General features: G+C 36.5%; 16 protein-coding genes, 3 long non-coding RNA genes and 3 pseudogenes across 60 annotated transcripts; 11 read left to right on the top strand and 11 right to left on the bottom strand.

The window, feature by feature from the left end:
• Positions 1–770: 770 nt before the first annotated feature.
• Positions 771–6,026, top strand: LOC103935412 (calmodulin-binding protein 60 A). 2 transcript variants are annotated; one of them, XM_048589047.1, is made up of 8 exons: positions 771–904; positions 1,052–1,256; positions 1,392–1,470; positions 3,525–3,577; positions 3,690–4,180; positions 4,471–4,631; positions 4,833–5,036; positions 5,136–6,026. In XM_048589047.1, exons 2-8 carry the CDS (start codon positions 1,165–1,167, stop codon positions 5,751–5,753), a joined length of 1,698 nt encoding a protein of 565 aa, XP_048445004.1. In that variant the 5' UTR covers positions 771–904; positions 1,052–1,164; the 3' UTR covers positions 5,754–6,026. The 2 variants fall into 2 exon arrangements, with proteins under 2 accessions (XP_048445004.1, XP_048445003.1); XM_048589046.1 differs by lacking the exon at positions 771–904 and having other exon boundaries at positions 1,017–1,256.
• A 1,517-nt stretch (positions 6,027–7,543) lies between these two features.
• Positions 7,544–8,230, top strand: LOC125479714 (annotated as a pseudogene).
• LOC125479829 (uncharacterized protein At5g50100, chloroplastic) lies at positions 8,231–10,441 on the bottom strand. Its single transcript, XM_048589874.1, has 8 exons — positions 10,206–10,441; positions 9,673–9,815; positions 9,404–9,511; positions 9,165–9,221; positions 9,000–9,065; positions 8,829–8,889; positions 8,692–8,738; positions 8,231–8,483 (listed from the first exon to the last, which is right to left on the bottom strand). Exons 1-8 carry the CDS (start codon positions 10,354–10,356, stop codon positions 8,439–8,441), a joined length of 678 nt encoding a protein of 225 aa, XP_048445831.1. The 5' UTR covers positions 10,357–10,441; the 3' UTR covers positions 8,231–8,438.
• A 209-nt stretch (positions 10,442–10,650) lies between these two features.
• On the top strand, positions 10,651–12,850 carry LOC125479833 (succinate dehydrogenase subunit 7A, mitochondrial-like). The gene is made up of 4 exons (XM_048589899.1): positions 10,651–10,810; positions 10,909–10,980; positions 11,295–11,397; positions 12,508–12,850. The coding sequence occupies exons 1-4, from the start codon at positions 10,757–10,759 to the stop codon at positions 12,600–12,602; spliced, it is 324 nt and encodes a 107-aa protein (XP_048445856.1). The 5' UTR covers positions 10,651–10,756; the 3' UTR covers positions 12,603–12,850.
• A 2,968-nt stretch (positions 12,851–15,818) lies between these two features.
• Positions 15,819–18,813, top strand: LOC125479831 (succinate dehydrogenase subunit 7B, mitochondrial-like). Of its 10 annotated transcripts, none has more exons than XM_048589896.1 (6): positions 15,819–16,130; positions 16,495–16,556; positions 16,706–16,758; positions 16,855–16,958; positions 17,273–17,375; positions 18,491–18,813. In XM_048589896.1, exons 3-6 carry the CDS (start codon positions 16,716–16,718, stop codon positions 18,583–18,585), a joined length of 345 nt encoding a protein of 114 aa, XP_048445853.1. In that variant the 5' UTR covers positions 15,819–16,130; positions 16,495–16,556; positions 16,706–16,715; the 3' UTR covers positions 18,586–18,813. The 10 variants fall into 10 exon arrangements, with proteins under 10 accessions (XP_048445853.1, XP_048445844.1, XP_048445850.1 ...); XM_048589887.1 differs by adding an exon at positions 16,316–16,410 and having other exon boundaries at positions 16,495–16,758; XM_048589893.1 differs by adding an exon at positions 16,316–16,410 and having other exon boundaries at positions 15,819–16,166; positions 16,495–16,758.
• Positions 18,814–21,501: 2,688 nt separating this feature from the next.
• Positions 21,502–29,180, top strand: LOC125479830 (succinate dehydrogenase subunit 7B, mitochondrial-like). Of its 10 annotated transcripts, XM_048589883.1 has the most exons (8): positions 21,503–21,995; positions 22,224–22,277; positions 22,477–22,605; positions 26,853–26,914; positions 27,064–27,116; positions 27,205–27,308; positions 27,623–27,725; positions 28,840–29,180. In XM_048589883.1, the coding sequence occupies exons 3-8, from the start codon at positions 22,588–22,590 to the stop codon at positions 28,932–28,934; spliced, it is 435 nt and encodes a 144-aa protein (XP_048445840.1). In that variant the 5' UTR covers positions 21,503–21,995; positions 22,224–22,277; positions 22,477–22,587; the 3' UTR covers positions 28,935–29,180. The 10 variants fall into 10 exon arrangements, with proteins under 10 accessions (XP_048445841.1, XP_048445840.1, XP_048445839.1 ...); XM_048589884.1 differs by lacking the exon at positions 22,224–22,277 and having other exon boundaries at positions 21,502–21,995; XM_048589882.1 differs by lacking the exons at positions 26,853–26,914; positions 27,064–27,116 and having other exon boundaries at positions 21,506–21,995.
• LOC125479826 lies at positions 23,017–25,969 on the bottom strand. Its single transcript, XM_048589871.1, has 5 exons — positions 25,249–25,969; positions 24,715–25,031; positions 24,241–24,554; positions 23,893–24,141; positions 23,017–23,617 (listed from the first exon to the last, which is right to left on the bottom strand). The coding sequence occupies exons 1-5, from the start codon at positions 25,301–25,303 to the stop codon at positions 23,134–23,136; spliced, it is 1,419 nt and encodes a 472-aa protein (XP_048445828.1). The 5' UTR covers positions 25,304–25,969; the 3' UTR covers positions 23,017–23,133.
• Positions 29,181–29,868: 688 nt separating the features above from the next.
• LOC125479836 lies at positions 29,869–33,594 on the top strand. Its single transcript, XR_007260322.1, has 4 exons — positions 29,869–30,049; positions 30,267–30,288; positions 30,375–30,450; positions 32,846–33,594. It is a non-coding gene; the product is annotated as an uncharacterized LOC125479836 (long non-coding RNA).
• On the bottom strand, positions 33,308–42,291 carry LOC125479834 (ubiquitin-conjugating enzyme E2-23 kDa-like). Of its 17 annotated transcripts, none has more exons than XR_007260317.1 (13): positions 41,970–42,291; positions 41,229–41,433; positions 41,047–41,100; positions 40,712–40,840; positions 40,013–40,154; positions 36,789–38,920; positions 35,041–36,705; positions 34,780–34,865; positions 34,613–34,695; positions 34,408–34,509; positions 34,113–34,295; positions 33,818–33,912; positions 33,308–33,731 (listed from the first exon to the last, which is right to left on the bottom strand). XR_007260317.1 is itself a non-coding variant. In XM_048589901.1 (5 exons), exons 3-5 carry the CDS (start codon positions 41,051–41,053, stop codon positions 40,048–40,050), a joined length of 243 nt encoding a protein of 80 aa, XP_048445858.1. In that variant the 5' UTR covers positions 41,054–41,100; positions 41,229–41,433; positions 41,970–42,122; the 3' UTR covers positions 39,989–40,047. The 17 variants fall into 17 exon arrangements, 1 of the variants encoding a protein (XP_048445858.1); XR_007260318.1 differs by having other exon boundaries at positions 33,818–33,909; positions 34,113–34,261; positions 34,634–34,695; positions 41,970–42,288; XR_007260319.1 differs by having other exon boundaries at positions 33,823–33,912; positions 34,113–34,230; positions 41,970–42,287.
• Positions 38,815–39,811, top strand: LOC125479828. The gene is made up of 3 exons (XM_048589873.1): positions 38,815–38,941; positions 39,036–39,296; positions 39,400–39,811. Exons 1-3 carry the CDS (start codon positions 38,895–38,897, stop codon positions 39,809–39,811), a joined length of 720 nt encoding a protein of 239 aa, XP_048445830.1. The 5' UTR covers positions 38,815–38,894.
• A 107-nt stretch (positions 42,292–42,398) lies between the features above and the next one.
• Positions 42,399–42,787, bottom strand: LOC125479835 (annotated as a pseudogene).
• Positions 42,788–60,223: 17,436 nt separating this feature from the next.
• On the bottom strand, positions 60,224–64,289 carry LOC125479837. Its single transcript, XR_007260323.1, has 2 exons — positions 64,149–64,289; positions 60,224–60,290 (listed from the first exon to the last, which is right to left on the bottom strand). It is a non-coding gene; the product is annotated as an uncharacterized LOC125479837 (long non-coding RNA).
• Positions 64,290–68,452: 4,163 nt separating this feature from the next.
• On the top strand, positions 68,453–69,856 carry LOC125479832 (alpha-mannosidase I MNS5-like). Of its 2 annotated transcripts, none has more exons than XM_048589898.1 (3): positions 68,453–69,189; positions 69,281–69,460; positions 69,655–69,856. In XM_048589898.1, exons 1-3 carry the CDS (start codon positions 69,162–69,164, stop codon positions 69,771–69,773), a joined length of 327 nt encoding a protein of 108 aa, XP_048445855.1. In that variant the 5' UTR covers positions 68,453–69,161; the 3' UTR covers positions 69,774–69,856. The 2 variants fall into 2 exon arrangements, with proteins under 2 accessions (XP_048445855.1, XP_048445854.1); XM_048589897.1 differs by having other exon boundaries at positions 68,453–69,194.
• A 2,933-nt stretch (positions 69,857–72,789) lies between these two features.
• On the bottom strand, positions 72,790–76,194 carry LOC125479824. Of its 5 annotated transcripts, none has more exons than XR_007260304.1 (5): positions 75,817–76,188; positions 74,075–75,121; positions 73,895–73,952; positions 73,162–73,278; positions 72,790–73,018 (listed from the first exon to the last, which is right to left on the bottom strand). XR_007260304.1 is itself a non-coding variant. In XM_048589866.1 (5 exons), exons 2-5 carry the CDS (start codon positions 74,767–74,769, stop codon positions 72,868–72,870), a joined length of 990 nt encoding a protein of 329 aa, XP_048445823.1. In that variant the 5' UTR covers positions 74,770–75,121; positions 75,817–76,194; the 3' UTR covers positions 72,790–72,867. The 5 variants fall into 5 exon arrangements, 4 of the variants coding, with proteins under 4 accessions (XP_048445823.1, XP_048445824.1, XP_048445825.1 ...); XM_048589866.1 differs by having other exon boundaries at positions 74,106–75,121; positions 75,817–76,194; XM_048589867.1 differs by lacking the exon at positions 73,162–73,278 and adding an exon at positions 73,593–73,639 and having other exon boundaries at positions 75,817–76,189.
• A 1,684-nt stretch (positions 76,195–77,878) lies between these two features.
• On the bottom strand, positions 77,879–78,846 carry LOC125479825. Its single transcript, XR_007260305.1, has 3 exons — positions 78,628–78,846; positions 78,143–78,452; positions 77,879–78,056 (listed from the first exon to the last, which is right to left on the bottom strand). It is a non-coding gene; the product is annotated as an uncharacterized LOC125479825 (long non-coding RNA).
• Positions 78,847–87,639: 8,793 nt separating this feature from the next.
• LOC125479823 lies at positions 87,640–101,071 on the top strand (annotated as a pseudogene).
• On the bottom strand, positions 89,764–91,315 carry LOC125479820. The gene is made up of 3 exons (XM_048589861.1): positions 90,932–91,315; positions 90,584–90,832; positions 89,764–90,307 (listed from the first exon to the last, which is right to left on the bottom strand). Exons 1-3 carry the CDS (start codon positions 90,952–90,954, stop codon positions 89,824–89,826), a joined length of 756 nt encoding a protein of 251 aa, XP_048445818.1. The 5' UTR covers positions 90,955–91,315; the 3' UTR covers positions 89,764–89,823.
• Positions 92,564–93,688, bottom strand: LOC125479817. 2 transcript variants are annotated; one of them, XM_048589858.1, is made up of 2 exons: positions 92,838–93,688; positions 92,564–92,724 (listed from the first exon to the last, which is right to left on the bottom strand). In XM_048589858.1, the coding sequence occupies exons 1-2, from the start codon at positions 93,386–93,388 to the stop codon at positions 92,682–92,684; spliced, it is 594 nt and encodes a 197-aa protein (XP_048445815.1). In that variant the 5' UTR covers positions 93,389–93,688; the 3' UTR covers positions 92,564–92,681. The 2 variants fall into 2 exon arrangements, with proteins under 2 accessions (XP_048445815.1, XP_048445816.1); XM_048589859.1 differs by having other exon boundaries at positions 92,656–92,715.
• LOC125479814 lies at positions 96,379–99,553 on the top strand. Its single transcript, XM_048589854.1, has 4 exons — positions 96,379–96,526; positions 96,674–98,237; positions 98,337–98,585; positions 98,862–99,553. The coding sequence occupies exons 2-4, from the start codon at positions 98,215–98,217 to the stop codon at positions 99,343–99,345; spliced, it is 756 nt and encodes a 251-aa protein (XP_048445811.1). The 5' UTR covers positions 96,379–96,526; positions 96,674–98,214; the 3' UTR covers positions 99,346–99,553.
• Positions 101,072–108,102: 7,031 nt separating the features above from the next.
• LOC125479818 (LIM domain-containing protein WLIM1-like) lies at positions 108,103–110,897 on the top strand. Its single transcript, XM_048589860.1, has 5 exons — positions 108,103–108,451; positions 109,198–109,294; positions 109,399–109,433; positions 109,576–109,659; positions 110,420–110,897. Exons 1-5 carry the CDS (start codon positions 108,314–108,316, stop codon positions 110,630–110,632), a joined length of 567 nt encoding a protein of 188 aa, XP_048445817.1. The 5' UTR covers positions 108,103–108,313; the 3' UTR covers positions 110,633–110,897.
• A 3,489-nt stretch (positions 110,898–114,386) lies between these two features.
• LOC125479815 lies at positions 114,387–116,420 on the bottom strand. Its single transcript, XM_048589855.1, has 3 exons — positions 115,953–116,420; positions 115,491–115,660; positions 114,387–114,844 (listed from the first exon to the last, which is right to left on the bottom strand). Exons 1-3 carry the CDS (start codon positions 116,410–116,412, stop codon positions 114,743–114,745), a joined length of 732 nt encoding a protein of 243 aa, XP_048445812.1. The 5' UTR covers positions 116,413–116,420; the 3' UTR covers positions 114,387–114,742.
• An 8,127-nt stretch (positions 116,421–124,547) lies between these two features.
• On the bottom strand, positions 124,548–129,707 carry LOC125479810 (nucleobase-ascorbate transporter 6-like). Its single transcript, XM_048589850.1, has 15 exons — positions 129,372–129,707; positions 128,917–129,057; positions 127,983–128,080; positions 127,689–127,865; positions 127,284–127,384; positions 127,064–127,139; positions 126,914–126,973; positions 126,607–126,791; positions 126,333–126,429; positions 126,151–126,237; positions 125,834–125,892; positions 125,636–125,727; positions 125,443–125,520; positions 125,176–125,336; positions 124,548–125,077 (listed from the first exon to the last, which is right to left on the bottom strand). The coding sequence occupies exons 2-15, from the start codon at positions 129,026–129,028 to the stop codon at positions 124,859–124,861; spliced, it is 1,602 nt and encodes a 533-aa protein (XP_048445807.1). The 5' UTR covers positions 129,029–129,057; positions 129,372–129,707; the 3' UTR covers positions 124,548–124,858.
• Between the last annotated feature and the right edge of the window lie 9,114 nt (positions 129,708–138,821).

The following is a 138,821-nucleotide window of genomic DNA, read 5'->3' as shown; positions in this document are numbered from 1 at the left end:
TGAGAGTTTAAATCCAAAACGTAATGAGTTGATGTGAAAGACCTTAATTTTTAGGGCGCAATTCATCACTTGCCATCCCAATTTATTAGAAACACACTATTCATATGTTTTTAAACATTAATGTACTAACTAAAATCACCACTCAATTAACTCATATGTCTTTGGCAATCATCATCCAACACCTTGATCTCCTTAATTAGCATGCGAATTCCTCGTAAATCCGTGAAATTCCCGTTTATAAATGACAATAATGTTGAAAATTTCGGCAATGGTATTTGCTACATAACCTGTATTTGCAAAATGATTAAAAATGTAAGAATTTTGGCTTGCTACCTAATAAACTTGTGCACAAATCTCGTTACTTGCTTTTTTTTTTTTTTTTTTTTTTCCTTTCTAACAAACGATAAGTTAGTTGGTTAATTGTTAGTTATTAAGAGAGAGAAGAATTTGTGAAAATCAAGCTTGCATCAGAATGCATAAGCATTATTATTTTCACCGGATCAGGTTGAAAGACAATAATCATGAATCACATGACTCGCATGACAAAACAACCATAAGGACCCGCTGGACATATAAGCTGATGAGTGATCTACTTTCAGTTGAAAAAATAGCAACAAAAATAAAGCAAACAACGACATCCATTTGGCCGCTCGACCCCGCCCCTATCAATCGTTTTAAACGCGCTTTTACGGGCCCACGCGCCATCATCTCCTATCTCTAACGCTATCTCGTCTCCTCCTGCACCCGCGTGAGCGTCTGTCCACCGTGAATGCAGCGTGGCAATGAAAGAAGAAGCCCCAGAAAAAGATGGCTTTCGGGTCGACGAAGAAGCATCCCGGAAGCAGCCAACTTTTTAATAACCGATAGCAACGGCCTACATGGCACCGCGAACAGTACTTGGATGGTACCAAGATTTGGATTTTTCTCATTTATTACCGCATTTATTATAATAATAATAATAATTATTATTTTATCCATTCTATTTTCCGTTATTTATATCTGTGGATCATTAAAAATAATTCTATAGCCTGCTTATCGAATGTTGTTGCAGTTCTTTATGTTTGTGTAGTGACAGTGGCAGTGGCAGTGGCAGTGGCACAGCCAGTGCTTCTCATTGCTTGTTACTGGTGAGCTTGGTGTGCTGGGTGTTGCTGGGTTTCGATAATGTCGCTGAAGAGGCAGCATGATGATGGCAAGGGTCGGTCGGATGGGACTGGTAGTCCGGAGGACAAGCGTAGGAAGACCACTTTCCAGAGGTTTGAGTCTGTAAATCTTATTTGGTTCTTGATAACTATGATGTACTAATAAAGTACCATAGACCAAAATAAACTACTGATAGTTTTCACATCTGTTTTCTCTAAGTTTCTAATGCCTTCATTACTGGTTTTCAGCGTGGTTCTGGAAACGATGAGATTGCACAAAGTCCAGCACTTACTGGAGCCACTTCTTGAACGTTTGATTCGTAAAGTTGTAAGTGTTTTCCTGTTATGAGTACACCCCTTGGAATTCAATTTTCTTTAACTAAAACTCATCATGGTAAATTTCTCTAACAAAAACCCAATGATTAGGCTCCAACTAAGCAATATCCATAATTTTTGTTTTTTTGGTAAATTTGGCCACAAAGTTCGTCCCACTCCATCATTGCTATCATGGGAAGAGACTTTGAGGAGAATTTATTGATAAACAAGAAAAATACAATATGTCAGGGGGACATGAGGCCAAACCTAGACCATTAAAGAATTCATAACAACAATTGAAAACCTCTTTGCAAAACCTATAACTAGGAAGCTTAGAAAGGTTCTGAGAATAAGCAGCTGCAGCACAAGGAGGGCATGAATCCCACCAATGGACACCGGGGTGATCAACACCATAATTAGCCAAACAATCAGCAACTTGATTACCCTCTCTAAAATATGAGAAATCTTAGAATAAGCAATATCCATAATTAAGTTTAGCAAAATTTGTATTTTTGGATGTCTAAATTACCCCTAATAACACTTACTTTGGGTCTCTCACTTATTATCTACATTTTTCATTCAGTTATATGTCTTCAAATACCTTATGGGGATTTGAAAAAAAATTTAAATGTCATGATTCCTATGCATTTAATAACAAAAATTTACATGATGCCAATGTTCCTTGTATAGTTGTTTTCACATGATGCTAACAGATACATTAGTATATCCTACAAATATAAAAAAGTTATTTTATTCAAAATTATCAATATTTTAAATATAACATAGGTGAATTATTTTGCACAACATATATTTAATAACAATATAAGTTCCTAGTAAATTATGTAATGATACATGCAAAATAATTTACCTACAAAATAAATAAATATTTTTATTCAAAATTAATTAAATACCAATATTTTGCAATATATATATATATATATAACAATTTACCTACATGCAACATAATTTACCTAAAAAATAAAAGAATGTCAATTGATTGGAGACTCTATATAATACTAACAAAATGTGGCTAGTATATATGTAATATCACATGAAAAATAATTTACCTACAAAATAAATAAATGTTTTTATCCAATTGATTCAAAATTAATTAATTACATATTATTTTACATAAAATTATAGATAAATTATTTGCGTGCATATATATAATTTTAACAAAATATGCCTAATACATACATGCAAAATAATTTACCTACAATGATTATCAAACAAATAAAAGAAATGAAACATATGATGGTAAGAGAAGTATAAAGTATATAATTTTATAATAATAAGGCACTTATTTCCCACAATTATGGTGAATTATTATATTCATTAACATAATTAGAGTGTTGTGGCACAATTGTAAATAGTTTGAAAATAATAGGTATTTATTTGTTTACATGGCAGTTTACTTCAAATTTGGGTTATATTTAGATATTTAAAATGAGATAGTTTTTTGTCAAGGAAATAAGTGTTGCATGGACTTATATCTAAAGGACCCTTTTCTTTATGTATTGGATTAAGTAACTGTAATTTTCACCATTGAGCTCGAAGCCTCAAGTCATGTACGCGTTTTCGCTCGACTGTATAATTGTAATACAGTTTTGTATGTTTTAAGGGGTTGTATATGATTTCTGAACTTCATAAGTACACGACTGTACTAAAATCAATTAGCTAAACTGAGCCGTTGTAAGCTTGCTGGAAATTGTAAAATACCACCATGCTTTGCAAATTTTACCGCCATGCTTTGCAGGGTGCAGCTAACGTGCATGGCAGCCCCCTTTGTGGTCGCACTTGCTCTAGCCTGACACCATCTCAATATTTTGCCTGTTCGATGCCAAGATAAATTGGATTCACATTCATTCTCTGAAGTTTCTTAGGCCTCAAGTATATCTTTGAGGGTTATATTTATTTACTTCAATCTGATGTCCCTGCAAATCGTAATATAGTAATTGATTTTCACGTTGCAGTTCAATGCATGCAAACTCGATGCATCCTTTTAGTTTCTATCGGTGCTGCGGCTTTAATTGAATGTTATATAATTTTGCTATGTATTTTGATCAGGTTAAAGAAGAAGTTGAGGTGGCCCTAAGAAAGCATTTGAACAGTATGAAACAGTAAGATAATACTATAAACTCTAAAGCTTTGAGATGTAGCAATTTAGGGCCAAAATCCGTAGTTTCACCTTGCCATACAATAGTTTTATTTATGTTTTACGTTTCTATTCAGGAATTGTGGGAAAGAGACGCATCATTTTGAATCAAGAATCTTAAAGCTACAGTTCTTAAATAATATCTCTCTTCCGGTATTTACTGGAGCTCGGATTGAAGGAGAAGAATGCTCTAGTGTACAAGTAGCTTTGGTTGATTGCTTTAGTGGACATATTGTCAAATCCGGGCCTGAATCCGCAGCCAAGGTGGAGATCGTTGTTCTCGAGGGTGATTTTGATGGTGAGGAGGGTGACAATTGGACTCTTGAAGATTTCAAGAATAACATTGTAAGGGAGAGGGAAGGAAAGAAACCTCTTCTTACAGGAGAATCAATTTTGAATCTTAAAGATGGAGTTGCTCTTGTGGGTGAGATTTCTTTTACTGATAATTCAAGCTGGACAAGGAGCCGTCGGTTCAGGCTAGGTGCAAGAGTTTTAGATAACTTCGATGGAATTAGAATAAGAGAAGCAAGGACGGAATCCTTTATTGTCAGGGATCACCGTGGAGAATGTGAGTTCTTCTCATTTGGTTTACTTATAAATAAAATTGTGTCTCTAAGGTTCTTGCTAGAATAATGACACTAAGATCGAGTGTTCCTTCACTGTGTTCATCGGACTGGCCAAGTAGTTAAACAAAAAAGTAAAAGTTATCCGTATATCATCATAATATCTCCTTATATTGGATGTAGTTACCTTCTTATATTTTCATCTTGCCTTATCATGCATGCCTCGTTGCCTCCAGATTAGGATCAGCTAATTAAAAATGCAATATTATAACCTGAGTTACTTCTGGTTCTGCAGTGTACAAGAAACACCACCCTCCATGTCTGCTTGATGAAGTATGGAGACTAGAAAAGATTGGTAAGGACGGAGCTTTCCACAAACGGTTGAGTCGGGAAAACATCAACATCGTGAAGGATTTTCTCACCCTACTCTTCTTAAACCCTTCAAGGCTCCGGAATGTAATTACTGCCTTTTCTTATCTTGGTTAAATTTACTTTTCCAATGCTTAATAGTTTACGCTGCGAAGTTTGAAGCTTGGTTGTCATCTTGTGCATTTAAATGTTTCATCAAAAGGAAATTCTACTTGTTTCAGCAGCCTTTTTCAACCCTTCACAAGTATTCTAATGATTGTAAGGGCTTTTTTGGGTGAAAATTTGCAGATCCTTGGGACGGGTATGTCGGCTAAGATGTGGGAAGTCACTGTGGAGCATGCTCAGACATGTATACTCGATAAGAGGATGTACTTGTACTGCCCTCCCAGTTCACAGCAAACTGGTGTGGCCTTCAACATTGTGGGGCAAGTGATGGGACTTCTGTTGGAGCGTGAATATGTTCCTATTAGTAAGCTGTCCGAAGCACAAAAGGCACGCTACCTATCACCTCAGTCCACTCGCTTTTATCTTTTTTTCCTTTTTATTTTCTCAAGTCATGTCTGATTTCGTATGATCAAATATTGTTTTTAGGCTGATGGCCAGCACTTGGTCATTTCTGCATTTCAACACTGGGAAGAAGTAGTCCCGTTTGAAGATGAAGCCTCTCTTATAGCTGCTGCTTCCAACTTCACCAATGTTCTTCACACATCGAGCTCTCCAAGGTCAGGGGATCTTGACGGAAGCAAGTTTTTGGCTTCTCAAAAAATTGATGGATTTGATTATGCACAGCCATCTGCCTCTTCTCCAGATATCATCTCTTCCATGTACTCGGTGGGTAGCAGCAGTGGCTTGGATGATTATTCCTTGCACAACATCGACGGACTCGGTCTTAGATATGACCAGACTCTGAGTTTCCCAGGTCAAGTAGCGAACTCCCTGATCTGCGACTCTGACCCCATGGTCCAAGCTTTATTTGATGAGGATCATCTGCAATTTTTCGATGCTGATCTGCAGTCACAGAACATTAGATCAGAATCACAAGACCTACAAAGCGCTGTAGATGGCTTCTTGTTGAGGCGTTCTACAGCCGTTGCGATATCTGATAGGGCTCAGATGAGATGGACAAAGCTATTCAGTGTGCTGAAGTGGTTCTCAATTAGGAAGAGCGTTGCTCTGAAACGAAAATTTCGTGATATTCGAAGATACTAGTAATCTAATGTGAAATATTGTTTGGTTACAGTTGCATATACCGTTTAACGCTGCCCGTATAGTACTTACGTGTGCAGGTAGAGAGAGATCTCTTCGGAGGTTTTTTTAGATGTTAAATGTATCTGGTAGTTCATGTTCTTACCAGTTTCTTAGTTCTCTTGGCCAGTGGCCAGAGAAATAAACTCTCATATCAAGTTGTTAGCTTGTAAATATGTACGTGCTTCTACATAACTTGAATGAAGTCATTTGTTCAATAAAAGTATCCTTTTTATAGCTTTCTCTCTTCATTTAAGCGAGTTTTCGTGTATTTACCTTGTTCCTAATTCGAACTTGGAGTTGTTGGGACCTGCAGAAACCAATGCCCTGTTTGGGAATGTTTGGAAAGGCTAAAAGCGCTTCCAGATAACCAAAACGTTTTTTTAACAGTGTGTGACAGAAAAAGTACTTTTGGATTTTCAAATCATATTTGTTGCTTCTAGTGAAAGCGTTGAAGTGCTTCTCACATAAGCAGAAGCAATCCCAAATGGGTGCTATATAATCCATCAGTCCATTCATCTTTACTTGCATGAAACGAGGGAAGTCATGAATCGGGTAACAGAAAGAAAAGAAAGAAGAATGGGATCAACTACAGCTTCCCCTAGTTGATTTGATTCCTAATTGTCTTCACGAATTTGATTAGGATTTTTATTGTGGAACTTACACTCTTCTTTATTCCTAGTTGTTTTCGCATATCCAGCTCAAGGGCACATAAACCCACTCCTCCATTTGCCAAACGTTTAGCCTCTAAAGACCTAAAAACCACTCTAGCCACCACCCCTAACACCATCAAATCCATCTACGCACTGGCTGTGCGAATCGAACCCATCTCCGATGGCTACGATGAAAGCGGATTCAACCAAGCACCAACCCAAGCAGCCTACTTACATTCATTCAAAATAGTTGGTTCGAAAACCCTAGCAGAGCTCATACTGAAGCTCAATGCCTCAGCAGGCTCACCACCTGTCAGTTGTATTGTGTATGATTCACCGCTTCCACGGGCACTTGACGTGGCCAAAGAGTTCAAAATCTACGGCGCTGTGTTTTTAACCAACTCAGCTTCTGTCTGCTCCATGTACTGGCGTATCGTAAATCGCGGTCTGTCGTTGCTTGTGATGAAAGAAACTTATGGGTTTATATTTTCAGGTAGGTAATAAATGAGTGACGTGGGGTTTTGATATTATCTGCAAAAAATGAACTAAAAATTTAGAAATGTAAAATAAAGAAGAATCATGGAAACTGAATATTTATGAGGCTCAAAAATTGTAACGATTACAAAGTGTTTATAGAGATGAGGCACAGTGATTTTCACACTTTCGTTTTCTTCTTCTACTCTCCTTCTCTTTTTTATTTATTCAATTCAAAAGTTAGGATGAGAACAACGAAAAAAAAAAAGAGAAGTTTGAAAATCACTACCCAACAAAATTTATAATTGATTCTATTTAACAACAGTGTCTTTCCATGATAGCAATGCTGAAGTTGACTTGACATTATTGTTTATTTAAAAAAATAAAATAATTGATTCAGTTTATTCATATTTATCTCTGTACCATAAAAATGGAGTATCATTGCCTTGATGAAGATATATTCATTGCAATTGCTTTACTAATTGGAAAAGTAGAATAAGGATCCGGAGCGGATCCTCATTCGGAAAAGTAAAACACTGATGCTATTGAACCTTGGCTCTTTTGTCAATCTCACCAAACTTACTTAAAGTGTGTGTGTGTGTGTGTATTGAAAAGCTGGTGAATGAAATGCTGGGGTTTTGGCCCCTGGCGATGGTGGGTCCCATGGTGCCATCAGCCTACCTGGACCAATAAATTGAAGGAGACGGAACCTGTGGTGCAAGTATCCGGAGGCCAAAAGCATACAAGTGCACTGGAGAAAGCACTTTAAAGTGTGGTTTATGTCTCATTTGGAAGCATGGCAGAGACTGCTGCTAAACAGGTAGAAGAAATTAATTGCATGAGGAATGAAAGCAAGTGATCTGAATTTCCTGTCGGTTTGCCAGATGACTTTTTGGAGTCAGTAGGTGAAGCTGGATTGGTTGTGCCATGGTGCAACCAACTGGAGGTTCTAGCAAACCGATCCGTGGGTTGTTTTTTGACTGACTGCGGATGGAATTCAACGTTGGAGGGGTTGAGCCTAGGCGGCCGATGGTGGTGATGCCGCAGTGGAGCGACTGGCCGACTAATGTGAAATTTGTAGAGTTGTAGGGGGTTGGAGGAGAGTTGAGAAAAATGAGGAGGGGATTGTGAGTAGGGAAGAGAGAGAGACGTGTGTGAGGGAAGTCATGCGAGGAAAGAGAAGTGGAGAGATCAACTGGAATGCCTTGAAATTCATGGAGAGAGGCTGTGAAGAGATCTGTTAGCGTAGGGGGAAAATCAGATGACAACATAAATGAATTTGTAGCAAAGCTTTCAACGCCGACGGAAGGCTAATTAACCAAACAAACTGAAGCATTGCAGAAATTCAGCGTATCGACATTTTACATTCATCAGATTGTTTACATATAACTCTGCAAAAGTATGTATATGTGAAAAATTATGCACCTGCATGCCTTTCTATAATATTTGTATAAAAGCCAAAGTTATGGAAGACGATGGAAGCAAGCTAACACGAAACCTTCAAAATCCCGACTGGTGCCAGTTACTCTGGAAGTTTACAATTTTTTGCATCTTTACATACTTCTCCCTGTATAGGAAAACAGATAACGAGGCGTGTGTTAGCACCAAATGGTTCAAATATTTCAAATCCTTAAGCGTTTCGGTGAAAGTCGATAGCTGCTGTTAGCAGACTGTGTCATGTCTAACATAAGCTTATGGTTCCATTCCCATTCGGATTCAATTAAAGGTGTTGAACGGTAATAGAACTGAAATCCAGGCAAATGAACGGTGCTTACCTTGTTCTTCTTTCGCAACTCCAAAACCTCTTCTAGGGGTGGCCGGCCTAATGCAAAAACAGGATATCAACATCATCTAACAGAAGTTTATATTAATCATAAGATATCTGGGCAGCAGAGTTAACAAATTAGCATACCTGTGACTTGAAGACGATATTTAGCCCAAACGCCGTATACAGCACCAGCTATTGTTGCAATCTGTGAATAAATTGTTTTCCCATTAGACCACCAGATAACGATAACATACTATTGTAGATCATTTAGTTCTACATGGCGGAAAAGTAGATGAATCAAAAAAGGAGACTCACAGGTTCGTATTTGGTTATGGAATATACCCATCCGAGCCCCACTTGCTCGTAGAGCTTTCTGAATGCCTGCAGCAGTTTTCATCAGCTTTATCCATCTCCTGGACAACTCAAGGGAAAACTGTATTCAAAATAGGGAGCTAAAACGTGGCACGAAAAGGGGCTTACTTCGACATCAGTGACCACAGTTCCATCAGAGAGGATGGCGTGAATGTTTCCCATAACCTAAACAAAACAACACAAGAAAGTGTCACTAAGTTCTGATGTATTTGTCCAATACATATCATATCATCTTTCTATGTTTCAAGCCAGGAAGTTTAAATTGGATATTAAAAAGAGGAAATACTGCCGATGATATAATTTGGTTTCGTAAATCTTAGCATCAAATTTCAATAATGCAAACTTACAGTCTTGTAGTCCAGCCCTCGATTCTCCTCTGGCAAGTAGTCATCTGAACTTATGTCAACAAACTTGATGGTACCATATCGCTTATTTCTCTCTCTCAGCATGTCCACCTGCCAATATAACGCAAACTTCAGCACACTCGAAACCATCAAGAACAAAAGGACTTTGTAGCTTCATCAGTACGAAACTCATCAAACAAACGCTAATTACATTATAAACAGAAAAGTAACAGCAGGGATATATAGACGGGTGTTTGAAGGTAAGGATCGACCTCTCGCATGCATAAGGGGCAATCCCCGTCATAGAGCATTTTAATCTTCCAATTCTGAGGTGTTTGTTCTTGATCATTTTCTTTCTTTGGAGTTAGGGGATCTGCAGCTGCCCCACTTATAGCCCTTACTGAAGACTTAAACCCTACAAATACATTCATACATACACACACATATGCATCATAAACTGAACTATTTGCAAACCATAAAAATTTCTTCTTGATTCCTTGGTCTCATATAAAACCAAACCTACAAAAATAGACTAAACCTAATAATCCCGGACATTGTTCGGCTACATCCTACCAATCACAAGTTGACACATATGCACAATTAACCCAATAAATTACACATAACGAAAAATTTCTACGCACATATCAAACTATGATCGTCAGGAAAACAAGAATGAAATGAGAATGGCATTGCGAAACAAAAATTTCTACTAAACAGACAATAAAGGAGCTCTAAACCGTGTGCGGCTTATTGTCTGTTTAGTGTCTGTGAGATCGGTAAATAGGATAAATCGGTCACAACTCACCAGGTTGGTTAATAGGAGGAGCTGATATGAATCTTTGGGGTTGAATTTGATGGAGCTTGAGTTGTTGGAGAGAGAGAGGAACTGAAGAGAGAGAAGGGCTTCTTTGCCTTCCCCCAATTTTACATGCTGAAGCAGCTGCCCTCATTGCCATTTCTTCTTCTTCTTCTTTCTGCACTCAAATTCAAAGCTTTTGGGATCGAAGTTTAGGAACCAAAGGGTCTAAAGTTAGTTTGCTTGGACTGCCCTGGTTCATAACTACCATGTATACGTGGCAGTCTGTCCTCCACCAATAAACATGACACGTGGCACGAAGGGAAAGTAGCCCCAAACCCGCTGTTCCAAACAGTGAGTTCTGTTGCTCTCAAACAAAAAAAACAAAAAAAAAAAAAACAAAAAAAAACAGCGAGATAGATATGGGGTACTAAAATAAATATGGCAAAGTATGGGGCTATAATAGAAAAATAAAAAGCACAAAAATCGCCCTGATAGCAAAAGCTCGAGTCTTTGCGGAAGTATTTGGTAGCTACTGCTTCAAGCTCCGGTTATTGACTATGGCGTTCCTGCTCCGCAATTCCGTCGCTTCCCATTTCCAATCCCACTCACAGGTGCTCTTTCTCTGTCTCATACGTTCGATCTGTAACGCCGTAGTTTTGATTTGGTTCAGTATTTCCTTTCTCCCTAACTATTTCGGTTTAACAATCAGAGGGGGCAGAACGATTCGCTTTCCCAATCGCGCCGCCAGTTCCACGTCGAGCCAGGGCCTCGCGAGAAAGCTGTGAGTCTCTATCTTTCTCTCTCTTAATTTATTCAGCTATGCAGGATTGTTCGGATTTTGATTCGTTTGGGGCAGCTTTTTATTTCATCTTGTATCTGAGATTCGGCCATGAAACTTCGAGTTTAGCATTTTCGATAGTTGGGTAGCAAACACATTTGAGCATACAGCTTAAAGATTTTAGCTTTAGATTTATTTGTGCAAATTTTGTTTATTTATTTGATTTTGATGTTTGTTAGCAGCAGGGTGAATGTGTTTATTTGATTTCGCTGGTTCAATTGTGCATTTGGGCTGGACTGAGTTGTTTAAATTTGCAGCTCTTGGCACCGGACCCATCTTTAAAACGGTTCAAGTCGCATAAGAAGGGCGTGGCTCTAGTTAAAAGACTTGGAGATGTTCTTACCATTGTTATCGTTGCTGGTACGCAATTATTTTGCTTGAGATTTAATCGGATGGTGCATTAGTTGCTATGCATAAGCTTAATTTACCTTGATACTTTTGATAAGACGTAGCCATTACGCACTCCTCTGGCTTTCCTAAATTAGGTTCTAGTTACCGTACATTTTTGAGATTTCTTAGATAATTTTTTATGGTTTCGGGGATGTGGTAGGCAGGAAGCCGCGGTTTCATCAGGAAGAAACCGTTTGATTATAAAGTTGAGTGTCTGATTATTTACCTTTTCCATGTTTATACTATATGATCAATTGATTTGATTGCATTTATTATCTGATTAGTAAAGTCCTCAGTAAGGCTATGACAATTGACAAAATAAGGGGTTGGGGTTACAGTTGTTTTAGCCTCTTATAGCTTAAGCTTGGAATATGCCCCTTAAGGATGAGTCGCAAGCTAGAGGGGTTCATTTTCCTGCTTCCCTCTCCGTCTTTTTTAGGGTTGCAAAGTGTGTTTGTATTCACAGATGCACATTCACAGACTTATAACGATATCCACCTTCAAAGTACGGGTAGAATCTGCTGTTTGTCATATTTGTTGATAAAAATATGATTATTTTTTCCATCTATGAAAGTAGCATGATAAACATGGGAAAATAGCAATCAGGATCATTAAGACCTGATTAGAGAACAATATTAGGTGTTCTGAATTGTTGAAATCTGTTTTGTATTTTAACAAATTAACTTGTGTTCTATAATCCAACCATTCCATATGTGTTTAGGGTAGTGCTATTCACACCCCCATTTTTACTTCCTACACATTCCTTGTTAATATTTGTCCTTTGATTTTCTTCAATTCATTCCATTTGATGGCCGGAAATTGAGAAGGATGTATGGGAGGTAAAAAGGGGTGTGTTGATAGCACCACCCTGTGTTTATAAGATAGGTTGAAAACACTTGATTGAGTGCATTTCTTGATAGAAGGCAATAATGAACTTCCTTTTAATATTGTGCCTTGTATTGGTCAATGTCATTGTGTATGTGTATTTATGTGGTTATGCAAATTGGATATATCAAGGAATTAGTCTTGTTTAACTTGTTACAGTGGTCCAAGTACTCATGTGTTTATGATGTTTATCAGGCGCCTGCTATGAAATATATGTAAGAGCAGTAATGCGAGAAGAGGCTAGGCAACAGGCTAAGGAACAGGCAGGGGCTTCGGGTGCAAGCGCATAATCAAGTGTGTGTGCGGGGGCGGATTTCTTCTGGCAACCATGTGGAATGCGTCTATATGCTGAATAAGTAGAAAACAGATTATCCTGAGCTGCTTTCGAAGTATCTGTTTCTGATCTCTATTAGGTTTTGTTTGTTAATAAGATTGTCAATTCTATAAAAATCGTAGAACAAGATGAAGGCAGTTGAACACTTTTTGTGTTTTTGTAATGAATGCTTTGCTTAATTTTAAACCATAATATCCTTCCTAAGCTGGAAATGCAGAAGAAAACGTTACAAAACCTTCACCGTTTTCGTGTTTGCAACGGGTACTTTGCCGATACCCGTTGAAGAGGTCGAAATTGGCGATGAGTTGGTGAAGATGATAAGTGAGTTTGTACGTTCAATTTACTCTATCTTGGTATCTGAATTTGTAACCATTGAGCGAGCGTTGCAGGGTGACCAGTGATTGGATTAAATGATTGTGAAAACAGGAAAAGATGAATGTAGAAGGATTGGGGTGGTATGCAGTGGAACCTATGAAATTAAAAGGAATATGATTCTTTCTTCAATTTTTTTTTCTCCCCTCTCATTCTATTTGAACAGTTACGATTAACTCACGTTAATTTTTTATATTAATTTTTTTATAAAGATTAGATGCAAATCTTTGTCTTGTGTTAACTTCTTTTGAATTAATTTCACATTATGTTGTAAAACATTTTTGTAAACATTTCAACAAAAACAAATCAAATTTTGATACCAAATTTTTTCTTCACAAAAAACGTAACTATAACAGCTACATTAATGAATTATGTCATGTCTATGTTATGGCTTTATTATTCAATTATGTCATGCCTATGTCATGATGAGTTATTTCTAATCAAGATAAGATTTCAACTCCTTGCAATCATTGGATTAGATTTTCTTATTGCAATCTCTTCCGTCGATTGTTATCTGTATTTTTATCGTCTCACTGTAAAAATGAGGTGTCTATCTCTTCCACATCCATCCTATTTTCTCATCTCTCTTTGACATTTATCTTATTTTCTCATCTCTTATTTCTCTCTCTTTAGCCTGCGTCAGTTCCGACTTCTGTTGCCCCTTTCAACGAGGATTGCAACAACGAATCAATGAATGGATTTTGTTCTTCTGAGGTAATTATGGAGGGATTTTGGTAAAAATAACTAAAAGTTGATTTCTTTTTGAGGTAGATTAACTAAAAGATTTAGTTTCCCTAATTTTGAAGATCATTAGGGTTATGTAATTTTGTTTTTGTGTGTGTTCAACTTAACCTCTTTTTCGGACTAATTTGCAGATTATCAGTTTAATTTCTCATGTTTTGTTCTCTTTTATGTTGTTATTGGGTTACAGGTTGAAGAATGGGCGATGAAAGGTACGATTTTGTCTCCATATTTTGGTTTGATTTAAATTATAGAAGTTTAGGTTGAAAGCTAAATGCTTGTTTCGTTGGTTTGCAAGAATGTCTCTTACAAGTGCTTTAGGAATTTCTCATCCTTGATGAAGTTGAGGCTTGTTAGTCTTTGGTAGGGTCCAGGTAACTCACTCTTTCACCGACTTGGGATTAGGGCCTATTAATTTAAAAGTATCGTAATCTTGCCATACATAATACTTGTGCTTAATTGGATTCTTATATTTAATTTGTGTCTTTGCCTTCAACGGTATAGTCAAAATGAGTTAGAGATTCTCAATACTCTATTTTGAGATTATAACGTTCAAACAATACCTTCGACATCAGTCAGAAGCATTGTGGAGATGCAAAATTATAAAGTTTACCGAATCCAGGCATAACTTACGAAACTGGTTAGATGCTAAAGGAGGCTTGAATTTTTCAATGACCTAGTCTCTATGTCGTATCCCCCTATATGAGCCGTACTCGTTATTGGCAGGGTTACCACAAAGTAGTCCTTCATTTAACAATAGTTGGAGGGTATGATGTTGGCGAAAGGGATGGTAGAGTTGTTTAATATTTCGTAGGATTGGCATAACATATCTAGCAGCTCTCGGTGTGATTAAATCTTAGTGGAATTTCTGGAATGATAGGACTCGTGGTCATTTTAGCTCCAGAAGATGAAGAACCTTGAAAAAAAAGTTTGGGATGACTCAAGCAGAAATGTATCTACGTGATAGAGTATAAGAATCCCCTGTTTTGATAGATAAGCAGCTATATATTTTTCTTAAGAAAGCCGGACGCTGCGAGGTAATTAAACTCAATATTAGGAGAAATTTCTATCTGATTCAACCTAAGACTTCTCATTCACAAGTGAAGAAGAATACTACTAGACTGTAGTACCGAGTCACTCACATATTCTTAATATTACATGGATTTTATTTTGAAGCTATGGTGGGGACGGAAGGGCCTTAAGCTAACCGATGAGCTCGACGGCTATGCGGGGCACCCACCGCACCTGGCCTTCAGCAAAGATTTAGCTCGATTAATAGGCTCTAATTTAACTTTGGGTAGATTTATGGGCCTTCACTTTTTGCTATTAGCAAAATTTGAGACCCAGTAATTGAGAAGTGAGAACCTTTGGGGCCTATAACTAAATTCTCAGTTAGATCCAATGTATATTTGACGAGAAACAAATGTTAATTTCAAAGTAAAATGCTTATCGACCAAAGAAAAAGACAAGTAAAAAGCTTGGGGCTTGTTTGGTATCCTTCTTAGATCCAATTTTTAGTTTTGCCAATTTAGACTAGTTCTCATGGTTAACAAAGTTAAATATTTCAAAAACTCGTTAATTATTTATATCAGTTTCTAGGGAGATCGACCTTGCTATAATCATTCTATACTACTGTAACTTGTTCTCTTGCAAGAATTTTCTATGTTTTAACCCTGGACGTTTTTAACTCTTACTAATAAGTAAAGAGAAATACCACAAAATCGTAGTACTTAGTGACAATAAATTAATCAAATTACTTAAATTTTAAATAATGTTACAAAATTTAAATGCGTGTGAAATAAAAAGAGTTGTGTACCTAATTTTATATTTCTTACACCTCGCACCTGCAAAACAACCCGTCTTCCCCTTGTACCGTAGCGGCTTTCTGAAGGAAAAAAATAACAAAAAAAAATAAAAAGCAGCAAATTAACCCTTACTTCTAAGTAAAGAGAAATACCATAAAACCGTAGTACTTAGTGACAATAAATTAATCAAATTACTTAAATTTTAAATAATTACAAAATTTAAATGCGTGTGAAATAAAAAAAGTTGTGTACCTAATTTTATATTTCTTACACCTCGCACCTGCAAAACAACCCGTCTTCCCCTCGTACCGTAGTGGTTTTCTGAAGGAAAACAATAATAAAAAGCAGCAAATTAACCCGGCTTCCTTGGTCCTCTGCTTCTTCACTCTCCATCTCTGGTACGAATCCCAATCCGCACAGAAGCCGTTTTGCCGCGCAAATACGCGACATGGGTTCTTCTCTTCCTTCTGATCTCTCTCGTCCTCATCAACTTATCGACCTCCGCATCGCCGTCCGATCCTCGTTGGGCAGCCAAGAAGCGACGCCTCAGAGATAAAGTCCGTAAGGTGTGAGCAAACTCGAATTTCACCTCCAACCGCTTGGTATCCCAGATGCAGTTTCCGTTTTTCTTCAATGTTTGTAAATTTAGCTTAATGGGTATCCGTAATACTGATCAGAAATCTGGGGTTTATAGCAAGAGTTTCTGGTTTTACTGATTTGTTGGCTGATTCTGTTGGTTTTTATTCATTAGTTCTTGTAGGTTTTCCACTTTCGTTTGTATGATGTTCAAACTGGTTTCTTGGTAAAAGTTTCACCGATTCTCTTGGTGAACTTGGAAATCTGAAGGTAGCTATATATCTGTAGATAAATGAATTATGATTAATTGCAACCTGCAAAAGTAAATTAAAATGTTTCCTTACCCTATTTCAGCTTGAATACTTACCACAAGACTATAGTGGATCCGCTTTGACACTTATAGAATCGTTGTCCAGGTTTGACAGATTATGTCACATATACGCTTCTGTTATTCTGTAATCTATGCTTTAAGTTATTGCAACGTTATCCTCAACTTTGGTGTTTTCTTCATGCTATATCATATAATTTGTCCTCCCGTCATTCTGATGCAAAAAATTTCTCTCAGCCTTGTCATTATGGGTAACAACACTGAATTTGAAATTCAATGTCAATGCGAGGGTAAATCTCTTTGAGGTATCTATTGACGAGCTTGTTGAAAAGCTTGTTTTGGTTAAGTTATTCTGATATTCAAAAGCAATATTTATTGTCGTTCAGGTTCTCTTTTTCACTTGATTGCTAAATGGTACAAGGGCCAGAACGATTCGCTTTCCCAATCGCGCCGGCAGTTCCACGTCGAGCCAGGGCCCCGCGAGAAAGCTGTGAGTATCTATCTTTCTCTCTCTAAATTTATTCAGCTATACAGGATTGTTCGGATTTTGATTCGTTTGGGGCAGCCTTGTATTTCATCTTGTATCTGAGATTCAGCCATGAAACTTCGAGTTTAGCATTTTTGATAGTTGGGTAGCAAACCCATTTGAGCATACAGCTTAAAGATTTTAGCTTTAGATTTATTTGTGCAAATTTTGTTTAGTTATTTGATTTTGATGTTTGTTAGCAGCAGGGTGAATGTGTTTATTTGATTTCGCTGGTTCAATTGTGCATTTGGGCTGTACTGAGTTGTTTAAATTTGCAGCTCTTGGCACCGGACCCGTCTTTAAAACGGTTCAAGTCGCATAAGAAGGGCGTGGCTCTAGTTAAAAGACTTGGTGATGTTCTTACCATTGTTATCGTTGCCGGTACGCAATTATTTTGCTTGAGATTTAATCAGATGGTGTATTAGTTGCTATGCATAAGCTTAATTTACCTTGATACTTTTGATAAGATGTAGCCATTACGCACTCCTCTGGCTTTCCTAAATTAGGTTCTAGTTACCGTACATTTTTGAGATTTCTTAGATAAGTTTTTATGGTTTCGGGGATGTGGTAGGCAGGAAGCCGCGGTTTCATCAGGAAGAAACCGTTTGATTATAGGGTTGATTGTCTGATTATTTACCTTTTCCATGTTTATACTATATGATCAATAGATTTTATTGCATTTATTGTCTGATTGGTAAAGTCCTCAGTAAGGCTATGACAATTGACAAAAGAAGGGGTTGGGGTTACAGTTGTTTTAGCCTCTTATAGCTTAAGCTGGGAATATGCCCCTTAAGGATGAGTCGCAAGCTAGAGGGGTTCATTTTCCTGCTTCCCTCTCCGCCTTTTTTAGGGTTGCAAAGTGTGTTTGTATTCATAGATGCACATTCACAGACTTATAACGATATCCACCTTCAAGAATCTGCTGTTTCTTATATTCGTTGAGAAAAATATGATTACTTTTTCCATCTGTGAAAGTAGCATGATAAACAAGGGAAAATAGCAATCAGGATCATTAAGACCTGATTAGAGAACGATATTAGGTGTTCTGAATTGTTGAAATCTGTTTTGTATTTTAACAAATTAACTTGTGTTCTATAATCCAACCATTCCATATGTGTTTAGGGTAGTGCTATTCACACCCCCATTTTTACTTCCCACACATTCCTTGTTAATATTTGTCCGTTGATTTTCTTCAATTCATTCCGTTTGACAGCCGGAAATTGAGAAGGATGTATGGGAGGCAAAAAGGGGTGTGTTGATAGCACCACCCTGTGTTTATAAGATAGGTTGAAAACACTTGATTGAGTGCATTTCTTGATAGAAGGCAATAATGGACTTCCCTTTAATTGTGACTTTTAATATTGTGCCTTGAATTGGTCAATGTAATTGTGTATGTGTATTTATGTGGTTATACAAATTGGATATATCAAGGAATTAGAGTCTTGTTTAACTTGTTACAGTGTTCCAAGTACTCATGTGTTTATGATGTTTATCAGGCGCCTGCTATGAAATATATGTAAGAGCAGTAATGCGAGAAGAGGCTAGGCAACAGGCTAAGGAACAGGCAGGGGCTTCGGGTGCAAGCGCATAATCAAGTGTGTGTGGGGGCGGATTTCTTCTGGCAACCATGTGGAATGCGTCTATATGCTGAATAAGTAGAAAACAGATTATCCTGAGCTGCTTTCGAAGTATCTGTTTCTGATCTGTATTAGGTTTTGTTTCTTAATAAGATTGTCAATTCTATAAAAATCGTAGAACAAGATGAATGCTGTTGAACACTCTTTGTGTTTTTGCAATGAATGTTTTGCTTAATTTTAAACCATAATATCCTTCCTAAGCGGGAAATGCAGAAGAAAACGTTACAAAACCTTCACCCTTTTCGTGTTTGCAAGGGGTACTTTGCCGATACCCGTTGAAGAGGTCGAAATTTGCCAATGAGTTGGTGAAGATGATAAGTGAGTTTGCGTACGTTCAATTTACTCTATCTTGGTATCTGAATTTGTAACCAGCGTTGCAAAGAGGAAAAGATGAATGTAGGAGGATTGGGGTGTTATGCAGTGGAACCTAGGAAATTAAAAGGAATACGATTCCTTCTTCATTTTTTTTTTCTCTTTCCTCTTATTCTATTTGAACTAACTCACATTAATTTTTTATATTATTTTTTTTCATAGAGATTAGATGCAAACTTTTGTCTTGCGTTAACTTCTTTTGAATTAATTTCACATTATGTTGTAAAACGTTTTTGTAAACATTTGAACAAAAACAAATCAAATTTTGATACCAAATTTTTTCTTCACAAAAAATGTAACTATAACGGCTACATTATTGAATTATGTCATGTCTACGTTATGGCTTTATTATTCAATTATGTCATGCCTATGTCATGATGAGTTATTTCTAATCAAGATAAGATTTCAACTCCTTGCAATCATTGGATTAGATTTTCTATCTCTTTAGCCTGCATCAGTTCCGACTTCTGCTGCCCCTCTCAATGACAATTGCAACGACGAATCAATGAATGGATTTTGTTCTTCTGAGGTAATTATGGGGGGATTTTGGTAAACTTAACTAAAAGTTGATTTCTTTTTAAGGTAGATTAACTAAAAGATTTAGTTTCCCTAATTTTGAAGATTTAGGGTTATGTAATTTTGTTTTTGTGTGTTCAACTTAACTCCTTGCAATCATTGGATTAGATTTTCTCATGTTTTATTCTCTTTTATGTTGTTATTGGGTTACAGGTTGAAGAATGGGCGATGAAAGGTATGATTTTGTCCTCATATTTTGGTTTGATTTAAATTATAGAAGTTTAGGTTGAAAGCTAAATGCTTGTTTCGTTGGTTTGCAAGAATGTCTCTTACAAGTGCTTTAGGAATTTCTCATCCTTGATGAAGTTGAGGCTTGTTAGTCTTTGGTAGGGTCCAGGTAACTCACTCTTTCACCGACTTGGGATTAGGGCCTATTAATTTAAAAGTATCGTAATCTTGCCATACATAATACTTGTGCTTAATTGGATTCTTATATTTAATTTGTGCATTTGCCTTCAACGGTATAGTCAAAATGAGTTAGAGATTCTCAATACTCTATCTTGAGATTATAACGTTCAAACAATACCTTCGACATCAATCGGAAGCATTGTGGAGATGCAAGATTATAAAGTTTACCGAATCCAGGCATAACTTACGAAACTGGTTAGATGCTAAAGGAGGCTTGAATTTTTCAATGACCTAGTCTCTATATCGTATCCCCCTGTATGAGCCGTACTCGTTATTGGCAGGGTTACCACAAAGTAGTCCTTCATTTAACAATAGTTGGAGGGTATGATGTTGAAGAAAGGGATGGTAGAGTTGTTTAATATTTCGTAGGATTGGCATAACATATCTAGCAGCTCTCGGTGTGATTCAATCTTAGTGGAATTTCTGGAATGATAGGACTTGTGGTTATTTTAGCTCCAGAAGATGAAGAACCTTGAAAAAGAGTTTGGGATGACTCAAGCAGAAATGTATCTACGTAATAGAGTATAAGAATCCCCTGTTTTGATAGATAAGCAGCTATATATTTTTCTTAAGAAAGCCGGACGCTGCGAGGTAATTAAACTCAATATTAGGAGAAATTTTTATCTGATTCAACCTAAGACTTCTCATTCACAAGTGAAGAAGAATACTACTAGACTGTAGTACCGAGTCACTCACGTATTCTTAATATTACATGGATTTTATTTTGAAGCTGTGGTGGGGACGGAAGGGCCTTAAGCTAACCGATGAGCTCGACGGCTATGCGGGGCACCCACCGCACCAGGCCTTCAGCAAAGATTTAGCTCGATTAATAGGCTCTAATTTAACTTTGGGTAGATTTATGGGCCTTCACTTTTTGCTATTAGCAAAATTTGAGGCCCAGTAATTGAGAAGTGAGAACCTTTGGGGCTTATAACTAAATTCTCAGTTAGATCCAATGTATATTTGACGAGAAACAAATGTTAATTTCAAAGTAAAATGCTTATCGACCAAAGAGAAAGACAAGTAAAAAACTTGGGGCTTGTTTGGTATCCTTCTTAGATCCAATTTTTAGTTTTGCCAATTTAGACTAGTTCTCAGGGTTAACAAAGTTAAATATTTCAAAAACTCGTTAATTATTTATATCAGTTTCTAGGGAGATCGACCTTGCTATAGTCATTCTATACTACTGTAACTTGTTCTCTTGCAAGAATTTTCTATGTTTTAACCCTGGACGTTTTTAACCCTTACTTCTAAGTAAAGAGAAATACCATAAAATTGTAGTACTTAATGACAATAAATTAATCAAATTACTTAAATTTTAAATAATGTTACAAAATTTAAATGCGTGTGAAATAAAAAGAGTTGTGCACCTAATTTTATATTTCTTACACCTCGCACCTGCAAAACAACCCGTCTTCCCCTTGTACCGTAGCGGTTTTCTGAAGGAAAAAATAACAAAAAAAAAATAAAAAGCAGCAAATTAACCCTTACTTCTAAGTAAAGAGAAATACCACAAAATCGTAGTACTTAGTGACAATAAATTAATCAAATTACTTAAATTTTAAATAATGTTACAAAATTTAAATGCGTGTGAAATAAAAAGAGTTGTGTACCTAATTTTATATTTCTTACACCTCGCACCTGCAAAACAACCCGTCTTCCCCTCGTACCGTAGCGGTTTTCTGAAGGAAAACAATAATAAAAAGCAGCAAATTAACCCGGCTTCCTTGGACCTCTGCTTCACTCTCCATCTCTGATACGAATCCCAATCCGCACAGAAGCCGTTTTGCCGCGCAAATACGCGACATGGGTTCTTCTCTTCCTTCTGATCTCTCTCGTCCTCATCAACTTATCGACCTCCGCATCGCCGTCCGATCCTCGTTGGGCAGCTAAGAAGGATAAGAAGGATCCTCTCTGTTAGCTCAGGAGAGGATCCAAATCCACCAAATACAACCATGAATACGTGGGTCTGAATATGTCGACATTCGCTCCCCCGGCATTTTCTTTTGTAAGTCTGTTGATTATCCTGCTATTATCCGGCGCAGGTATCAAGTTTCTTTAGAAATTAAGAATGCTATTATCCTGCTGTTGATTATCAAATCCCTTTTGTAAGTCTGTTGTTTTGAAAACGTGGTTTCTAATTAATTTCATTAGTAAGCAACAGGACTTGAGTAATTGTTTATTGGTTGTTAATCTTGTATGTACCGACTGTTTTATTTTTCTTTCGTAATTGCAGATCTGGTTCTGTCTGCTTTAGATGTAATTAACCAATCATGGAGTCCAATGTTTGGTAATTATCATCCCATTTTAGTAAAATTCTGACTCTCTTTTTTCAATATACCGCTGAAATGTTGGTTTTGTGTCATTATACTCTTTAATGAGTCGGTGATGTTTTGCGGTTCTATTCTGTTTCGCCTTTTTTTTCCCCCTTTGTTCATTTGGTCTTCTTGGATTTCTCACATATATGGTGATGCTTTTACTTGATGCAGACCTTTTAAATGTTTTTGAAGTTTTCCTGCCACAACTGTTGCTTTATCCAAATCCTTCAGATCCACTCAACGGTGATGCAGCATCGTTGATGAAGAGGGACCGAAAACTCTATGATCAGAAGGTCAAAGGTATAACTTCATCTGCAATTAATATACCCTTCTTTCACTAAATATGCTCAAACTAATAGAAAACGATGCCTAAATTTTTGAACCTTCACCACAAACTCTCGCGAATAACGTAGGTATATTAGGAGGTGGACCTTCCAATCATGAGCATGTGTGTGAAAGAGCTCTTGATTGTAATTAGATAGTTCCATTCTTTCCCTACTTTTTCTTGGTTCCTTTGACCGTGTCTAGAGTTGGGATTCCAATATCGTCTCATAGCTGTGAGTGTGACTTCTGCAAGATGGTCAAACGGAGACCCATAGTGAATTCCAGGTGCAGTAGCATCTTAATCCCCCATTACTCGCTTATGATTTGAATTATGTTTACTAATACTGTAATAAATACCGGCGTAAGTTTAAACTAATACATCTGAGATTAAAAGAAAAAAAGCATTTGTAATAAATCGAACAATATTTTTGCCAAACATAAATTAATACTGCAACAAGCATTATCCTATTCTATAATTCTAGCGAATGCTTGTCTCATCCAAAACTACCCTTGTAATAACCTCAAGCTTGGACCCTGGCCTGCTTCTCCTTCTGCTTCCATTCGGACGGTTGGTCGATTCAGTTCTTCCTTTGACGGCAATAACAAGTGCAAATTGCTTAAAAATCCAGGATATAATCTATTGACCTCCTTGTCAAGAAGCTCATAGTTCCCAGAATTGGCACGGTGCACATAGACATTCCTCAAAAACATAACAAGCGTAACCAACAGATGACCTTCGTAAGTTATCCAATGACTTTTCCCATAATCGATAGTGGCTTTTAGGTCTTGACTCATTCGGTTGTACATTCTGGTTGAATTCCAGCCCATATACCTCGAAAAAGAACCATCTTGGAAACTCTTTTCAAAGTGATGTTGAGATATAATATTTTGTTCAAAGGCCTGATCTATCCTGAAAAAGTACTTCAGTCTGTTCTGAGAACTCATGAGGAAAGGGTGTCTAATGAGTTTTTCAACATAGCTTTCGAACCTGAGAAAACAAGAAAACATATTTAGAGGGACAGAGAGAAATACATATGTTAGGTGTACTTTTGCATAAATGTTGTCTTGTTCCAGGTGACTATGGAACGCATGGTTAATTACCCACCCTCTCGTTTTTGAATTTGATATCAAGGATTGAGAAACATTTAAAGCACATTTATTTATTCTCTCCTCCATTGATATCAAATGTAACGGCGAGTGACCATGAAATCTTGGTGCCAATAGAGAATGGGACTCATAGCCATTATATCAAAGCATTCTTACTCTATAGGTTTGTTGAAGAAATCCAGAAACAAGTTTAGGTCCCTCCATGTCTTTGGCAACCTTTCCCTTAGAAAGTCTCTGAATTGTATGAAGTCGTTCCTCATGCTTGCTTCAGACATGGTAGCATTCTGAGACTTGATGTTTATAAGTTTTAATTCCCCATCTTGAATGACATAACTGGAATGCCTGTCCAAACCAGAGTGGGTTAGTTTCTGTTTGTGGGTGGACGCAATGCTCTTCAGGATTCTCCTGCAATATTTAAACAACAAAAGAAGAAGGGTAATTACTTGATTGATGCAAATTTATTCAAAAGATATGAAGATAATTCAACAGAAGAAGAATAATTACTTGATTGATTTGAGCCAGCACATTTGTCGGGACGTCGAATCCGGTATTTCTTTCTTCAAGTCCCAATTGTTGATGTAACAATTGAATTTTTGGTAGAATAAGATCCAAACGCCCTTTTCCTCGTTGAATGCGACCAAGGAAGGACTCAAGACGCTGTCATGTTTGACTTTACAGGTGAAGAAATAGTAGTCTTTGGCTTCCGCTTTCAATCCTTCAATACACCTCGCTGTCGTTCTTCTATGGTCTTCAAATGTGATTTTGGGTACACCGTTTGTATTGTCATTCACATATGTTACCACACTTGCACTGAAGACCTTCAAATAGTAACACAGTATAATTCTATGTAAAGTTCTATACCAACACAAAAAAACTAACAAATTTATGGACACTACATTTATTAGAAAAGGTGTCATATTTGTGAATCTGGTAACGTGCTCGAAAACAATGATTCAACCATAAACATAATATATCTACCTTATCCGGATCCGTGTTTGTTCGATCGTCTTCCTTTATTTTCTCCAGTTTAGATATTTCTCTCCTCATTATGCACTTCTTCTTCTTACTACCCTTGTTATTTTCTGGCTGCCGCTTCTTTATTTCCAGTGTTGGCATGTCCTCTTCCATTTCCATCTTCCGTGACCGTGACCGTGATTGTGACCAATCGGTGGCAATGGCCAGAGCCACGCATACAAATCCCAACTGGAATGCTAGCGTCATGTGGAGAAATCGTGCCAGCAGGACGACAACGATTGCTGACACATGGGGAAGAATCGTGCGCCATTGAGGGATCCCTGAAAACAATATTTAATGGCGTTAACAATTTAATACACAAATTGATGGCAGCGGGCACAACGCCATGCGCGAGTATGAAAAGGATGGCATAGAAAAGATAAATTGGAGAAAGCAGCCATAAATCTCGATATGCGTAAAACTCAAAAGAATTAAAGAATCTTGCATGGCGCATGAAAAGGAACACATGTAAAAGACAAATTGGAGAAAGAATCTTACAGTAGAATCCTGATGAGCCACCATCCAACTCTGTTGGTCCAGCTTCTGCCTCCATGGTTACACAGTCCAAAAGCAAAGAAGCAAAGTTTGAGAGCAAATAAAACACTAGAGTACAAGCGGCCAAGCGGCCAAACCGGCCAAGCTTAATATTTATAAGGCACTCAACCCTAGTATTGCGTCATCTTGCACACCAAGTATTTTGTAGCCCTAGGCACAGAAATTAGGGTCCAAAATAAGTAAGAAATTAGGACACGAGTAAAAAACTAGGGTCTGAAATAAGGAAAAAAATTAGGACACAAGAGTAAAATGATAGGATCCGAAACAAGGAAGAAATTAGGGCAGAAGAGTAAAAAACTAGGGGAAGGGTATTAACCAATCGTGTAATTCCATCATCTATCCTTTTAATATTTTTTCAATTTATAAATTTTTTTTTTTCTGAGTACATCGATATTTTTACACTAGGGAAAAAAGGAGTTCGGCAAAGCCACACAATAGACAGCCTAATTTGGTATCAAATTCGCAATTTGCAAGATTCGAACGTAAGACCTCTCACTTCTCAACAAAAAGAAATACCACAAGATTGTAGTACTGAATGACAATTAATTAAACAAATTACTTAAATTTTAACTAATGTTACAAAATTTAAATGCGTGTGAAATAAAAAGAGTTGTGTACCTAATTTTATATTTCTTACACCTCGCACCTTGCACCTGCAAAATAAGCCGTCTTCCCCTCGTACCGTAACGGTTTTCTGAAGGAAAAAAATAATAAAAAATAATAAAAAAGCAGCAATTTAATCCTTACTTCTAAGTAAAGAGAAATATCATAAAATCGTAGTACTTAATGACAATAAATTAATCAAATTACTTAAATTTTAAATAATGTTACAAAATTTAAATGCGTGTGAAATAAAAAGAGTTGTGTACCTAATTTTATATTTCTTACACCTCGCACCTGCAAAACAACCCGTCTTCCCCTCGTACCGTAGCGGTTTTCTGAAGGAAAACAATAATAAAAAGCAGCAAATTAGCCCGGCTTCCTTGGTCCTCTGCTTCTTCACTCTCCATCTCTGGTACGAATCCCAATCCGCACAGAAGCCGTTTTGCCGCGCAAATACGCGACATGGGTTCTTCTCTTCCTTCTGATCTCTCTCGTCCTCATCAACTTATCGACCTCCGCATCGCCGTCCGATCCTCGTTGGGCAGCTAAGAAGCGACGCCTCAGAGATAAAGTCCGAAAGGTGTGAGCAAACTCGAATTTCACCTCCAACCGCTTGGTATCCCAGATGCAGTTTCCGTTTTTCTTCAATGTTTGTAAATTTAGCTTAATGGGTATCCGTAATAGTGATCAGAAATCTGGGGTTTATAGCAAGAGTTTATGGTTTTACTGATTTGTTGGCTGATTCTGTTGGTTTTTATTCATTAGTTCTTGTAGGTTTTCCACTTTCGTTTGTATGATGTTTAAACTGGTTTCTTGGTAAAAGTTTCACCGATTCTCTTGGTGAACTTGGAAATCTGAAGGTAGCTATATATCTGTAGATAAATGAATTATGATTAATTGCAACCTGCAAAAGTAAATTAAAATGTTTCCTTACCCTATTTCAGCTTGAATACTTACCACAAGACTATAGTGGATCCGCTTTGACACTTATAGAATCGTTGTCCAGGTTTGACAGATTATGTCACATATACGCTTCTGTTATTCTGTAATCTATGCTTTAAGTTATTGCAACGTTATCCTCAACTTTGGTGTTTTCTTCATGCTATATCATATAATTTGTCCTCCCGTCATTCTGATGCAAAAAATTTCTCTCAGCCTTGTCATTATGGGTAACAACACTGAATTTGAAATTCAATGTCAATGCGAGGGTAAATCTCTTTGAGGTATCTATTGACGAGCTTGTTGAAAAGCTTGTTTTGGTTAAGTTATTCAAAAGCAATATTTATTGTCGTTCAGGTTCTCTTTTTCACTTGATTGCTAAATGGTACAAGGGCCAGAACGATTCGCTTTCCCAGTCGCGCCGCCAGTTCCACGTCGAGCCAGGGCCCCGCGAGAAAGCTGTGAGTATCTATCTTTCTCTCTCTAAATTTATTCAGCTATACAGGATTGTTCGGATTTTGATTCGTTTGGGGCAGCCTTGTATTTCATCTTGTATCTGAGATTCAGCCATGAAACTTCGAGTTTAGCATTTTTGATAGTTGGGTAGCAAACCCATTTGAGCATACAACTTAAAGATTTTAGCTTTAGATTTATTTGTGCAAATTTTGTTTAGTTATTTGATTTTGATGTTTGTTAGCAGCAGGGTGAATGTGTTTATTTGATTTCGCTGGTTCAATTGTGCATTTGGGCTGTACTGAGTTGTTTAAATTTGCAGCTCTTGGCACCGGACCCGTCTTTAAAATGGTTCAAGTCGCATAAGAAGGGCGTGGCTCTAGTTAAAAGACTTGGAGATGTTCTTACCATTGTTATCGTTGCCGGTACGCAATTATTTTGCTTGAGATTTAATCAGATGGTGTATTAGTTGCTATGCATAAGCTTAATTTACCTTGATACTTTTGATAAGATGTAGCCATTACGCACTCCTCTGGCTTTCCTAAATTAGGTTCTAGTTACCGTACATTTTTGAGATTTCTTAGATAAGTTTTTATGGTTTCGGGGATGTGGTAGGCAGGAAGCCGCGGTTTCATCAGGAAGAAACCGTTTGATTATAGGGTTGATTGTCTGATTATTTACCTTTTCCATGTTTATACTATATGATCCATAGATTTTATTGCATTTATTGTCTGATTGGTAAAGTCCTCAGTAAGGCTATGACAATTGACAAAAGAAGGGGTTGGGGTTACAGTTGTTTTAGCCTCTTATAGCTTAAGCTGGGAATATGCCCCTTAAGGATGAGTCGCAAGCTAGAGGGGTTCATTTTCCTGCTTCCCTCTCCGCTTTTTTAGGGTTGCAAAGTGTGTTTGTATTCATAGATGCACATTCACAGGCTTATAACGATATCCACCTTCAAGAATCTGCTGTTTCTTATATTCGTTGAGAAAAATATGAATACTTTTTCCATCTGTGAAAGTAGCATGATAAACAAGGGAAAATAGCAATCAGGATCATTAAGACCTGATTAGAGAACGATATTAGGTGTTCTGAATTGTTGAAATCTGTTTTGTATTTTAACAAATTAACTTGTGTTCTATAATCCAACCATTCCATATGTGTTTAGGGTAGTGCTATTCACACCCCCATTTTTACTTCCCACACATTCCTTGTTAATATTTGTCCTTTGATTTTCTTCAATTCATTCCGTTTGACAGCCGGAAATTGAGAAGGATGTATGGGAGGCAAAAAGGGGTGTGTTGATAGCACCACCCTGTGTTTATAAGATAGGTTGAAAACACTTGATTGAGTGCATTTCTTGATAGAAGGCAATAATGGACTTCCTTTTAATTGTGACTTTTAATATTGTGCCTTGTATTGGTCAATGTGATTGTGTATGTGTATTTATGTGGTTATACAAATTGGATATATCAAGGAATTAGAGTCTTGTTTAACTTGTTACAGTGTTCCAAGTACTCATGTGTTTATGATGTTTATCAGGCGCCTGCTATGAAATATATGTAAGAGCAGTAATGCGAGAAGAGGCTAGGCAACAGGCTAAGGAACAGGCAGGGGCTTCGGGTGCAAGCGCATAATCAAGTGTGTGTGGGGGCGGATTTCTTCTGGCAACCATGTGGAATGCGTCTATATGCTGAATAAGTAGAAAACAGATTATCCTGAGCTGCTTTCGAAGTATCTGTTTCTGATCTCTATTACGTTTTGTTTGTTAATAAGATTGTCAATTCTATAAAAATCGTAGAACAAGATGAAGGCAGCTGAACACTTTTTGTGTTTTTGTAATGAATGCTTTGCTTAATTTTAAACCATAATATCCTTCCTAAGCTGGAAATGCAGAAGAAAACGTTACAAAACCTTCACCGTTTTCGTGTTTGCAACGGGTACTTTGCCGATACCCGTTGAAGAGGTCGAAATTGGCGATGAGTTGGTGAAGATGATAAGTGAGTTTGTACGTTCAATTTACTCTATCTTGGTATCTGAATTTGTAACAATTGAGCGAGCGTTGCAGGGTGACCAGTGATTGTATTAAATGATTGTGAAAACAGGAAAAGATGAATGTAGAAGGATTGGGGTGGTATGCAGTGGAACCTATGAAATTAAAAGCAATATGATTCTTTCTTCAATTTTTTTTTCTCCCCTCTCATTCTATTTGAACAGTTACGATTAACTCACGTTAATTTTTTTATAAAGATTAGATGCAAATCTTTGTCTTGTGTCAACTTCTTTTGAATTAATTTCACATTATGTTGTAAAACATTTTTGTAAACATTTCAACAAAAACAAATCAAATTTTGATACCAAATTTTTTCTTCACAAAAAGCGTAACTATAACATCTACATTAATGAATTATGTCATGTCTATGTTATGGCTTTATTATTCAATTATGTCATGCCTATGTCATGATGAGTTATTTCTAATCAAGATAAGATTTCAACTCCTTGCAATCATTGGATTAGATTTTCTTATTGCAATCTCTTCCGTCGATTGTTATCTGTATTTTTATTGTCTCACTGTAAAAATGAGGTGTCTATCTCTTCCACATCCATCCTATTTTCTCATCTCTCTCTGACATTTATCCTATTTTCTCATCTCTTATTTCTCTCTCTTTAGCCTGCGTCAGTTCCGACTTCTGTTGCCCCTTTCAATGAGGATTGCAACAACGAATCAATGAATGGATTTTGTTCTTCTGAGGTAATTATGGAGGGATTTTGGTAAAAATAACTAAAAGTTGATTTCTTTTTGAGGTAGATTAACTAAAAGATTTAGTTTCCCTAATTTTGAAGATCATTAGGGTTATGTAATTTTGTTTTTGTGTGTGTTCAACTTAACCTCTTTTTCGGACTAATTTGCAGATTATCAGTTTAATTTCTCATGTTTTGTTCTCTTTTATGTTGTTATTGGGTTACAGGTTGAAGAATGGGCGATGAAAGGTACGATTTTGTCCTCATATTTTGGTTTGATTTAAATTATAGAAGTTTAGGTTGAAAGCTAAATGCTTGTTTCGTTGGTTTGCAAGAATGTCTCTTACAAGTGCTTTAGGAATTTCTCATCCTTGATGAAGTTGAGGCTTGTTAGTCTTTGGTAGGGTCCAGGTAACTCACTCTTTCACCGACTTGGGATTAGGGCCTATTAATTTAAAAGTATCGTAATCTTGCCATACATAATACTTGTGCTTAATTGGATTCTTATATTTAATTTGTGTCTTTGCCTTCAACGGTATAGTCAAAATGAGTTAGAGATTCTCAATACTCTATCTTGAGATTATAACGTTCAAACAATACCTTCGACATCAGTCGGAAGCATTGTGGAGATGCAAGATTATAAAGTTTACCGAATCCAGGCATAACTTACGAAACTGGTTAGATGCTAAAGGAGGCTTGAATTTTTCAATGACCTAGTCTCTATGTCGTATCCCCCTGTATGAGCCGTACTCGTTATTGGCAGGGTTACCACAAAGTAGTCCTTCATTTAACAATAGTTAGAGGGTATGATGTTGGCGAAAGGGATGGTAGAGTTGTTTAATATTTCGTAGGATTGGCATAACATATCTAGCAGCTCTCGGTGTGATTAAATCTTAGTGGAATTTCTAGAATGATAGGACTTGTGGTCATTTTAGCTCCAGAAGATGAAGAACCTTGAAAAAGAGTTTGGGATGACTCAAGCAGAAATGTATCTACGTGATAGAGTATAAGAATCCCCTGTTTTGATAGATAAGCAGCTATATATTTTTCTTAAGAAAGCCGGACGCTGCGAGGTAATTAAACTCAATATTAGGAGAAATTTCTATCTAATTCAACCTAAGACTTCTCATTCACAAGTGAAGAAGAATACTATTAGACTGTAGTACCGAGTCACTCACGTATTCTTAATATTACATGGATTTTATTTTGAAGCTGTGGTGGGGACGGAAGGGCCTTAAGCTAACCGATGAGCTCGACGGCTATGCGGGGCACCCACCGCACCAGGCCTTCAGCAAAGATTTAGCTCGATTAATAGGCTCTAATTTAACTTTGGGTAGATTTATGGGCCTTCACTTTTTGCTATTAGCAAAATTTGAGGCCCAGTAGTTGAGAAGTGAGAACCTTTGGGGCTTATAACTAAATTCTCAGTTAGATCCAATGTATATTTGACGAGAAACAAATGTTAATTTCAAAGTAAAATGCTTATCGACCAAAGAGAAAGACAAGTAAAAAACTTGGGGCTTGTTTGGTATCCTTCTTAGATCCAATTTTTAGTTTTGCCAATTTAGACTAGTTCTCAGGGTTAACAAAGTTAAATATTTCAAAAACTCGTTAATTATTTATATCAGTTTCTAGGGAGATCGACCTTGCTATAGTCATTCTATACTACTGTAACTTGTTCTCTTGCAAGAATTTTCTATGTTTTAACTTTTAACCCTGGACGTTTTTCTAAGTCTGTCTTATTTGTCTTATTTCCCTTTTTTTGTTCTGTGGTTGCTGTCAAATCAATGTGTTACCTATTATACGGTTATACTTGCACAGAATGCAACAGGAATCTATATATCTATTTATACCATTGTTATTGTTGCCGGTACGCAATTATTTTGCTTGAGATTTAATCAGATGGTGTATGAGTTGCTATGCACAAGTTTAATTTACCGTGATACTTTTGATAAGATGTAGCCATTACGCTCGCCTCTGGCTTTCCTAAATTAGGTTCTAGCTACCCTACATTTTGAGAATTCTAAGATAATCTTGTTATGGTTTCGGGGATGTGGTAGACAGGAAGCCACAGTTTCATCAGGAAGAAGCCTCCCTTGGTTTAGTGTTTGATTATTTTCCTTTTCTTGTTTATACTATATGACCAATTGATTTGATTGCATTTATTGTCTGATTAGCAAAGTCCTCAGTAAGGCTATGACGAAAGAAGGGGTGGGGGTTACAGTTGTTTTAGCCTCTTACGTTTTAAGCTTGGAATATGCCTCTCAAGGATGAGATGCAAAGCAAGATGCGTTCATTATCCTGCTTCCCTCTCTGCCTTTTTAGGGTTGCAAAGTGTGTTTGTATTCATAGACTTATAACGACATCCACCCTCAAACTATGGGTGGAATCAGTTGTTTCTTAAATTCATTGAGAACAATATGAATACTTCTTCCATCTGGGAGAGTAGCATAACAGAAGGGAAGATAGCAATCAGGATTATTAAGACCTGATTAGGGAACGATACTAGTTTTTTCTGAACTGTGGAAATCTGTTTTATACTTTAACAAATTAACTTGTGTTCTATGATCCAACCGTTCGGTATGTGTTTATAAGATAGGTTGAAAACACTTGATTGAGTACATTCTTGATAGAGGGCAATAATCGACTTCCCCTTAGTTGTGACTTTTCTTTTAATATTGTGCCTTGTAAGTAATTTTGTACGTGTATTTACGTGGTTATACAAATTGGATATATCAAGGAATTAGGGTCTTTTTTTACTTGTTACAGTGTTCCAAGTACTAATGTGTTTATGATGTTTATTCAGGCGGCTGCTATGAAATATATGTAAGAGCAGTAATGAGAGAAGAGGCTAGGAAACAGGCTAAGGAACAGGCAGGGGCTTCGGGTGCAAGCGCATAATCAAGTGTGTGTGGGCGGGGTTTGATTTTTTTCTGACAACCGTGTGGAATGCGTCGACGATGAATAAGTAGAAAACAGATTATCCTGAGTTGCTTTCGAAATATCTGTTTCTGATCTCCATTAGGTTTCGTTTCTTAATAATATTGTGACTATTGTCTGTTCTTTAAAAATTCGTAGAACAAAATGAATGCAGTTTAACTTTCTCTGTGTTTTAGTAATGAATGTTTTGCTTAATTTTAAACCCTCGATCACAGCACACCTCATCAACTTCGCAACCACCCCATCATCTCCATTGTCGCCGCCACCAATCTCTTTCACAGCGACAACCGATATCTTTGAGCTCAAAACAGAGTACTTGGCGAAGAAGTTGACCAACCCGGCAAGCTTAAAAGAAATCCCATGATGGGCATCAAACAAAACCCCCCAATCACATAATCCAACATCAGAAACATCAAACTCTACGCATTCAAAATACATTAAGGAATGGGCGCGGCAACAGACTGCACAAGGAAATATTGGCCCTTGTACTATTTGGGAAACCCAGTAAACTACTAAATATACTTGTAATGCAGTGCATTAAAGACCTCAAAGCCCCGACGAAACCTACCAGCTCCAATTCCAGATGAATACACAATCCATGCACCAGTTGATACATCCAGCGTTGTACCGAGTAAATTCAACGAACTCCACATGCCCCATAATTTATGAAGAGCGCACAAATTAAGCTGCTGATTCATATTTGGGGTCTCCAGTCGATCGGGACAATGCTCCCATTCCCAGAATTAGAGAACCTGAATTCATACGAAAAATCATGAGATTCAGGAAAGTCAAATTTATTGATGTCCTCATCTGAATACCGCAAAAGAAAGCCCCTCACCGCACCCTGAAGTGCTCGTTTCAGTAGTCTCATTCTCCATCACTCCATCCACACGGTCCACAGAATTTAGCATTGATGCGGAGTCATATATCCTTCTTACAAAGAAAACCACCAAAGAATTTCATATAGTTTTGAAACTTGAAAGGTGAACTCTTGAAAAGATTATGCAAGATACAAGTACACGGAACTGTATATTGAGACTGATGATAATGAAGTAGAAAGAATTGTATCATGCCTGCATCGCAAAAATCACCATGTAATTAAACACTGGAGCTCAGCATGCCTCAGACGTTACCTTTAAGTTAATCCATGCATATGGCAATCCAGTGGGTGTGTTAAATGCAGTTAGGAAGCATTTCCCTAAGTCCTCGGCCAAGGTAAGCATCTGATTCTTGTAAACTCCTTGACCCAGCCTGTTTGTAGAATCAGTCGCAAGTAAATGAGCTGAAACAAACCCTCCAAGTACTCTTATGTTGCACTACAAATACCAATCAAGTGAAAAAGAGAAACTGAACGACAATAAATATTGCTTTTGAATATCAGAATAACTTCACCAAAACAAGATTTTCGACAAGCTCCTCAATAGATACCTCAAAGAGATTTACCCTCGCATTGACATTGAATTTCAAATTCTTGAGGAAAGCCAAACAATTGCACTTTCAAATTCAGCGTTGTTACCCATAATGACAAGGCTGAGAGAAATTTTTTGCATCAGAATGACGGGAGGACAAATTACATGATACAGCATAAAGAAAACACCAAAGTTGCTTAGATTACAGAATAACAGAAGCGTACATGTGACATAATCTGTCAAACCTGGACAACGATTCGATAAGTGTCAAAGCGGATCCACTATAGTCTTGGGGTAAGTATTCAAGCTGAAATAGGGTAAGGAAACATTTTAATTTACTTTTGCAAGTTGCAATTAATCATAATTCATTTATCTACAGATACATAGCCACCTTCAGATTTCCAAGTTGACCAAGAGGGTCGGTGAAACTTTTACCAAGAAACCAGTTTGAACATCATACAAACGAAAGTGCAAAACCTACAAGAAATAATGAATAAAAACTAACAGAATCAGCCAAAACAAACTCAAATCAGTAAAACCAGAACCTCTTGCTTAAAACCCCAGATTTCTGATCAATATTACGGTTACCCATTAAGCTAAATTTACAAACATCGAAGAAAAACGGAAACTGGTGAAATTCGAGTTTGCTTACACCCTACGGACTTGGACTTTATCTCTGAGGCGTCGCTTCTTAGCTGCCCAACGAGGATCGGACGGCGATGCGGAGGTCGATAAGTTGATGAGGATGAGAGAGATCAGAATAAATAAAGAGAAGAATCCATGTCGCGCATTTGCGCGGCAAAACGGTTTCTGTGCGGATTGGGATTCGTATCGGAGATGGAGATTGAAGAAGCAGAGGACCGAAGAAGCCGGGTTAATTTGCTGCTTTTTATTTTTTTTTTAATTATTTTTTCCTTCAGAAAACTGCTACGGTACGACGGGAAGACGGCTTGTTTTGCAGGTGCGAGATGCGACGTGCGAGGTGTAAGAAATATAAAATTAGGTACACAACTCTTTTTATTTCACACGCATTTAAATTTTCTAACATTATTTAAAATTTAAGTAATTTGATTAATCTATTGTTACTAAATATTACGATTTTGTGATATTCTTTTTTATTTAAAAGTGAGAGGTTTAAGTTCGAATCTTGTAGATGGCAAATTCGATACCAAATTAGGTTGTCCATTGTATGGCTTAATCAAACTTCTCTTTCCACTAATGTAAAAATATCGATGTACTAAAAAAAATATTTTATAAATTGAAAAAATATTAAAAGGAATAAATGATGGAATTACATGATTGGCTAATACAGTTTCATTCTCTGTAGTTTTATTAGAACAAAGCTTGGCTGCTAAAAAATAAAGCAGCAGCTCATGTTCTCATCCAATAACAACATGATAAGAATTCAAGTTGTTTGTTCAAGCTTTATTTAAAAAAAAAAAATTGGACGCTTGTCAAATTGTTATTGGGTGCTTTTTTGTTTAAGCAGCCAAGCTATGTTGTTTTTAGTGATAGGAGTTTTTACTTTATTTTGATAATAATAAGGATGCACTAATAAAAAGGGATAAAATGCGAATGTGATCAAAATTGAGTTTGGACTCTATTGGGACCCCAAATTCTTGAGTTGCATTTTAACTTTTATTTAGGGGTGTATTCAATTGGGAATTTAAGAGATTTTGATGGATTTTTATGAAGTCTAATTGATTTGTAGAGATTTCATGTAAATTTTTTATTCAATTCCCTCAAAATCTCTTGGGGAGGGGTGAGATATGTGAATGCTTAAAATACACTACAAAATCTCTTTAATTCCCTCTAATTCCTCAACTTTTTCAAATTCTTTAAAATCAAATTCTAATTGAATACACTTGGAATGTTATAAATTTCTTTAAAATTCTAATTGAATACACCCGGATTTCTAAGAAGTTTAATAAATTTTCTTAAAATCCTGATTGAATACATATTGAATTTCAGATAATCACTTAAATTCCTGATTGAATACCCCTAGATTCATTAAAATAATTAAAATCCCTTAAAATCCCAATTGAATACACCCCCTAGATTAATACTAACTTGTATTTACACATTTGAGGAAGGAATGAAATCAAGTTTTATGCTGCAAATTCTTGAGTTGCATTTTAACTTTTATTTCGATTAATACTAACTTATTTCGGACACAAGTTATTTACTCTTTAGTTTCTTCCTTGTTTCGGATCCTATCTTTTTACTCTTGTGCCTTAATTTCTTCCTTATTTCGGACCCTAGTTTTTTACTCTCCTGCCCTAATTTCTTCCTTATTTCGGACCCTAATTTCTGTTACCTGGTCAAAGCCTTATTTCGGACCCTAGTTTTTTACTCTCCTGCCCTAATTTCTTCCTTATTTCGGACCCTAATTTCTGTTACCTGGTCAAAGCCTTGGCGACAAAGTATCTTAGGCCTACAAGAAGACGCAACACTAGGGTTGAGACTATCTTGTCCCTAATAAATATTGAGCTTGGCCGCTTGAATTGCTTGGCTTTAGGTTTTATTTGCTCTAAAATTTTGGTTTTGAATTGAAGGGAGCAAAATAATAAATTGTATACCACTCAAGGGATTAGAGTGAGAGAATATTGTAAAGTGTGCGAGAGAAAAGAAAAGAGATAGTGTATTTCTTCTTCTTGTTATTTCAGATTTTTCTTCAAGTCGTAGTTCTAGAGATTTGGCAAGATTATTGGTTGTACTTGTTATTGATATAGTGAAAGATTGTTGTTGATGTCCCGTGGACGTAGGCACATATTGCCGAACCACGTAAATTCTTGGTGTTATTTATCTTGGTTATTTATTTTTGATTTTCGGAGTTTGTTCTATTTTTCCCGTTCTTAAACGCGATATTCTCAACAATTTGGACCCCAAGTTGTGTTTTAACCTTTATTTAGATTAATACTAACTTGTATTTAGACATTTGAGGAATGAATGAAATCAAGTTTTATGCTGCAAATTCTTGAGTTGCATTTTTACTTTATTAGATTAATACTAACTTATTTCAGAACCTAGTTTTTTACTCTTCTGCCCTAGTTTCTTCCTTGTTTTGGACCCTAGCTTTTTACCCTTTTCCTCTAATTTCTTCCTTATTTCGGACCTTAATGTTTTTACTCTTCTGCCCTATTTTCTTCCTTATTTCGGACCTAGTTGCCCCTTTTCCTCTAATTTCTTCCTTATATCGGACCTTAATGTTTTTACTCTTCTGCCCTATTTTCTTCCTTATTTCGGACCTAGTTGCTGTTACTTGGGCAAAGACCTAGTTGCTGTTACCCTTTTCCTCTAATTTCTTCCTTATTTCGGACCTTAATGTTTTTACTCTTCTGCCCTATTTTCTTCCTTATTTCGGACCTAGTTGCTGTTACTTGGTCAAAACCCTGGCTACAAAGTATCTTGGCATGCAAGAAAGACTTATAAATATTGAGCTTGGCCGCTTGGCCTGGTTGTGCTTTAGGTTTTGTCTGCTCAAAACTTTTGGTTTTCGACTCTCTTTCGGTATTCGACTCTCTGCAATCCATGGAGGCCGAAGTTGTTGGTCGGTCAGAGTCGGAGGCTGGCTCAATGGGTAAGATTATTTCGATTTAAGTTTTATTGAACTCAAATTTAAGCCTGCTCCAATTTGTCTCTTCTATTAAGTTTCTTTCTTTTCAATTCCTACTGAACTCAAAACTTAAGGCTTGCCCCAATTTGTCTCTTCCATGTGAGTTTCAGGGTTTATTCAAATATTTTGGCGAGGGCTAATGCAGAAAGCAACCATCTATGCGCCAATATTGGGATTAACACTTGCTTTAGTGGAATTCAGTAATGTATCCGATTACGTAAATCCAGCGTTCCTTTTCATACTCGTGCATGGCATTGTGCTCACTGCCGTCAATTGGTGGCGGCGGCTGGATAATTTGGAGAAGACAAATAGGAGTCCGAAAGGGGTACTGGTGGGGGAGGGGGAGGGGGAGGGGGGAGGAGGGGGAGGATGTGGAGGAAGAGGTGCTGGCGGAGCAACATGCTATTTTGGATGCAGCGATAGAGAGTCACAAAGAAAAAGCCGAGCATGAGGTATAACACAATTGCTGATAATACAATGATAGTGAGCACATGTATTAAATATGGTGTTAGTTTTGTATGTCTAAATTAACATTAATATTACTTTATTCATATGTTTCAATAAGCTGTAAGTGTATGATATGACTAGTTTATCTTTTTTTTTTGCAGGACATCGGTGTAAGTGTGATCGGGTATGTTCTTAGTTATAGGACAGGTAAAGCTACAATCACCTTTGATGACCGCAAAGCAACAAAGGCAAGCTTCTTCCAATACGAACTAGAATCCAATGAAGCTGAGAACGCCAAACATTACTACTACTACACTTCCAAAGCATGTCATAGCAGCATCCTAAGACCCCGCTTGATCACACGCAATGCGGAAGAAAAACATGTTTTTTTATTCTATGAAGAATTCAGCTACAAATTCAAGGACTGGAATATACAGGAGCACATGGCATCAGAAGAAGAACGAATGTCCTGGTGGAAAAAATCCATCAAGTAAGTCTCTTTTTTTTTCCTTCTATCTCATAATTCAATTTTATCATAACTATAACTATGTGTGTGCGTGTGTGTATATATATGATTTGTATAGGAGAATCTTAAAGGCAATCCTCTATATCCACAAGAAGGGGCTTGTTCACAAGGGCTTGTCATACCAATCCAGTTATGTAATTCAAGACGGTGAACTAAGACTCGTTAACATCCGAGGTAGTCTGGAGAAGTTGGAACCTCTACAGTCTCAAAAGATGAAGAGGAGTGACCTCACAGACTTTATGACCTTCCTCAGAGAAAATGTGCCAGCCAATTGGACGAACAGAAACTTGTTCTTGGATTATATTGCCAACGACACTAGGTAAGGATACCCAATTTATAAATGAGTTTGTGTGTCTACGTAGCATTATTAATTTTTATTCTCAATTATATAATTTGAACTTGTTTATTTTCTTTTCCTTTAGCTCGTCCGAACGCGTTGCCAAAAAACTCATTAGACATCCATTAATGATGGATACCCCTCATGAGAGAATTAGGTACTTTAGCGATGTATTCCAGGCCATAGAAAGCAACACTTGCGTCAATCCTACAGCCTTCAAAAAGACATTGGACCAAGATCCTCGTTTTCAACCATACAAGAACTGGACGACAACATACAAGGGGCATATTCTGTACGCTAATTTTTCTCGTAAGAAGGGGAAAGCATATTCAGGTCAAAACCTGTTTAGCCTCATTGCATTTTTAAGGCATGTCTACATACATTGTGTCACAAATAGTGCAGATTTTGAAAAGATGGATGAAGAGATCGCTCAACTGTATCCTGGGCTTTCAAGCCATGTGCACGAGATCTTCGTGATGAAGGACAAATTCTCTTAAGGATTTTTTTTTTTTTGGTGTTCTTTTATTTGTTCCTTGCATAAATAAATTCTTGAACAATTGTTTTTAGTATTTATTGCAAATACTTTTTTTTTCTTTTAATCTCAGTATTGATTTAAACTTACGCCAGTATTTATCACAGTATTAGTAAACATAATTCAAATCATAAGCGAGTAATGGGGGATTAAGATGCTACTGCACCTGCAATTCACCATGGGTCTGCATGTCCAGCAATATCATTGTCGCTTGAGTTTGCTTTCCTCATCACTAATGTTCTCATCGCTCTCCTCATCTGGTGTTGTATTGGTAATGTGTTCCTTCTTTGCATGTCGCTCACAGTACTCTGGTGTCCACAAATCACAATCAAAAAATGTAAACAGAATACTTTACATCACAAAAAAATCATACGATAATAAAGAAGAATTTCCCGCTAGCCTATGCTTTGTGAGCAACCAAGGAAGAATAGCTTCTAACTTCTAAAAATACTCCCTGTATAACATCTTCGAAGCTGAAGGGACTAGCTATGAAAATTCAGTGGAACCTTGTAAGCAAGTATTAGGCCAAAAGCATTGAATAAGGCACCGGAGATAGACTAGTAATTAGTGTCATGGTCTGTGGACCATCTTGCAGAAGTCACACTCACAGCTATGAGACGATATTGGAATCCCAACTCTAGACACGGTCAAAGGAACCAAGAAAAAGTAGGGAAAGAATGGAACTATCTAATTACAATCAACAGCTCTTTCACACATAAGCTCATGATTGGAAGGTCCACCTCCTAATATACCTATGTTATTCGCGAGAGTTTGTGGTGAAGGTTCAAAAATTTAGGCATCGTTTTCTATTAGTTTGAGCATATTTAGTGAAAGAAGGGTATATTAATTGCAGATGAAGTTATACCTTTGACCTTCTGATCATAGAGTTTTCGGTCCCTCTTCATCAACGATGCTGCATCACCGTTGAGTGGATCTGAAGGATTTGGATAAAGCAACAGTTGTGGCAGGAAAACTTCAAAAACATTTAACAGGTCTGCATCAAGTAAAAGCATCACCATATATGTGAGAAATCCAAGAAGACCAAATGAACAAAGGGGGGAAAAAAAAAAAAAAGGCGAAACAGAATAGAACCGCAAAACATCACCGACTCATTAAAGAGTATAATGACACAAAACCAACATTTCAGCGGTATATTGAAAAAAGAGAGTCAGAATTTTACTAAAATGGGATGATAATTACCAAACATTGGACTCCATGATTGGTTAATTACATCTAAAGCAGACAGAACCAGATCTGCAATTACGAAAGAAAAATAAAACAGTCGGTACATACAAGATTAACAACCAATAAACAATTACTCAAGTCCTGTTGCTTACTAATGAAATTAATTAGAAACCACGTTTTCAAAACAACAGACTTACAAAAGGGATTTGATAATCAACAGCAGGATAATAGCATTCTTAATTTCTAAATAAACTTGATACTTGCGCCTTGTTTGACCCAAATTTGCCGGCGTGCCACTAGAAGCAGGGGCGTCAGACATTACTTTCTTTTGGACCATGGAATTCCACATTGAATTTATTTAGCCCATCGTTTATTGTCTCCACGTTATAGTCACTCAGCAGCCTAAAGTCATTGAGAAAAGAAGGGAAAACAAAAGCATTAGAAATAGTGTTCCAAAGCTTTATATCATACCAGAGATGAAGTTAGCAACCTGATTTTACAGCTACCAATAATCAGTGAGACAATCTTGAAAGATCACAATCATGGGAAATCTTAACTCCACAACAGGAATTAAACTTTAAAATTGGGTCATCACAATATGATCAAACAAATGCAATTCCACCGTTTTCTGCACAGAATAATAAAGATAAAAACTTTGAGCAATAATGGGATTCCAAAAGTTGTTCTTTCCAAATTATTAGACATACCCAGTGAGGCATTATAGCATTTCACCAAAAACTTTCGTTGAAAAATTGAAAGATTTTGTGAATTAATGTCATAAGTGCTTGTTAAGTCTAAGAATCAAAAGCAAGCTGAAATCTTTTGAAGATCTAAGACCTACCCAGAAAACCATATACAAATGAAAATTAAAGATAAAATATGGCTATATATATATATATAGAGAGAGAGAGAGAGAGAATGGGAACTGGGTATCTTACAAGATCTACTCAATTGAAGATTTTCCCGATATCCAAACAGAAAATTGAGAAAATTTGGAAATGGAGAAGAAAATGCCGGGGGAGCGAATGTCGACATATTCAGACCCACGTATTCATGGTTGTATTTGGTCGATAATTACCATGTAAAACCCTTTTTTTTATTCAGTGGTGATAAACTCACCCACATGTCTTAATCCTACACCCACTTTTTAATGAAATATTTAGTGACAAATTTACCCTAATGTAAAATGACCTTTTGCTTTCTTCATTTCTGTTCATTTAGTTCCTCGAGTTTTTTTTTATCATTCGTCGATTTCATTTCAATCAGTAGCATCAAACTACTACGTTACCAACATAAAGTTAAACATCGAAATCAACAAACCCTAATTGAAAAAAACCCAATCAGAACCACGATTTAAAGGTCTCACTCTAATCTTCCGCGGAGGCTGATTCGTTCTTGGTGCTGTGCTTCCTGGCATACCTCTGGTTCCTCAGAAACTTGGGGTCATCCCTTTGGTGGAAGTGTGGCGGTGCCTATTAGGCTTCTTGATGCATGCCAATCTTCTGGGCCTTGCGGGACTGGTTGTGGGCAGTGTGATTCTTCGACTTGGCCATCTCGGAAAGAGAATGATGGATTTAGCAGCCCCTTGTGGAGGGTTTAGGCTGAGAATTTTTTGGGGTTTTCAAAGCGGTCAAGAATGGGGATCGCGATGGGGTGGCCGTGCTGGTGAGCTGCGTTTGGGAGAGAGGGGAGCGGCAAGAGAGTGGAGAAATATGTGATATTCTGAGGGTTTGTTATTTTTCTATAAATGTCTTTATTTACAGTAACAAGCGAGGAAAAGAATTTTCATCCTTCAAGGAAATATAATCTTAATAAGATTAGAATAACCAGTAAGCAAATCTATTTAGGATTCGCACAATCAATTTTAATATAATACCGAAACGCACATTTTTTCTTCTCGTTGTATCCTTGATTTTTTATCATTGAATTAAACAAGATATATACAACTATAGAAAACGAAAAATAAAGTGTGCATATCATTTCACTAATTTATTTCCCGTTAAAAATTATTGATGATTGGTTTTCTTTTCATCCTCAATTATGGTAAATTTTCGTGGTCATTTACATTTCCTACCTTGTTCGTTAAACTACAACATTTTATTTTTATTTTATGTTTTTCCTTAAATGTTAATTTCTTTTTAGAGAAAATTACAATCCCTACAATTTTTCTATATTATTTAAATTAATGATTTGATTAAAATGCTTTTACTAATAGGCACCTCTGTGAAGACCCGTCTCTAATTTTATATTTTTACAAATTTTAAAAGCATGATTTTACGAAAATGGTCTTAGAGACGAGGGTATTGACTTTCGTGAACCAACGTTTAGTGAGACGTACGAAATATTTCTATAGTGTATCCTTGAAGTTCTCGATAAAATTTTTGTATATGTATTACTATTTTATATCTTTGCATGAAAAGATATTATTATTATTATTTTACAGATCTTTCCGAATTAGATTTGTAAGTTCATAAAATAAAATGTTGTCCGTCACTTGGTTTTGGCAATTGGCAGAGATCCGACCATTGGATCGCAATGAAACATTAGGACGTTGTTCTAGGAACATAATGTGGATATTTGGAAGTAACGGTTCGGAAATCCATGATGCGGATCTTCTGGATTGAATTACGTAGGGATGTGTTTTATGTAAATTATGTATTCTATCGGTAAGAACTATGAGACATGATTTAAAGTTGATTTATGCATATTACCTACATATAATTACTGTGAATGTTTAGAAGTACATGCGTGAACTACGAATGGCTTGATCCCTATTTATGGTACGTAGGCAATCTAGCGAGACGTTAGATGCAACCATACAAGAAGTGAGATTAAATAATTGAGATAATAGCCTTGTTTGGGGAATTGAACAATGTGAGGGACATTGGTGTAAAATGTGAGATTTAACATTATGTGTTGGTGGTTAAATGTTGGTTATAAATCAATGTGTGAAGAATCAAGAAATTAAAGTAAGGAAACGTAAGTAATGATAGTTAATTAAACTAGTGTCTAGTTGGGCTTATCACCGATGATTATCCCCAAAAATAAATAATTCGGGAGGAGGGCGTTACAGCGTATGCATTTTATGCCATATATATGTATATAATTGAAAATGATATGACATGGTTGAGTATTAGATTGCATCATGGTATATCTATACGTATATTACCTGCATATAATTATTGTGAACCTCAGCTTCTCTATTAAGTTAAAATACATGTCATTGTTGTACTTTGTTTAATTTAAGTTAATTTTTTAATGTATCCTTATTTAATGGAGATGTTTGTGACACCCCGTCCCGAAACTATCGAAACGCTTAGGTGAAATGACCATTTTACCCCTAGTTTGTTTTATTATGTTTTTGGTTGTTTTATGTGGTGTTGGCCAAAGTTGGACCACACACACACATCCACACTTACTTTCTCTCCCTCTCCCTCTGTTCTCTCTCTCTCCCCCGAGTCCTTATTCTTCTTCTTCCTCTTCCTTAAACTGGTACGGACACACACACTGTTGGAAGTATGCCCACAAAGCCACTCATTTGATGTAATAGCTTTTTGGAATACTTATTGTGTTAAACTTTTATATGTTTAATAGAAGGGCAAAGCTTATTGTTAATCACTATTTATAGTATCTTGTGTTTAAGCAATAAGGGAATCCAAGGAATGTATTTGATCTAAGAGACAAGTGATTTAAGTTAGTTAAATTAACGAGACCTTTCTCTTATGTTCATTCCTAAAACGTTCCTAGCCATAGGATTGCCAATTGGGCATTGACAATCCGCTAAGGTTAGTATGTGTTATGTCGACTCAAGCGTGAGTATGAACTAGTCTCAAGTCATTTGGTGTTGGACACTAAGGCAAACACATAGGTGCTCGAAAGAGTAATCGAGTACACTGAACTACGATCAAACAAGAGTTCGAACATACATGTCATGTGAGAACTCAATAGTTGCAATATGCAAAGTAGTCCTTTGACCTGAGGCATCATTGATGTCTAATGGTTAGGTCCTTGATCTTTGATTATGTCAACGGCATTCCATTGGAGTGTCCACGGCATTGTTGGGGTCAAGCTATCTAGTCATGTAGGCATATGAATGTACAACAAGGGATCTCTAACCTTTCATGATGGAAGGAGAATACTCTAAGATATGATTCGAGAGTCTTTGGCCAAAGCATATGAATATGACTAAGGAAGATGTTCCAAATCTTATTCGATTGAATCATATAGAGAAGTATCACATTGGATAGTAGACATGAAACAAACTATCACTTAAACAATGTGATTAAGAGTATTGTATTAGAGAAGGACCGTATTGCATTGTAGTTGTAACTGGATAGGTTCTCCAACCACTTCTACTTAGCTTGGGTAACCATGACATGCTGCTAGGCGTCACCCATGGTTTGTGGAAGCCCTAAAGATTAGCAAACACTAATTTAAGGGAGAATTGAAATGTGGTTTCAATTCACAATCGATAGTTAAGAGTAACATCGCCCACTGCCTCGCTAATTGGAACCTAATGGATCGTACACCGAGTAAAGATATAAGTGAAGAAATTATATGAAATGGATAAGCAATTAAATGGTTTAATTGAAGAATGGTGAAGATTAATTAAATAGTTAATTAATTATACGAAACGTTCGTATTGGGCGTTTAAGTTAGTTTTGGGCTTCGGGGCACAAAAACGTTTTGGCCCACAAGGCCCATTATGTTTAAGATTGTATGACAACTAAAACAAAATGGGCAATTAAGCCCAAAAACACTAAATGGCCGGCCATAACCTTAAGGGTAGTGAACTTGGCTTAATTGCAAGTTTGCCACTCCATTGTGAGGTGGTATAAATACATCTTTATAGCCATTTCACCTTAAGGGGGTTTCTAATTGAATTTGGGTGAAACCTATTCTCTCATTTTCACCTTAGGGGAGGAACATCTAGCAATCTTTCTTACCTAAGTCATCCATTTCATCTTCAAACAATATCTTTGGTGTGGAGACTTAGAGACACCAAACTTTTGGTGTTTTGGAGAACAAATCCTCAAATCCTCAAAGAAGAAAAGGAGCACTAAAAGGGAGGAAATCACAAGGAAGATTCAAGGAGCAAGGAGGTGACTTGAAGGCCCTCCACTTGGGTGAATCCCTTGTGTAATCAAGGATGAGCTTCAAGGGTAAAGAATCTCTAAATTCTTATTCTCTTTAATTTTGTTAAAGAGTCTTATGGTTCACCATATACTAGGCTTTGAAAGTCATGGGTTTTATGAATTGTTTTTGAATGCATGCCTACTTTAAAGAGTTATTAGTTTGCATATGTATTCAAATGTTCTTACATGTTCTTAGCTAGGACAAAATTTTTCCTTCAAGTGGTATCAAGAGCCTAGGCCTAGTTTATGGTGGATCCTTTTGGGTTTTGTGATTTTTCATATTTTGTGATTTAAGTGTTGTAAATGTTACAAGCTTTGTTCTTGCTTTGAATATAAATTTTACTTGAAAATTTAGCATCTCAAATGTTGTAGATGTATTTCATTAAAGCATGAATAATGGAACTAAAAGTTGGTGCCAAGTGTTTTGGGAATTTCGGCCAAATCCAAAGGGTGATTTTTTGGGTTCATGTTAGGCTTGTTAAAATGGTTTTAAAGTGCTTTTTGGAACCCCTAAGTACCCTAGGATAATAACCCTCTTTTGAGTTGTGAAAATTTGAGTTTTGATGAAAGAAAACATCCATGGAGCTATTATGAGTTTTCATGTATGTTCTTCATATTTCTTGAAGTTCTTATCAAGAACAAAAAGTTTTGAAGTTTTGATTCAAAAGTTTTATGTTTTACATAAAGTTTTGATTATTAGTTGATGGGTGATGATTATGTCAAAGATATATTTTTGAATATTAGTTAATGGATGATGTTTGTTGGTAAGAAATGATTAAATGGTTTTAATTATATCAAAGGTATATTTTCTTTTCAAACCATCCCCACTATCTTTAATCTCACCCACCAAAATCCACTTACAAAATTTTATTGTATCAAAAACTCAATATATCTATGAATGGCCGGCCACCCCTCTAGTGGGGTGCTTTTGTGCAATTAAATAAAGTTTTGATACTTTTGTGTATTTGTATTATGGCCCAAAAGTTTGTGTTTTTGCAAAATGGCCCAAATAGAATGAGAACAAAAATTGTTTTGTCTCTTTAATGAGAATTGGATTTTCATTATATTTAGTTCCATTTAAATCAATTCTATGGATCCAAAAACCAATTGTTTAAAGTTGCTTTCTTAGTTAATTTAGTTAATTAAGAAAAGGGTGATTATGAACCAAAGGCCTCGATAATTGAGCTATGTGATTGACCGATTTACATTATGAATGCTTGGGTTTTAAGTAATGTAGATATGAATGTAATTTGATTAGTTCAAGTTGTTGTAAAGGGCATAAGCCCATTATTTGTGTTGTAAAAGGGCATAAGCCCTTCTTATTATTTCATGTATTCCTCTTTGATTATATGTATGCAAATTGGAATAGTTGGGTCCAACGCCCAATAGGAAATAACGGTTTAATTGGATTAAACGCGTAACTAAAATCAACAACTATCTACCTTAAACCCAAGGTCCAACACAAGGCTCGTGTTGGATCAAATCAAACGGTTCATAATCATCCTAAAACCTAATATGACTATATAGTCCATATGAGGATGCAATGCGTTCGTTAGTAGTTCCATATAGTCTCGCTTGTTTCAACGAAACAGTGGGAGTATTATATGCTACTAAATCATATTAACTTGGACCAATAGTTATGATAGGGCCATGTTCTTTTAATATGATTAAAATGTTTTGATGTAGCCCAAAACTACTCCCTCAAACGAATATTAAGTTGATAAACGAGAGATGTTTTGAACATTTCTTCGTAGGCCTTCCACCGTGGTGGGCTCCAATCGTTTGTGACTTGTACACCGGCTTCACCCTATCATGGGGGAGTACAAAGTGCATGCTTACACTCAGGAGGAGTCCATAAACATATGATGAGGTAAGTGTAGGCAACGAGGATAGCCAACATCGTATCATCGTGAGGTTATTCTTGAACCCCTACATGAACTAAGCATGGTGGGAATAACTTAACTAAGTGCAATAATGTCAACATCGTATCATCGTGAGGCAACATTCTCTAGAGGCCAAACAAGATGGGTAATTACAAATGTTGTAAATGAGTAATGCGTTATTCTCTCATCATCATTTTTGCTAACCAACATCGTATCATCGTGAGGTGGGCTTGGTAATGGTGAGTCTCCCATAACCCGCTAAGAGTTCAAAATAACTCTCGAATTCCATTGAGGGATGTGGAGTTTGCCAAAAATAGTGGGTGATACTATTTGATTCAAGACCCAATCAAGTAGATTAATCAACAATCTAATACGATTTCTGTTATGTTATGTAGTTAACGACATGCCTAAAATACTACCCACCATTATACTTGACAAAATGGCCCAAGACTTTTTCCTTGCATATCTCTCGGATGATTTCACTAAGTTTATTGTAAACTATAAAGTGAATAGATTCGATCATACTTTTAACGAGATGATTGACATGTGCTGTAAATTTGAAAGATGTTTCAAAAAGGACAGTGGGAGTAAGAATGCAAAAACAAGGAAAAGGTTTCTTAAGAAGAAGGCAAAGAAATCCAAAGGAACATGCTTTCATTGTGGAAGGGATGAACGTTGGAAGAAGAAATACAGGGTGCGCATTGCGAGCCTTATGACACGAACTTTTGAAGAGACTATTTCGGTCATAGAAAGTGCTTTTACAGTGAGCTCCAATTCCTGGATATTTGATTCAGGCGCTAGTCAACATATCTGTAATACGATGCAGGGACTAGTAGGGAGCAAGACACTGCGCAATGGGGAGATTGTTGTGCGAGTTGGGAACGGCGCCAAAATCTCTGCAAAAGCAATAGGCACCTACATGCTTAACCTACCCTCTGGGGAAGTCCTGGAACTTAAAAATTGTTTATATTTTCCTTCATGTATAAAGAATTTGATTTCTATCTCTAAGCTTTTACGAGATGGGCACTCAGTATTGTTTGACAAAATGAGTTGCACTTTATACTTGAACGGTCGTATTATCTCTCATGGTAATATGATAGAGGGACTTTTTCACCTAGAGACGAATAGTGGGATGCACTGTATTGAAAGCGGGAATACCTCAAAACCCAAAAGGGCTAGAGAAGAAGTTAACCAAGAAAGGATGTGGCATCTTAAACTTGGACATGTGAACCTTGAAAAGATTCGCAAGATGTCGAAAGACGGATATGTCCACCCATTAGGTAATGACCAGATGGGTACTTGTGAATGCTGTTTGAAAGGGAAGATGACCAAATCTCCATTCACTGGGAAAGGAGAGCGTGCGACTGAAATTCTAGGGTTAATCCACACTGACGTATGTGGACCTATGTCTACTACGTCGAGAGGAGGCTTCTCCTACTATATCACATTCACCGACGATCACTCTCGGTTTGGCTATGTGTATCTTATGAAGTACAAGTCAGAATCCTTTGAAAGGTTCAAAGAATTCAAGAATGAAGTTGAGAAGCAAACTGGGAAACAGATAAAGATCCTAAGATCAGATCGAGGGGGTGAATATCTGAGTAATGAGTTCCTAGATTATCTCAAAGAGTGTGGAATAAAATCACAGTGGACTCCACCGGGAACTCCACAACTTAATGGAGTTTCTGAAAGGAGAAATCGAACCTTGATGAACATGGTTCGTTCTATGATGAGTTTCGCTGATCTACCAGTAACATTCTGGGGATACGCTCTATATACAGCAGCTTACTTGCTTAATAGAGTACCTTCCAAATCAGTTTCACAAACGCCCTATGAGATATGGTATGGAAAGAAGCCAAGTCTTAAAACATCTTAAGATTTGGGGTTGTCCAGCATACGTTAAGAAACAAGATGCTGGAAAGCTTGAAGCGAGATCCGTTAAATGCTATTTTGTGGGGTATCCTAAACAAACCTATGGATACGAATTCTATCACCCTGACGACCAGAAAGTCTTTGTCGCCAGAACTGCTATATTCATGGAGGATGAATTAGTTCTTAAAGGAACTAGCAAGATAGAATTGAAGGAAATTAATGAGATTAATGATGAACCACAAACAAGCACTCGACAAGTTGACAACCCTGTTCCTGAACCCCTAGCTCCACGTAGATCTGAACGGGTCAATAAGCCACCTAGGAGGTATGGCTTAGACAATGACTTTGCGGAATTGCACCTGCTAGGTGACAATGACACAAAGGAGGACCCTAGAGACTACAATGAAGCAATGTTCGACATTGATTCAAAGAGATGGCATGAGGCCATGAAATCCGAGATGGATTCCATGTATCAAAATCAAGTCTGGACTCTTGTAGATCCTCCAGAAGGTATAGTACCTGTTGGAAATAAATGGGTATTCAAGAGGAAGATAGGCGTTGATGGGAACGTGGAGACTTATAAGGCTAGACTAGTAGCCAAGGGTTACAGGCAACGAGAAGGGATTGACTATGAAGAAACTTTCTCTCCTGTAGCCATGATTAAGTCCATTCGGATTTTGCTTGCTATAGCTGCGTACCATGATTATGAAATCTGGCAAATGGACGTGAAGACAGCCTTTCTGAACGGCTACCTAGAGGAAGAGCTTTATATGGCTCAACCCGAAGGTTTCGTGTCCAAGTCTGAAAAGACTAAGGTATGCAAGCTTCAGAGGTCCATTTATGGACTTAAGCAAGCCTCCAGGAGCTGGAACATTCGTTTTGATACTGAAATCAAATCGTTTGGTTTTACTCAAAACGAAGACGACAATTGTGTTTATCAAAAAGTCGTTGGGGAAGCAGTTGTATTCCTAGTGTTATATGTAGATGACATATGCACAAGGCCTGATATCGCATATGCTGTGAGCATTACTAGTCGATATCAATCTAACCCAGGATCAGAACACTGGGCAGCTGTCAAGACGGTCCTTAAGTACTTAAGAAGAACTAAGGACATGTTCCTCGTTTATGGAGGAGCATCAGAGTTGCGAGTGGAAGGTTATACAGACGCAGATTTCCAATCTGACGTCGATGATAGAAGTTCCAACTCCGGATATGTATTCACTCTGAATGGTGGGGCTGTCAGCTGGAAAAGCAAGAAACAAAGTGTAATTGCTGATTCCACGACAGAGGCTGAATATGTCACTGCAGCTGAAGCCGGCAAAGAAGCGTTCTGGATGCAAAAGTTCATCACTGAACTTGGAGTGGTTCCAACCATTACGTCACCAGTAACTTTGTACTGTGATAATAATGGGGCGATAGCTCAAGCCAAGGAACCTAGGGCACATCAAAAGAACAAGCATTTTGATAGGCGCTTCAATATCATTAGATGATATGCTGCCGAGGGGAAAGTAAACATCCTCAAAGTTGCTTCGGCCGATAACGTAGCAGATCCACTAACGAAGCCAATGTCTCAAATCCAACTTGACCGCCATATGGAAAAGATGGGTATTAGATACATGGGAGGATGGCTTTGAGTGCAAGTGGGAGATTGTTGGAAGTATGCCCACAAAGCCACTCATTTGATGTAATAGCTTTTTGGAATACTTATTGTGTTAAACTTTTATATGTTTAATAGAAGGGCAAAGCTTATTGTTAATCACTATTTATAGTATCTTGTGTTTAAGCAATAAGGGAATCCAAGGAATGTATTTGATCTAAGAGACAAGTGATTTAAGTTAGTTAAATTAACGAGACCTTTCTCTTATGTTCATTCCTAAAACGTTCCTAGCCATAGGATTGCCAATTGGGCATTGACAATCCGCTAAGGTTAGTATGTGTTATGTCGACTCAAGCGTGAGTATGAACTAGTCTCAAGTCATTTGGTGTTGGACACTAAGGCAAACACATAGGTGCTCGAAAGAGTAATCGAGTACACTGAACTACGATCAAACAAGAGTTCGAACATACATGTCATGTGAGAACTCAATAGTTGCAATATGCAAAGTAGTCCTTTGACCTGAGGCATCATTGATGTCTAATGGTTAGGTCCTTGATCTTTGATTATGTCAACGGCATTCCATTGGAGTGTCCACGGCATTGTTGGGGTCAAGCTATCTAGTCATGTAGGCATATGAATGTACAACAAGGGATCTCTAACCTTTCATGATGGAAGGAGAATACTCTAAGATATGATTCGAGAGTCTTTGGCCAAAGCATATGAATATGACTAAGGAAGATGTTCCAAATCTTATTCGATTGAATCATATAGAGAAGTATCACATTGGATAGTAGACATGAAACAAACTATCACTTAAACAATGTGATTAAGAGTATTGTATTAGAGAAGGACCGTATTGCATTGTAGTTGTAACTGGATAGGTTCTCCAACCACTTCTACTTAGCTTGGGTAACCATGACATGCTGCTAGGCGTCACCCATGGTTTGTGGAAGCCCTAAAGATTAGCAAACACTAATTTAAGGGAGAATTGAAATGTGGTTTCAATTCACAATCGATAGTTAAGAGTAACATCGCCCACTGCCTCGCTAATTGGAACCTAATGGATCGTACACCGAGTAAAGATATAAGTGAAGAAATTATATGAAATGGATAAGCAATTAAATGGTTTAATTGAAGAATGGTGAAGATTAATTAAATAGTTAATTAATTATACGAAACGTTCGTATTGGGCGTTTAAGTTAGTTTTGGGCTTCGGGGCACAAAAACGTTTTGGCCCACAAGGCCCATTATGTTTAAGATTGTATGACAACTAAAACAAAATGGGCAATTAAGCCCAAAAACACTAAATGGCCGGCCATAACCTTAAGGGTAGTGAACTTGGCTTAATTGCAAGTTTGCCACTCCATTGTGAGGTGGTATAAATACATCTTTATAGCCATTTCACCTTAAGGGGGTTTCTAATTGAATTTGGGTGAAACCTATTCTCTCATTTTCACCTTAGGGGAGGAACATCTAGCAATCTTTCTTACCTAAGTCATCCATTTCATCTTCAAACAATATCTTTGGTGTGGAGACTTAGAGACACCAAACTTTTGGTGTTTTGGAGAACAAATCCTCAAATCCTCAAAGAAGAAAAGGAGCACTAAAAGGGAGGAAATCACAAGGAAGATTCAAGGAGCAAGGAGGTGACTTGAAGGCCCTCCACTTGGGTGAATCCCTTGTGTAATCAAGGATGAGCTTCAAGGGTAAAGAATCTCTAAATTCTTATTCTCTTTAATTTTGTTAAAGAGTCTTATGGTTCACCATATACTAGGCTTTGAAAGTCATGGGTTTTATGAATTGTTTTTGAATGCATGCCTACTTTAAAGAGTTATTAGTTTGCATATGTATTCAAATGTTCTTACATGTTCTTAGCTAGGACAAAATTTTTCCTTCACACACACCTACCATATTTCGCACAGATCGAGGAAACCAAGGGTGTAGTTGTGATCGTGAGGTCGAGGGGAGCACTGTGGTACCACTTTCAGGTAGGGAAACCATCATTTTCACGTTGATTCGAGGTTTTCCCGTTTTGAACACTGTTCATGCAAACTTAATCTAGCTTGTTTTTGGACTTTTGAAGCTTGTAGTTGTGTTTGTGAGGTTCCCAGGTGTTGGAAATGTGCCCTAAAACCAATCATATGATGATACTTTATGGATATTTTACATGTTAAACTAATCTAGTTTAATATTAAGGGCAAACATTATTGTTTGAGCCGTCTCATATAAATGTTATATGCTTAAACGATAAGTCCAAGGAATATGTGATTGGAAGAATGCGATCTAAAGAAGTTAGATTCATGAGACCATTCTTTCGTTGACACATCCTAAACGTTCCTGATCATAGGATTGTCAATTGGGCATTAACAGTCCGTTAAGATCAGTACGTGTTATGTCTTCTCTCAGGGAGAGTGACTAGTCTCGAGTCATTGGTGTGTGTGACATCAAGACAAGTACGTAGGTGCTCAATAGAGAATGAGTTCACTGAACACGATCAACGAAGAGTTTTCATATTCATGTCACATGAGAACTCATGGTTGGGATAATGCAAATTAGTCTTTTGACCTGAGGCATCACAGTTGTCTTGTGGTTAGGTCCTTAATCTTTGATTATGTCAAAGTCACTTCATCATGAGGGTGTCCATGGCATCGTTGGGGTTAAGCCACTTAGCCATGGAGGCAAGTGAATGCGCAACAAGGGATCTCTAACCTTCAAACTGTTTGAGGGAGAATACTCTATGATATGATTTAGAATCTCTGGCCAGAGTATGAATGAGATGTTGGAATGCGTTCCAGATCACATTCAAGGTAATCATATAAGTACAAGATTCACATTGGATAGTAGACATGAATAAACTATCAAACCAAACAATGTGGTCAAGAGTATTGTATTAGAGAAAGACCGTATTGCATTTGTAATCCTAAACTGAATAGGTTCTCCACCTCTTCTGATTAGCTTGGGTAACCATGACATGCTGCTAGGCGTCAACCATGGTTTGTGGAAGCCCTAAAAGTGTATTATCACTAACGGGAGAATTGAAAGTAAGTTTCAATTCACAATCGATTAGAAAGAGTTTTAATCGCCCACTGCCTCGCTAAAAGGAACCTAATGGATCGTTCACCGAGTAAGGTAGAGTTTGAAGAAACAACGGAGATGAGTAAGAATAATTAAATGGTTTAATTATTTATCTAAGGCTAGGATTAATTAATATGTTAATTAATCAAACGAATAAGTTCATTAAAGACCTCGGGTTAGTTTTGGGCCGCAAGGCCCAATGGGATTTGAATGTCAAGCCCATTAACTCAAGTTGTATGACAACTTGAATAAAACAAAGGGCTTGAAAGCCCAATAAACCTATAGGCTAGCCATGTGTAAAAGAATAGGGCTTTTGGTCCATTAGGTCACTTATTTGAAGGGACTATATAAAGGACTTTATAGCCTAAAATTTACTAAGGGGTTATTTTTGGGGGAAAGGATGAGAACACAAGCTCTCCTTTCTCTCTAAAATTTCGGCCAACCTTGGAGGGATCATCTAGCAATCAAACTCCTCCAAGGTCACTCATTTCTTCTTCATTATGCCTTGGTGATGAATCATTAGAGGTTCTCAATTTTGGGAACTTGGAGAAACTTTTTCATCCATCCAAATCCATGGATCTAAGATGCAAGGAATGAAGGCCCTCTCTTTGGGTGATTAGCCTTTGCTTATGCAAAGAGGAATCTACAAAGGTATTGATTTCTCAACTCACTTTGTTTTGAGTTGAGTCTTGGTTCACCTATCTACTAGGCTTTGAATTTCATGGGTAAATGTTTTGTTTTAAGTGCATACAAGCATGATTCCGCCTTTAATTGTTAATTGCATGCTATTGATGTTGCTTAAATAAACATGTTTTTCACAAATCTTCCTTCACCAGGAGCTTGGGAGTGCTTCGTTGGACAAATTTGGACGTCGGGAAAGCTTGGTTCGAAGTTGGCCGAGTTTTGGAAACTTGGACAGGTATTTTCTCGTAGTTTTAGGCCTTAAAACTTGTAGGATCGTGTTCTACTAGTCCTAAGGGTTGAAATGGTGTAAAAATCTTGAAAAACGGTTGAAAAACGAGCGAGAAAACCTAAGTTGCAGGTTTTCCGGCGACGGCGACGGCGCCGACGAGGGGGAAAGGCCGGAGAAGAAAGGGGAATATTCCGTTAAGGTTTAACGGAATATTCCTAACGGACGTTGACGGCGTCAGTCAGGGTTAACGGAATATTCCGTCAGTTCAAGGGAATATTCCTGACAGCGTCACTTGACGCCGTTAGTGTGCATAGCACGTGGCCGCGCGTGGGGGCGCGTGGCAAGTCCAAAAATTATTTTAAAAATATGGTTGTGATCATGAGGTTGTGTAGATCACATTGGTATATTCATTTGTCCATTTTGAGCAATGTATGAGAAGTTATTTTGAACGGACGGTTATGTGCTCTAAAGTTAACGTTTTTATAGTTAATTCGCATATAGGTGACACGTATCCCGAGGACGAGCGTGCACATTCGAGGCAGGGGGGCTACGACCCTTCCACATATCAGTGAGTGGGCTTTTGTTTTCCGTATACACCTATATACATATATATTCCCAGAAATTAGTATGAATGCTTTGTTTTATGCCATCCTTTTTATATGATTGATGGTTATGCACGACTTGTGGCATATACGTTTAAGTACATATCCATTTATGATTGCATTATATATGTTGGTGCTGTGGAGGCGTAGGTAAGTAGCCAGGTAAGCATTATTTAACATTTGCATTAAATAGCGATTAGAGGTGCTTAGAGAGCTCATAACCTACACCCCCGGTGTTAGTGCTCCCGCCCAGAGTAGGGCACAGTCCTTCACGTGTTGTTCACCTCCTGCACCACACGCTCAGCTTGAATCCAAGTTAGGTGCACAGTCCTGTCGTACAGACCACTATAGGTGGTTCCGACTCGTAGGTGACCCGCGATTATTCGCACAGCCTTCACGTGATCGTAGCACTAGAGCGTTTATATGTTTTGCACCCAGGCCTGTCGTACAGACCACTTTAGGTGGTTCCGACTCGTGGGCAGGTTTAGTTATGGAAATTGAGATTTGAGCTCTAGATTCAGTCGTACAGGTCACTTAGGGGACTCCGGCTGTCAGATGTTATGATATTGATGCGATTTATACCTGAGCACTTGCATGTTGTTATGAGGTTTCGAGATGGCATACCTTTGAGCATGACTTGGCATATCTGCATATATGTGTTTATTTTCTGGGAAGTATACAGGTTTTACGGCGAGGGGTTAGAATGCATTTTATGAAATGATTTTCAAAGATTTGGTTTTTGCCCACTCACGCTTTTGTTTTGCGCCCCTCCAGGTTCTAGTAGCTTAGCGGGTTTGGTGGTTTTCCCGGAGGACGTCCCGGCATTCTGACAGACACTCACCTACGTAGGGTCACCTTCGGGTGCACTTTTGTTGTATTGTTTCTTTTGGACTGCTGTAGGCTTAAAGCTCTGAATTCAGCGTCTTACTTTTGCTAGCACATACTTTATCACATTATATTTGCTAGTTTTAAATTATTCGTACTTTTATATTACGGTTTTTAGCTTCCGCACTGTGCACATGGCTACGTCACTTCCACGTGACGACCAGCACGCCCTGATCTTGGTTGGGGTGTGTCAATGTTAGTAATTAAACTATATTTTCTCTTCCTTCGAATACGTTTTTTTCGATCACATTTTTTTTTTTTTTGGTTCTACAAACGTTTACTATTATCTTTTGGGATGTGATATCCACACACCCCATTTTACTTCGCACACACCTTTTTAATTTTCGACAGTCGGATCGGATGAATTGAAGAAGATCAACGGACAAAAATTATCAAGAGGTGTGTGATAAGTAAAATGAGGTGTACGGATAGCACACCCCTTATCTTTTTTCCAAATGGTTTTGTTTTTAATTAATGGTTTTCTTTTTTTCAAATAGTGAAGATGGGTAGTGGCATGTTATGTAATTTTGGTTAGGGAAATGATTAAATCTTATACATATAGTTTTATCAAAAGTTTAATTAAATTCCTCAAAGGCATATAGTTTTATCAAAATATCTTCTTTTTTTCATTATAATTCTCTACGTAAAATTATTATTATATTTTTGGCAAACAGTAATTACCACGAAAGCAAAACTAATTTAAGTTACATTGAAAAAACGAACAAATAAGGTTTCGTGGAATAAAGTGTTGGATTAGCGGGATCACTGGGATGTGCGTTTCGAATAAATATTGGTAAATAGAGTCTGTCATAAACGAGAATAATTATTTTTATTTTTTTGTCAAATAATTTTTCTTAGGTTGAATTTTTTTTTTTTTTTGTTGAAAATAATTATCAAAAACTAAAGAGGAAAAATGAATCGAAATTAGGGCCTGCGGCTAAACGAGAAAACCGAACTTTGTTGTTGCTCTCACACACGGAGAGGACTCTCGCTAGATTTTTAATCAAATAATTGAATGAAATCAATTCCTGATTCTATTTTTAATAAAATAAGTAAACTAGCTCCTTACTTGATTTGATTTGCATTGCCAAATCTTTTCATTGCTAAAAAAATATTACAAAAGATTGTCATTGTTGTCCCAATCTCACGTCTATGATTTGGTCTTCTCATGAGGTTTATTGGATGTCAATTTCCAACTAATCTTTGTAATATTATCGAACAAACACAAATATTATAGCATGAATAAGTTTGTAACATTTGGCGGCCATATTAAGTTACAACGAAAAAGTTTCTCGACTAATCTTTGTAACCCAATTGCCAAAAGTATGAATTTATCAGGAACCTATGGTGTAATATTATCGAACAAACACAAGTATTATAGCATGAATGAGTTTGTAACATTTGGCGGCCATATTAAGTTACAACGAAAAGTTTCTCGACTAATCTTTGTAACCCAATTGCCAAAAGTTTTCACACCCTCAAGTTTACATCGATCGAGCATCCAACCTTTGGGGTTGAAGAGCAAATCATAGATTAAATGAAAACTCGAAACATTGCTACATGCGTACACAACTTGAGTTACGAACGAGCCATGATTAAATCATTGATATCATTTAACGCTAACAGCAATATTTATGTTGTAAGAACACAATAAAAAAAAATGAAAACTTAATATTACAACACAATGATCCTCCTCCATTCTTTTTCTTTGAAAATTGTTATTTATTTAGCACAATCTATGCAACTCACTTATACCTGATTTCGCTTCAACATGAATGAAACAACAATGTAATCGTAATAATGAGTTAAACTAGTAACATAATACAATTTAGCTTGATATTTTCACGTATACAATTTTTCTACATACAACGATATATTTTACACTAAGCGGGGATGAGAAGATCGGCTAAGCCACATAATGAGCTACCTAATTTGATATCAAATTCGTCATCCACGAGATTCAACCTAAGACCTCTTATTCACAAGTGAAAAAGAATACTACCAAACTGTAGTACTGAGTCGCCCACATATTCTTAATATTACATGGATTTTGTTTTGAAGCTGTGGTGGGGACGGAAGGGCTTTAAGCTAACTGATGAGCTCGACGGCTACGCGGAGCACCCACCGCACCAAGCCTTCAACAAAGATTTAGCTCGCTTAATAGGCTCTAATTTAACTTTGGGTAGATTTATGGGCCTTCACTTTTCGGCTTTTTGCAATTAGCAAATTTTGAGGCCCAGTAATTGAGGAGTGAGAACCTTTGGGGCTTCTAACTAAATTCTCAATTAGATCCAATGTATACTTGACGAGAAACAAATGTTAATTTCCAAGTAAAAAGCTTATCGGCCATCAATCACAGTTTATAAACCTCGAATATAAATCATTCGTAAGAAATCAATATTAAGTCTCTGAAATCTCCGAAGGAGTCATTCATACATCCAACGACTTTTCTAAATCAAAACACAAGGTTCCCAAAACTATAGTTCACGAAAACACTAAAAACTAAGGTTAGAGTGACGCAGTCGGCCGAAGCCTACATAAATAACCAAACAAGAAGTGGCCCCTTATCGCGGATTAACCAAGCAGAACCAAAACTGCAGTAACCAAGTAGGCAGTGACCCCTTATCGCGGATTAACCAAGTAGAGTCACTCCTACGCATTTGTTAGGCAGTGATCACCTATCCGAAATGATAGGTGGACTAAATGTACAATTTCAACGTCTAAGTGGTCCTCCTGAATTTGAGGGTCAAAACAAGTTCATGAAATCTAGAGTACAAGATATTTGGACTAAATGTACAATTTCAATGTCTAAGTGGTCCTCTTGGATGGTTTGTCCCTATCCGAAATGATATGGGAAATAGACTAGTGACTCTAAATCAACCCAATTACCTTTAATACCAAGAGGTGAAGTTAAGGGTACGAACAGAGCTGATGCAGACTAATATAAAAAAGTCTAACAATTTCAAAAGTGATGAATTATGATAAAAAATATAAAACTATTATTATATTTTTGGCAAACAATAATTACCACGAAAGCAAAACTAATTTAAGTTACATTGAAAAAACGAACAGATAAGGTTTCGTGGAATAAAGTGTTGGATTAGCGGGATCACTGGGATGTGCGTTTCGAATAAATATTGGTAAATAGAGTCTGTCATAAACGAGAATAATTTTTTTTATTTTTTTGTCAAATAATTTTTTTTTAGGTTGAATTTTTTTTTTTTGGTTGAAAATAATTATCAAAAACTAAAGAGGAAAAAGGAATCGAAATTAGGGCCTGCGGCTAAACGAGAAAACCTAGGCCTGGCAATTTCTGACACGACCCGATAACCCGACACGACACGACACGAAATTAACAGGTGTTTGGGTCGACACGATAACGAATCGGGTCGTTATCGGGTAACCCGATAAGCACCTGTTAAGATAACGGGTTGGTTCGGGTATACACGTGGGTAACACGATACACGATAAGCAGAATATTATTTTTATAATTTTATAACCCTAAAAAAATACTATAATAATTATATACATTAATTTTACAATTTTATACCTCTAAAAATTATAATAAATATATATATATATATATATATTAAATTAACTATAAAATTTATAATAATTATAATAATTATATATACTATAATAATTATACCCCCAAAATATTAAGTCTATCTATAATAATTATATATATATATATATTAAATTTTATAAAAACTATAATAATTATTAATTAATAATTTAATATGCATGATGCATTGCATGATTTTGCATCAATTGAAATTTGATGTGATTTCTTTCCATTCAAATTTCAATAATCAATTTCTTGCCGTTGCCAACTTGCCGCCCTTTTTGAAAAACAAAATGGAGGGAAAATGAAAATGTTAAGAAAAGTTGAAAATGAAACAAAAAAGTGAGGGAATTAGGGAAAGATGTTGGAGGGAAAAATGAAAATGATAAGAAAAAGTTGAAAATGAAACAAAAAAGAGAGGGAAAAATGAAAATTAATAGAAGTGGTGAGAAATTTTTTTTTTTTTTTAAGTTATTAACTTTTTATCACACACATGACTGTCATGACATATCTCACTATTTTTATAATGACACACGTGACACGTGATGTATGTTCTATTCCATGTACCAGTCAATTATAATTTATATGTACAAAATAAATAGATTTAAATCTACTTAATAAATATATATATATATATACACACACACATGGAACTTGATTGATGGCATACGAATTCTCCAAAACTAATTTCAACGATCCAAACCGTCAAAATTGTTTGTATATGCTTGGAGATCACATCAGCAAAAAATCACAAAAAAAACCATTCAGAGATCAAGTAACGGGACAAAGCTTTTCAACGGTTATAAACGAAAAATCACGATTTAACGGTTATTTTAACTCCGATTTTGATGATTTTTTATAACTACACTCCTTGACCCTATATGAATACAATGAATGAATTCGATCTTCAATTTAAAATATTTACACAAGTAGATACCACAAAATCTTATGTTATACTTAATGAAAGTATAAATAAACTCTAAGTGTTAGTCAATCTATCGTTTTACGAATTCTCCAAAACTAATTTCAACGATCCAAACCGTCAAAATTGTTTGTATATGCTTGGAGATCACATCAGCAAAAAATCACAAAAAAAAAAAAACATTCAGAGATCAAGTAACGGGACAAAGCTTTTCAACGGTTATAAACGAAAAATCACGATTTAACGGTTATTTTAACTCCGATTTTGATGATTTTTTTATAACTACACTCCTTGACCCTATATGAATACAATGAATGAATTCGATCTTCAATTTAAAATATTTACACAAGTGGATACCACAAAATCTTATGTTATACTTAATAAAAGTATAAATAAACTCTAAGTGTTAGTCAATCTATCGTTTTACGAATTCTCCAAAACTAATTTCAACGATCCAAACCGTCAAAATTGTTTGTATATGCTTGGAGATCACATCAGCAAAAAATCACAAAAAAAAAAAACATTCAGAGATCAAGTAACAGGACAAAACTTTTCAACGGTTATAAACGAAAAATCACGATTTAACGGTTATTTTAACTCCGATTTTGATGATTTTTTTATAACTACACTCCTTGACCCTATATGAATACAATGAATGAATTCAATCTTCAATTTAAAATATTTACACAAGTGGATACCACAAAATCTTATGTTATACTTAATGAAAGTATAAATAAACTCTAAGTGTTAGTCAATCTATCGTTTTACGAATTCTCCAAAACTAATTTCAACGATCCAAACCGTCAAAATTGTTTGTATATGCTTGGAGATCACATCAGCAAAAAATCACAAAAAAAAAAAACATTCAGAGATCAAGTAACGGGACAAAGCTTTTCAACGGTTATAAACGAAAAATCACGATTTAACGGTTATTTTAACTTCGATTTTGATGATTTTTTATAACTACACTCCTTGACCCTATATGAATACAATGAATGAATTCGATCTTCAATTTAAAATATTTACACAAGTGGATACCACAAAATCTTATGTTATACTTAATAAAAGTATAAATAAACTCTAAGTGTTAGTCAATCTATCGTTTTACAAATTCTCCAAAACTAATTTCAACGATCCAACCCGTCAAAATTGTTTGTATATGCTTGGAGATCACATCAGCAAAAAATCACAAAAAAAAAAAACATTCAGAGATCAAGTAACGGGACAAAGCTTTTCAACGGTTATAAACGAAAAATCACGATTTAACGGTTATTTTAACTCCGATTTTGATGATTTTTTATAACTACAGTCCTTGACCCTATATGAATACAATGAATGAATTCGATCTTCAATTTAAAATATTTACACAAGTGGATACCACAAAATCTTGTGTTATACTTAATGAAAGTATAAATAAACTCTAAGTGTTAGTCAATCTATCGTTTTACGAATTCTCCAAAACTAATTTCAACTATCCAAACCGTCAAAATTGTTTGTATATGCTTGGAGATCACATCAGCAAAAAATCACAAAAAAAAAACATTCAGAGATCAAGTAACGGGACAAAGCTTTTCAACGATTATAAACGAAAAATCACGATTTAACGGTTATTTTAACTCCAATTTTGATGATTTTTTATAACTACACTCCTTGACCCTATATGAATACAATGAATGAATTCGATCTTCAATTTAAAATATTTACACAAGTGGATACCACAAAATCTTATGTTATACTTAATAAAAGTATAAATAAACTCTAAGTGTTAGTCAATCTATCGTTTTACGAATTCTCCAAAACTAATTTCAACGATCCAAACCGTCAAAATTGTTTGTATATGCTTGGAGATCACATCAACAAAAAATCACAAAAAAAAAAAAACATTCAGAGATCAAGTAACGGGACAAAGCTTTTCAACGGTTATAAACGAAAAATCAAGATTTAACGGTTATTTTAACTCTGATTTTGATGAATTTTTACAGCTACACTCCTTGACCCTATATGAATACAAAGAATGAATTTGATCTTCAATTTAAAATATTTACACTAGTGGATGTGGATATCACAAAATCTTATGTTATAATTTATATACTTAATAAAAGTATGAATCAACTATAATATTAATAATTATATACATTAATTTAATAATTTTATATCCCTAAAAAGTAAAAACTATAATAATTATATAGATGTAGGTGTAAATTGAATACAATTTCATGATGATCGATGTAAATTGAAGATTTTGTAAATGGAGGTGTAAACTTTTGAGAAAGACTTACAATCTTAAAAACAAAAACTCTTTATCCTTGCACATTTAATATTTGTAATATATTAGTAGTGTATGTATTATTTTTTTTATTAGGCTTTTATTTTCGAGTGTAGATATAGTACTTGAACGAGAAATGTTTTAATGTTTTGAAGTAATATTTATGTGGCAATGTGTGGTATGTGCAAATTTAAAAAAAAAAATATTTTTTTCTTAACGGGTCATAATGGGTCATAACGGGTCGGGTCACTTTACCCGTTGGGTAAAGTGACACGACCTGTTAAGGACCCGTTAAGATAACGGGTGTGAAACGACACGACCCGTTAAGATAACAGGTGTTACACGAAAACGACACGAACACGAACACGATAGACACGACCCGTTTGCCAGGCCTAAGAAAACCGAACTTTGTTGTTGCTCTCACATACGGAGAGGACTCTCGCTGGATTTTTTATCAAATAATTGAATGAAATCAATTCCTGATTCTATTTTTAATAAAATAATTAAACTAGCTCCTTACTTGATTTGATTTGCATTGCCAAATCTTTTCATTGCTAAAAAATATTACAAAAGATTGTCATTGCTGTCCCAATCTCACGTCTATGATTTGTTCTTCTCCTGAGGTTTATTGGATGTCACTTTCCAACAAATCTTTGTAATATTATCGAACAAACACAAGTATTATAGCATGAATGGGTTTGTAACATTTGGCGGCCATATTAAGTTACAACAAAAAGTTTCTCGACTAATCTTTGTAACGCAATTGCCAAAAGTATGAATTTATCAGGAACCTATGGTGTAATATTATCAAACAAACACAAGTATTATAGCATGAATAAGTTTGTAACATTTGGCGGCCATATTAAGTTACAACGAAAAGTTTCTCGACTAATCTTTGTAACCCAATTGCCAAAAGTTTTCACACCCTCAAGTTTACATCGATCGAGCATCCAACCTTTGGGGTTGAAGAGCAAATCATAGATGAACTGAAAACTCGAAACAATGCTACATGCGTACACAACTTGAGTTACGAACGAGCCATGATTAAATCATTGATATCATTTAACGCTAGCAGCAATATTTGTGTTGTAAGAACACGATCCAAAAAAAAAAAAAAAAATTGAAAACTTAATATTACAACACAATGATCCTCCTCCATTCTTTTTCTTTGAAAATTGTTATTTATTTAGCGCAATCTATGCAACTCATGTATACCTGATTTCGCTTCAACATGAATGAAACAATAATGTAATTGTAATAATGAGTAAAACTAGTAACATAATACAATTTAGCTTGATATTTTTACCTATACAATTTTTTTACATACAACGATATAATTTACACTAAAAGGGGATGAGAAGATCAGCTAAGCCACATAATGAGCTACCTAATTTGGTATTAAATTCGTCATCCACAAGATTCAACTTAAAACTTTTCATTCACAAATGAAGAAGAATACTACCAAATTGTAGTACTGAGTCGCTCACGTGTTCTTAATATTACATGGATTTTGTTTTGAAACGTGGTGGGGACGGAAGGGCTTTAAGCTAACTGACGAGCTTGATGGCTACGCGGAGCACCCACCGCACCAGGCCTTCAACAAAGATTTAGCTCGATTAATAGGCTCTAATTTAACTTTGGGTAGATTTATGGGCCTTCACTTTTTGCAATTAGCAAATTTTGAGGCCCAGTAATTGAGAAGTGAGAACCGTTGGGGCCTATAACTAAATTCTCAGTTAGATCCAATGTATACTCAACGAGAAACAAATGTTAATTTCCAAGTAAAAAGCTTATCGGCCATCAATCACAGTTTATAAACCTCGAATATAAATCATTCGTAAGAAATCAATATCAAGTCTCTGAAATCTCCGAATGAGTCATCCAGACATCCAACGACTTTTTAAAATCAAAACACAAGGTTCCCAAAACTATAGTTCACGAAAACACTAAAAACTAAGGCTAGAATGACGCCGTTCGGCCAAAGCCTACATAAGTAACCAAACAGGAAGTGGTCCCTTATCGCGGATTAACCAAGCAAAACCACCCCTGCAGTAACCAAGTAGGCAGTGACCCCTTATCGCGGATTAACCAAGCAGAGTCACTCCTACGCATTTGTTAGGCAGTGATCACCTATCCGAAATGATAGGTGGACTAAATGTACAATTTTAATGTCTAAGTGGTCCTCCTGAATTTGAGGGTCAAAACAAGTTCATGAAATCTAGAGTACAAGATATCTGGACTAAATGTACAATTTCAATGTCTAAGTGGTCCTCCTGGACGGTTTGTCCCTATCCGAAATGATATGGGAAATAGACTGGTGACTCTAAATCAACCCAATTACCTTTAATACCAAGAGGTGAAGTTAAGGGTACGAACAAAGCTGATGCAGACTAATATCAAAAAGTCTAACAATTTCAAAAGTGATGAATTATGATAAAAATAAAAAATAAAAACTAAACAATTCCGACGTTGTCCCAAGCCAAAAATAGAGAGGTAAAATTTAAGAATAATCTAACAAGATTTCTTGATGAATGAAAAGTAACATCACAAAATATTAAACTACCATGGACCAAAAGTAATTTCCCAACATGTTCTTCTACCGAGTGTTACCACTTTAGTACCACATTGCCACATGAGACATTTCTAGAGTCTTAACAAAAGTAGACTTCGCAAGAATTTTATTAGGTGATATTCTAACAATACTATCAAGAAATCAAAATCAGCTGAGATTTCCAATCTCAAAACTAGCTCCTTACTTGATTTGATTTGCATTGCCAAATCTTTTCGCTGCTGAAAAATATTACAAAAGATTTTTATTGTTGTCCCAATCTCGCGTCTCTGATTTGGTCTTCTCATGAGGTTTATTGTGGATGCCAATTTCCAATATGAATTTATCTGGAACCTATGGTGTACTATTATCGAACAACCACAAATATTATAACATGAATGAGCTGGTAACATTTGGCGGCCATATTAAGTTATAACGAAAAATTTCTCGACTAATCTTTGTAACTGAATTGCCAAAAGTTGTCACATCCTCAAGTTTACATCGATCGAGCATCCAACCCTTGGGGCTGAAAAGCAAATCATATATGAAATGAAAACTCGACACAGTGCTACATATGTACACAACTTGAGTTATGAATGAGCCATGATTAAATCATTGATATCATTTAACGCTAGTAGCAATATTTGTGTTGTAAGAACACGATCAAAAAAAAAAAAAAAAAAAAAAACTTAATATTACAACACAATGATCCTCCTCCATTCTTTTTCTTTGAAAATTGTTATTTATTTAGCGCAAGCTATGCAACTCACGTATACCTGATTTCACTTCAACATGAATGAAACAACAATGTAATTGTAATAATGAGTAAAACTAATAACATAACATAACACAACGATATATTTTACACTAAGAGGGGAGGGGAAGTTCAGCTAAGCCACACAATGAGCTACCTAATTCAGTATTGAATTCGTCATCCACGAAATTCAACGTAAGACCTCTCATTCACAAATGAAGAAGAATACTATCAGACTGTAATATTGAGTCGCTCACGTATTCTTAAAATTACATGGATTTTGTTTCGAAGCTGTGGTGGGGACGGAAGGGCTTTAAACTAACTGGCGAGCTTGACGGCTACGCGGGGCACCCACCGCACCAAGCCTTCGGCAAAGATTTAGCTCGATTAATAGGCTCTAATTTAACTTTTGGTAGATTTATGGGCCTTCACTTTTTGCTATTAGCAAAATTTGAGGCGTGATTGAGAAGTGAGAACTTTTGGGGTCTATAACTAAATTCTTAGTTAGATCCAATGTATATTTGACGAAAAACAAATGTTAATTTCTAAATAAAAAGCTTATCGACCAAAGAAAAAGACAAGTAAAAAACTTGGGGCTTGTTTGGTTTCATTCTTAGATCCAATTTTTAGTTTTGCCAATTTAGAATAGTTCTCAGAGTTAACAAAGTTAGATATTTCAAAAACTCGTTAATTATTTATATTAGTCTCTAGGGAGATTGACGTTGCTATAGAGTCATTCTATACTACTGTAACTTGTTCTCTTGCAAGAATTTTCTATGTTTTAACCCTGCAAGTTTTTCTAAGTCTGTCTTATTTGTCTTATTTTCCTTTTTTTTGTTCTTTGGTTGCTGTCAAATCAATGTGTTACCTATTATACGGTTATACTTGCACAAAATGCAACAGGAATCTATATATCTATTTATACCATTCAAAGCTGGGGATGATTTGGATTGGTTTTGTTTTGGTCCAAACCACGACCCAAACTGCAAACTTTGGTTTGTTTAGTTTTAAAACATAAAAGAACCATAATGGTTTAAAAGTTAAAACAATATGTAATAGGTTCACTAATGTTGCAATGCGAACTGGTTCGGTTTGCAACCTAACATGCACAAAGCACCAAATGAAAATTGTTGAGTTATGTCGAAATAGTGTGAGAATTTTCTTTAAACCCATCAATTTATAAATATCAAATGTAATTGCAAATAAACGTATCAATCAATGTTTTTTTACAAATTCTAATGTACCCACAAATGATATATACATAATGTATTTTACCTAATAATAATTCGTCAATAACTTCAAAAAAAAACAAAAGAAAATTTTACACGGAACTATTATGTTAAACGACCAACTATTTGAAAAAACAAAAAAAAAAAAAAAAAAAAAAAAACCGTCTTCCACTCTTACCGTAACGGTTTTCTCAAGTAAAAAAAAATAAAAAGCAGCAAATTAACCTGGCTTCCTCAGTCCTCTGCTTCTTCACTCTCCATCTCTGATACGAATCCCTCCGCACAGAAGCCGTTTTGCCACGCAAATGCGCGACATGGATTCTTCTCTTCCTTCTGATCTCTCGTCCTCATCAACTTATCGACCTCCGCATCGCCGTCCGATCCTCGTTGGGCAGCTAAGAAGCGACGCCTCAGAGATAAAGTCCGTAGGGTGCAAGCAAACTCGAATTTCACCAGTTTCCGTTTTTCTTGAATGTTCGTAAATTTAGCTTAATGGGTATCCGTAATATTGATCAGAAATCTGGGGTTTTTAGCAAGAGTTTCTGGTTTTACTGATTTGAGTTTGTTTTGGCTGATTCTGTTAGTTTTTATTCATTATTTCTTGTAGGTTTTGCACTTTCGTTTGTATGATGTTCAAACTGGTTTCTTGGTAAAAGTTTCACCGACACTTTTTGCGATGCATGCATGATACGATTCTTTCTACTTCATTATCATCAGTCTCAAGATACAGTTACGTGTACTTGTATCTTGCATAATCTTTTCAAGAGTTCATCTTTCAAGTTTCAAAACTATATGAAATTGTTTGGTGGTTTTCTTTGTAAGAAGGATATAAGACTCCGCATCAATGCTAAATTCTGTGGACAGTGTGGATGGAGTGATGGAGAATGAGACTACTGAAACGAGCACTTCAGGGTGCGGTGAGGGGCTCTCTTTTGCGGTATTCAGATGAGGACATCAATAAATTTGACTTTCCTGAATCTCATGATTTTTCGTATGAATTCAGGTTCTCTAATTCTGGGAATGGGAGCATTGTCCCGATTGACTGGAGACCCCAAATATGAATCGGCAGCTTTATGTGCTCTTCGTGAATTATGGGGCATGTGGAGTTCGTTGAATTTACTCGGTACAACGCTGGATGTATCAACTGGTGAATGGATTGTGTATTCATCTGGAATTGGAGCTGGTAGGTTTCGTCGGGGCTTTGAGGTCTTTAATGCACTGCATTACAAGTATATTTAGAAGTTTACTGGGTTTCCCATATAGTACAAGGGCCAATATTTCCTTGTGCAAGTCTGTTGCCGCGCCCATTCCTTAAATGTATTTTGAGTGCGTAGAGTTTGATGTTTCTGATGTTGGATTATGTGTTTCTTCGTTTAGGGGATGACTATCTATTTAAGGGCCACATCCTTTTTGGAAATGGGGAGTTCTGGAGGATGTTTCATTCTGCTGTGCAGAAATATTTCAGACATGGTCCATGGTACAACATTTCTTCCTAGCCTTTTTGAATGCCTTATTCAATTCGTTATTGGTACTTTCCAAGTGTTAAAAATTTGGATTCTAGCTGTAAGATTAAGTTGAGATGAGAAAGGAGTGATTCCCTGTTGGTACTTACGGCAAGCTGAAGCCGCGCAAGTATGGACCGTATAAGATTTTGAAGAAGATCAATGATAATGCAGCGCTTATGTTGTTGACCTGCCCGCATCTATGGGAATTTCAAGCACTTTTAATGTTACAGATTTGTTTGAATACCATGAAGATGAACCGCTTTATCCCGAAGAACTCGGGGGCGAGTTCTTTTGAAGTGGAAGAGTTTGAAGTAGAACGTTTAGCGGAGGAATTTGAAGCATAGCTTGATAGGCGCAAGGAGAACACCAGTAGGTCATGAGTTACACACTATGATTTGAATCGCATTTAATATGTATAATTAATCTCGTATATTACAAATAGAATAAATAGGCAATGTAAGTGTTGCTCTAAGGATCATCTTTTGTATTCTAGATTAATCATTATAGTCTTTGAGAATTCTCACTTTTCTGGTGGATTCCATATGAATCATTAAGGCTGAACGTGAGGATCCGTCTGTTTATCTTCTTGTTGCGTCATTCTCTCTCTTTCAATTTTGCGTCCAAGGTTTACTGCTCAGACATACATATAGGGAAATTTTGGAAATGGCTTGTGGTGGTAATGGGTTTATATTTGAAAACTTTAACGAAAAGCTTTCGTACTGTTCATTTTAATGAAAAATCACATTTTTACATTAAAAAGTTAATCCTTGTAATATTCATTGGGGCTTTTCAATCTAAGTCCAAAAACATAGGTAGTTTTTTAACTAAGTCCAGTTATCCAATTACATATTTTTATACCAATTTTGCCCTTTTAGATAAAAATATTTAAATTCTTTAATTTTTTATCATTTATTCAGTTTTTAATTTTGAATATTTAAATACTAACTAAAATATTATCTAGTAACCACCTAATGATGTTTACCTACAAAACCGATATAATTTAGTAACTACCTATTGTATAGGAAGAAAAATACTTTATACCAACAAAACATATGTAATCTACTGCAAAACAAAAATAAACTACCTATTGTATAGGAAGAAAAATGCTTTATACCTACAAAATAGATATAATCTACCAACAAAATAAAAATAAACTACCTATTGTATAGGAAGAAAAATGCTGAACCTCCATGGCAGAACATTAGAATAGAAATATGAAATAATATACCTCCATTAAAGGAACAAATACTAAACAAAAAAAAGGAACAAATACTAAGTTTCAGTTTACCTTTATGATACGCACAAAAATATAATAGAGCAAATATAAATGCATGATACTGTATTATTGCTTGCAATTGATACTGTATTGCCGAACGAATATGTAAAAAAATTGTGAAAGCTATGTAAAAACTGAAATTGTCATGAAGGAATTTGGAGGGAGGAACACAAAATATCACCCATGAAAGATGAGAGAAGAGGATGATTGATTCCATGATCTAACAAAGGGAATTGTTTAGAAGAAGGAAAAAAAAGGAGGGATAAAACAGACTGGGGGTTGAGATTTTATTGCTATAACTAATCCTACAATTAAGGGATTAGTTAAACCACAAATAATCATATAATTAAGAAATTTTAAATATTTCCTACAATTTATAAGTCTAAGGGATAAATATGGTACAAATTACAAATAAGCTTACGTGGAATATCAATTATTGGACGTATTTCAATGCAGTGGACTAATTATAGTAATGACTCACAAAATTGGATCTATATCAAATTATCCCATATTCATTTTACCTTTTATTTTATTCTTATTTTTAAAACTCAAAATTTTCAAGTCATTTTTATTAGTTTTCTTTTTATGTTTTTGAACTTTGCCCAATCATAAATTTGGTAGCTCGACACTCTGAGGGGTGGTTTGGTAAGTATGCATCTAAAGTTGTGAAGAATTTGGCTCCACCAAACCAAACTCCAAGCAAACTGACCTTTTGTCCTCATTTGGGACACGTGTCCCTCTATCGGGAGTGAAAAAAAAAATTATTTGGCGCACAGATTCGATCCTCGAACATTTCTCGGTCTTTATGTCGTAACTCGCGCGCCTAATTTGCGTGCGAGACCAAATTGATTTTGTTCCTTTTTAAGTCAAAACACTTGTGAGATATTTTTTTTCTAGTAACAAAAGAAGATGAAGGAGATCCGTCAATCGAGGTCTCTGTCGATCCTGGTTTGTTTTTTCTAGTTTGAGATCCTTCAAGAGAGATTTCTAAGGAGATATGTCGAGTAAATTAGTTTTTATTGTTCTTTCTTTCATTTAGGTTTTTCTGCATTTGGTATTATTTAGGAAATTAGGTGGATACAGAAGTTTCGATTTGGGATTTTCTAAATCTTGGTTCAAGTTAGGAATCTCTTCATTTTGGTTCTAGAATTGGGATTTTCTGTCTTCTGAAATTCTGAACTAGGTTTTTCAATCGGATTAGAAAATGGACTCATGAACCCGTTGGAACCGGCCTCTTCAAACAGTCCGGGTTAGGTCTAGTTCTATTTTTTAAAACATGACTACTAACCCAGCCTCACCCCGTTTTATTTCCAAACGAGTATAGTCCAGTTTCACTAAATTTGAGTCTGGCCTGGCCTGTGCCCCCTTGTATGAACACTATTCAAATCTGTTTTCACACATCAAACTCAAATAAAAGGGACAGCAGAAGGGACAAAATTATGAGAACTAACCAGAGGTGCAGATGTTATAGAACAAGAAATGACAGAATGGGTCCAAATAAGTGGTTAGTGCCCTAAACTGCTATAGTATCTAATTCTTCCAACTCAACCATCTGAAGTCGTTTCGTACTTTAAAAGGTGGTTAGCCTATTTGTATTGGTACATAAACCGGATGAAAAATTTTTGTCTTCTCGATTTGGATTTGAGATTTCTTCAAATATCGGAAAGTGACGCCATATTAAGAGCTAGTTGATTAGTGAAGATATGATGCAAAAAAAATAAGAAAGATGAATAACCAAACAATAAACAACTCCATAACATGGAAAAAGTAAATGCCAAACTAACTTTTTTTTTTTTTCTGTTACACAATCTAATAGATGGATATTTGTTTGTATAAGAAGTATACAACAAAAACGAATACCATCGCTTGGACACATACAGGCAACGGGTGGAATGCTGCAGCCAGTCGCCCAAGCTCATACTTAGGGGGCCACTTCTGAAGAACCCTCTTGCTTGATTTTCTGCAGCAAAACAAGAAATGCTCAGGAAACCTTATGGGCTACAAAAACCAAAGAATCAATTTGAATGTAGTGATGGCAAAATTGGTTTTACAATCTCACGAGGGAAATTGTTATTAACAGTCCAAAAATGTCATCTGACACACCTCCTTCCTTTATTTTTGTAACTAGTGACGAGAACAGATGTTAAATATTCAGCATACTCCTCAGTACCAACCATCGTAATCTGTAATGTGTTGGTTTTATCTCCAGAAGATGAAGAACTGTTAAAAAAGAGCGTCCAAAATGTATTTATTTGATCAGTATAACTGCAGTTCCCTATCGATCAATACGTTATAACAGCAGTTTAACAAAGCCAAGAGAAGTAGAATCTGGCACTGTTATATAGGAATGCCTATCATCATAAGAAAGCTTCCATGAAAGTTTACACATGTGGAGAGGTGCAAGATAGATTAAGGGTTATTGTGCCAATTCACACATTAAAAAAAGAAAAAAAACAGTTCAGCTAAAGTCCACCTCTGTTTATCTAGAAGCAAGAAATGTGCATGGGTTAGATTAGAAAAAGGAATGAACTTACATCATGGAGATGAAACCATCTAAGGCATTGTTCTTCTTGGCTCTCCCCTGTGAAATAACCCAATTTTATTATTAAAAACAAGAGCTCACAGATGAGTAAAAAGCTTGTCGACCAAAGAAAAAGACAAGTAAACAACTTGGGGCTTGTTTGGTTTCCTTCTCGGATCCAATTTTTTGTTTTCACAAATGATGAATGTAGCTAAATTCCTTCATACTCATTAGTCTCAAAACAAAAAATTGGCTTCTATTGATAAAAGGTATTTAACAAAGAAAAAGATATCGTATAGATGTATATGTAGTCACCTTTTTATGAGCCAACCGAAAACTCTCATCTTCTTCAGGCTCAAAATCCTCACATTTTCTGAGACATGAAATACTCGGACATCAAATGAAGTTGCAATAAACCATATAACAAAATTTTGAAATATTGAGCATAATATTACAAAGAAGAAACAAAAAAAAGAGGAGAAAGTATGAACTTACGGCATAAAGCTGAAACAAATACGAATTCTACCAGAATGTCCTATGTGGAAATCACAGACACTAGAATCCAAAGTCTTGATATGCATTGTTTCATCATCACAGACAATTTCGAATGTGGTGATAAACATCTCTTGAGACTCCTCCAAATCAGCGGAGAAAGATTGAAGAAGACAGAATTCCAACTTCTCCAAATGGACCAAATACTCTGTTGGCCTGGAAATACGACCAGATTCCGTACTGTCTGCAACCCTACTCTCCAGTCCTGGCAAAAAGAATGGTTCCTCTAGCGAATAGGTAACAAGGCCATCATTCCCTATTTTTATCTTAAGCGACAACGCTATAACCTTTCCACATTGTATAGATAAGGCATATATAGAATTGCCTACAACCACGGCCCTCCCTCGAAAAGCAGAATAATAAGCTTCCTTTCTAGATATATCAACTTGATGCCAGGTATTACTGTCTATATGAAAAACCATGAACTCAAATCGAAAATTGCATGTTGAAACCAAAATACATCCATGACAAACAGCATAACCTGCTATCTCCATGTTGGACCGTTCCCGAGAATAAGCAAAATGAGTAAGAGATTCCCAAGAATCAGTTTTGGAATCATAACGCTCAAACAATACCTTCGGCATCAATCGGAAGCACTGTGGAGATGCAAGATTATAAAGCTTTCCGTATGCAGACATAAGATATGAAACTGGCTTAGGTGCTAAAGGAGGCTCGAATGTTTCCAATGATCTAGTCGCTGTGTCATAAATATGTCCCCTATATGAGCCGAACTTGTCATCGGCGGGGTGGTTATGAAGAGGTATGAGTCCTTTATTTAACACTAAGTGTAATTTAGAGTTGTGCAATCTCGCACCCTCAAACCAACAATACTAAAGGAGTACAAACTTAAACTCAGGTTCAAGTTTCTTAGGTCGCATCACTTCTCCTCCCTGTTGGATTTTTATTTCATATAATCCACCTCCAAATGGACCACATGTAAATTCCACGAGTACAAATACAGATCTGGCTTCCCCCTCCTCCATAGATGTGCTGAAAAACAACAATAATGATGCAAGTCAAATATTTTTTTCCAAAACCAAGGTCAAGATTAGGGCTTAGGCGGGGTGATTTGAATCGGGATACCGAACCGAAAAGCATAAACGGAATCCCGAACCTATAATTTCGGTAATCCGAATTTCGGGATTCCTAAAATTTTAGCCACAAAAAATCACTAAATCTTATTACTTTTCGGTCGAACACATCTGCTAACAGGACAATTAGCATTGCTATACAACATTATTAGCAAATCACTTAAACCATTTTGCTAAAATGGCACCAACTACATAAAATCAAAGATATCAAACACACATAATCATCCAAGTTTCATTCTGTACTTCATCATACTACCACCCAATATCTCTGCTAATCATCATTCTAAAATTTCTTTTCCTGGACTTTCTCAGTAACCAAACAGCTGAATTATGAAAAAGCTTATAATCAAACAGTCCAACCTCGCAAATTCACAATCTTTTCATCCAATTCAACATGCATGATCAGAAACACAATATATGAAACGGAAAAATCATGCTCAGAAACACAACATACAATTGTAGAAATCCAACATGCTCAGAAATTCAAAACTAATCAAATAAAGAAATCCAATTACAAAAATCCAAATTCAATTTTAAATCGAAGAATAATACAAAACAAAACCCTAGATTTTGACAATAATTCAAAACAAATACCTCGATTTTAGGCTCGAGAGTCGCTCGATCGAGAGAATGCGAGAGAGATAGCAGCAGGTGTGTGTAGTTTGTCTGTGATGTGGTCGAGACAGAGAGACTTGAAGAAGGTGGGCTGAAGAGAGACAGAGTCGAGAGAGATGAGAGGGTTCGAGTCGAGAGGACAGAGGAGCGGTAGGAGGCGGAGTCTCAAAAATTCAGAATGACAGAATGACACAGGATTGCGCTCCCTAAATTCGAAATCCGACGGTCCACGTTATCCAAGTTTTCGGGATCGGTTTGGTTTTGCGTACCCAACATTTGGGATATTTGGTTCGGTCGCTTTTCGTCTAAATTCGTGATGAACCAATATGTGGTACTCTTGCCATAGTGTGTTTCTAGGAGAAGCATAATTGAGTTTAGTGGAAAAGTATGCAAAAAACGGTAGATAATTTAAAGCCTACACTGAAGAAAATTCCTTGACGTTTCAAGCCTTTAAAGACAGCTCATTTATTGAGATTTAAGGAAAGTTTGAAGGCAAGAAACGTTCATATTGCACCAGATTATTCCTTGGTACATTTCTGTGAGAATATAAAGGATAACCTGATATTGCATAATCTGCTATTCACTTCCCAAACTCTCTCTCTCTCTCTCTCTCACACATAATGTATCACGCAGATGTGTATGTATATTCCTATACCCTGATTCCTCCAGCTACAGAAATTACATTTATTTTTTGTCTGCAGAAACAACTCTGGTCTTCCGCGGAAGTCATATGAACAACCACAGCCCGCAGTAGTCGGCCATGCTACACCATCTTCGTCTACAATTAGTTGAGTGAATTCCACATTCATCGTCTGTTAAACATCTGTGGTCACTACAATCATCTGGGACGTGCCAAGCACTCTTAACTTGTTCTCCGCCACATTCCCACGAATTCATTGCTGTAGGAGGACATACTTGCACACACATCAGCGCTTGCTTTCCGGTCTGCACAAATTAAAACGTCACGACCAATATGAACTGGCATGTAATGGTATACTGCACTGACCTCAAAGTATCAAATGCAGCTAAAAATTGAAAAACAAAAACCAAGGGGGATGAAATTGCAACTCAAATCGGGATTTTTTATTTATTTAGTTTAGATAAAAAGATTAGATTGCCTCAAAAAAGAGTCTGCCAAATCTGTTGTTCTTTTTGTCTTCCAAGAAGCATGTTTTCAGTTTGTTATGGACTGACTACCAATTAAAAACTACTACTGATGCAGTAAAGTAGAAGCGACACCTTCAGAGAAGTCCAGTTGGAATGGATGTAGGTCTCAGGAGGCCTTTCATGCCAACTACTTAACACTGGAAGGGGATGCCCCTCAGTTGTGAAAATATAATTTTGTGCCGCCAAAAATGCATCGTCAAACAGGAGAAATAGATACTCGGACCTACAAAAAACATAAGACGTCAGTTCAGATGTATGTTAAAAGTGCAATGGTTGTTTTCTCGCTAGTTGAACAGTGAAAGGGAAAAACAACTCTTCCGTCTCAGCAAGGAAGAAACTATGCTGATGGTCTTCCAACTGCTTAGTTGTGACATCTCTAATGCTAGCAAAACCTCCTTCCACTTTGGTGTATAGGTTCAGAGAATTTAGAATTGACTCCCCCACTTCAATATACCATGGATCTGATAAAAGAAACAAAAACAACACAAAAAATCAGAAAAGTTGTCACTTAGGGCCCAGAAGTGTCTGAATTCTTAGAAAATATCACCTGAACTTTTAGGTCCATGTGGAAATGAAGATAACTAATAAGAAAATTATCAAACATTTAGTTGCTTGATACAAGTAGAAAGTTGATTCCGCCAATTCAGGGCGCAGAAGATAATACTTTTCTGTGGGATACAACGTTGATGGTCCAACAAATACCAACATCAGAAACATCAAACTCTACGCATTCAAAATACATTAAGGAATGGGCGCGGCAACAGACTGCACAAGGAAATATTGGCCGTTGTACTATTTGGGAAACCCAGTAAACTTCTAAATATACTTGTAAGGCAGTGCATTAAAGACCTCAAAGCCCCGACGAAACCTACCAGCTCCAATTCCAGATGAATACACAATCCATTCACCAGTTGATACATCTAGCGTTGTACCGAGTAAATTCAACGAACTCCACATGCCCCATAATTCACGAAGAGCACATAAAGCTGCCGATTCATATTTGGGGTCTCCAGTCAATCGGGACAATGCTCCCATTCCCAGAATTAGAGAACCTGAATTCATACGAAAAATCATGAGATTCAGGAAAGTCAAATTTATTGATGTCCTCATCTGAATACCGCAAAAGAAAGCCCCTCACCGCACCCTGAAGTGCTCGTTTCAGTAGTCTCATTCTCCATCACTCCATCCACACTGTCCACAGAATTTAGCATTGATGCGGAGTCTTATATCCTTCTTATAAAGAAAACCACCAAACAATTTCATATAGTTTTGAAACTTGAAAGATGAACTCTTGAAAAGATTATGCAAGATACAAGTACACGTAACTGTATCTTGAGACTGATGATGATGAAGTAGAAAGAATCGTATCATGCATGCATCGCAAAAAGTGTCAGTGAAACTTTTACCAAGAAACCAGTTTGAACATCATACAAACGAAAGTGCAAAACCTACAAGAAATAATGAATAAAAACTAACAGAATTAGCCAAAACAAACTCAAATCAGTAAAACCAGAAACTCTTGCTAAAAACCCCAGATTTCTGATCAATATTACGGATACCCATTAAGCTAAATTTACAAACATTCAAGAAAAACGGAAACTGGTGAAATTCGAATTTGCTTACACCCTACGGACTTTATCTCTGAGGCGTCGCTTCTTAGCTGCCCAACGAGGATCGGACGGCGATGCGGAGGTCGATAAGTTGATGAGGACGAGAGAGATCAGAAGGAAGAGAAGAATCCATGTCGCGCATTTGCACGGCAAAACGGCTTCTGTGCGGAGGGATTCGTATCAGAGATGGAGAGTGAAGAAGCAGAGGACTGAGGAAGCCGGGTTAATTTGCTGCTTTGTGCATGTTAGGTTGCAAACCGAACCAGTTCACATTGCAACATTAGTGAACCTATTACATATTGTTTTAACTTTTAAACCATTATGGTTCTTTTATGTTTTAAAACTAAACAAACCAAAGTTTGCAGTTTGGGTCGTGGTTTGGACCAAAACAAAACCAATCCAAACCATCCCCAGCTTTGAATGGTATAAATAGATATATAGAATCCTGTTGCATTTTGTGCAAGTATAACCGTATAATAGGTAACACATTGATTTGACAGCAACCAAAGAACAAAAAAAAGGAAAATAAGACAAATAAGACAGACTTAGAAAAACTTGCAGGGTTAAAACATAGAAATTCTTGCAAGAGAATAAGTTACAGTAGTATAGAATGACTCTATAGCAAGGTCGATCTCCCTAGAGACTAATATAAATAATTAACAAGTTTTTGAAATATTTAACTTTGTTAACTCTGAGAACTATTCTAAATTGGCAAAACTAAAAATTGGATCTAAGAATGATACCAAACAAGCCCCAAGTTTTTTACTTGTCTTTTTCTTTGGTCGATAAGCTTTTTACTTGGAAATTAACATTTGTTTTTCGTCAAATATACATTGGATTTAACTGAGAATTTAGTTATAGATCCCAAAAGTTCTCACTTCTCAATCACTGGGCCTCAAATTTTACTAATAGCAAAAAGTGAAGGCCCATAAATCTACCCAAAGTTAAATTAGAGCCTATTAATTGAGCTAAATCTTTGCTGAAGGCTTGGTGCGGTGGGTGCCCCACGTAGCCGTCGAGCTCGCCAGTTAGTTTAAAGCCCTTCCGTCCCCACCACAGCTTCGAAACAAAATCCAGTAATTTTAAGAATACGTGTATATTACAGTTTGGTAGTATTATTCTTTATTTGTGAATGAGAGGTCTTACGTTGAATTTCATGGATGACGAATTCGATACCGAATTAGGTAGCTCATTGTGTGACTTAGCCGAACTCTCCCTCCCCTCTTAGTGTAAAATATATCGTGAATGAGAGGTCTTACGTTGAATTTCATGGATGACGAATTCGATACCGAATTAGGTAGCTCATTGTGTGACTTAGCCGAACTCTCCCTCCCCTCTTAGTGTAAAATATATCCGAACTCTCCCTCCCCTCTTAGTGTAAAATATATCGTGAATGAGAGGTCTTACGTTGAATTTCATGGATGACGAATTCGATACCGAATTAGGTAGCTCATTGTGTGACTTAGCCGAACTCTCCCTCCCCTCTTAGTGTAAAATATATCGTTGGACGTAAAAAAATTGTATACGTGAAAATATCGAGCTAAATTGTATTATGTTATTAGTTTTACTCATTATTACAATTACATTGTTGTTTCATTCATGTTGAAGCGAAATCAGGCATACGTGAGTTGCATAGCTTGCGCTAAAGAAATAACAATTTTCAAAGAAAAAGAATGGAGGAGGATCATTGTGTTGTAATATTAAGTTCTCATTTATTTATTTATTTTTGATCGTGTTCTTTCAACACAAATATTGCTGCTAGCGTTAAATGATATCAATGATTTAATCATGGCTCGTTCGTAACTCAAGTTGTGTACATATGTAGCACTGTTTCAAGTTTTCATTTCATATATGATTTGCTCTTCAGCCCCAAGGGTTGGATGCTCGATCGATGTAAACTTGAGGATGTGAAAACTTTTGGCAATTCGGTTACAAAGATTAGTCGAGAAACTTTTCGTTGTAATTTAATATGGCTGCCAAATGTTACCAGCTCATTCATGCTATAATATTTGTGGTTGTTCGATAATAGTACAACATAGATTCCAGATAAATTCATATTGGAAATTGGCATCCAATAAACCTCATGAGAAGACCAAATAAGAGACGTGAGATTGGGACAACAATAAAAATCTTTTGTAATATTTTTCAGCAGCAAAAAGATTTGGCAATGCAAATCAAATCAAGTAAGGAGCTAGTTTTGAGATTGGAAATCTCAACTAGTTTTGACCTCTTGATAGTATTGTTAGAATATCACTTAATAGAATTCTTGCGAAGTCTACTTTCGTTAAGACTCTAGAAATGTCTCATATGGCAATGTGGTACTAAAGTGGTAACACTCGGCAGAAGAACATGTTGGGAAATTACTTTTGGTCCCTGGTAGTTTAATATTTTGTGATGTTACTTTTCGTTCATCAAGAAATCTTGTTAGATTATTCTTAAATTTTACCTCTCTATTTTTGGCTTGGAACAACGTCGGAATTGTTTAGTTTTTATTTTTTTAATTTTTTTTTATTTTTTATCATAATTCATCACTTTTGAAATTGTTAGACTTTTTTATATTAGTCTGCATCAGCTCTGTTCGTACCCTTAACTTCACCTCTTGGTATTAAAGGTAATTGGGTTGATTTAGAGTCACCAGTCTATTTCCCATATCATTTCGGATAGGGACAAACCATCCAAGAGGACCACTTAGACATTGAAATTGTACATTTAGTCCAAATATCTTGTACTCTAGATTTCATGAACTTGTTTTGACCCTCAAATTCAGGAGGACCACTTAGACGTTGAAATTGTACATTTAGTCCACCTATCATTTCGGATAGGTGATCACTGCCTAACAAATGCGTAGGAGTGACTCTACTTGGTTAATCCGCGATAAGGGGTCACTGCCTACTTGGTTACTGCAATTTTGGTTCTGCTTGGTTAATCCGCGATAAGGGGCCACTTCTTGTTTGGTTATTTATGTAGGCTTCGGCCGACTGCGTCACTCTAACCTTAGTTTTTAGTGTTTTCGTGAACTATAGTTTTGGGAACCTTGTGTTTTGATTTAGAAAAGTCGTTGGATGTCTGAATGACTCCTTCGGAGATTTCAAAGACTTAATATTGATTTCTTACGAATGATTTATATTCGAGGTTTATAAACTGTGATTGATGGCCGATAAGCTTTTTACTTGGAAATTAACATTTGTTTCTCGTCAAGTATACATTGGATCTAACTGAGAATTTAGTTAGAAGCCCAAAGGTTCTCACTCCTCAATTACTGGGCCTCAAAATTTGCTAATTGCAAAAAGTGAAGGCCCATAAATCTACCCAAAGTTAAATTAGAGCCTATTAAGCGAGCTAAATCTTTGTTGAAGGCCTGGTGCGGTGGGTGCTCCGCGTAGCCGTCGAGCTCATCAGTTAGCTTAAAGCCCTTCCGTCCCCACCACAGCTTCAAAACAAAATCCATGTAATATTAAGAATATGTGGGCGACTCAGTACTACAGTTTGGTAGTATTCTTTTTCACTTGTGAATAAGAGGTCTTAGGTTGAATCTCATGGATGACGAATTTGATATCAAATTAGGTAGCTCATTATGTGGCTTAGCCGATCTTCTCATCCCAGCTTAGTGTAAAATATATCGTTGTATGTAGAAAAATTGTATACGTGAAAATATCAAGCTAAATTGTATTATGTTACTAGTTTAACTCATTATTACGATTACATTGTTGTTTCATTCATGTTGAAGCAAAATCAGGTATAAGTGAGTTGCATAGATTGCGCTAAATAAATAACAATTTTCAAAGAAAAAGAATGGAGGAGGATCATTGTGTTGTAATATTAAGTTTTCATTTTTTTTTTATTGTGTTCTTACAACATAAATATTGCTGTTAGCGTTAAATGATATCAATGATTTAATCATGGCTCGTTCGTAACTCAAGGTGTGTACGCATGTAGCAATGTTTCGAGTTTTCATTTAATCTATGATTTGCTCTTCAACCCCAAAGGTTGGATGCTCGATCGATGTAAACTTGAGGGTGTGAAAACTTTTGGCAATTGGGTTACAAAGATTAGTCGAGAAACTTTTCGTTGTAACTTAATATGGCCGCCAAATGTTACAAACTCATTCATGCTATAATACTTGTGTTTGTTCGATAATATTACACCATAGGTTCCTGATAAATTCATACTTTTGGCAATTGGGTTACAAAGATTAGTCGAGAAACTTTTTCGTTGTAACTTAATATGGCCGCCAAATGTTACAAACTTATTCATGCTATAATATTTGTGTTTGTTCGATAATATTACAAAGATTAGTTGGAAATTGACATCCAATAAACCTCATGAGAAGACCAAATCATAGACGTGAGATTGGGACATCAATGACAATCTTTTGTAATATTTTTTTAGCAATGAAAAGATTTGGCAATGCAAATCAAATCAAGTAAGGAGCTAGTTTACTTATTTTATTAAAAATAGAATTAGGAATTGATTTCATTCAATTATTTGATTAAAAATCTAGCGAGAGTCCTCTCCGTGTGTGAGAGCAACAACAAAGTTCGGTTTTCTCGTTTAGCCGCAGGCCCTAATTTCGATTCATTTTTCCTCTTTAGTTTTTGATAATTATTTTCAACAAAAAAAAAAAAAAAAAAATTCAACCTAAGAAAAATTAGTTGACAAAAATATAAAAATAATTATTCTCGTTTATGACAGACTCTATTTACCAATATTTATTCGAAACGCACATCCCAGTGATCCCGCTAATCCAACACTTTATTCCACGAAACCTTATTTGTTCGTTTTTTCAATGTAACTTAAATTAGTTTTGCTTTCGTGGTAATTACTGTTTGCCAAAAATATAATAATAGTTTTACGTAGAGAATTATAATGAAAAGAAGAAGATATTTTGATAAAACTATATGCCTTTGAGGAATTTAATTAAACTTTTGATAAAACTATATGTATAAGATTTAATCATTTCCCTAACCAAAATTACATAACATGCCACTACCCATCTTCACTATTTGAAAAAAAGAAAACCATTAATTAAAAACAAAACCATTTGGAAAAAAGATAAGGGGTGTGCTATCCATACACCTCATTTTACTTATCACACACCTCTTGATAATTTTTATCCGTTGATCTTCTTCAATTCATCTGATCCGACTGTCGAAAATTAAAAAGGTGTGTGCGAAGTAAAATGGGGTGTGTGAATATCACATCCCAAAAGATAATAGTAAACGTTTGTAGAACCAAAAAAAAAAAATGTGTTCGAAAAAAACATATTCGAAGGAAGAGAAAATATAGTTTAATTACTAACATCTCCATTAAATAAGGATACATTAAAAAATTAACTTAAATTAAACAAAGTACAACAATGACATGTATTTTAACTTAATAGAGAAGCTGAGGTTCACAATAATTATATGCAGGTAATATACGTATAGATATACCATGATGCAATCTAATACTCAACCATGTCATAACATTTTCAATTATATGGCATAAAATGCATAAGCTGTAATGACACACCCCGACCGAGATCAAGGCGTGCTGGCCGTCACGCGAAGGTGATGTAGCCATGTGCACAGTGCAGAAGCTATTAGAATAGTAATATAAAAGTACGAATAATTAAAAAACTAGCATACATAAGGTCAAGTAAGGAGTGCTAGTGCGAGTGAGACACTAAGTTCAGAGCAATAAGTATACAGCAGTCCAAATTAAAATAAACCGACAACAGTGCACCCGAAGTGACCCTACATTGGTGCGTGTCTGTCAAAAGCACCGGAAGCCCTCTGGAAACCACCAACCTTGCTAGCTAGCTAAAACCTGGAGGGGTGCAAAACAAAAGCGTGAGTGGGCAAAAATAAAGGTTTTCAAAAACCATTTCAAAAACAATATTCTAACCCCTCGCCGTAAAACCTGTATACTTCCCAGAAAATAAACATACGCACGTATATATAGATATGCCAATCATGCTCAAGGATATGCCATGCCAAAATCTCGTGGTGAAATGCAAGTTCTCAGGTATAAATCGTATCAATAACATATAATCTGGCAGCTGGAGTCCCCCTAAGTGACCTGTACGGCTGAATCTAGAGCTCAAATCTCAATCTCACACACTAAACCTGCCCACGAGTCGGAACCACCTATAGTGGTCTGTACGACAGGCCTGGGTGTAATATATATAAACGCTCTAGTGCTACGATCACGTGAAGACTGTGCGAATAATCGCGGGTCACTTACGAGTCGGAACCACCTATAGTGGTCTGTACGACAAGACTGTGCACCTAACTTAGATCCAAGCTGAGCGTGTGGTGCGGGAGGTGAACGACACGTGAAGGACTGTGCCCTACTCTGGGTGGGAGCACTAACACCGGGGGTGCAGGTTATGAGCTCTCTAATCATCTCTAACCACTATTTAATGCAATTGTTAAATAACGCTTACCTGACACTTACCTGTGCCTCCACAGCACCAATATATACATATATATACATATAATTGAATGTATAAATGAACGTATATGCAACTAATCATGCATAACCACCAATAATATAAAAGGAATGGCATATAACGAATAAGCATTTATATAAATTTCTGGGAATTATATGTATATAGGTATATACGGAAAAACAAAAACCCACTCACTGGTACGTGGAAGGGTCGTAGCCCCCCTGCCTCGCGTGAGCACGCTCGTCCTCGGGATACGTGTCACCTATATGCGAGAATACTATAAAAACGTTAATTTTAAAGCACATAACCTTCCATTCAAAATAATTTCTCATACATTGCTCAAAATGGACAATTGAATATACCAACGTGCTCTACACAACCTCAGGAACACACCAGAATTTTTAGAAAAATTTTTCACTGTCGCAAGCGCCCCACGCGCCGGCCACGCGCAGGCACGTGCCTGGCACGCTGACGGTGTCAACTGACGCCGTCAGGAATATTCCGTCAAAATTGACAGATTCCGTTAACGGCGTCAGGAATATTCCGTCACCTTCTCCGTTCAATCTCCGGCGCCGTCGCCGACGCCGGAAACTGGGAAACCTGCAAATTGTGTTTTCTCGTTCATTTTTCAACCATTTTTCATGATTCTTGCACCAAAATAAAGCCCTAAACTAGTAGAACACGTCCATACAAGTTTTAAGGGCTAAAACCTACGAAAACTTACCTGTCACCAACCTCCAAAACCGGTCAAGCTCGAACCAGGCGATTCCGAAGTCCAATTTTGTCCAACGAAGTACTCCGAGACTCCTGGGAACCTCACTAAGACATCTATGAACTTCAAAATCCCAAAAACATGCTAGATCAATGTTTGCATGAACAGTACACAAATCTGCCATTGTCGAATCGACGTGAAAACAACGGATTTCATACCTGAAAATGGTATGATCGTGCTCCCCTCGACCTCACGATCTCGACTGTGCCCTTAGTTTCTTCGATCTGTGGTGAATTAGTGTAGTTGTGTGTGTGTCCGTACCAGTTCAAAGGAAGAGGAAGAAGAAAGGGAGCTCGGGAGAGAGAGAGAGAGACAGGGAAAGAGACAGAGGAATAGGGAGAGTGAGGGTGTGAGTGTGTGGCCCATATCATGCCAACACACATACAAAACAACCAATAACATAACGTAAACAAACTAGGGGTAAAAATGTCATTTCACATGCACGTTTTAGATAATTTCGGGACGGGATGTCACATGTAATGCCCTCCTCCCAAATTATTTATTTTTGGGGATAATCATCGGTGATAAGCCCAACTAGACACTAGTTTAATTAACTATCATTACTTACGTTTCCTTACTTTAATTTCTTGATTCTTCACACATTGATTTATAACCAACATTTAACCACCAACACATAAGGTTAAATCTCACATTTTACACCAATGTCCCTCACATTGTTCAATTCCCCAAACAAGGCTATTATCTCAATTATTTAATCTCACTTCTTGTATGGCTGCATCTAACGTCTCGCTAGATTGCCTACGTACCATAAACAGGGATCAAGCCATTCGTAGTTCACGCATGTACTTCTAAACATTCACAGTAATTATATGTAGGTAATATGCATAAATCAACTTTAAATCATGTCTCATAGTGCTTACCGATAGAATACATAATTTACATAAAACACATCCCTACGTAATTCAATCCAGAAGATCCGCATCATGGATTTCCGAACCGTTACTTCCAAATATCCACATTATGTTCCTAGAGCAACGTCCTAATGTTTCATTGCGATCCAATGGTCGGATCTCTGCCAATTGCCAAAACCAAGTGACGGACAACATTTTATTTTATGAACTTACAAATCTAATTCGGGAAGATCTGTAAAATAATAATAATAATAATAATAATAATAATAATAATATCTTTTCATGCAAAGATATAAAATAGTAATACATATACAAAAATTTTATCGAGAACTTCAAGGATACACTATAGAAATATTTCGTATGTCTCACTATACGTTGGTCCACGAAAGTCAATACCCTTGTCTCTAAGACCATTTTCGTAAAATCACGCTTTTAAAATTTGTAAAAATATAAAATTAGAGACGGGTCTTCACAGAGGTGCCTATTAGTAAAAACATTTTAATCAAATCATTAATTTAAATAATATAGAAAAATTGTAGGGATTGTAATTTTCTCTAAAAAGAAATTAACATTTAAGGAAAAACATAAAATAAAAATAAAATGTTGTAGTTTAACGAACAAGGTAGGAAATGTAAATGACCACGAAAATTTACCATAATTGAGGATGAAAAGAAAACCAATCATCAATAATTTTTAACGGGAAATAAATTAGTGAAATGATATGCACACTTTATTTTTCGTTTTCTATAGTTGTATATATCTTGTTTAATTCAATGATAAAAAAACAAAGATACACCGAGGAGAAAAAATGTGCGTTTCGGTATTATATTAATATGATTGTGCGAATCCTAAATAGATTTGCTTACTGGTTATTCTATTCTTATTAAGATTATATTTCCTTGAAGGATGAAAATTCTTTTCCTCCCTTGTTACCGACATTTATAGAAAAATAACAAACCCTCAGAATATCACATATTTCTCCACTCTCTTGCCGCTCCCCTCTCTCCCAAACGCAGCTCACCTGCACGGCCACCCCATCGCGATCCCCATTCTTGACCGCTTTGAAAACCCCAAAAAATTCTCAGCCTAAACCCCCCACAAGGGGCTACTAAATCCATCATTCTCTTTCCGAGATGGCCAAGTCGAAGAATCACACTGCCCACAACCAGTCCCGCAAGGCCCAGAAGATTGGCATGCATCAAGAAGCCTAATAGGCACCGCCACACTTCCACCAAAGGGATGACCCCAAGTTTCTGAGGAACCAGAGGTATGCCAGGAAGCACAGCACCAAGAACGAATCAGCCTCCGCGGAAGATTAGAGTGAGACCTTTAAATCATGGTTCTGATTGGGTTTTTTTTCAATTAGGGTTTGTTGATTTCGATGTTTAACTTTATGTTGGTAACGTAGTAGTTTGATGCTACTGATTGAAATGAAATCGACGAATGACAAAAAAAAAAAAAACTAGAGGAACTAAATGAACAGAAATGAAGAAAGCAAAAGGTCATTTTACATTAGGGTAAATTTGTCACCGCTTACTGGGTTCTGATTGGGTTTTTTTTCAATTAGGGTTTGTTGATTTGCTTACTGGTCATTTTACATGTGGGTGAGTTTATCACCGCTGAATAAAATAAAGGGTTTTACATGGTAATTATCGACCAAATACAACCATGAATACGTGGGTCTGAAAATGTCGACATTCGCTCCCCCGGCATTTTCTTCTCCATTTCCAAATTTTCTCAATTTTCTGTTTGGATATCGGGAAAATCTTCAATTGAGTAGATCTTGTAAGATACCCAGTTCCCATTCTCTCTCTCTCTCTCTCTATATATATATATAGCCATATTTTATCTTTAATTTTCATTTGTATATGGTTTTCTGGGTAGGTCTTAGATCTTCAAAAGATTTCAGCTTGCTTTTGATTCTTAGACTTAACAAGCACTTATGACATTAATTCACAAAATCTTTCAATTTTTCAACGAAAGTTTTTGGTGAAATGCTATAATGCCTCACTGGGTATGTCTAATAATTTGGAAAGAACAACTTTTGGAATCCCATTATTGCTCAAAGTTTTTATCTTTATTATTCTGTGCAGAAAACGGTGGAATTGCATTTGTTTGATCATATTGTGATGATCCAATTTTAAAGTTTAATTCCTGTTGTGGAGTTAAGATTCCCATGATTGTGATCTTTCAAGATTGTCTCACTGATTATTGGTAGCTGTAAAATCAGGTTGCTAACTTCATCTCTGGTATGATATAAAGCTTTGGAACACTATTTCTAATGCTTTTGTTTTCCCTTCTTTTCTCAATGACTTTAGGCTGCTGAGTGACTATAACGTGGAGACAATAAACGATGGGCTAAATGAATTCAATGTGGAATTCCATGGTCCAAAAGAAAGTAATGTCTGACGCCCCTGCTTCTAGTGGCACGCCGGCAAATTTGGGTCAAACAAGGCGCAAGTATCAAGTTTATTTAGAAATTAAGAATGCTATTATCCTGCTGTTGATTATCAAATCCCTTTTGTAAGTCTGTTGTTTTGAAAACGTGGTTTCTAATTAATTTCATTAGCAAGCAACAGGACTTGAGTAATTGTTTATTGGTTGTTAATCTTGTATGTACCGACTGTTTTATTTTTCTTTCGTAATTGCAGATCTGGTTCTGTCTGCTTTAGATGTAATTAACCAATCATGGAGTCCAATGTTTGGTAATTATCATCCCATTTTAGTAAAATTCTGACTCTCTTTTTTCAATATACCGCTGAAATGTTGGTTTTGTGTCATTATACTCTTTAATGAGTCGGTGATGTTTTGTGGTTCTATTCTGTTTCGCTTTTTTTTCCCCTTCTTCATTTGATCTTCTTGGATTTCTCACATATATGGTGATGCTTTTACTTGATGCAGACCTTTTAAATGTTTTTGAAGTTTTCCTGCCACAACTGTTGCTTTATCCAAATCCTTCAGATCCACTCAACGGTGATGCAGCATCGTTGATGATGAGGGACCGAAAACTCTATGATCAGAAGGTCAAAGGTATAACTTCATCTGCAATTAATATACCCTTCTTTCACTAAATATGCTCAAACTAATAAAAAACGATGCCTAAATTCTAGCGAATGCTTGTCTCATCCAAAACTACCCTTGTAATAACCTCAAGCTTGGACCCTGGCCTGCTTCTCCTTCTGCTTCCATTTGGACGGTTGGTCGATTCAGTTCTTCCTTTGATGGCAATAACTCGTGCAAATTGCTTAAAAATCCAGGATATAATCTATTGACCTCCTTGTCAAGAAGCTCATAGTTCCCAGAATTGGCACGGTGCACATAGACATTCCTCAAAAACATAACAAGCGTAACCAACAGATGACCTTCGTAAGTTATCCAATGACTTTTCCCATAATCGACAGTGGCTTTTAGGTCTTGACTCATTCGGTTGTACATTCTGGTTGAATTCCAGCCCATATACCCCGAAAAAGGACCATCTTTGAAACTCTTTCCAAAGTGATGTTGAGATATAATATTTTGTTCAAAGGCCTGATCTATCCTGAAAAAGTACTTCAGTCTGTTCTGAGAACTCATGAGGAAAGGGTGTCTATTGAGTTTTTCAACATAGCTTTCGAACCTGAGAAAACAAGAAAACATATTTAGAGGGACAGAGAGAAATACATATGTTAGGTGTACTTATTGCATAAATGTTGTCTTGTTCCAGGTGACTAAGGAACGCATGGTTAATTACCCACTCTCTCGTTTTTGAATTTGATATCAAGGATTGAGAAACATTTAAAGCACATTTATTTATTCTCTCCTTCATTGATATCAAATGTAACGGTGAGTGACCATGAAATCTTGGTGCCAATAGAGAATGGGACTCATAGACATTATATCAAAGCATTCTTACTCTATAGGTTTGTCGAAGAAATCCAGAAACAAGTTTAGGTCCCTCCATGTCTTTGGCAACCTTTCCCTTAGAAAGTCTCTGAATTGTATGAAGTCGTCCCTCATGCTTGCTTCAGACATGGTAGCATTCTGAGACTTGATGTTTAGAAGTTTTAATTCCCCGTCTTGAATGACATAACTGGAATGCCTGTCCACACCAGAGTGGGTTAGTTTCTGTTTGTGGGTGGACGCAATGCTCTTCAGGATTCTCCTGCAATATTTAAACAACAAAAGAAGAAGGGTAATTACTTGATTGATGCAAATTTATTCAAAAGATATGAAGATAATTCAACAGCAGAAAAATAATTACTTGATTGATTTGAGCCACCACATTTGTCGGGACGTTGAATCTGGTATTTCTTTCTTCAAGTCCCAATTGTTGAGGTAACAATTGAATTTTTGGTACAATAAGATCCAAACGCCCTTTTCCTCGTTGAATGTGACCAAGGAAGGACTCAAGACGCTGTCATGTTTGACTATACAGGTGAAGAAGTAGTAGTCTTTGGCTTCCTTTGCTTTCAATCCTTCAATACACCTCGCTGTTGTTCTTCTATGGTCTTCAAATGTGATTTTGGATACACCGTTTGTATTGTCATTCACATATGTGACCACGCTTGCACCGAAGACCTCCAAATAGTAACGCACATTTATACAAATGTCGTATAATTCTATGTAAAGTTCTATACCAACACAAAAAAACTAACAAAGTTATGGACACTACATTTATTAGAAAAGGTTTCATATTTGTGAATCTGGCAACGTGCTCGAAAACAATGATACAACCATAAACATAATATATCTACCTTATCCGGATCCGTGTTTGTTCGATCGGCCTTCCAATCGTCGACTTCCTGTACTTTAGTTTACAAAATTTTGTCCATAAATTTAGTCTTTCTAGCATTACCCAAGAAAGAAAATACAATTGAGAATTCCAACATTGAATAACACAAACAATTAGGATGAATAACCAAGGTAAATGTAACAACGTACGTACAAAATCACAAACAACTCCAAAATATTTGGAAAGCAAGCCAAGTAATTAACTTAAGGTAATTAATTCACAATCTGACATTTTTCTGGTTACACAACCTAATTAACTGATTATTTGTTGGCCCAGCGCAAAGAAAAGACATAAACCAAATACTGCCACCATAAAATGCAGAGTCGATGGAATCACGGCCAATCGCGAACCATCAAATTTAAAAAGGCAATTGCCTAGAACCAACTTTCTCAGTAGACTGCACGGAAAAAAAAAAAATTCTCAGTTAGGGATCAGCCACTACTCGGAAAACAATTTTAACAAAATGTCCAACAACAACGATGACAACAAAATCTTATCTCACTAAGGTCTCGTTTCGGAGCTTCCTGTCGGATAAGATAAATAGTCATCAGATAATATTCACCACTAACTACACACCATCATCTCCATGGCTTTTATCCTTTGAAGCCAAAAAAATAAGACAGAATTTTCTGCTAATATTGAGTTTAATTACCTCACAGCGTCCGGTTTTCTTAAGAAAAATATATAGCTGCTTATCTATCAAAACAGGGGATTCTTATACTCTATCACGTAGATACATTTCTGCTTGAGTTATCCCAAACTTTCTTTTAAGGTTCTTCATCTTCTAGAGCTAAAATGACCACAAGTCCTATCATTCCAGAAATTCCACTAAGATTGAATCACACCGAGAGCTGCTAGATATGTTATGTCAATCCTATTAAATATTAAACAACTCTACCATCCCTTTCCCCAAGTCTTCTGTTACCAAGAAGCAAGAAACTTGCATAGTTTAAGTTAGTAGCTTTAAGGTGTGAACTTACAGCATGAATCTATCACTATCCTCAATGTCCACATCATGGACTTTAGAATCCGAGACGGAGTTGTTCTTGGCAGTCTTCTGTGTAACACAAATTTACTATAAAACACTAGAGCTTAAAGACGGGTAAAAAACCTAAGAGTTCTAAGACACGTTCACGATTTATTTCTTTTGCTAGAGAGGTATTAACAAATAAAAGGATGTCATACAAACACATTTATTCATCACCTTTTTCCTAGTCATTTAAAAAATCTCCTCTTTTTTGGGTTCAAGATCCCTGCATTCTCTGAGGTACGAAATACTCAGAAATCAAATAAAGTTGCAATCCGTAATATATAACAGAATATCGAACACTAAAATTTAAATAACAAGGAAAGGAACGGTCAAGAAGAAACTTACGGTGTGAAGCTGAAATTAATCTCAAATAGCCCATAACCCTTAATGCACAAATCACAAACAGTAGAATCTGATGTCTTGATATGCATGGTTCCATCATGGACAATTTTGAAAGTGGTGACAAACAGCTCTTGAGACTCGTCTTCTCTGCAAGTAGCAGCAGCTTGGAGAAGACAAAACTCCAACTTCCCCAAATGAACCAAATACTCAGTCGGATTAAAACCGTAACCATATTTAAAATCCTCCTTAACCCTACTCTTAAATGCTGGAAAGAAGACTGGTTTCTCTAAAAAATAGATAATACGGCCATCATCCTCTGAATCTATCTTGAGAGAGAAAGCTATAACCTTCCCGCAATGTGTAGACAAGGCATAGATAGTATTGTCCACAATCACGGCCCTCCCCCGAAAACCACAATAATAAGCATCACTTCTAGCAATATTGACTTGATGCCAAGTATTACTATCTATATTAAAAACCATTAGCTCAACTCGACTACGACCTAGTGAAACCAAAATACAGCCGTAACAAACCGCGTAACCTGTTATGTCCATGTGGGCATTGTCACGAGAATATTCAAAATGGGGGAGAAATTCCTAAGATTCAGAATTAGGATTATAATGCTCAAACAATGTGTCGGGCATCTTTACGAAGCATACTAGGGATGCAATATTATAGAGCTTGCCATAAGCAGACATAAAAAATGAAACTGGCTTAGATGCTAGAGGACGCTTTAACATTTCTAATGACCTAGTCCTTGTGTCAAACGTATAACCACTATATGAGTCGTACTTGTAACAGGTGTTGACAAAGCAATTGAAACAGTTGAGCCCTTCATTCAGCAATAGGTAAAATTTGGTGTTAGAAGAACTTCCTGGCAACTTGGTTGTCACAGTGGCAGTATCCAAAGCCAAACTCGCACCTTCTACTCGAAAATATTCGTCTGGGACCACAAAAGTACTCCTATAAAAGAATGTGACGACAGGGTCGAGTACATTGCCTAACCCCATCACTTGTCCTCCTTTTTGGATTTTTATTTCATATAATCCATATCTATATGGACCAGAAACATAACGCACCAGCATATATACAGAGTTTAATTCCCCCTCCATGTCCATGGATGTGCTGAAAAACAATACTACAGATTTAACGATAATCCACCAGAAATATTAACCCTGTCAGAAATTTAATACAATACAACAGGTTAAACATTGATCTACCAGAAATATTTACCCTGTCGTCCAAAAATTTAATCGAAACCTCAAAAGGGCAATTGAATAAAATCTTGTAAATTTGAATATATATAATCGAAACACGTGAAAACCTTATATATTTTGAACCGTGATCTAACTTTATGGCACTAAGCGGCATGCTCAGAAATTCAAAACTAATCCAATAAAGAAATCCAACTACAAAAATCCAAATTCAATTTTAAATCGAAGAATAATACAAAACAAAACCCTAGATTTCGACAATAATACAAAGCAAATACCTTGATTTTGGGCTCGAGAGTCGCTCGATCAAGAGAATGAGAGAGAGATAGCAGCAGGTGCGTGTAGTTTGTCTGTGATGTGATCGAGACAGAGAGACTCGAAGAAGGTGGGCTGACAGAGAGAGATGAGAGGGTTCGAGTCGAAAGGACAGAGGAGGGCCAGGAAGTGGAGTCTCAGAAATTCAGAATGACATGGAGACAATAATTCAGAATGACAGAGAGACTCGAAGAAGGTGGGCTGACAGACTAGGTGCGTGTAGTTTGTCTGTGATGTGGTCGAGACAATAATTCTCTGTCATTCTGAATTTCTGAGATTCCGCCTCCTGAATTTCTTTGTCAGTTTGAATTTCTCGACCACATCACAAACAAACTACACGCACCTGCTCTGTCAGCCCACCTTCTTCAAGTCTCTCTGTCATTTTGAATTATTGTCTCTATATCATTCTGAATTTTTGAGACTCCGCCTTCTGCCCCTTCTCTGTCCTTTCAACTCGAACCCTCTCATCTCTCTCTGTCAGCCACCTTCTCCGAGTCTCTCTGTCTCGATCACATCACCGACAAACTACACGCACCTGCTGCTTTTGCTCTCTCATTCTCTCGATCGAGCGACTCTCGAGCCCAAAATCGAGGTATTTGCTTTGAATTATTGTCGAAATTTAGGGTTTTGTTTTGTATTATTCTTCGATTTAAAATTGAATTTGGATTTTTGTAGTTAGATTTCTTTATTGGATTAGTTTTGAATTTCTGAGCATGCCACTTGTTGCCCTAAGGTTAGATCACGGTTCAAAATATACAAGGTTTTCACGTGTTCTGATAATATATATTCGAATTTACAAGATTTTATTCAGTTGCTCTTTTGAAGCTTCAATTAAATTTTTGGGCGACAGGGTAAATATTTCTGGTGGATCAATGTTTAACATGTTGTATTGTATTAAATTTCTGACGGTAAATATTTCTGGTGGATTATCGTTAAATCTGTAGTATTGTTTTTCAGCACATCCATGGACATGGAGGGGGAATTAAACTCTGTATATGTGCTGGTGCGTTATGTTTTTGGTCCATATAGATGTGGATTATAAGAAATAAAAATCCAAAAAGGAGGACAAGTGATGGGGCTAGGCAATGTACTCGATCATGTCGTCACATTCTTTGATAGGAGTACTTTTGTGGTCCCAGACGAATATTTTCGAGTGGAAGGTGCGAGTTTGGCTTTAGATACTGCCACTGTGACAACTAAGTTGCCAGGAAGTTCTTCTAACACCAAATTTTACTTATTGCTGAATGAAGGGCTCAACTGTTTCAATTGCTTTGTCAACACCCGTTACAAGTACGACTCATATAGTGGTTATACGTTTGACACAAGGACTAGGTCATTAGAAACGTTAAAGCGTCCCTCTAGCATCTTAAGCCAGTTTCATTTTTTATGTTTGCTTATGGCAAGCTCTATAATATTGCATCCCCAGTATGCTTCGTAAAGATGTCCGACACATTGTTTGAGCGTTATAATCCTAATTCTGAATCTTGGGAATCCCTTCCCCATTTTGAATACTCTTGTGACAAGGCCCACATGGACATAACAGGTTACGCGGTTTGTTACGGTTGTATTTTGGTTTCATTAGGTCGTAGTCGAGTTGAGCTAATGGTTTTTAATGTAAATAGTAATACTCGACATCAAGTCAATATTGCTAGAAGTGATGCTTATTATTGTGGTTTTCAGGGGAAGGCCATGGTTGTGTGGACAATACTATCTATGCCTTGTCTATACAGTGCGGGAAGGTTATAGCTTTCTCTCTCATAAGAGATTCAGAGGATGATGGCCGTATTATCTATTTTTTAGAGAAACCAGCCTTCTTTCCAGCATTTAAGAGTAGGGTTAAGGAGGATTTTAAATATGGTTACGGATTCGACCGAGTATTTGTGGAAGATGGAGTTTTGTCTTCTCCATGCATATGAAGACATTAAATTCTAGTGTTTGTGAATTGCGCATGAAGGGTTATGGGCTATTTGAGATTAATTTCAGCTTCACACAGTAAGTTTCTTCTTGACTGTTCATTTCCTTGTTATTTAAATTTTAATGTTTGATATTCTGTTATATATTACGGATTGCAACTTTATTTGATTTCTGAGTATTTCGTACCTCAGAAAATGCAAGGATCTTGAACCCAAAAGAAAGAAGATTTTTTAGATGACTAGGAAAAAGGTGATGAATAAATGTGCTTGTATGACATCTTTTTATTTGTTAATACCTCTCTAGCAAAAGAAATATATCGTGAACGTGTCTTAGGACTCTTAGGTTTTTTACCCGTCTTTGAGCTCTAGTGTTTTATAGTAAATTTGTGTTTCACAGGAGACTGCCAAGAACGCCGCCGCCTCGGATTCTAAAGTCCATGATGTGGGCATTGAGGGTAGTGATAGATTCATGCTGTAAGTTCACACCTTAAAGCTACTAACTTGAACTATGCAAATTTCTTACTTCTTGGTAATAGGAGACTTGGGGAAAGGGATGGTAGAGTTGTTTAATATTTAATAGGATTGACATAACATATCTAGCAGCTCTCGGTGTGATTAAATCTTAGTGGAATGATAGGACTTGTGGTCATTTTAGCTCTAGAAGATGAACCTTAAAAGAGAGTTTGGGATGATTCAAGCAGAAATGTATGTACGTGATAGAGTATAAGAATCTTCTGTTTTGATAGATAAACAGCTATATACTTTTCTTAAGAAAACCGGACGCTGTGAGGTAATTAAACTCAATATTAGGAGAAAATTATGTCTTAATTTTTTGGCTTCAAAGGATAGAAGCCATGGAGATGATGGTGTGTAGTTAGTGGTGAGTATTATTTGATGACTATTTATCTTATTCGACAGGAAGGTGCCAAACGAGACCTTAGTGACATAAGATTTTGTTGTTGTTGGACTTTTTGTTAAAATTGTTTTCTGAGTAGTGGCTGATCCCTAACTGCGAATTTCTTTTTTCCGTGAGTCTACCAAGAAAGTTGGTTCTAGGCAAGTGCCCTTTTAAATTTGATGGTTCGCGACTGGCCGTGATTCCATCGACTTTGCATTTGATGGTGGCAGTATTTGGTTTATGTCTTTTCTTCGCGCTAGGCCAACAAATAATCAGTTAATTAGGTTGTGTAACCAGAAAAACGTCAGATTGTGAATTAATTGTCTTAAGTTAATTACTTGGCTTGCTTTCCAAATATTTTGGAGTTGTTTGTGATTTTGTACGTAAATTGTTACGTTTACCTTGGTTATTCATCCTAATTGTTTGTGTTATTCAATGTTGGAATTCTCAATTGTATTTTCTTTCTTGGGTAATGCTAGAGAGACTAAATTTATGGACAAAATTTTGTAAACTAAAGTACAGGAAGTCGACGATTGGAAGGCCGATCGAACAAACACGGATCCGGATAAGGTAGATATATTATGTTTATGGTTGTATCATTGTTTTCGAGCAGGTTGCCAGATTCACAAATATGAAACCTTTTCTAATAAATGTAGTGTCCATAACTTTGTTAGTTTTTTTGTGTTGGTATAGAACTTTACATAAAATTATACGACATTTGTATAAATGTGCGTTACTATTTGGAGATCTTCGGTGCAAGCGTGGTCACATATGTGAATGACAATACAAACGGTGTATCCAAAATCACATTTGAAGACCATAGAAGAACAACAGCGAAGTGTATTAAAGGATTGAAAGCAAAGGAAGCCAAAGACTACTACTTCTTCACCTGTAAAGTCAAACATGACAGCGTCTTGAGTCCTTCCTTGGTCACATTCAACGAGGAAAATGGCGTTTGGATCTTATTGTACCAAAAATTCAATTGTTACATCAACAATTGGGACTTGAAGAAAGAAATACCAGATTCAACGTCCCGACAAATGTGGTGGCTCAAATCAATCAAGTAATTATTCTTCTGTTGTTGAATTATCTTCATATCTTTTGAATAAATTTGCATCAATCAAGTAATTACCCTTCTTCTTTTGTTGTTTAAATATTGCAGGAGAATCCTGAAGAGCATTGCGTCCACCCACAAACAGAAACTAACCCACTCTGGTATGGACAGGCATTCCAGTTATGTCATTCAAGACGGGGAATTAAAACTTCTAAACATCAAGTCTCAGAATGCTACCATGTCTGAAGCAAGCATGAAGGACGACTTCATACAATTCAGAGACTTTCTAAGGGAAAGGTTGCCAAAGACATGGAGGGGCCTAAACTTGTTTCTGGATTTCTTCGACAAACCTATAGAGTAAGAATGCTTTGATATAATGTCTATGAGTCTCATTCTCTATTGGCACCAAGATTTCATGGTCACTCACCGTTACATTTGATATCAATGGAGGAGAGAATAAATAAATGTGCTTTAAATGTTTCTCAATCCTTGATATCAAATTCAAAAATGAGAGAGTGGGTAATTAACCATGCGTTCCTTAGTCACCTGGAACAAGACAACATTTATGCAATAAGTACACCTAACATATGTATTTCTCTCTGTCCCTCTAAATATGTTTTCTTGTTTTCTCAGGTTCGAAAGCTATGTTGAAAAACTCATTAGACACCCTTTCCTCATGAGTTCTCAGAACAGACTGAAGTACTTTTTCAGGATAGATCAGGCCTTTGAACAAAATATTATATCTCAACATCACTTTGGAAAGAGTTTCAAAGATGGTCATTTTTCGGGGTATATGGGCTGGAATTCAACCAGAATGTACAACCGCATGAGTCAAGACCTAAAAGCCACTATCGATTATGGGAAAAGTCATTGGATAACTTACGAAGGTCATCTGTTGGTTACGCTTGTTATGTTTTTGAGGAATGTCTATGTGCACCGTGCCAATTCTGGGAACTATGAGCTTCTTGACAAGGAGGTCAATAGATTATATCCTGGATTTTTAAGCAATTTGCATGAGTTATTGCCATCAAATGAAGAACTGAATCGACCAACCATCCAAATGGAAGCAGAAGGAGAAGCAGGCCAGGGTCCAAGCTTGAGGTTATTACAAGGGTAGTTTTGGATGAGACAAGCATTCGCTAGAATTATAGAATAGGATAATGCTTGTTGCAGTATTAATTTATGTTTGGCAAAAATATTGTTTGATTTATTACAAATGTTTTTTTTCTTTTAATCTCAGATGTATTAGTTTAAACTTACGGCAGTATTTATCATAGTATTAGTAAACATAATTCAAATCATAAGCAAGTTGGAGTTTTGTCTTCTCCAAGCTGCTGCTACTTGTAGAGAAGATGAGTCTCAAGAGCTGTTTGTCACCACTTTCAAAATTTTCCATGATGGAACCATGCATATGAAGACATTAAATTCAAGTGTTTGTGAATTGCCCATTAAGGGTTATGGGCTATTTGAGATTAATTTCAGCTTCACACCGTAAGTTTCTTCTTGACTGTTCATTTCCTTGTTATTTAAATTTTAATGTTTGATATTCTGTTATATATTACGGATTGCAACTTTATTTGATTTCTGAGTATTTCGTACCTCAGAAAATGCAGGGATCTTGAACCCAAAAGAAAGAAGATTTTTTAGATGACTAGGAAAAAGGTGATGAATAAATGTGCTTGTATGACATCCTTTTAATTGTTAATACCTCTCTAGCAAAAGAAATATATCGTGAACGTGTCTTAGGACTCTTAGGTTTTTTACCCGTCTTTGAGCTCTAGTGTTTTATAGTAAATTTGTGTTTCACAGGAGACTGCCAAGAACAACGCCGCCTCGGATTCTAAAGTCCATGATGTGGGCATTGAGGGTAGTGATAGATTCATGCTGTAAGTTCACACCTTAAAGCTACTAACTTGAACTATGCAAATTTCTTACTTCTTGGTAACAGGAGACTTGGGGAAAGGGATGGTAGAGTTGTTTAATATTTAATAGGATTGACATAACATATCTAGCAGCTCTCGGTGTGATTAAATCTTAGTGGAATGATAGGACTTGTGGTCATTTTAGCTCTAGAAGATGAACCTTAAAAGAGAGTTTGGGATGATTCAAGCAGAAATGTATGTACGTGATAGAGTATAAGAATCTCATGTTTTGATAGATAAACAGCTATATACTTTTCTTAAGAAAAACGGACGCTGTGAGGTAATTAAACTCAATATTAGGAGAAAATTATGTCTTATTTTTTTGGCTTCAAAGGATAGAAGTCATGGAGATGATGGTGTGTAGTTAGTGGTGAGTATTATCTGATGACTATTTATCTTATTCGACAGGAAGCTGCCAAACGAGACCTTAGTGACATAAGATTTTGCTGTCATCGTTGTTGTTGGACTTTTTGTTAAAATTGTTTTCTGAGTAGTGGTTGATCCCTAACTGAGAATTTCTTTTTTCCGTGAGTCTACCGAGAAAGTTGGTTCTAGGCAAGTGCCCTTTTAAATTTGATGGTTCGCGACTGGCCGTGATTCCATTGACTCTGCATTTGATGGTTTGATGGTGGCAGTATTTGGTTTATGTCTTTTCTTCGCGCTAGGCCAACAAATAATCAGTTAATTAGGTTGTGTAACCAGAAAAACGTCAGATTGTGAATTAATTGCCTTAAGTTAATTACTTGGCTTGCTTTCCAAATATTTTGGAGCTGTTTGTGATTTTGTACGTACATTGTTGCCTTTACCTTGGATATTCATCCTAATTGTTTGTGTTATTCAATGTTGGAATTCTCAATTGTATTTTGTTTCTTGGGTAATGCTAGAGAGACTAAATTTATAGACAAAATTTTGTAAACTAAAGTACAGGAAGTCGACGATTGGAGTATTGTTTAAGTATTAATAAACGTGCCTTTTCCTATTGGAAACACATTATTTGATTTGCAAATTTAGTCTTCATAGCGTTGCCTTTTGTTTCTTCATCATACTCTGGAAGGGCCCCGCACTCGCAGTGTGTGTGTGGAGCTTCAACTGTCATTGTGTTTTTATTGTTGCATCCATCCTTCCATCGTTTATTTGTGGACAATCAATCAAAACAAAAACTTTGGTCAAGATGGAAAAGAAAACTTTCAAGGGCCCCGCACTTGTTCTTGTAGCACCAAGCATGAACGGCAGCAACTCAAGCAGTTTCTCATGGGGCTTAATAAGTCTTCCTCGATATTCGGGATCAAATTCTCTAGTTAGACCATTTGCCCACTGTTCGCCAAGCTAGCTCCTCGGTTTCTCAGGCTGAAAAACAGCGGTCGCTGGGCTCCCTTGCATCAATTTCAGGGTGACAGGATCAGTGAATTACTTATTCACTAATACTAAGCAATTTAAATTACTGTTATGTTAGTTTGTTAGTTAGTGGAATGTCCAGCTGGCACCTTGGTGGGACTGAGTCTTTAAATAGGTCAATAGCTCCCTCCCTCTCTCTCTCTCCCTCTCTCTCTCTCTCTCTTGTAACGGTTATGAACTTTTATTAATTAAAAATACATTTCTCTCTTCTTCCACCTTTGCGATTCTCCCATTGCTGCAATTGTTAAGGTTGAAGCAGGAACTATAGTTGGTTGCTATCATTGGTATCACCCACACCCGATCTTGGTTTCCCTTCTTGCAGGCCCCACAACAAACCTTCCGCCATGGACGCCAGCATCGCTCTCTGGAAGCTAACGTAGCTGCCCTTTCCGATTCCATGGAATCCAAGATGACTGGTTTTTTTTTGAGCAATTTCGCCGTGAGATCGCATGCTTTGGCCTCGTTGGCGCTTCGTCTTATACCTTACCAAATCCAACCGATCCTCGTGACAGTGACTTCATTCGCTCTCCACCGAGCCAGAGCTTCGACAGCAGGGGATCCAATCCTTGGCCTCACTGGCAACATCCCATTGATTTTCCCCATTTCACACCGGGGGATGACCCTCAGCTTGGGTGTACAAAGCCGAGTGGTTCTTCGCCTATTACTCCACATCAGCGCATCAGCAAGTGCTTACTGTCTCTTTCCACTTGGATGGAGAGCCCCTCCAATGGTTCCCGTGGATGAATTGCTTACAATCAACACCGCATTGGGAGGATTTTACTCTTGCTTTCTGCCGCGAGTTTGGCCCCTCTGAGTTTGAAGATAGTGTTGAGGCACTCTTCAAACTTTGCCGGACAGGTACCTTGAAGGACTATATCTTTGATTTTCGTAAATTGGCTAATCAAACTTCAGATGTAGGCCTTATTTTGCTTAAGAGTTGTTTTATTGGTGGCTTAAAGAAAGAGCTTAAATATGATGTTAAACTCTTGTGCCCTCCTAATGTTCATGAATCTATGGCTTTTGCACTCCAATTCGATGCTAAATTTTGTGATATGAAGGGAGCTTACAGTAAGCCTACCATTCCACCTAAACCTCCATATACCCCAAACATCAAAACCCAAAACACCCCCCCCCCCTCCAAAACAAAAAAAAAATCAGCTATTGCCATATCACATCCCTTGCCCATGAAGAAACTTAGCCCAGAAGAAATACACAGAAAACATGAGAAGGAAGAGTGCTAGTTTTGTGATGAGAAATGGAATAGGGGACACAAATGCACTAAAGGCCAACTTCTTATGCTTGATCTTGTTCACCCTGAGGATGACCTCACCATAGAACCTATTGGGGAATGCCAACCCGAATTACAGCATAATGTCATTTAGTGAATGTGCATACTATGACACACTTGCTAAGCAGAATGTGCACACTATGAAGGTTGATGAACTAGTTAATGGCCAATCTGTTACCATTCTTCTTTACTCAGGTAACACACACAACTTTGTTGATTCTCGGTTGTTTAAAAATTTTGGTTGGCAGTCACATCCCATTAAGCAATTTGAGGTGATTGCTGATAGGGGTAAAGTAAACAGTTCTGGGTGCAATAAGGATGCTCAACTGTCGATTGGCAGGTATGAGTGCAGGGTTGATCTATTGTCCTTGCCTCTGGGGGGTTGTGATATAGTTCTAGGGGTCCAGTGGCTTTCCTCTATCAGTCATGTGCTCTGGGACTTTCATCTCATGACTTTAGAATTCTCTAAAGGCAATACTCAGCACAAACTCTTCCACAATTAGAGAGTCCAACCTCTGATTCAAGAAATCTCTTTGCAATAGCTTGATAGGGACATTTTGAGCTCTAATTTGGGGTTGTTTCTCTACTCTATGGAGCACTCCAAAATAGAGACATGTGATTTGAAATCGAACCAGCTTGCTGAATTACAGGAACTATTGGGAAAACTTGTGCAGATCTTTGTCTCACCCCAAGTACCACCCCCAAGAGCTCATGACCATACAATAGCCTTGCTATCTGATGCTAAACCCACAAACATTAGGCCCTATCACTATGGACCCCTCCAAAAGATAGAGATAGAGAAAGTTGTGCAAGAACTGTTGGACTTAGGGTTCATTAGACCTAGCCATAGTCCATTTTCTTGTCCTGTACTCTTGGTGAAAAAGAAAGAGGGATCTTGGAGGCTTTGTATGGATTATAGAGAGTTAAATTATATAACCATCAAAGATAAATATCCTATACATCTCATTGATGATCTTCTTGATGAGTTAAATTCTAAGTTCTTTTCTAAACTAAACTTGAGGTCCGGGTACCACCAAATCCTCATGCACTTTGCATACATTGCAAAAACAGCCTTTTGGACTCACCCATGAAGGCCATTATGAATTCTTAGTTATGCCATTTGGACTCACCAATGCACTTGCCACCTTCCAGAACCTCATGAATGACATTTTTAAACCCTACCTGAGAAAGTTCATTATTGTCTTTTTTTATGACATCCTAGTGTATAGTCAAACTTGGCAAGACCACCTATCTCACCTGTCCGCTGCATTTGGGGTATTAGATGAGCATCAGTTATATGTCAAAAAACAGAACTGTGTTTTTGGGCAGAATAGGATTAAGTACTTGGGCCATATAGTTTCAAGGGATGTGGTTGAGGCTGACTCTTCTAAGAATCAGGCCATTGTAGATTGGCCAGTGCCCACTACAGTGAAGTCATTAAGGGGGTTCTTAGGGCTTACTGGGTATTATAGGAAATTTGTTCCAGGTTATGGCAAAATCTGCCAACCATTGTACCTTCTAACTAAAACAGATGGGTTCCAATGGTCTCCCAAAGCTGATGAAGCTTTCCAAACTCTCAAAAGTGCCACATCCTCCCCACAGGTCCTTGCTCTTCCCAACTTTGCATTATCATTCGAGTTGGAATGTGATGCCTCAAGCAATGGCATAAGGGCAGTCTTCCAACAGCAAGGAAAACCTATAGCTTTCACTAGTCAGGCTCTAGGTCCCAAGAATCAGGCACTCTCAACCTATGAAAGGGAAAAGTTACCTGCAAGGAAGACACTTTCTGATTAAAACTGACCATTGCAGCTTAAAGTATTTTCTCAATCAGCTGGTAAATACTCCATTCCAACAAAAGTGGGTAACCAAATTACTAGGATTTGATTATGAAATCCAGTATAAGAAGGGATGTGACAATGTGGTGGCAGATGCACTCTCAACGGTTCATGGTTCTAGTGATGTGAATGAATCAGAATTGTCTAATATGGGTTGCTCCTCCATTTCTTACCCTTGCTTTGGCTGGTTAGATGAATTGAGAAGAGAGAATGAGCAAGATGAGTGGATCGAGAACAAACTTAAGGAGTTGGAGGACCTAAGCTCTAATCCTACTATTGAGTTGGGTCAGTCACATTACAAGTTGGACAATGGCCTTCTGAAATACAAAAACAGGATTGTTATCAGTTCTAACTCATCTTGGAGACAAAAAATCTTGGAGGAGCACCACTCTACTCCAGCTGCTGGGCATCAGGGTGTACTGAAAATTTATCACAGGGTTAGAAATGGATTCTACTGGCTTTGTCTAAAGAGAGATATCAAGAACTTTATCTCTAAGTGCAACACATGCCAACAAAACAAATATGAGAGCCTTGCTCCACCAGGTTTGCTTCAACCATTACCTATCCCTCAACAAATTTGGACTGATGTCGGTTTGAATTTTATAGTGGGATTGCCTATGTGTCATGGTAAATCTGTTATTATGGTTGTGGTTGATAGACTTACTCCTGTCATTAGCACATCCATATACTACCAAGCTGAATTGTTTGTAGAGAATGTGTTTAAACTGCATGTGATGCCATCTACCATTGTCAGTGACAGGGATCCAATATTTCTCAGTACTTTTTGGAATGAATTCTTCAAGCTACAAGGGTCTAAGCTTTGTATGAGTTCGGGTTATCACCCACAGAGTGATGGTCAGACTGAGGTTGTAAACAGGTGTCTTGAAACCTACCTGAGATGTTTTGCAGGAAACCAGCTTAAAAAATGGGTACAGTTCTTAGTTTGGGCTGAGTGGAATTACAACACTTCCTATCACACTTTTGCAAGGTTCACACCATTTGAGTTAGTGTATGGGTATTCACCACCTCATGTGACAGCTTATGAGAAGTGCTCAGCTAAATTGAAAACAGTGTAGCAAGGTTTACTAGAGAGAGACAGATTACTTGCAATGTTAAAAACTAACTTGGAATTGGCACAAAACAGGATGAGAGTGCATGCCAACAAGCATATGACTGAAATGGAGTTTGTGGTGAGGGATTATGTGTATCTCAGGTTAATTCCCTACCCATTGCAGTCTCTAGCATCTCATGCCTATCACACTTTAGCTGAACTGTTCTATTTTTTTTTTTTTAATGTGTGAATTGGCACAATAACCCTTAATCTATCTTGCACCTCTCTACATGTATAAACTTTCATGGAAGCCTTACTCCTTATGATGATAGGCATTCCTATATAACAGTGCCAGATTCTACTTCTGTTGGCTTTGTTAAACTGCTGTTATAACGTATTGATGGATAGGAAACTGCAGTTATACCGATCACATAAATACATTTTGGTTTTGAGTCATTTTGGACGCTGTTTTTTAACTTCATCTTCTGGAGATAAAACCAACACACAGTGAGAAGCCTCAAGTTTACAGATTACGATGGTTGGTACTGAGGTGTACGCTGAATATTTAACATCTGTTCTCGTCACTAGTTACAAAAATAAAGGAGGGAGGTGTGTCAGATGACCTTTTTGGACTGTTAATAACAATTTCCCTAGTGAGATTGTAAAACCAATTTTGCCATCACTACATTCAAATTGATTCTTTGGTTTTTGGAGCCCATAAGGTTTCCTGAGCATTTCTTGTTTTGCTGCAGAAAATCAAGCAAGAGGGTTCTTCAGAAGTGGCCCCCTAAGTATGAGCTTAGGCAACTGGCTGCAGCATTCCACCCATTGCCAGTATGTGTCCAAGCGATGGTTTTCGTTTTTGTTGTATACTTCTTATACAAAGAAATATCCATCTATAGATTGTGTAACAGAAAAAAAATATTAGTTTGGCTTTTACTTTTCGATGTTATGGAGTTGTCTATGGTTTGGTTATTCATCTTTCTTTTTTTTTTTTTGCATCATATCTTCACTAATCAACCAGCACTTAATATGGCGTCACTTTCCGATATTTAAAGAAATCTCAAATCCAAATCGAGAAGACAAATTTTTCATCTGGTTTCTGTACCAATACAAATAGGCTAACCACCTTTTAAAGTACGAAACGACTTCAGATGGTTGAGTGGGAAGAAATATATACCATAGCAGTTTATGGCACTAGCCACTTGTTTGGACCCATTCTGTCATTTCTTGTTCTATAACATCTGAACTTCTACTTAGTTCTCATAATTTGGTCCCTTTTATTTGAGTTTGATTTGTGAGAAGAAAAAAAAAATCTGAAAACTATTCATACTAGGGGGCACAGGCCAAGCCGGGTCCAAATTTAGTGGAACTGGACTATAACCGTTTGGACGGGGTGAGGCGGGGCTAGTAGTCACATTTTAAAAAATGGAAGCGGACCGTTTGAAAAGGGATGGTTCCAACGGGTCCACGAGTCCATTTCCTGATCCAATTGAAAAACCTAATACAAAATTTCAGAAGGCAGAAAATCTCAAATCTAGAACCAAAATGCAGAAATTCCTAACTGTACAAATCATATATACTAAAACCCAGTTCGGGCGGTCACTGTGGATGACCAGTGCGTGGACGTTTTTGCCCCTTGCTTTTTCCTCATGTTGTTCTTCTCTATGGTGTTTAGGGTGGGAAAATCCCGATTTTGTCCATGTTAGACGCATGTTGATCATCGCTGGTCAACCTCTTTCTACTTTTGTTCTCTTTTTTCCCTTGTTCCTAACTAAAACCAAAATGCCAAAAATTTCAAATCTAGAATTTTGTATCCACCTAAGTTCCTAACTAGTACCAAATGCAGAAAAATCCAAGTCAAAGAATAAACAATACAAACCGAAACCGGAACCGAAACCAAATCAAGTAAAACTTGACGGATCTCCTTAAATGACTCTCTTGAAGGATCCCAATTACGAAAAAAGCAAAGCAGGATCGACGGAGACCTCAATCGACGGATCTCCTTCACCTTCTTTTGTTTGTTTGTTAGTTTTTTTTTTTTTTTTTTGTCAAGAAGAAAAAATCTCACCAATGCTTTGGCTAAAAAGGAACAAAATCACTTTGATCTTGCATGTAAATTAGGCGCGCGAGTTACGACAGAGAGACCGGGATATGGTCGAGAATCGAATCTGTGTGCTAAATTATTGTTTTCCACACCCGACAGAAGGACACGTGTCCCAAATGAGGACAAAAGGTCAGTTTGCTTGGAATTTGGTTTGGTGGAGCCAAATTCATCATAACCTTAGATGGATATTTACCAAACTACCCCTCAGAGTGTCCAGCTACCAAATATATGATTGGCCCAAGTTCAAAAATATAAAGCCATCACCATCACAAGCCATTTCCACATTTTTCCTGTGTATATGTCTGAGCTGTAAACCTTGGACTCAAAAACTGAAAGAGAGAGAAGGTGAGAGGAGAGAGAGAAAAGGAAGGTTTTTGGGCAGTGGGTCTGAAAAAGTTTGTGTCTTGAGAGAGAATTTTGAAATTTGGATTGGTGGTGGGAAGAGAAGATTATTGGGTGTGTTTTTTTTTTTGGGGTGGAGGGGGGGATGGCAACATTTGCAGGGACGACCCAGAAGTGCAAAGCGTGTGAGAAGACAGTCTACTTGGTTGATCAGCTCACTGCTGACAACAAAGTCTACCACAAGGCTTGCTTCAGATGCCACCACTGCAAGGGCACCCTCAAGGTATATATACGATGGACTTGTTTGATAAATAAAAGAAGCTATTTAGCTGCTTAGAGTGCTGGTTAGCACAAGCAATTGACTGATCTTTGGATGTGGGCATAGATCCATTGGGGATTGAATTGTAATTTTGTGTCTTGCAATGCTGTGTTAAGGATTGAGATCTCTACATTTGATTCATCTGAAATTTACCTGCATTGACTCTGTTCTTGAAGTGCTTTTTCCTAAATTCTACACATTTGAGAAAGTGCTTTCTCTGTTGGTAGAAAGTAAGATTGATTTTGAATTTTGAGTTTGATATGGTAATTCACCCCAGTATCAATTTTACCCTCCAAATTAAACTTGATCAAGAACTTGTTCATAATTGTAATCAAGCCAATATTTCGTAACTGTAAGGCCGAAATACTTGTTCAAAACACAGAAGGTATTGAGTATCAAGCTAAGGGAAACAACTATTCTGCAATTTTCACCTTAGCATTGAATGTTGGTAGCAATGTGCTTACTAGATTGCCAACCATGAATCCATGATGTCTTCTAGGTTTCCGAATTGTCATATAGGTTCCCAAAAACGGAGTTTTTGAAATCGAGTTAATGTTTTTCAGAAACAAGGCACCTGCTTGTCACATTGAATTCTGTGTGAATGCTTGATCTTTTAAAAATGGAAAAGTTTAACTCTGTTTCTCTTGTTGTAGGTGTGATATTTACGATATGTCTGATACGTTTATCCTTATTTACTTCTGTCTGTGCAGCTCAGTAACTATTCCTCTTTTGAGGGTGTTTTATATTGCAAGCCTCACTTTGATCAGCTATTTAAGATGACTGGCAGCTTGGATAAAAGTTTTGAAGGTGATAAGCTGCTCAACTTGTCTTAACACATATTTTCGTATGCTTATAACTTCTGGCTAATTTGTAATGTTGGATTATGTTTTCTCCCTATTATTGTTTTCTAGGTATACCAAAAACTGTTCGAGAAAGATCCGATCAGGTAACTGCCTTCACTTGCTAACTCTTTTGCGTTTTCCTTCATAGAATTTTCCAAGTTAATTGAAAAAAAGTAATTTATTTATGGGATTTAACCCTTCTTTGTAGAAGTTTTTATACTTACGCTAACTATTTCCAGTACACAGACCAACAGTAAAGTTTCGAACTTATTTGCTGGTACTCAAGACAAGTGTGTTGCTTGCCAGAAAACAGTTTACCCCATCGAAAAGGTAGATTTCTATTTCAACATATTGATGAGCTTCCTCAATCCAAACTATATGTCAGCTCTATTGGATCTGTCCCTTTCCCATAGAAACAATTGCCGATGTTAATATGCATTATTAATATATAGACGGTGTGACATTGCATGGACGGAGTCAATGAAGGCTCACTGGGGGCAGATGCCCCCACTCAAGTAATTCGTTTGTTTAGTTGCAGACTACAATTATATAATATACACGGGTTATCTTTAAAGAAAATATATGTATCTAACATCCAACATACATTCATTCATTCTCATGGACAGAGCCAATGAAGGCTCACTGAAGGCAGATGCCCCCACTCAAGTAATTCGTTTGTTTAGTTGCAGACTACAATTATATAATATACACTGGTTATATTTGAAGAAAATATATGTATCTAATATCCAACATACATTTATTCATTCTACTTATACTCCATATCAAATATTATATGAGCAATAGTGCTCTTGTTCTGTCATTCAAACCGAAAAAACCCTCTCTCGCCTATCATGTACTTATATTTTTCTCATCACTTTGCCACTTTCCACTACTATATTAAATTTTTGTAACATTGGAATTGTGATACATTATCATTTGAAACCATCCTTAATATCATATTGCGTATAACCATACTATAATAAGGTTTTCTTAGTTGTTTTTGGTTGCCCCCGCTAGAAAAAATTTCTGGCTCCGTCCCTGTGACATTGTAGAATCCTGCATTCTATAACCTGCTTACTTCGTGTTCCAGGTGGCTGTTGACGGCACATCATACCATAAACCTTGCTTCAGGTGCAGTCATGGAGGCTGTGTGATCAGTCCATCAAACTATGTAGCTCATGAGCATCGTCTTTACTGCAGGCATCACCATAGCCAACTCTTCAAGGAGAAGGGAAACTTCAGCCAGCTTAGCAAGCATGACGAAGTTAAAGAGGTGACTGAGAATACAGACGCAGAGGCTTAGTAATTCTATCAAAACTTTCACATTGAGACTGATCACTCTCACAGCGGAGATTCTGAGGAAGAGTCTGACTTGTAGCATGTACAAGAAGATCTATTCGCGTTCTGTTTTTTTCTATTTCTATGTAATGTGTTGCACTTTCGGGTACACAAATTTGTATTGCTGCATTGTTGCAAATTTTTGAGTTTGAGTTTGAGTTTGAATGGATGATATACTGCAAGTTAATGCATAGTTTTCGAATAGAATAGCGATTGGCCTTTGTTTCTTATACATGGTATATCTTTCATCCTCATCCTTGCCTAAGAAATCCAACTTTCTGTCACCTCATCTTAAATTTCTTGGTATATATATACATCCTTCTTCAATGTAGAAGTTGATGGATTTGCCAATAGGAGCCATGTATTTGTATTCTGCATAAAGGGCTGGTTCGTTTCTTCAGTTCCAAACAGCGAAGACTTGAAAAATTGATTGAAAACTAAATATTGCAGACGTGCATATTGGATAGAGCGGATGTGCTTTCTCCTATACATCCGAGTTCAAAATTTCAAAACTTACTCTCACAATTTAAATTAGTTTAAACTAGATTATTGCTTGTATTTTGAAAAAGAACACTAAATGCAAGAATTATTTGAAGTGTGGAATTTTGGGCAGCCAGACCCTCGGAATTGATAGTTGATGATGATGCCTCTTTAAACATATCCTTGCTACAACTTAAAAATCGAACGTCTCATTTTGTTGTCATTACCAAACACTATTGAAGGGTTTATTCAGCACTTATTCTAATTCAATTGGATATACATCTTACATATCATCTCAAATAACGGAAAAAAATTCAGTGTGCCGGAACTTCCTGTACACAAGTGTCATAATACAAGTGATTTGATATTAGAAAAAAAATATTTTCAACCACTCGTATTATGACACTTGGTGACTGGGCATGGTCACTACACATTGAAAAATCTCTCTCAATTACACTATTATAGTAGGAATATTTTCAAATAGCATCATTATAGTAGAAAACAGTATCACTGTAATTTGTATGAAGATCATCTACATATGATGTGGATATTGTCGATGTTCCCCCAATATACTAATAACAAATAGTCTCGTATAGTCAGGATATCATACAACTAACACATCAATAAGCTATTATTATTGGTTGAAAAATGATAACCACACACTTTTTTTTCCTCCTGCGCATTTTTCGTTATTTTTTTCCATTAAATTGAAACGAGAAGACAATGTGTAATTATCGTTTCTCAGTTAATTTTGTGAATTTCCTAAATTGATGGTGTTATTGGAGAGATCTTCCTAAACAAAAGACAGGCCTCAAACATGAGAGATTTTTTAGTGTGATCGGAACACGGGATGGTACATCACGTGTCACTGTACAAATGGTGAGGCATATGTGTTTAAAAGTTAACAACTTAAATATTAAAATTTTCAACCACTTATATAAAAATACGTGATATACCACTCGTATTCCAATCATAATGATAAATTTCTCCTCAAACAGTTTGTGATGACCCTCTAGGCCAACAACTTTTGTTGATTGTCATGGGCTTGCCCCCCTTTTTCCCCCAAAAAGTCAATTTTTCCTTGGTACGCACACAAATTAAATGTTTGGAGAACCTGCTCCTATGCTAGTGCATGCTGGTTTCGCAAGAAAGAGGAATGCCCCAGAGGGTTCTCTCTCACTCCGTCTTATATATAACGAAAAGTATCTCTGCAACCATTTTGAAAAAATAAAAAATAATTGTAGATTAAGTCTCTTTGAAATGAAGTAACTGGAAGCAGCTAAAACTAAAGGAGATAGTGAGAAGTAATTAAGGTATATTTAGAAAGAACTCAAAGTGTTCTTCTCAGGGAAGAAGTCATAGATTTGTTTGGATAGGAGCATTTTCAAACAACGTTGTCACAAATTAAGAAGTTAAAGAATTTACAAAACAAAATACTTATCTATAAGATTTTTCATACAACATATTACAATATCTCTCGACGCATTTTCATGTTTTGAAAGCATTGCATTACAACTTCATTACCATTACCATCAAATATCTCTGTTTTTTATATAAAAATATATAATCATGTTATCATTCATACATTGATCTCCCATCTGATTTCTTATTCAATTCTTCAGAAATTTCAAGATCAAATGCTCTTTCAACTTTGGCAGTAGCTATTAAAGAGTTAATGCTAATGTAAAAAGCAAGTAAACTAGTGATACACCTTGCTAATGCCACCAGCATATTCAACTTTTATTTTCATCAAAAAAACTTAGTGGCTCCATCCTTGAGTGTTCTTTAAAGGGTTGGTTACGAAAACCGCTTGCATCTGTTCAAAAAGGGGATAGCCTAGATTAAGCAACCCAACAATATTCCTGATAAATTAGGAACAGATGCAACCTAAGAGAAAAAGGGATAGCCTAGATTAAGCAACCCAACAATATGCATGGCATATTGAGGAAGTGGGCAACAATGGCAAACGCATGAAGTCTGTCCCACATCAGAAGTGGGATTTCACTTATTTCATGGAATAATCTGAGGACCCCAGAATAATTAAAAAATGCATAAATAATCAACTGAGAGGGTAAGTTGCATGCCTAAGCAAAAGCAGCCTCGTGTGAGCTGTTTGCAATTGTCTTGTCCTACTTCAAAAGCTCTTCGTGTGAACGATCTGGAGCAAATAAATTTAAAAAAAAATAAAAATAAAAAGGAAAAGCGAAAAGCCGTCTTTTGCTTTGTTATTTTTGGTCTGTCTTGCTCTGATACAACGAATGGCAAAAAGATGAGGAATCAAATCAATGATGTTGTTTTGTTGGGAAGTTTCCTTTTTACCTTTGCGTTTGCGTTTGCATTGGTTAGAAGATGTCAAAAAGTACGGGCTTTTGATGATTAAAGCTAACTTTGCAACCTTATATAGCTAGCAGCTTACTGTTGTTTTGTTTTGCTGATTGAGAATATTTTCTGCAGTTGGATGCTGAGATATTTCTTCCCTTTAAACATCTTAATTTTAGTATAATTAGGGAGTATGACTCACTTGTGACAAAGTATATATATTTGTCGCGTGTTATATACGATGTGACATGTTTTTATTTCATTCCTTACTTAAGTTACGTGAAAAAAAGTACAATATTTTATTTTGCTCTTTATGTGAATCACGTGAGAAGTGAGATATAACGTAGAGGTATGGAGGACGTGTACACCTGGTCCAGGAATAAGTAAGCTTTCGGGTAATTATATGAAACATAAGGGACATGGATATAATTACACTATCCCTAGATCTGCAGCCTGACTATGATGGCTGTGTGCATGCAGCAGGATATGATAAAATTTTTACTTTTTCCATCTCTTCTTGACATATATAGCAGCTTTCGTAGAATCAAAATTCTTTATCTGAAATTTTGTACAACAATTTGGTAGTTGTCTGAAACTTAAACGTAGCCTGATTTGGAGGAGATTAATTCTTACATGTAATGAAGGATAAATCTCCATCACTCTATCTCTCGCTCATAAAGTCGCGTCATTCAATCTCACTCATCATACCACTGCTTTTAATTCGAGAAATATTCTTACTTGTAATGGGATGAACCTCCATCACCTTATCTCGCTCATTAAATGCGATGCGATATAATGAGTGAGACAAGATTAGTGATCCGTTACACTAAAATTTTTCTCTTAAATCTTGATATGAACAAATTCTGAACCGTTGGCCATTATATATTCTGGTTCAAAAGCAATCTGCAAGGTATGATTCGTGAGCTAGTAAACTAAATTTATTGGACAACTATTAATTAACCAAATCAAACCAAAGCAATTTTCTTCTTGAACTAAACTTTCATTAAAAAAAAACAAATCTCTTCACTAATTAATTCTAGACATTCCACCCCTTTCTGTACACAACTTAACCCAAATCCCTTCACCTGAAGACCACCCCTTTCTACCTGCACTCTTAAACGTGCCCTACTGGTTTTTCAAATCAAAAGAACTCCTCATGCTGCACATCAGGGGGAGCTTTGATCTTCATCTTCTGCAGGTGGAGTACTGATTGATCCACTACTCCTCCGCTGAGTCGCTTACGCGTCATGTGGGAAGATTAGGAGAAATTGATATCTCAACTTGCAGCCTCTGAGATGCTGTGTAATGAGGGCTGCCACGTTCTTGATGTTGCTGCTGTTCTTTGTCGGTATCCTCCTCTCTCACGTTTGTTATGCACCTGTTGAAAATGTTTGACATGATTAATTAGATAGTGGTTTTCACTTAATCAGTATATTAACAGCACAACTAATCCAAATTAATATTTATTTATTTATTGGTTCTTTCAATTATTTATTGATTATATTTGTTTATCCATTTAGCACAGTACTGAAGGAAGTTTCAAAGCATTTTATAATTTTGTTTATTTATTCATCTACTTAATGATTTAGGCCGTTACAGGAGGAAAACTCAATGCTCTTTCCCGATTTTATGCTGATATAACAAATCAAGGAATCTTCTTTGGTTATGAACTTGTCTAAATAATTATTTTTTTTACTAAAAACATGATTAATCAACAAAATGAGATTGACCACTTCAAGCACAATCAAAGGTCAGCTCAAAAGGAAGGAGCTTGCAGTTCAGTGCTTACGAGCGTTAACTCTAAATCTGAGATTTTGTGTTCGACTTCCGTTAAAAGGAAGGGGCTTAAGTTTAGTAATTAAGAGCGTTTGACCCTAAACTTGAAGTTTTGTGTTCAACTCCTAGTTGATTAAGAGATTCACCAATTGTGAAAGAGAATCTATTCGAAATGTGACAGAGGGATTAGATGTACGGACCTAATTAATAATCAAGGAGATAAATTTGTTAAATCAAATTTTAATTACCTGGACGTCCTTCTCCAGCAGCTCAGAAGTCTCAGATCTTCTGCCTGATGTCAGAAATTGCTTCTCTCTCATCACCCTCTCTACTTGTGGCTGCTGCTCTCCTTCCACATGATGATTGTTATTTCTCTTCACCTTCCCTTGTTTCTTTGCCCACAATCCCTTCATCACTTCTAAAAACCCAGATTTAATTAAACTCACAATTAAAAAGGATAAGTGAGTACAAAAATAAGAAGATTAAACCTAAAAAAGTGCGGGAATTTGAAGTAAGCTAGTTGGTTATGACAGCGTGCCACTTTAACTAAGGGTTACGGAAATTTGTCACCCTCAGCTCTAGTTGGTAAGGACAGTGTATCATAACCACAACCATAACCAATCCTCAGTTGCCGGCTTAGTTGGTCAAGGCCGTCCCGTTGATTAGAATAGTTTAGAATATCATTACGGAAATTGAGCAAAAGTGCAAACCTTGAGTGGCGATGAGCCTGTAAACTTTGCCAAGAACAAGAGATTCGGTTGGCCTGAGGAGCTTTATGCGCGTCACTCGAACCGAAGAAGCGGTATTCTTGTTGTCGTTTGGATTCGAATTCTTGTCTTTCTGGTCACCACCAGTGTCAGTGGTAGGATTGGAGGGACACAAGGTGGTGGAGATGAGAAGAGCAACATAGTGGCCAGGGTTCATCTTCATGATCTCACTTGCACTCACTTCCCCATAGAACTTCTCTTCCTTCCCACTTGGGTGTTGTACTACCAGTGTTGCTGCATCAATTGCCTGACAATTTCCCATTTCTCCCTCTCGTTCCTCTCTCTCTCTCTCTCTCTCTCTCTCTCTCTCTAGAGTGAAGTTGAAGAAAAGGGAAGGGAAGATAGGGGAAAGAGGAGGTGGTTTGAGCTCTACAACAAGCTCTTTATAGCCACCCACCAACATCCACTTACCATCCCTTGCATATCCTTGCTTATATTACTTCTGTAATTAAGGTCCAAAAGATAATTAAGGTCTGAATAGGGTTAGTTTAGTGATTTAGGTCCAATTTTCTATGACGTGGAGATATGTAATTGGGTGGCTGGACAAAAGAGAAGTTTGGACCCTACGAGGGTGGTTGCTTAATAGATGCTTTGAAAAAACAATTAGATGCTTAACAACTGCGACAAGTCGTCTAACGTTTGGGCGTTACTGCCACTTCACCAGATGAAAGAACAGCATCACAACATTATGTTTCTCCCACGCGTCTGTGTTGATAAAAATGCACGCAACAGTCAAAAAAATTCCTAGGTATTATCGATGCTACTAGATTGCATAAAAATTATCTACACTACTAGATTTTTATTGTTCAAGCCGAGAATGAAATAGTCATGCAAAAACTAAATATTATATTTTTGTTCATGAGGATCGATTTGTGTCGAGGCTTAGAATATTATGTTTTAGTTCCTTTTTCAACCAAAGAATATTATGCTTACGTTAATAACATTAATTGAAAGTTTGATTCTCACTTCCCAAATCTCGTTTCACTACATTATTGGTTTTGCTCTATATATTTACATTTTAGGATGATATTAGAGCTAGATTATAAAAACGATTTCATATGCTCTCGCGTCTTAGACCATCTCCAATGGTTGGTCTAAAAGCCAAATATTTTAGCCCAAAAAATTTAGCTTTTAGCCCATAAACAACTTTTCTACTCCAACCGTTCTAGGCCTAAAATTTTAGCCCGGGATTATTAAAGAATGAACTTAGACTATTTTTTTTCTTAAATTAAATTTTTAAAAAAAATTAATATGTAGACAATCGTATATTAATTTTATGAACATTTTAATCTAAAAAAATTTAAATTCCGATAAATATTGAAAAATCACTAAATTTTCCACAAAGCAAGCCTTCAATTTTTACCAATCTTTCAACCCTGGGCTAACTTTCAATTCACCAACCTTTCAACACCAAATTTTCAATTCACCAACCGTTCAACACCATCCCACCGGCCGCCATTGCAGTTTTCTTGAAACTTTGCAATGATTTTATCCCACAAACCTTATTTTGATTAGTGCCAACTGCGCACCATCTTCGCTAACAGAAACTCATGCCAAGTATAGAGCAACATCTTCCTCACAAGTCCAATTACGACCTCTAATATGCTCTCTTGCCATGTTGAACAATTTGGAAATGGAAAGAAATGGTAGAAAGATAAATTGGAAGAATTGTAAGAGAAATTTGAGTTTTGTGTGGATGTTTGAACAAATACATAGGTATTTATAGAGTTTTTGGGTGAATTTTGAGTTAAATAATTTTTTTAAAATTATTTTAGCCGTTAGATTTAAATTTGGGCCGTTAGATCTTTTTTTTTTTTACTATTAGATTTGATTATATTTGATCTCAGCTGTTGGATTCAATGTATTTTAAAATAACATATTTTAAAAAATCAAATTTGAATATGGACCGTTTGATCAACCAACGGTCCTTGAAAAGCAGCCATTGGATTGAAAATGTAGCCGTTAGAGGTGGTCTGGGTGGCCAACAAGCCGCTGACAGCGGGGCCCACCCTGTCGGAACGGATTGCATGCGATCCACGTGGGGCACGTTGGAGCGTGAACGGGCCGAGACTGGCCCAATGGCCAGCGAGTCCAGTCGCGCCGCCGGGGGGGGGGAATTCTGGGGGGTATCTGGCCCAACTTTAACATTTGGCATTTAGCCCAATGTTTTAGCATGGGTTGGAGATGGTTTTTTTTGGGGGGGGGGGGCGAATTTGGGGGGTAATTTAGCATTTAGCCCACCATTGGAGGTGGTCTTAGCGATGAAGAATAAAAAGATATTATTTTAGACCATGTTTGCTTACAGCAAATACGAATTAGAATCATTTTGACTTTCGAGTTTCTTGCATTTATTAAACTATGACTATGAAAATTATTTCACTTCTTAACTTTCTCACATGTAAACGCATATTGAATTGAAAAAAAAAAAATTGAGTTTACATTTTAAAATTTGTAATCAAATACCAAAAATCAAGAATTATATCAACTATAACCACCACGGGATGACCCAGTGGTTGCGGACAAATACTAGGCTCGTATTCCACACGACACGTCTTGAGTTTGATTCTTTTCACCGGTGAAAGATGGTGGCCAAGAAGAGGTTGAAATGCCTCTGTGGGTTTTTCCAGTCCCTGAAAAATGGACTGACGTGACGAAACCACCAATTGGTCTCCTTTTAAAAAATGAATTATATCAACTAGGTAGTAGGGATACTATCTTACCTCTCATATTTCTACATTTTCCAATTCCCTCTTCTCACAATTATGTTAAGTAAACATGTACTCTTATACCTTAATATCAAATTCAAAAGTAACTGACTATTCATTTGGTCACCTAATGGTCAAGAGAACATTCACATCGAATTTTTCTTCCTCAATAACTGAATATATATTTTTCCATTTTATTTTTATTTTTTACCGTTAAATCTTTACTTCATAACGAAGGCCTTAAATTGCAATCCACATATGGTTCCATCAGAAAACTAAGACCTACCAACATTGTGACTTTTCAATTCGAAAACGTATTGACAAATTTAAAAGCTACCAATAGCATGCCCCATATAAATTAATATAATTCTATAGGACCACAAATGAAAAAGACCCCATGAATATCAAAGAGCATCAAACAATAATAATAATAATTCATTTTATTATATTCCATTATTGCACGCCCTCATGCCTAGCGTGACACTGTACCAGAAGCCATTAGACCACCGGACCAGGACGCTGCCGTTTTGTTTCGCATTGCCCATCAAACGCGACCAAAAGAGAAGAAGAACAAAGCGTGAGAACTGTTTCCAGTTTCAGTTTTTAGGGTTTCGTACAAAACCTGGATAAAAACGTGAAGAAGCTTTGCGGTTTCTCTGAGGGAGGTGGTGTGGCCCCATAGGTCATGCTGCTGAAAGAGCTAGGATTCCCTCTCCTCCGATTAACCTCTCTTTTTCTCTCTCTTCTTATTTAAATGATCACGATTAAGTAACGTTAACATCTTGTGTCTTTATAAAGAGAGAAAGACAAAGAGAAAAATGATAAAGGACGGAAGAGAGAAGGGAGGAGTTTGGATGGAAGACAATCTTACGATCCCATGTTATTTGGATTCACAGTTTGACAAGTCTCAGCTTTAGACACGTGACATAAGTACGTGTCGCATGCATGTGAGCGGATCGGGGCTTCGGTCGCTGTGATTTACCGTTTACGTTACAAAAGGACTTCCCTTAAGTGGTAGCCAAAGCTCTGGCTTCTGGCTTTCTGCTTCTGCTTTTTTTATTTTCTTTCCATGGCGGCCAACCAAAGCAACATCTTCAGATTAGAAAAACAATCTCCTGCGCATGCTCATCTTCTGCCATGTTTATTTGCTTAAACTAGGGAAGTCAGAAAGAGTGGCGATAAAGAACTCGAGTAGGTAAATCCTAACATATAACTATACATCTCAGTATTTATCGTGGAGTTTAGTGTATGTCATACATTGTTATATGATAAAAATTCTTAAGATAATGTATATTCCCCAAGTATAAATTAAGAATTTGTAATGCTGGAAATGTCTTAGTTTCACGTGTGTTAGTAAACGTAGAGAAAGTAAACATAGAAAATATCAGAAACCGAAATAGTTGGAATATTTATTTCAACTATTTTTAAGTACATAAACATGTCATTTTTACAGATTGATCAATACCTCTTGTTTTTATATCAATAGTAAGGAGGGATCAAAACTTAGGAAGAGACTCCGAGACACTTTCATTTCCAATAAAACATTATTAAAAATTCAAACTTTAAACATTTCAAGAACGAGCCTCAAAGGGATGATGCTAAGAGACCATCTAAGACCATATGATGTGGTAGTTAATGGTTGGGTTTTTTGTTTAAATCATTAAGAAGGTATCCAACCATCATCCGTCACATTATATGATCTACTAAATATGATCTCCCTAACATTTTTCATCTAGAAATAGCATGTAATACAATGCATTCGTTCTCTTCATTATTTTCTAATAAGATTTTGACAAGCATTATTTGAAGCTTTTAGGATTTAGAGGTAACCACTGTGTCATATGATTGCTTAGGGGAAATAATTGTGTTTCAAAATACCTCGCCATGCTTGACCAATTGCCATGATATTGCAATGGGGTCGGGACCACTGTAAGGTTCCATGCTCGGTTGTTGATAGGAGCAAACAATAGTCATACTACAAGATCAAGGAAAAGTGGAACCACCACTCTATCTGATTTTTCTGTCTCTGAAATATGGCTAGCAATTGATATGGTGTCTCCGATTCTGCCTTAAAAATGATTTTTGTATCAACTTTAGTCTTACAAATTAATCACCAAAATCCTATATTATTTTAAATTAATATTATTTTTAGTTGCAAATAATTTTTACGCAAGATAATGTTTTTGTTTCTCGGAAGGAAGTTATAAGAACGGATATTAGATCCCACATCGTCCAGGGGAAATGATCCTCTATGCTTTATATGTACTCTCATCCTTATAGCACAAGGCCTTTTGGGAATTCACTAGGCTTCGGATTTTATTGGAACTCCGAAGTTAAGCGAGTTCAGGCAAGAGCAATTCCAGGATGGGTGACCCATTGAGAAGTTCTCGCGTGAGTTTCCATAAACAAAAACCATGAGGGCGTGGCCAGGGCCCAAAGCAGACAATATCGTGCTACGGCAGAGCCGAGACTGGGATGTGACAACGGAAATATAAAAATAAGTGTTTTATCACTAAAATTTTTGCTAATTTGGCTTCACATCAGTATTAATTAATGGGGGCATATTCTTGACACTATTTTTTTTATACAATTTTTTACATCTATTATTGTGGAGTCCACTTCCTAATATATTTTAACAATCCAGATGTCTATCTTTTAAAACGTCATTCAAAGATTATCCTTACAAAAAATTAAACAAATCCAAAACTATTAATACATTTTCATTTGTACGGAAGGAAATTGACGAATGTGGTTATACAAAGGAACCTGAAGCCTTAATTCAACGGTCATATATAGTTTCAAATTTAGGTGATTTTTGGTAGACATGATCTTTGAAAGAAAATCTAAAAAATAAACAATTTTGATCATTGAAATACATATTAAGTAGACCTCACAAAAACTTGTGTAAAAAGAGCGATGTCACATAACTGCCCCTTAGTTAATATATATCAAATTGCAATGGCTAGATTTGTACACATATTTTGACTATTTTATGATAATCGAATGCAATGCCTAGATTTTTACACATATTCAAGTCCATAGCAGTAGGAAATATATAAAAATCGGTTATTGGTGTAAATTACTCTTTGCACTTTCTTGTTTTACATTTGTGCACATGCTTGGCCAATCTCATGTGAAATCAAGATGATATCACGTGACAAATTGTACATTTCAAAATCTTGAAATACTACACATGACAAGAGGAGGTATTCTGATTATGATTAACAAGCATATATTTAGTGGTAAAAGCTTGCAAATCCAGCAAGAAATTCATTAAAACTTCGACATCTACCTGGGAAAACCCACATTAGTATAGGTGCAATTGGAGGGGAGAAACAGTAATCATTCAGCATCATACAACTTTGACTCTTGTAACTAGATCTTAATCTCTCATAATTAACAAACTAAGATTATTGCTTAGCTTTAATCTTAGTTAAATCTCATACTAATGCAAAATTTTCATCAAGTTGGTTCTTCTGTGTCCTAGATCGTAAACATTATATGAAAGATACTGATCAACATATTATAACCAAACCAAACCAAATCCATATATATAATATATACATATACACACACAAAGAAAGAAAAGTAACAACTGGACTGGGAAAGTCAAAGTCGAAAAAATGATTCCTCACTTCTTTCTCTCATTTAAAACGAAAATATAACAGCTGTAACTAGATAATTTTTACTTCAATCCCTTGATATGCTTATGTTATCCATGCCAAAAACGAATGGATTGCAATCGACTTCCTCTCCCTTTTCATGAATTGAAGTGGGTTGATCGTGGATAGGAACAGTAACAATAGTGTTGGTCCCATTGCCATTCCCTTGGCATGCATTCGACGTCGTCTCTCTAATTGGACCTCCCACCAAACAGCAGCAGCTAGGAGATGAGTACTTTCTGGGAATTTTTGTATGATCCGACTTGTTTTTTGTTTCTTTCCCATTGTGTATTAATTTGTAGGTCCCTTGCATTGTCATTTCCATTAGGCAATAAAACGTTGGATTTCTATTAATTTCCCATACCAAACAGCAGATAGGATGTTGTGAGATTTGATTAATTTGCTGGTTTTTGTTTCTTCTGGTTTTTTGTACCCCTAACCTATGACCAAAAGCCAAGAAGATATGCTAATAAAATCCTCTCGCCTGTATTTTAAGTACATTTCTCTTTTCTTTTCTTTTTTTAAGATGAGTTTTGACGAAACGGAAATGTTGCTCCTTTGTGACTAAAAGTTTATGTGTTGAAATCATGAAAACAGTCTTTTCACAAAATAAGGATAAGGTTATGTACGACGTTGTTCCAACCCTTACAAAACGGAAAGTGTTGTTAGTTTGGAATATCCCCTCTTTTTTTTTTCTTTTTTGAATTATTAAAAATAAGTGCTTAAATTGGTGAAGTGATCTTCGAGTAAGACACGTCTCCTCTTTCTTCCGAACATAAGGATTTTTATCAAATTGAATTAGAGAACTTTAACAAAAAACTTCTAGTACTGTTCACTTTAACGAAAAATCAAATTTTTATACTAAAAAGTCAATCATGGTACTATTCACTTTATCCTTTATTTTACCCTTATCATTAAAACTCAAAGTTTTCAAACCATTTTCATTAGTTTTCCTATTGAATTATGGGCTGTCTAGTTTATCACCCTTAATCATCACCTTGGAAAATTTCTCCTACTTTTTGGGAGATTTTCAGATAATTTAGAATGATGCCAGCTTTGGTTCTCCATGTGAATAATTGTGAGTCGGATGTTAATTTGTTGGAGATCGACAGACTCAATCAACTGTTAAATGTTGATGCATTACAAGATGAGCGACTGAATCTAGTGCCCCTTGAGAATAATTAACACATTTTGAATTTCTTTTTAACCAGGTTGACTGTTTGTTTGTTCAATTAACCAATGGTCAAGTGGCAAGGATGAACATATGTAGTACAAGCTGGTAGGTTGGAATCAAAGAATCTCCCATCCAAGAGATACCTATGCTCTGATCTGCTTACTAATTGGAATGGGATTTCAGTGGGTCTGGTGTAATTGGGCTCTAAGAAATTGTCTGGATCAACCACACTACAGTGGGTCTCACCATATTTTGGGTCCATCAATAACATAGATCTCAATTGAATTCATTCCAAATCCAAAACTGATATATCCAAATGCTGCTCCAACTTGTTGGATGGACCACAAAATTTTTGTATGTTATGTTCTTTTCTTGGTCAAGAAAAGAAATAAGAACAATCTAAACTGCGAAAAGGGGAAATTGGTCTCGATTTTATTGAGAGGAGCACATTCGCTTTAGTTAATGTCGTTACGCCCCGTTTACAGTTCTATGGTACTAGTTAACTAGCCAACACATGCAAATGCAAGACATTGAATTTTCTTGGAAATGCAGAGTCATGAAAAATCAGTAGCATGTTTAAGATCTTTCAGCCAAATCAAAAGAAACTCTAATAAGTTCATCCAAATGGACTAGAGGACTATTTTCTGTGTATGACAATCATTAAAGCAAGGGAACTTTAACAAAAAGCTCCTAATACTGTTCACTTTAACCAAAAACCACATTTTTACATTAAAAAGTCAATCATGATACTATTCACTTTACCCTTTGTTTTGTCCTTATCGTTAAGACTCAAAATTTTCAAACTCTTTTCATTGGTTTTCCTTTAAAACAATGGATTGGTTAGTGTGCGTTTGCGAATTCAACGAACAAGGATCCAACGATCAAGAATCTCAACGTATTCACAAAAGCATACTAAAAAATCACTGACTTTAGACTCGCTTACGGAACATGGATATGTTAAGCGGGAACACTTTGGCAAGACCAAAATTTCCGAACGTGATCAAGGAAGTGTTGACATTCAGAGTGTGCCATCAAATTTCCAGATGTCTTTAGACAGTGAGTAGTAATATCAAACATATGAAAAAATGAAATAAAATTGGAGAGCACACAACTGCTTCAGTGCTAACTTTAATCGACACCCCCAGTTGGATTTACGAACTATAACAACATCCTATTTAGGGAAAGATAAATCTTATATATCAGCAAAGAAACGGAGGGATCACAGAAAAGTTATCGAGAACTTGGGATGGATATCAGTACACACCGTAACTCCGCTTCCCCTTTAAAAACTCCAAACCACAAGCTTCTTCATACAGATGGGAAGTACTTGTTTAGATTGAATGGCAGCGAATAAAACTCCTCACTCCTTGAATCCCCCTTGAAGGACCGGAACTTGTTCCACCACGTTTTACCTCGGTCTTTCTTAACTGAACTATCCTTTCGTTGCAGCGTGTTGTCCAAGAAATATGCGACACAGCCCGCGACAAAAGCTTCTGATTGTAGAGGGACATTGATCATATCATTGAACTGCCAAAAACAGGTGAGCATTTATGTTAGTGAAGATCATAACAAATAATTGCATGATTCAAGGAAATCTATACGGGTTTTTTACAATAATTGCATACCCATCTTCCTCCTGTGTGGACTGGACCATAACCGTTGATGGCGGTGTACTCATTAAAGTACTGTGGCACGGACAAGCCAATGAAGATAGAGAAGCCTAATATGAACTTTGTTCGGAAGGTGTTCAGGTTGCAGAACTGAAGAAAGCTAAGACCTCCGGCACCTGTGAATGCATGATTAAATGGAATAAATACATCATATAATAATCTGATATAAAAATGAATGAGCCATCTATGTCTGCTAGCACATGTCAAATGAGCTGGACATACCAACATACGCAAAGAACAGACAGTACAAAGCAGCGAAGATTGGCCCTGGAATCGACGCGAAGAGTGCTCCAAATTTGCCTGTACAATGATGAAATGTTGAGCAACAGAAACAAAACAGTCACAAATGGTTGCCACCATTACATAAATTATAATGTACAATCAAATCAGAATACCTCATACGTTAATAACTTACCCAGAATGGAGAAAAATATCATGAAACCAGCAGATATTTGCACAACCCTTCGACTGCCAACACGCGTCAACGCCAAAAGACCAGCATTTTCACTGTTCAGAGACAAAGGGAAATCTCAGAACTAAGGGAGAAACTGTCAATTTCACTTAATGAAGTAGGATGTTATACAGCATAAATGTTTACTATTGAGAGTCTTACACAGATACTGAAGATCCGGTCACAGTTCCAAACAAGCCCGAAACCAGAATGCCAACTCCCTAAGAAAAGCATTTACACAATTATTTACGCAAGAGTGCGAAGTGTTTTGGGAGAGCATGATCATTCGACAATTCAAAATGCACAACTGAATCCAATATGCAGGGAGAGAAAATACAACTGCATTATATTTTGCTCTTCAGTATAACGGAAAGATAGCATTGATAGATTGATGCACATTCAGGTTTGGAAGCATCACAGAAGTTTACGTCGAAGAAAATCGTAGAAAAATAAAATTCACACATAGATAAGATTTATACCTGCCAACCAATTCCACGACTCAGAATAGCAGGTGGCACTGGAGTTGCACTAGCAAATCTTGACACAGCGATGAAGGCACCAGTGGACTGTTTTATCAATTAATACAGAGTAATGAAGATTATGAATTTTGGCTTATCAACTAATATCAGTTTAAGAGAACAAGAAGGTAAGGAGCACAAACCTCAACAAGTGCAACTAAAGCCGCTGCCATCATAGCAAAGGCCTCACCAGCATCAAAGGAAGGTGCTCCCCATTGGAAGGGATATGGAACTCTAATCCTGCAAACCCCGATTCTAATAAGGATTCATTTCCAATAAATGTTGGTACCAATCAAAACGTAAGCCGTGCTAGTGACCAAATATTTACCATTTAACGAAGACAAATCAAGGATTTAAACTTCATAACATGTCTTAAATTCCTGTTAAAACTGTATTAAGAACACATTTCATACTAACCACGGAGCAGCATTTATAAGTCCAGCACGATCAGTACGGCAGCTTGCCTGTGTTTTTGGGCCAGTACCATCGTATGCTCCACCAACAGTGAGTAGGTGAGCATATATCCACACAATCACCACGGAAAATATGACAGCGAAACGATCAAATATAGGTTTTCCTCTGTGAATTATGTGGGGCATATACTGCATCAACATTGCAAAAACAATATTAGCCTTACAAGAATAATTTTCCCTAAGGTTACCAAGATAACAGCCACAAAGGCAGGAGACATAATAAGGATTCAAACACGTTTAAGGACCATCACCTGAGAAATAAATACTACAATGACAAGTTCTGGCAGTCCAATCTCCACACATTTGGCAAGCTAAATATCCAGGAGAAGCATTAAGAAATAATTGTCAGAATATTATTCACCATAATTATGCGCCCATACACATCTCAGAAGAACACTTACCACTGGAAAACCTAACTCGTAGAGTCCAAAACCAACCATTGCTACCAAAGGAACAACTGAAAGTGGGCTTAAAAACCTGAAGAAAATTTTTTTGTAGAGCTTTAATCACCATGACTTTTTAAGCTTAGCAAGAAAACTGAAATATTTCTGTATGAATCTCAAAAGTACTATACTAATTTTTCTAACAACCATAATTGAGTGCCACTTATTTAGGACCAACCTTACAACATTACGCCAAAGGCCACTGAAGCCTAAGACTATCTGAAGAGTTGAAGCAACAATAAGAGCACCCTGGATCGCCCGCATTGTCCTCTTAAATTTCTGAAATGAAAGACATTAAAACATAGTCACAAGCTGCAAGCCTACAGTCAAGTATCTGCAGATGAACATGAGAATTGTCGATATTTGAATGCATAAAACTCATCTTCCCCTTAAAATTTAGAAAACAATTACTGTTCTAGTAAGTAGTACATCAGCACTTAGTGTACGCCTTCCAGCAAGTTCATTTGACACATATCAAAAACAACTACGGTTACCTGATGAATCCTTTTGTTATGCACCAGGTGACAAACAATTAGGTTTATAAAATGACTTCAAAAGAAACGGGATGGACTTCAGAACAAACCTCTATAGGGTCTTGATTATCACTGAATCGACCAGCTAATATGATGGAAATTGTGGTCGGGACAAACGTATACGACCCTCCAATCACTGCTGGTAGTCTAGTCCCAAACAAAGTCTGTTTCAATGTGTTCAAACCAGCAACAAAAAGCAGGGTCTGGATCACCTTGGCCTTCTCTTCCTATAATAATAGCGAGAGACACGTTTATACATATATACAGTTGGTCGATTTTGAAGAAAAGTACAATATATGGCTTATGTCAATTAGAATTTGTGCAAAAAGTTCTTTGGATCTTACATTTCCTCCTCCCATCTGGGGAACAAGAGCACTGGGGATGAGAACTGAAGTTCCAAGCATCACAAGGTAGTGTTGAAAACCAAGGAGAATGGCATCGGCTGGACCAAAAATGAGCCGTGATTTTGTTAAATCATTTATGACTAACAAATGAAGTAATAACAGGATTTAAGAGTAATGACGTTCAACTGCACTGCAAAATTAAAATTACCCCATATCTGAAATGTGACATGTTCAATTTGAATTCCTTTAATTCCTTAACATATAAAGGCGGTAAAACAGGTAACCAAAGAGTAACGGAAATGCTTTGCCAAAGCCGAAAGAAGAAACGAGAAACCATAGCGGCCATGATAGAATTTTACAGGTAACCAATAAACAGAAATCGAAAGTCAAACTGATTCCCATCAAATTAGCATTCGGCACATAGCTTAGCTTCCGACTAATGAAAAACAAGATACCAGGTTCCCAAAAATAGTACTAACACTTAATCAGTAAAGCTACCCAAGCAAAGAATAGACAAATAAGCAATTAACAAAATATAGTAACGATTAAAACAAATCCATCCAGAAACGCAATTCCAAAAAGAAAAAGGAAAGAAGGGGAAGAAGAAAGAACGTAAATTTTTAAGAAAAACAAAAGCACATAGAATTTCGACTTTCCATTTCCTTTTCAAAAAGTGGTATCTACCAAAGAAAAAGCTACTTTCAACAATTAAAATACAGGAATCTCGTGCCCTAAATAAATAAATTAAAGAGTGGAATTATCTAACACAAGCTTCAGATATACCAAAAAGATCCAAAAGAATCACACTCAGAAACTAAAGATCCGCCATTTATCTTACAATATCATTAATACGTGAAAAACAGCTTAGAAATTTAGAATCCCAAATAGCAAAACAAGTAAAATAATTATTGAATGTAGGATTAGAGGCACTCACGCCATGGAGGTGGACTTGTAATGCAGTAAGAAATGTTGGGTAGCTGTTCTTTTGGTGGATGTGGTTGTGGCTCATCCACTTTTGTAGCTCCGCCGCCGCCTCCGCCTGCCATGATTCCTCCTCTGAACTTGCTTTATCTCACTAGAAAAACACCAGAAACACTATGAAAACCCAAATCTAAGCAAAAACCAGATCCCAAATCTAGCAAAAACCCCACTGAAGTGAGAAGAAACAGGGGGAACAGTCAGCAGGGTGATGATCCAAAAGATTGAACAAATCACATGCACAACTCACTAAACTACCAAATAATAGAGATGGGAACTGTGAAAATAATTAAAAATTAGAAAGCAGAGAGTGATGGTGTAACAAGAAGCTTGATGGAGTGTTCATAGAGGGAATAATAATTTGCACAAAGAAAATAATCGGGAAAAGCAGAAAGCCAAGCAGAAAAGCACCTTTTTTAAAACAGCAGCAACAAGCTGAAGCAAAAGCCAAAGTATATGGAAGTGGGAAGCTCTCCTCTGAAGTCAAAAATCCATGTACCCCACCACACACCTACAAGCTGTTAGCTCAGATGGGTGTAGAGAGAGAGTATATAGAGAGAGAGAGAGAGGAACAAATCCAAGTGTTTAGAGGAGCAAAAGCACAGTAAACCCAGTTAAGAGGGGAGGAGGTGAAGATAGAAGAGGAATGTGAAATGATGTACAAAAGGAAGTTGAGATTGAGGGCAGCAAAAATGGATTATTGTACTCTTCACTTTCTCTCTCTAGAATGTTAAAAAAGGGTTTCTCTCTCTACGAGCTAATTATCATTGAACACACTACCTACATGTACAGCTCCTTCTGACATTAAAATACCCCCTACCAAACCTCATTTATTGATCTCTACAGAAAATAATTATTTACTAATAACACAATATAACGGTGAAAGGAGAAATTTTATAAGAGATTATAAGAGATTCAGATACTATCATATTGTGACTAGTTTTGTAGAGAAATCTCAACTTTTTTCAATTTATATGTACTTATAACATAACGAGTTTAAAATTTATTTGAGTCTAAGGATTGATTTTTATGAATTATGATGTTTATCTATGTGTATAAACGAAAAATTTATGAATAGCGAGTTTATTATTTGTTTTAGTCTCAAGTTTGATTCTTATAAATGACGATTCAACTTTTGTGAACAATAAATTCAATACTTGATTATAATCAGTTCATTGTGTGACTCAACGTCTCTCGACATCTTTATATAAAGTTTTTCTTTGATTAATAAAATTATATGTATTTATTTGTTTGGAGGTATATTTGGTTGTTTCTTTCTTCTCTCAGTGTGGTTTAGCTGTGCAAAATGCCAGAGGAAGGCTTACCCGTTGAAAGCAAAGCCCCGAAAGCACTGATTCAATTCATTGTGTGAACCAGTGAAGAGAAAACGACGCCGTTTGGGTTTGCGTTGTGTCAGATAAAGGTCCCTTTCTTGGCAATATCAATTGCCCGGTTACCAACATCCCCTAAGATTTGATGATTTTGTTGAAAGACGTTAATACCCCTTATTTATTTTTAATAAATAATATTATCTACACTAAGAGGAGGGATAGACAAAACTTCATAATGGACTTGCAATAATGTGATTCAAATTCACCTTTAACGAAAATCGAACATAAGATCTCTCACTTACAAATGAAAAGGAATACCATTAGACCATAGTACTAAGTGGCAATACCCCTTAAATTATAAAAAGTGAATAAACATCATTAGTTACAAAATAACAAGAGAATTATTATTGGCACTCCAAAACAATTCCCAATTCTAAAATAAAATGTAATGAAAATAACAGAAAAAAATTTAATGGTGAAGAAACATCAACCTGGTGTAGATTAAAATTTTCAGACACAACAATCATTGGAAGAAAATTTTGGTGTGTTCTTCTTTTAAGATTTGATATTACCTATTGAAGTTCAAAATCTAATGAAATAAAGTGTGCTTAATTTGATACAAACAATAGTCTATATATTTGGTAGTAGTCATGACCAACAAGCATCGACGTCGGCTCACTGGTAACGAAAGAGCTTCAAGCCCGCTTTTTGGTAAGCACATCCCTCACACAAAAACCACTCGAGGAAGGGGTACGGGGAGAGCTACATGCCCAAAACCTTTGACTCTTCTTCGTGGGTGCCCGGAGCCCATCATCTTATTATTTTGTCGTTGTTCATTAAATTGTTTGAAACGTATAAGATAGAATTCAAATTTTGTTTAAGGAGATGAAATTCAAATTTAGAAGAGGAGACCACATTCATTCAATTAACTAACTTGATTACGTTTAAAAATTTGCATGTAAGAAATATTGTTTTATTGGTCACCAAAAGTACAATTACACCCGGGTCATTTTGGTCATTTGAAGCAAAACGATCACATGGTGCCTGTACTAGATGAATATTGGGGCCCACAGCAAGGGCCAATGGGGAAGGAAAGGACAGCCGACAAATTCTCTTATCCCAATTCCAGTCAATCCCTCCCCCAATCCCTCCTGTTTCTGTCTCCTCGCTCTTGACTACACATTTGCATTTCTTCTCCTTCAGCTGGAAAAATTTTTAAATATGTTGAGAATACGAATGGTATTTTACGTATTTTAATGTAAATAGTAAAAAATTTATTTTTTAAGTTATTAATTTTTTGACACACAAATCATATTATTTGTATAGTAACACGTGATATACCACCTCATGTACCAGTCACATTGAAAAATCTCTTATCTAGCTGCCACCTTTTACCATTTTCTTTTCTTTTCTTTTCCTGCGATTTTTAAACCCCCATCTGTTTTTTTTTCCCCTTAAAAATGAGAACAATTGATGACAAGCCTTTCGGGGTTGAAAAGACTCACAGAAATATTTTAATCTTTCCTGATCACAAGTTTTGGCTTTGATTTCCTTTTTAATTTCTTGTTTTTCAAGCAAACCTATAGATAATGACACACATTAACCCTTTTTCTTCTCCTACTTTCTGCCTTGTGTCACAAAGTAACCTCAAAAGTCCATTTTTTGTCCATAAAGTCCACTTTTTGTCCAGAAATTCCTTTAATTCACCGCAACGGTCAGTTATGATTATTTTTGTCAACTCCGTCAAAATAAGTTATGTTGAAATGACTATTACTACAATTAGATTAAAGTTGAATGATCATTCCTCCAATTGGATTAAAGTTAAGAGATCATTTCTCCAATTGGGTTGTAGTTGACAGAACATTGCTACAATATTTTCATTTGGTTTTCCATATTTGCCCCTTGGTTCAACTTCACATGCGTGATACGTAGCTCATTTTGACAACTGTTCTAACAGAGTTAACGAAAATAACCATATCTACAGGTTCTGATGAGTTAAGAGACTAACAATTACAAAATTTTAGTTGATTCAATTGAATTAAAGATGAGGAACAAATGCCATATTCCGCTATATTACCTACGTCTCTCTTTTTACCTCGTTGAGCAAAAAATAGAGAGAAATGATTAACAATTGATGATAGGTAATGCAGACGCAACTTTGGAGATGATAATCTAAATGGCAATCAAACATGAGTTAATCAATAATTAGGTGCCAGTGTGGTGTGTACTGAAACAAGTGTTGCCATTACAGTCCACTGATTAACTGCTGAAGTAATTGTGATAGTAACACATATAAAGTTGATATATAATACATTATATATATATATATATATTAGGAATTCTGATTCTATTGTGATAGTAACACGTATAATTCATTTTTGGTAGTACAAAAGGGGGATTGACCCAAAAATTGGATAAGGTGTCAATTCGGCGCGTGCGGTTAATTCAAGCGCCTTCCGTAAACTAATCGCCTATTACATGGCTCATTAACTTTGCTTGCGGTGGGAATAGCCAGTAAAGGTCATTGAATTTGACCCATGCTTAGTTTTTGTCCCTAAATTCTCATATTAATTTCACGCATCTTCCAACTTTGTGTTGCATGAATGCTCATTTAGTCAAATTTGTCTTCTTTTCCGTCAATTTAAGGGTATAGTGGTCTTTTCGTAAAAAAAAACTAATTTATTTAAAATAAAATAAAAAGAGCTTGGCTCCTTAAGGTTAAGGAGGAATTCCTACTCAAAATACTTCGTGTCCTAAAATTTCGTGTTTATAATCGGAACCGTTCATATCATAAATCACTATATAAAGATCATCTTTGCAAAAAATCAATTAAAACTAAGATCGTGTAGTTAATCCTTAAGAAGTTCCTACCATAAGAACGGAATTCTGTAAATAGGTCACGAGGTATTTTGAGGAGTTCTTCCTCAATCCTTAAGGAGCCAAGTCTTTCTCTTTAAAAAATAATCATTTTCGTATTTTTTTGATGAAATTTCTATTTTATTCCTAAACTTAACGGAAAAGTTGACGGAATTAACGAAAAAGACTACTAGTGCAACAAATGACATAATTCGAGGACGAGATAAACTATTAGTAGAGTTCAAGGACGAAAACTAAACTCATGGTATAAATTAGGGACCTTTACTACAATTTAGCCTAATAATATACATATTTTCATACCCTGTATCGTATATATTCGATTTCAAATCTAGGAGTTAAGCGTACTTTGGCAACTTTATGTAAGCCAGGGTTTGATTTTTTAGCAGTGATAGTGGAAAAGTTGATAGATAAATCACACTTACTGCCATTTTACAGAACAGTACATGAAATTTTCACTTCATATGGCTTCTCGTTCAATTCTTTTGAAGCTGTTGGATCATTTTTCTCGTTCGAGAATCCATCTGCAAAAACTAATTACAGATGCTTCTTAAAAGTCATGACCGGTAAAAATTCTAATTTTGGAGTAAAATGTAAGTCAAATTGTTACCAAGATGGAATGTAGAGAATACAGAGAGATCTATTGGAAGTCAAAATATACAAAAAAAAGTCGGTGTGACCTGCCAATGCGACTCCTCTTCTCCCGAAACACTAATTATTTTGTTTGAAGGTCTTTTTGGCACTATTCGATACATGGAATTACTTTTTGGGATGTAGCACATCATGTATTGCGTAGAGATAACGTGTACTATACGTACTATCATCAACAATATTGAAAGAACTAGAAACGTCGAGTTCAAATTAACTCTATAACTTATTCAATACTAATGCGGGACGTGAAATAAAAATATGTATTTGCAGCATAATAAATTACGGGGAGATGAAAATATATGTTGGAATAAAAGCTGAGGCATTTTTGGCGTATCAAATTAATTTAGTTATGTTATCACATCCCAGACCGACTCTGTTGTAGCACGATATTGTCCGTTTTGGGCTTACTATTTCCTCATGGTTTTGTTTCTGGGAGCTCACAAGTAACTTCTCAGTGGGTCATCACTCCTGGGATTGTTCTCGCCTGAACTCGCTTAACTTTCGAGTTCCGATGGAATCCAAAGTCAGTGAGTTCCCAAAATGCCTCGTGCTATATGGAATGTACATATAAGGCATATCACCTCATCTCCGTTGGTCGATGTGGGATGTAACATATGTAACTTTCAATTTTACGTGACTTGTAATTTCAAATTCTGAATATAACTTACAAGTGCTTATATCCCACTTCTTGTTGGAAGATGGGTGAAAATTTGGACATTTTTGTTGAAGGAAATATTTAGGGTGTTTTCTTTGTGTTTTTGTTCCTTTCTCCTATGATATTGTTCAGGTTTTGTTTCTAATTCTCTGCGGTTTTATAATAGTACTAGAACAGGCTCCTTTAGAGTTTTCAAATATTTTCTGACACTAAAAAATAGTAAAAACTAAATTTCAATTCTCATTTCATTTTATTTCGTTTCTTTTCATTGCGTTTGCATCAATTAACTTATTCAACATAGAACTTAAAATTCGAATGTTCGAGTATTAGCAGCAATATTTTAGTGAAAAAGTTAGGGGAGCCAAGCCTTGTGGTAAAAGAGATCAATGGAAGTCATTATGTGATGTTGGTATCATGATAGCGTAGATTGAGGAAAGGTTGGTTGTTAACTAAAAAATTGCATCGTAATTAAAAAAACTTGGGATGAATCATTATGTTACCTCAAATTTTCTGCACCCACATGACAGCTTCAATTATGCCATATTGAAAGATTAGTGGATATATTGATTGATATATAGACCAACTTTGTCAACATCTGGAAAAAAATTATAAAAAGGTTAATGTCCACATAGCATGTCTTGAGTTCGAATCTTAACGCTGATGAGCCAAACAATAACGATCAAAAAATGCTGAAATATCTATATAAGTATTCCAAGGCTAAAAAAAATGAATTATAGGGCAAAACCACCGATTTGTCTTTTTTTTTTTAAATTAAAAAAATTTAAAAGTTCACATGAGAAGGGCAGAAAAGAATAATAGAAAAAGAGATTGCACTATGGGAATATATTTCAAACAAAAGGGAAGAATCTTTGATGAATATATATAATACAGGTGGAGCTGAGCAAGTTTGTCTTTTTCTTTGTAGTGCTGTAGAAATTGGATTAGGGTTCTCTTCTGAGCTTAGAGGTTGAGCTTTTTGAGCAAATTACACGATCTGTTGGATTAAAATTTAACGATTATAATTATTATAATTTTTAGAGAGGTTTCTTATTTGCAACCGTTGAATTTTGATCCAACAATCCGTATGATTTACTTAGGAAGCTTAGCCTCCTAAACTCAGGAGAGGATCCTAATATGTAGATTTCTACCATCAACTTGGACAAGGACAAGGACGACATGTCGAAATCATATTGGTAGGAGCCTTTTAAAATGGATTCAAACCCCACCTAACTTTAATTGAAGATTAAGATTGAGATAAAGGGACAATCTTGGCCAAATCATAGAGAAACTTTTTGGTGCACCGAGAATACTGTTTAGTACACTAAGGCCTCATTTGTTAACTCAAACTGTATTGACTATTTCTGTCGAATAGGATAAATAGTCATCGGATAGTACTGACTAAATTAGTTGGACGTTTGGTACAGTATCAGACTAATGATCGTATTATTTATACTATGTTTGGTACTGACCATATAAGAAAAAGAAAGTAAAAAAAAATTGACAAATCTTTGTTTGTTTGTAGGGGTCAGAGATGCAGCAACGGAGAAGAGGGAGGGAGAAAGGGGGAGGGATCATACTAGTAAAGATTGCATTTGAGGCGGCTATTTCATTTGGAGAAGGATCTGGGGATGGTGAACTTGGAGAAGAATTTAGAGAGAGGGTGTGGCGGAGACGACCAGTCGACTTCGCAGAGGGCGTCGATCACATCCTCCGCCGTGACGTTGCCCCAATCCATTTCTGTGGCGGCGCTTCAAAACCCCAGCTAAGACTCAGCCGAACGGAGAAAAAGGTGAAGATTGAGGAAGGAGGACACTGCGAAGTCGAAACGGTGCTTCTTTTGTAAGGGTTTATTAAGAAGGTGTGTACCCGACTATCTATCCGACTACTTAAATTAATCTGACGATCATTTAATACGAGAAGACACCAAACGGTCGAGTCCGTACTATTAGTCCTATCTAATCCCTTATACTACATGTCAAATGAGGCCTAAGTGTTATAACATAATAGTTGGAAACTTGAAAAGAAAAAAAAAAATCTAACCAATGTTATTATGACATTGGTTTTATCGGGACGTTTTTTCAGCATATTGAAAAATCTCTCCAAACCATAGTGTTGTAATGATGGAGATTTGTAAAGATTTGTCACTCAGTTGGTTGTATAAGTGTTTATTATCAAGTTTAAACATACACGCACCAATATTGACATTGCTAGTTTCAACTTGTATCTTTCATCGTGACTTTGTGCGCTTTTAGCTGAAAAATGCTTTGATATCGATTGTTGTATTTCAAGCTCCTAAACTGCAAGTCCAAACATATGTCTATATTGTCTTCAACTTAATGATTGAGGTCAAAGACTATGTAGTCATGGTGTGGAGTCTCCTTTTTGTAACAGAGCATCGAACCCTCGATATGGGAATAACTTGTGTAGTAGCAAGCCTAATGGACTATGTGGTTTAATCCTGAAAGGACTGTTGTAAACATTGGCATTGTGAATTTTACTTCATCTAACCAATCATATAACATTAATATGAGTATATGATAATTTTTGTTACCACAATTTATTAATAAAAACAATAGAAAAATAGAAAAATACTTATTTTTTGTGACAAATAAAGTCAATCATTATACCTCAACGTTATATAATGCACTAATTTTTAGTTTTACAAATCAAAACTGAAATTAAGACTTTTAGGGGGCGTTTGTTTGCCCCACTAAGTGGGACTGGATTGGACTGGACTAGCTGTTAGTCCAATACCATGTTTGTTATGTGCTGTGATTAACATTAATGAAACTACAGGGGACTCGCATAGACAAAACCCTTCGCTAAGAGGTCTTAGCGAGACCCCCCAATAACCATTGGACTGCTAAGACCTCCTTCTGCTCTTCTCCTACGTTGCTTACTTTCTATCCTCACTCCAACCAAATCACATCACCAGACCACCACACTTCTTGTATACTCTTGTTGATGCACTTATCTCTTGTTGCCAAAAAAAGAAAAAAAAAAAAAAAAAAGGAGAAAGAGATTCAGGAAAAAAAAGAGAAAAGGAAAGAGAAAAGAAAGATGGGGGAGAGAATTAAACCAATAAAAGAAACGAGAAGCATCTGGAAAGGAAAAGAATTAGAAAAGAAAAGAGAAAATAAAGAGGGTGGGGGAGAGAGAATTAAAAAAATGGCGAAAAAAATATTCAAATCTCAAAAATAATTTAGTCCGACACTGCATCAAACACTTTATTATTTTTACTCTGCTTAGTCCAAGCCAAGCTAGTCCAACTTAGTCCCTAAAATTAATCCAGTTCGAGATAGTCCGGTGCAACAAACGCACCCTTAAGGGTTCGTTTAGACATGCTTTTAAAACGACTAAAAACATTTTTTGTGAAAATATTTGTGCACCCTTAAGGGTTTGTTTGGACATGCTTTTAAAACGACTGAAAACATTTTTTGTGAAAATATTTGTGGTAACAATCCTTAGCAAAAATACAAGTGAATATTAAAAAACCATATAATTTTCTCAATAGAATCTTTCAGTCATTTTAAAACAATTTAAAACGAGTCCTGAAACTATTGATAGTTGAATAATATTATAGTTACAAATGAAGAGTTGTATTTTGAAATATTCAAAAAAAATTCCAACGAGAACTTGAAGAAGTTAACAACAGATCACGTACTTTTAAACATTAAGTTATTGTTGTATTCCCTCTGACTTCTCTTCACCTTCTTTAGTTTTGCATCCAACTAACTTTACACTATTTACACACGAGGTTTTATGTTCGATTTTTTCTTCTTTTGTATCAATTGTATAAGAAAAGTGATAGAAATGTACGAAAGTATAAGGGTAATATCAACATAACTGAAACTAGGAGGGGTGATAGGGAGAAAAAAAAGAAAGGTGCATGAGCATGAAGGAAGAAAATAGGGGACAGAACGTGGGTGTTGCCATCAGAATTCTTTGGGAGATATACTCATCATCAAACACTAGCATTGATGCAGGGGACCACGTACATGATAGAAAATGTTATCAGGCCTTTTTAGACCCTTTCTTTTGATAGTTAAAAGGGAATCGTGTTCCTCTTTAGATTTTGCAGTTTGGAATCGACGAATCAAGAAATTTAAACTACTTATTTCACATTCTATGACTCTCATTAGTTCATTTTACTAGTTCATTTCACACAAACCAAGAATTTGGATCTCTCTTCCTCTCTTAAACAATCTAAATTTCTCAACCCGTCAACTTCAAATTGCAATATTCGGAAAGAATGTTAATTCATAAAAAGGAGAGAGAGTTGTTTGGTGCTTTTCCTCTCTTCTCTCTCACTCACTCACTCACTCTCTTCTTTTTATTGCCTTTCCTTTC

The sequence above is a fragment of a genome, unplaced genomic scaffold, assembly GCF_019419815.1.
Source record: "Pyrus x bretschneideri cultivar Hongxiangsu unplaced genomic scaffold, Pyrus_bretschneideri_v1 Contig3, whole genome shotgun sequence".
In the NCBI taxonomy this organism is placed as follows: Eukaryota; Viridiplantae; Streptophyta; class Magnoliopsida; order Rosales; family Rosaceae; genus Pyrus; species Pyrus x bretschneideri.
The sequence above is the reverse complement of the archived record's forward strand: the minus strand, read 5'-3'. Positions and strand labels throughout refer to the sequence as shown.

Coding starts and splice junctions, on each gene's coding strand:
- LOC125479829 (XM_048589874.1), bottom strand. CDS start 10,356: ATGGCAATGAGGGCAGCTGCTTCAGCATGTAAAATTGGGGGAAGGCAA. Junction 8,890..8,999: donor CCATAACCAAATACGAACCT/GTGAGTCTCCTT, acceptor ATTTATTCACAG/ATTGCAACAATAGCTGGTGC. Junction 8,484..8,691: donor AGTTGCGAAAGAAGAACAAG/GTAAGCACCGTT, acceptor TTTCCTATACAG/GGAGAAGTATGTAAAGATGC.
- LOC103935412 (XM_048589047.1), top strand. CDS start 1,165: ATGTCGCTGAAGAGGCAGCATGATGATGGCAAGGGTCGGTCGGATGGG. Junction 1,257..1,391: donor AGGAAGACCACTTTCCAGAG/GTTTGAGTCTGT, acceptor ACTGGTTTTCAG/CGTGGTTCTGGAAACGATGA. Junction 1,471..3,524: donor AACGTTTGATTCGTAAAGTT/GTAAGTGTTTTC, acceptor TATTTTGATCAG/GTTAAAGAAGAAGTTGAGGT.
- LOC125479831 (XM_048589894.1), top strand. CDS start 16,569: ATGTCACATATACGCTTCTGTTATTCTGTAATCTATGCTTTAAGTTAT. Junction 16,959..17,272: donor CAGGGCCCCGCGAGAAAGCT/GTGAGTATCTAT, acceptor TTAAATTTGCAG/CTCTTGGCACCGGACCCGTC. Junction 17,376..18,490: donor TACCATTGTTATCGTTGCCG/GTACGCAATTAT, acceptor GATGTTTATCAG/GCGCCTGCTATGAAATATAT.
- LOC125479832 (XM_048589897.1), top strand. CDS start 69,122: ATGCTAAATTCTGTGGACAGTGTGGATGGAGTGATGGAGAATGAGACT. Junction 69,195..69,280: donor AACGAGCACTTCAGGGTGCG/GTGAGGGGCTCT, acceptor GTATGAATTCAG/GTTCTCTAATTCTGGGAATG. Junction 69,461..69,654: donor TTCATCTGGAATTGGAGCTG/GTAGGTTTCGTC, acceptor TTCTTCGTTTAG/GGGATGACTATCTATTTAAG.
- LOC125479820 (XM_048589861.1), bottom strand. CDS start 90,954: ATGTGGTGGCTCAAATCAATCAA. Junction 90,833..90,931: donor TGGTGGCTCAAATCAATCAA/GTAATTATTTTT, acceptor TAAATATTGCAG/GAGAATCCTGAAGAGCATTG. Junction 90,308..90,583: donor TTCTTCGACAAACCTATAGA/GTAAGAATGCTT, acceptor TTGTTTTCTCAG/GTTCGAAAGCTATGTTGAAA.
- LOC125479826 (XM_048589871.1), bottom strand. CDS start 25,303: ATGGAGGCAGAAGCTGGACCAACAGAGTTGGATGGTGGCTCATCAGGA. Junction 25,032..25,248: donor TGGCTCATCAGGATTCTACT/GTAAGATTCTTT, acceptor TATTGTTTTCAG/GGATCCCTCAATGGCGCACG. Junction 23,618..23,892: donor TTCTTCAACAAACCTATAGA/GTAAGAATGCTT, acceptor TTGTTTTCTCAG/GTTCGAAAGCTATGTTGAAA.
- LOC125479810 (XM_048589850.1), bottom strand. CDS start 129,028: ATGGCAGGCGGAGGCGGCGGCGGAGCTACAAAAGTGGATGAGCCACAA. Junction 125,728..125,833: donor ACCGGATCTTCAGTATCTGT/GTAAGACTCTCA, acceptor GTCTCTGAACAG/TGAAAATGCTGGTCTTTTGG. Junction 125,078..125,175: donor TCCACACAGGAGGAAGATGG/GTATGCAATTAT, acceptor TGTTTTTGGCAG/TTCAATGATATGATCAATGT.
- LOC125479817 (XM_048589858.1), bottom strand. CDS start 93,388: ATGGACATAACAGGTTACGCGGTTTGTTACGGCTGTATTTTGGTTTCA. Junction 92,725..92,837: donor ATTAATTTCAGCTTCACACC/GTAAGTTTCTTC, acceptor TTCGTACCTCAG/AGAATGCAGGGATCTTGAAC.
- LOC125479818 (XM_048589860.1), top strand. CDS start 108,314: ATGGCAACATTTGCAGGGACGACCCAGAAGTGCAAAGCGTGTGAGAAG. Junction 108,452..109,197: donor ACTGCAAGGGCACCCTCAAG/GTATATATACGA, acceptor CTGTCTGTGCAG/CTCAGTAACTATTCCTCTTT. Junction 109,434..109,575: donor TTCGAGAAAGATCCGATCAG/GTAACTGCCTTC, acceptor TCCAGTACACAG/ACCAACAGTAAAGTTTCGAA.
- LOC125479834 (XM_048589901.1), bottom strand. Junction 40,155..40,711: donor CTATGATCAGAAGGTCAAAG/GTATAACTTCAT, acceptor TGTGGACACCAG/AGTACTGTGAGCGACATGCA.
- LOC125479814 (XM_048589854.1), top strand. CDS start 98,215: ATGTGGTGGCTCAAATCAATCAA. Junction 98,238..98,336: donor TGGTGGCTCAAATCAATCAA/GTAATTATTCTT, acceptor TAAATATTGCAG/GAGAATCCTGAAGAGCATTG. Junction 98,586..98,861: donor TTCTTCGACAAACCTATAGA/GTAAGAATGCTT, acceptor TTGTTTTCTCAG/GTTCGAAAGCTATGTTGAAA.
- LOC125479828 (XM_048589873.1), top strand. CDS start 38,895: ATGGCATCAGAAGAAGAACGAATGTCCTGGTGGAAAAAATCCATCAA. Junction 38,942..39,035: donor TGGTGGAAAAAATCCATCAA/GTAAGTCTCTTT, acceptor TGATTTGTATAG/GAGAATCTTAAAGGCAATCC. Junction 39,297..39,399: donor TATATTGCCAACGACACTAG/GTAAGGATACCC, acceptor CTTTTCCTTTAG/CTCGTCCGAACGCGTTGCCA.
- LOC125479833 (XM_048589899.1), top strand. CDS start 10,757: ATGGCGTTCCTGCTCCGCAATTCCGTCGCTTCCCATTTCCAATCCCAC. Junction 10,811..10,908: donor ATTTCCAATCCCACTCACAG/GTGCTCTTTCTC, acceptor TTTAACAATCAG/AGGGGGCAGAACGATTCGCT. Junction 10,981..11,294: donor CAGGGCCTCGCGAGAAAGCT/GTGAGTCTCTAT, acceptor TTAAATTTGCAG/CTCTTGGCACCGGACCCATC.
- LOC125479830 (XM_048589880.1), top strand. CDS start 26,927: ATGTCACATATACGCTTCTGTTATTCTGTAATCTATGCTTTAAGTTAT. Junction 27,117..27,204: donor AATTCAATGTCAATGCGAGG/GTAAATCTCTTT, acceptor ATTGTCGTTCAG/GTTCTCTTTTTCACTTGATT. Junction 27,726..28,839: donor TACCATTGTTATCGTTGCCG/GTACGCAATTAT, acceptor GATGTTTATCAG/GCGCCTGCTATGAAATATAT.
- LOC125479815 (XM_048589855.1), bottom strand. CDS start 116,412: ATGTTGGTGGGTGGCTATAAAGAGCTTGTTGTAGAGCTCAAACCACCT. Junction 115,661..115,952: donor CAGGCTCATCGCCACTCAAG/GTTTGCACTTTT, acceptor CTGGGTTTTTAG/AAGTGATGAAGGGATTGTGG. Junction 114,845..115,490: donor TGCTGGAGAAGGACGTCCAG/GTAATTAAAATT, acceptor CATTTTCAACAG/GTGCATAACAAACGTGAGAG.
- LOC125479824 (XM_048589866.1), bottom strand. CDS start 74,769: ATGTCTGCATACGGAAAGCTTTATAATCTTGCATCTCCACAGTGCTTC. Junction 73,953..74,105: donor TTTCCACATAGGACATTCTG/GTAGAATTCGTA, acceptor TTCATGTCTCAG/AAAATGTGAGGATTTTGAGC. Junction 73,279..73,894: donor TTCGGTTGGCTCATAAAAAG/GTGACTACATAT, acceptor CTTTTTTAACAG/TTCTTCATCTTCTGGAGATA.